Source organism: Siniperca chuatsi, linkage group LG4 (assembly GCF_020085105.1).
Source record: "Siniperca chuatsi isolate FFG_IHB_CAS linkage group LG4, ASM2008510v1, whole genome shotgun sequence".
NCBI classification, from domain to species: Eukaryota; Metazoa; Chordata; class Actinopteri; order Centrarchiformes; family Sinipercidae; genus Siniperca; species Siniperca chuatsi.
The window spans coordinates 20,308,905-20,453,010 of NC_058045.1; the positions used below are offsets into that span (position 1 = coordinate 20,308,905).

General features: G+C 40.6%; 1 protein-coding gene across 1 annotated transcript; it reads left to right on the forward strand.

Annotated features, from left to right (window-relative positions):
* The first annotated feature begins 8,105 nt into the window (after positions 1-8,105).
* tmtc2b (transmembrane O-mannosyltransferase targeting cadherins 2b) lies at positions 8,106-102,659 on the forward strand. The gene is made up of 12 exons (XM_044193730.1): positions 8,106-8,575; positions 48,092-48,668; positions 69,307-70,150; positions 71,896-72,010; positions 72,535-72,620; positions 74,410-74,594; positions 76,134-76,212; positions 79,158-79,279; positions 86,050-86,131; positions 87,893-88,007; positions 92,650-92,713; positions 100,208-102,659. Exons 1-12 carry the CDS (start codon positions 8,493-8,495, stop codon positions 100,385-100,387), a joined length of 2,532 nt encoding a protein of 843 aa, XP_044049665.1. The 5' UTR covers positions 8,106-8,492; the 3' UTR covers positions 100,388-102,659.
* Positions 102,660-144,106: the final 41,447 nt, after the last annotated feature.

Consider the following 144,106-nt stretch of genomic DNA (forward strand, 5'->3'; position numbering starts at 1 on the left):
GAGGGGTGGTGCCACTGAAGCATCCTCCAGACTTTGGCAACTTTAGCATTCATTTGGAGTCGTGTTTGTAGTCTAATATTCACTCTCTTTCAGCTGTTTTCAACTCCTGAGGGAAATATCTGTCTCTTTCTGGCTGCTAAATGCTTCACTATGTTCACCAGCTAGATGCTAATTTTGTCCGTGGCTATAAAACTCTGTAGAGCTGAGGGCAACTGCAGGGTCACGTGATAATTCTCTGTGGTTTGTCGTGCTTATGAGCTACCCTTTTCACATTATACATTATTATATAAAATGTTATTTATAGCCGCTCTAAAGGCCCCACACATTTGTGGGGCACCCACACAGGTGTGCTCACTTAATTTGACAGATTAGACCTCTTCTCAGCTTGACTGATAGCTCCCTCACTCTCCTGTTGCACTTCTGAAGGCAGGACCACTGACATCTTTATAATTAGTATTGGTGAATTTGGTGACTTAATGCAATTCCCAGTATAGCTCCGCTCAACTTCAACCTGAGGTCTAATCTGCCACTGAGTCATTGGAAACACCTGTGCGCATAACATGTGCAGGACCTTTAAATAAGATTTTTTTTATTGATAGTAACATTTTTACAGAAGACATTTTGACATGTCACAGTAGGAAAGGCACACGTGTACAATTGTATACAATGATAGCTGAATTCCATGTAGCTGCTTCAGTTTCAGGGTCCTGGTATTGTGCATGCTGGCTCACTGTCACACTGTCATGGCTTACTGGGACACTTGAATAGAACAGAGCCATTGTTAATGTTGTAAGTAACACCTGTGCTTTTCCTGCTATGACAAGTCAAAATGACTTCTATGAAAAAGGTCTATTGTAAAAATTAAAAAGCTGTATGTATTTTTTCTTGGTGGTAGTTTCAGTAATTGTTCAAAGAGTCACATTCATGAACATGTTTCCTCATTTCCTTCCTCTGGTTGTCTATGTCATCTGCAGAAAATGCCGCTCATTCAAACATCAGACTCATGACCAGCGACTGTGTAATTACTCAGCCTCAAGACATGACATCAAAAAATACACAATTCCTTAACATCAGCAAGAGTTTTGTTCATAGTTAGCCCCCCTCTGGTGTGCACTTACCAGAGGAGTCGAGGCTGAGAGCAGGAGGAGAAGGCAGGAGGAGACCTGAGCTGACGCTTAAAGGATCCCTCGACTCGGCTCTCCTCTTCAGTCCTCTGCAGAAAACATTAACCCAGATCAGCTGCGGTTCTCATCAGAGGCACTCCAAACGTTGCACATCAAAAACAACTGGGATTGATGTATAAACATACGCTCTTAGAAACAGACACACTGGTTTATGTGTATGTGCAAAACATCCAGACACACACAACTTGTCTTTCTGGCACACATGCGGTACAGTATCCCACACTTTTTAAGACACACTCACACATACAGACACACATAACTACAGCGCTGGGATTCACAGCCTGCTCAGGTTGCTGTGACAGGTTCAGGGAGCTGTGTGTTCATTAAAATGGCTGTAAACATCCTCTCATTGAACATTTTTATGGGGTGCAGGTGAGAGATGCGCTACCTAAGCTTAAGCAGTCCATTGGGTCTCATTAAAATGATCATTTAAAGGGTTTATAGTACAGGTTGTTGCTACAGATCAAACAGATTGTGGCTTGCAGTTTTCCAGATAATCATCTACTTGCATTTTGCGTTTAATGTCAAATATTCCTTTCTTACTATAGTTTTAACAATCTCTGCATTTTCTTTCACTTTCTTTCCCTTATTTATAGCCCAGGGCACAGTTTTATTGACTCTTTGTTAAGGGATAGAGTGGAGGTGCACTAAAGTCTAAAAGAAAAAAATTACGTCTCGCTACGTCCAATATCAGAAGGATGTTCTGAAGCAAAAACAAAAGCAGTCAGCTGAATTTTCTTTTTGCCCAAAAAGTGTCAATTTTGCAGCTTTTAAAGGTTACAGAAGGATCCAGTATGAATCCACGCAGCTCTAATGTGCAGTGGAGTTTAGATTCTGCCAGTCGTGTGGGTTATTGAGGCAGAGGTTAGGAATAACAGAGGTTTCAGCAATTGTCTCTGGAGTGGAGACGTTGATTCATCCGTGGAAAGACCTTGCTCCGGGTAATTTCATTATGCAGATGAGTATGAGAGCTCCTGTGCCTGTGACTGTGCTGAAAAGGACACAGGCAGCGTGTGGCTGGCAGGACACGTATGGGCTGGCAGAGTTATCTATACACTTGTGGGAAGTGTGCCATCGCCAACACAGTGATCTCCTGATCAGTTGCAATTATCCCCTTTCCTTGGGTTAACAGGGTAAAATGGGATTTTGAAAAAAAAGCCACAGCATTCCTCTGACAATGCCTATGTCTGTATAGCATAAACAGATGGGAGTTCTTGGCTATGCTGAGCCCCAGCTTAACTTTACTTCAGGATCTATTGTTTTTATTTACAGCAGGCTGCTGCTGTGTTGGAATTTGGTGCCTAACCAAAAAGAACTGGAAGTTACTAAAGCCTCCATTGCTAATGATAACAAAAATTAAAGTGGACATTTAATATAACAGGTTTCATACAAAGTGTTGAAATAAACACAATGGAAACTGCTCATTTTGTAGATGATTTGTTGGCTTTCTGCTCTTTCACAGTTTTTATTATTCTCTTTCCTTTCTGTGCCATAAATAATCACACTGCTCCCTCATTCTGCTTAGTAAAACTTAACCATTCCTGCTGCTGTGAAATATGTACACTGATCCTTTTGAGCTTCACATTGCACATGAATGGTTAACAGTGCAAATATATGCTGAATTCTCTCCTATTTATCAGTTGAGGTGGGTAAAAGAAGATAAAAATCAAAGTCATTCATCCATGGCTTACCCACTCCAGCTTGCTTTAATTTTACCTGGCAAATCACAAGAATCTACCTCAGAAGTTATGATTCAAAAGAGAGAAGACAGCTGCTTAGACTTGTGAGAGAGGCAGCAGCATGGCTGCTGCCACAGGGGGCATCAGGGTTCAAAGCAAGACGCAGAGTGTGCTCCTAATGGCCTCCTAAGATGGTGGTGGTTACTTGAAGAGAAAAAAGTAGCGCAGCTGTGCCGGTTGAAAAGTAGCGCAGCTCTTTTAAAACAGCCAAAGAACCTTGGGTTACATACCCCTGATTTAGGCAAGTTCATCCTAAAGATAATAGCAAGCTGCAGTTGGGTGTTTTGATAATACACTCGATTCTGTGCTGGGAATTTAATTGCTTTTGAAATTGGAAATGTTGTTCTCTACGCACCATCGCACACTGAGATGTGGTGGAGGGAGGATGTATGTGTGAGTGTATGCAAGCAGTTATCTCCATATATATTTAGTAGGACCAGGTTCAATGTAATCTTCCTAACATCACACAACCAGGAAGCTTGAATCTCCCAAGACCAACGCTTCATACAGCACAGCACAGCAGAAGGCCCATCAAACTGCCTGCTCCTCCATTCCCGTCACAGTTAATGGACCTGCCACGTGGATTGACTAGCTAACTCCCTAATGAAAAAAGAGAACGACAAATTATATTAATGGAAATGCCACTGCGTCCTGTTTGATAGACACATTCTTCTTCCACTTCCACTTGATCTATCCATCAGCATTACTTTCTCTCCAGCTGCACCATCAACTCTAAAGAGAAAAGTAATTTTCTGATGGTAGTTTACTGCTGAGTAAGCTGTGTGGAGACGAATATTCAGCGGTAATGTCTCAGACTAATGATCTAATGTTTTTCCTGATTGCTAGAGAGTCTCTTTCGAAGTAAAGGTTGAAAAGCAGAAGTGTGAGGGGACAGTGTGCATTTCTTGGTGCTTTGTATGTTTTCTTGTTTAATATTCTGCTGAATGTCAGTCCCTCCAAAATACCCACAAAGTAGATCAAGCCTCCTGGCTTCATGCAAAGCCATACTTAAGAGAGCCTGCATCAAGCATCACTTTCTGTTTTACCACACTCACGTTTCTTCGTCGTTTTTTTTTCCCATGCAGAAGTGATTTGGCCCTCAGACGTGGATCTGAACCTGTAATTATCTAACAGCCAGAGCAGTGTCCCTGTAATTCTTTTAAGCCGTCCAGGATCCAAAGACATTCAGGGAGGTCCTCCTCTGTCATACAGATCAGCACCCCCTCTTTTCTCTCCTTCACCCCCACACACACACACACACACACACACACATGCACATGTTTTCACTTTGGCGGACACTTTACATGTGTGAAGCTGAGAACTTACCATCATAATGTACAGTCACCATGATTCCCTCACACAGAAGTTCCAATCCAAATGCTTTTAATAATAAATTATATTTTAGTCTATAAAATATTTAACTGCATTAATATAGAAATGGTAAGTAATGTAAACTTGACTCCCTCAATCCATGATTCTTCATTCCTTTAATTTCAAGTTGGTCACAAAAGAAGTCAAGTTGTATTGAATTGTCACTTAATGCTAAGTTCACAAAGTGGAAGAAGTATTCATATTCTGTATGTAAGTAAAAGTAGTACTAACACAGCCCCTGTGGGTGTTATATTATTATATATATCATGTTATTGGATTATTATTGCAAATGCATTAACATGTAAGCAGCATTTTAAAGTTGGTCAAGGTGGAGCTAATATTAATTCCTTTATATACTGTTGGGTGGTTTGATCTATAACAATGCATCATATTTTACAGTCGTGGAATGTAACTAAATACATTTACTCAGGTACTGTACTGAAGTAAACATTTGAGGTACTTGTACTTTACTTTAATGCCATTTTATAGTATGACTCCTACAGTTCCGAGGTAAATATTGTACTTTTAACTCCACCACATTTATTTGACAGCTATAGTTACTTTTCAGATTAAGATTTTTACATATAAAACATATGATAAGTTTAGAAAACATGATGCATTATTATACATTAAACTACCTATAAAATATTAGCTGAAAGATTAGCCGATTAATCAATATGTCGATTGACAGAAAATGAATAAGCAACTATTTTGACAGCTGAATAATTGTTTAATTCATTTTTTCATGCACAAATGCCAAACATTTCATGGTTCCAGCTTCTCAAATGTGAGAAAGTGCTTTTCCTTGTCTTAAATTACAGTAAACTGAATCATTTTGGGATTTGGACTATTGTTTGGATAAAACAAATGCATCAGTAAAAATAATAGTGTAACAGTCAAAGTGGTACTGTTACTTTCGATACTTTAAGAAAATTTTTATAATAATACTTATTAAGTAACATTTTCAACACAGGACTTTACAGTGTGGTATTACTACTTAAGTATCTGAAGAATACTTCCTCCACCACTGATATTTTATAAGCTCTGCACATGTTTTGTATGTAATGTCTTAATCTATAAAGTATAGTGCCGCAACTAACAATTATTTTCATTACTGATTATGTTAATTATCGATTAACCTTCCTGTTTTTTAAATACAGTATATATTAATCAATGAATGAATCATTTGCTGTATAAAATGTTGGAAAACGTCCAAAACCCAAAGATATGTATTATCACTATAACACAAGACAAAGAAAAGCAGCACATTCTTACAAATGATGAGCTGGAACTGAGGAATGTTTGGCATTTTTGCTTGAAAAATGCCATGAATGATTAAGTGATTTTCAAAATAGTTCATACTAACTACAGCTGGCAAATGAATGTGGTGGAGTAAAAAGTACAACATTTCCCTCTGAAATGTAGTGGATTAGAAGTATGTAGTGGCATCAAATGAAAATACTCAAGTAAAGTACCTCAAATTTGTACTTAAGTGCGATACTGGCGTAAATGTAGCCTACTTAGTTACTTTCCACAACTGCTGGTGGTGGATAATAAAGCACAAGCAATTAAAACATCCTAATCTAAGATGCAGGCTATCAGTTTTTCCCCATGACTCCTTTGGTGTTTGGAGTGACAGACAGACAGACACCTGAGAAGTAAAGAAGAGCATCTATACATGCACAGGACGTAATTACAGGACATTTGTTTTGGTTTCTTGCAGCTTAATACAGTGAGATATTGTAGCACATGTGCACATGCTTTGAACCTGATGGGAAAATAGGGTTGGATCAGTCATGTTTGGATATTTAATCAGTCCTCAGTGAATTGTAGACTAGAAGCAAAAACCTTGTGCCGGTTGATCAGTCTAATTAATTCCTGAAATGTGTTACATCGTAGTGTCCTGCTGCTGTCCTGTGAAAGGCTACATTGAAGTCTGCTCCGACAGATGGGGTCTGTTTATTGAAACAACCCTGAATCAATATGCAGCGGGCCAGGCTACTTGCTTTGTCTGTGAAGCACTTTTACAATTATTCTTTTTTTCTCCTTTCTTTGCTGCTGGTCTCTTACTTCTTTATATTGTGCAATACCCTCTATGGAAGGGAGTCCAAGAACGTTTTAACGGCCATGAACAGTGGGAGACTTTGATTTTAAAATGCTGTATATTGTTTTTGGAAATTAAAACATGTTGTTCATCCTGAAATTGATGATACAAGATCCAATCTAGAAAAGTATAATAACTACCAGACATTATCATCACGGAAAAGAACACTCATTTTATTCTGTCGGTGTTTTAAATGGGTAATTTTGGAACAATGAGATAATCATTGGATAATAACATTGTACAACAGAGACTGAAATAATGACTGTGTTTTCTCTCTCCCCACAGACATCATGCTCTGTGAGCCCTCTACTGGTCACTGTGGGTCCAGCTGTAGTGTACACTCATTTTTAGTCTGGTCAAACCTAAATCAATAGAAAGCAATTACTGGAGTGACACTAAAGAGACTCTTAGTAGCCAGTGTGATGAACAAGTCACCTATTTTTCACATCAAGTAAAGGAAAAGGTTTTTCCCTTTATGATTTAATCAGACACCCAGTCTTATTGATCAAAGTGGTCTCTATTCTGACAGAATCTAGTCTGTAGAATGACCGAAGTCCACTCACAAAACTGTGATTTCTACTAAAAGCAGACTATAAAGTAGCTTTAAATAAAACAGCGGTGAATTTTCTAACCTTTTCTCTCTTTTTTTTCAGTAAACAGAAGTCAAAGCACACACGTTGTTCCTTTTATAGCTGCTGTTTTCTGCAGCTGTGATCAATATTTAGTTTATTGAAGCCAGATCGGTATCATAATAAAAGTTGTCGGATTCACTAAAATCATTCACAACACACAAAAATCATCCAGTGTGTTGTACTTTATATGGCCTCTGGGTTTAATTATTATGTATCCTAATAAAGGAATAAGAGATACATATTAACCTATAACCTATACAAGTACTCTGTGCTCTTCATTGTTCTGTTTCATTCATTATGGTGGTAACCGCTGGGGAATGAAATAGTAGTGAAATTAAATACAATATTCATGATTATGCTCGGGAATCCATAGTACACACCGGACAAACTCCTAGTTGTCCCTGAACGTCACTCTGAGGACCGCCACCATATTATGGATTACAGTTAGTTGTAGTAAGTGACCCTTACCAACGGGTCTCAGCATCATGTAGCGTGATTTATCCCATCTCCGGAGATGAGTAAGTGCGCATGCGCTTGAGATCTCCTAAACACATGCGTTTGGATCGCGACTACGTCAATTACCCAGAGACACCAAGAGCAGGAGCGGAAGTGAAGCAGATTTATCTCAGTATTAAAGCATAAGAGCTATTATAAACCAAGAACCCAGTACTAGGACAATGAATATGGATAGAAGCTGTGATAGAGATAAACTTATATAAATAAGTTTTATTGTATATAGGCCTACTTTCGCTAATTGCTGTTTTAAGTGAGAATAGCTACACACATGTAAACATCAACATGTAAAATATCAAATATCAAATAATGCAGAAATGGAAATATACATGCAGTCGGTGCATTCAAATGTGGGCTGGTAACATCATAATCATTTTCTTTTTTTCAGTCCTAATAAGGTTGCTACAGGATTTTTACGTTATGAAATTAGAGGAAAACTTTCAAACCTTTGGCAGTAGTACTGCTCAGAAAATGCAACGTTCATCAGCGAGCTTTGTTTTAAAAGTCTAACCGGAAGTTGTAGATGTCAGTATGGCTAACTTGACAGCGGTCTCGACCTCGACGTTCATCCAGCAGCGGGCGGCCGCTGAGCATCAGAGCGCCGATCCTCCTCCGTGTCGGGAAGGCGTGCGGTTCGCTGTCATACGTTCACTAAACGCTGCTCGCGTTTTATTTTCTGCCCAGCTCCCAGCAGGACAGAAAGCTCTCCAGCTCAGACCAACATGGGTTAGACAGAAAGCGACCTATGGATTAACCACTTTGTGCACTTCAGCGAGGATGATGGGGGGGGAAACGGACTTGTTTTCGAAGAGACATCCTGACAAAGACTGGGACTGAGAGGGAATAGAGATCTGGATTCGCTGCCTCTCTCTGTCTCGCTTTGCATCTTTGTCGTTGTATTATTTTTTTCTGTTTTTATTATTTCCCCGCGTGTGTGCGAGACAGAGAAATGTTTGCAGAATTGCTGTGCGGCGCCGTGGCTCTGGTCCTGTATGTCAACACTCTGGGCGCCGATTTCTGCTACGATGACAGGTACTTGGGTGAATGAATGACATCCAGCCCCATGTTACTAACGTCACTGTCTCCACTATATCTCCTCATCTCTACCTTATCAGTTCTGGACCACAGCATAGGAATAAGAGGCTTCATTCATTATGTTGCCATAACTCTGAGTGAGCACTATTTCATTGCACCAGCAACGCTGGTACATAACTCACGTGAGCACAGCTTTTTCATTAACTCAAGTCTGAAGGCAAGTATCAATTTATCAATAGAGTATGGTGCTTTGAAGAGCTGTAGAGTGATCGCTCTGTTGGTTATAATCACCTATCAGTAGTACAGTGTGCCAGTAACTTGGAAATCACTGTTACATCCTTTCTCCTGCAGACACTTGTGTGTGTTTTAATAAGTTTATTGGGATCATGCCCATGCAGTAGTTTCACATATTCCTATCATATTCCTTCAGCATTTTTTCACTAATATCTTTCTAGTATCACTATAGTTTTCCATAGGACAGACAGTGAAATCAGTAGTAAATAGGCAGTGTGCTCAGTGCAAAGTGTTGCAGTCTCCAGAGTCCGGACTTGCTCTAAGTCTTGAGTTGTTCTGAGGAAATAATTGATCTCTGGAGGAGAAACAACTCTCCTCACTCCACAGCAGAAGTCCCTTTGCCAAAGTGTGCAGCCTACTGAAACTTTGAGCAAAGTATTTTGTTGTTAATTTACTTTAAAGTAGGCAGGAACTTGTCACCCTCCACTTGAAACTGTCAGTTTGAGGAATGGAGCGCAGTGCATGGGCATTACTCAAAGCTGGCCTTTTGATATTTGATGGCTGAATGGTTGTCAGTGCCTCAGGCTCATTAATGCACTGTGCACGCCTCGAATTAGGTCAGAGGTATCTTTGTTTTCCTGCCATCACTATAATGCATCTTGCTATCATTTTAATACAGGTTGATTAATAATGAGCTAATATTTCTAGATATTAAGAGTGAATACACCTGTGTGTATGCATAACAGGTGCGGCGCAGCTTATAAAAACACACCCAGAGGATACAGTTTCATGAACAAACAGTACATTAACACCCTTCACATCAACTGGTGGTGTATTTCCTTTACAACTTTGCTTACTCCTCTGCACTGTACATAGAACACTTCCTGCTTAACACATTCCCTAAGGCTTTTTTGTTTAAAGTCTGATACTTTTCTTGCAGTGGAGTCGCTATGCCTTTGCACTTTGCGTTATGGTCAGGTGATTCTAGCAACTCCTGTGCAAGAAAGATGGTGTCCTGTGTCCATAAACCTGTCAGGGAGTGGCCGCACTGTGGAGAGGTGAGAGGCTACTGCTGCTGATGACTTCTGCTGCAGAGCCAGCTGCTGTGTGGTTGCAGGAGAGCCTCGAGCCTCCAAGTTTTTAATGTAAGACAGAAAACCAAACCCTGATTATTCTGTGAAGAGATGTTAACATAATGTTATTTATTACCATGAGATTTTGGGTCCAAGTTATTGCAGGCTTCTTACGAAAGAGATGAATGACTGAGTTCTCCACTCCCAGCCAGGGATTTTCTCTGACGTACAGTATTCTGTCTCTGGCATGTTTTTCATTGCAGGAGGCTATCTGTCATCCAGCATTATCTGTTTTTAACACCATGTGTTTGGTTCAGGCTTGTAATTAGCAGCCGTCTCCTGTCCCTTTGGGCTCCACTGGGGGAGGGTGCGACAGAGATGTATAATTTTGCTAAGTGAAACAGCCCTGGACACACGGACTGATCTAACTTGCTAATGCTGTGCTTGTGTAGAACAAAAAAAGCTGATGTGACTTGGTGATGGTAAAGAAGCTGTCATCATGGAAAATACTGAGTGTGTGGATGACAATAATTCAAACTGCGAGCTTGCCATTACCCAACACCCTGCAGCTTGTAGGCAGGATTTATTTTAACTGTGAGTCTGACAGTAATTTATGGATCATTCAGATAATGTTTTTCAGAACCTCAAAGGACATCAGTATTACAGAATATAAGGCGTCATGCTCGAAAATAAAGATCTGTAGTTGATGTCTTATTTGGTGTGCATTTAAAAGTAAAATGAAGCTCGGCGACTTTCATTGAATATTTAGTATAAACAGTTCCAGAAGAATTAAATATGGATATTTTGTCACAGTGCAACATTGATTCCTCTCTGTGAGAAGACAGTTTGTGCCACCTTTTTGCTCCTGGCTGTGAAACCAATGCATTGACTTAGCTCAGCTAGTGATAAAAAGATCCAAAATTGTGGTGTGTGTTTGTGAGTGTAAAATGGCTAGGGGTTACAGAGCTGGCATAAAAGACACCTGAGGATTTGCAATCGATTGGCTGGTAGTCTCGTTTGGTAGTGGAATACGTATATTATTTATTATTCTTGTCATGGTGAAGGGAGTGTTTGAAGAAAAAAAAAAGGCAACTGTGTGTCCGGCGTCATATACTTCTTATCAAAGGTAAGTTCACAAGTTACACATTAATTTGAGCTTCATGCATTCCATTAGTAGTAACCAAGGCCATCAGGAGGTGACAGTTAAAGGAAGAAAAAAAAACAGTTTTCATGATTTAAAAGAAATGTTATCCTCCATGCCGTAAAAATAAATAAATAAATGCAATGCATGCAAGGCAGTTGTTTGACCCTGCAGTCAGTCACGGCCCCTCCCTAGATAAAAACAACAGGCCTGAAGAGTGGCTGCTCCATGGTGCCAAATCGCCCCGGGGAGCTTTTCCTCTCCCCTCCCCTGGACACACTCATCATTAGCACATACACAGCTTTGACACCTGTGCTGGAAAATGGGAATCACACATCATGTAGTTCATATCTCTGCTGCTGTAATCTACAGTTAGAGCTGAGTGAAGGAATGGGAGAGCCCATATAAATGTCAGAGGAGAAATACTGGCGTAATAATCTGTGACTTGCTGAAAGCCTGCACGCTAGAAAGGTGCGGTATAACAGCAAAACCTGATAAAGGCAGTAGTGCATAATTAGCTTGATTGCAGATGTCACAGTCCTTATAGTTTCCAAATTAAAAAAGCTTTTGTGCCGCAGGTTAACCAAGGTAAAAATACTAGCGGTGAAATCAAAAAGGCAGCCACTTTCTCCATGTAACTGTTGAAATCATTGGGCTGTTTTCAAGGTATATTTCAGCCTACCCACACACACTGGTTTCATGGATTATCGCTCCCTGTCATGAGCTTGACGGATGTGATGAACTACACCCACCTCATTTCTCTGCCCTGGTGTGATGTCGTAAGGTTTTGACTGTGTGAATATGTGTGAAGGTTGCGGGTCATGCTGAAGGACGCAGCCTCCCTGGGCATGGGCGATGATTTATAACGCTCAGACAGTTGGTAAAGGCGAGTTGCTGTTCTGCTCTATGCCCCCGAAAGCTTTATTAGAGAAGTCGGGATTGGGGGCAGAACCGCACACTTCATGCTGATGCAGTTTGATGTGAGCTCCGAGTCGATGACGGCAGAGAAGCCACACACCACCACGCTTTGGGCTGTGACTCATGCTGTTTAATGATCATACCAACCGGGATATGGAAAAAAACAGTAGTGGATCTTTATTTATTTTTTGTTTTGTTTTTTTCATTTTTGTTAAATTTTATTCCATTTTGTATCATGTATCGTAGGCAGTTTCTTCAAAGATGCACAGACAAACAAAGAAAAGTAGACGTATACTCCAATGTACTGCATAGTACAATCTGAAGGCTCTGTGTGGTCCTTGTGAGGTGGAGACCAGCCTGTGTTGACCTACCTGGCATGACGTGGACTCTGTCTTTGCCCATAGCTGCCTCTTCCCTGGCACTGTGTGTCAGTGCACTGATCTGGAACCCTACTCTCATGGCCTATACTGTAGGATGGGCTGCTTGCGGTTATGTTGAGGGCGGCAACCCAGCAGTTTGAGTATCTCCGCTTTTTTCCCAGTCAGACTTTCTCTGTCTGCGCCCTGTAATTACCGTCCTGCCTGCAGAGAGGGACTCACGACATGGTTTGGTAGATATAGTTGCTCCTCTCTCTCTCTCTCTCTCTCTCTTTCTGCCTGCCTTCCCTTCAACAACCCCCCAAAGCCTGTTAGGCCTCCAGCTCCCATCATCCAACGACTGCCTCCAGATGGTCCCGTTTGGTAAGCAGTTTAGAGTTTTTCTCCCTTATGCAGTTTGAAGGGGAAGGTTTGAAGTGGATTCAAATGGAGGATGTTGTGCTTGCATGCAGTTGCCAGGATGTAGACATCAAAGTTCCCGATGGCACATACAGTGCGTAATAGAGTCAGTGAAGATGGCCTCATGACAAAAGCACATATAGTCATATTATCGTAAGTGGCTATAATCAAAATTTATATAATAACTGTGGATCAAATGGCTATGATAAGAAGTGTGTTCACAGCTTGTTTCTGCTGCACCCAAGTGGCCAATAAAAGAGATTATTGCAGATTTTAAGATGCAGATTTTATTAAGATTTCTGATGACCAGTGGGGTAGTGGCTGTTTTCAATGTGCAATCGATCTGTTGTCTTGAGGAGGAAACTTTTATATTCTTGCATTTCCTCCCTCAAGCCACCATGGAGTACAATCTGTTGGCAGGAGAGGAAGGAGATATGTGGGAGCCATCCTGCCCAATCTTGTTGGCCCCACACTTTCTCTGATAGATTTTCTCAGACGAGGGGAAGAGGGTGTTTGTGATTTCTGAGCAACGTTTACAGATTATACACAATTACTGTGCACCAACTTGAGACTAAGGCAGACACAGTAGCTGTTGTGTGTCAACAATCTTGGATGTAAAAAGTTCTTAACAAATTTCATTCCAGTTCCTTTCTCATTTTGTTCTCAAGATGCCAAAGTATCACAGAAACAATAACTAATCTCCAACCATCTAGTAATTTCACAGAAATGGATGAATCTCTCATTAGAATATGCCACTGCTGTGACCGTCTTTACTTGAGCTACAGCAGCCCGGAAAGATCAGCTCAGTGTCTAACCACAGATAGATTGGATCTCCATTTTCCTAAGCTCTCATTTTCCAAAAGATAGCCAATGAGGGTAGAAATAGTTATTTTCACCCTCGCCACAATTGCACGATAAGCTAGCCTTGCAGAAATTCATTTGTTTCTAAAAATACTATTAATGAGGGGTTCTGATGTGTTTGTGAGTTGCTTCCCTTACCCACAAAACCCTACAGAATTACTTGAAGCATCAGAGTCTTGGATAGAGTGAGTTCAGATTTAGGTCAATAAGAAACAGCTGACTAGATATGATTCTCTCTTTTCTCCCTCACTGTCATTAGGCCCAGAATAAGACTTCATTATACTGTATCTTTGGAAAATGTGCAATAGTGATTAAATTTGAGAAAGTGTTTTATTGGTGCGCCTCCTAACATGTAAAGTGTGCGGAAACGCACACATTGCATTAGGGATCCTTATGAAATATTTTTCTTTGTGTTATGTGTTTTAGTAACGTCAGGCAGGCTATAATAAGCCAACTAACAGGATAACTATTCACAAATCTGGCATTCATTATAAAGAGGATACAGTTTATACTCTATGCTGCAGCTAAAAGAGGGATTTTAAACATCGCTGCACCCAAATCTGATGTGTGTGAACAGTAGCAGGTTGTAGTGCTGAGCATGGTAGCCCCACTAAGCTGTAGTCCAAGTGTTTCACTTATTCACAGTAATCCTGGATGGCGTTTTATAAGGAACATGCTCCTTCGATGCCACCGGACACCCATAACCTCCAGGTCCAGATGATGTCTAGTGTCTTGAGAAACTTGATACATACATGAGTCTTAAATACCTGTGATTGCTTGATGTGGAGTTGAACCCAGTGTGGGGTTGAAGGTGCCTCCCTTTGATTACTGGAGCAAACTGCTATCTACCGTTGGATGAAACTGAATATATGTGGCAGGGTGTAGGGAGCGGAGTCACTCCAGTGATTGCCTGTTTCAGTTGATTGTCATTTGTGATACCCTACAGCACTGGGTCACTGGTCTCACCGTGGGATTGAAAGCTACTCATGAGCAGTCTCCATGCCCATCGTTTCGTGTAAGCCCTTGCTGTGCTCTAGCCCGGCCAGAGCAAGCTGCTTCAAAGCTGCATTAATCAGGCTATAATGCTTTGTAATCACCCGACTGGTATGCAGTGGGATGAGAAATGGGCCATATGTAGATGTCGGGTTGCTGCTTGGTGGTGGATGGAGGCATTAGAGATTGTTTTCACTGCACTGCACAAGATGTTAACCTCAGTCCTCTTTGGGTATTGTCAGTGCTCCTTGCCTGGGTATTTAATTAAAAGCCAACAGATTATCTCTCCTAATACATCATGTGGTAATAGCAGCACACACACATACAGTACAGTATACTGCACACACACACACACACACACACACACACACACACAACAATAATAATCACCTCAAATGGGAATAATGTGTAATACTGAACTGAATCATCCAATAAGCAAATCCTTCATGTGGTCAGTATTGCATGGCAGACATTCAACACAGCTACTCAACAATGTGAGAAAGACATTAAAGCTGCCAAGGAATACACTAAGACAAAATGATGGATCAAATGTGCTGTTTGACCAACAAAATGAGATTAGTCGGTTTTATAATCAAATAACATGATGCATCTGGTGTGTGAGCTCTGTGCATTCCTGAAAAAAATGTTTTGAACAGGTGTAATGATCGGTAAATGCTGGCTATAGGTTATGCACCCATCATTAAACATGGGTCTCAAATGATTTGACTCTGCCGAGCTAAGTTGTTAATGGGTCTAGACAAGGGTTTGGATTTCGAGGGCTAATGCTGGCTGATGGCTCTTAAGCCATGGCCACTCTCAGGCTCTTGGCCCTCTTCATATTAATGGGATTATCAGGACTGTGGATGAGAGGGGGCACGACGTGTAAGCGGAGAACCCCAAGCCTTTAGAAACTAAAACTCCCCTGTCCCACATATCCAGAAGGGATGCTATAGTTTGCTCTTTTCATTAAGGAAAAGGAGAAGGCTATCCTTCTTCACCGGGCCTCTTCATCTCAGTGTCCTTATTCTCTGACAAGGAGGACTGGCTCGTTTCGATAAGATTATGACATAAGTTGGCCAGTTCGGGGCAATGCCTTTGTCCATTGTAAGAAGAGGCGGCTGTGTAGTCCCTCTGTTCTCCCTGGGCCCAATGAAGGAGGCCATTTGTCCCCAAATAGAGGGGAATTAAGCCCTGGTTGTGTTGGCCTGTTGTTTATGTAGGACAAAGAAGCAAGACCTCAGTGTTCACTGTTTGAACAGAGCAGAAAACTGCTGCAGCTTTGCGGACCAAACCTGTCAGAACCAATTGGGTGAACTCATTACAGTCGTACGTGCTCTGGTAAGTGTTTTCAAATGGCGAGACAGAGGAAAGAGGGCAGAGGATTCACAGTTAGTAAGCTAACAGAAGCTTCCTTGTGTTATGAATATGCCAGCTCAACTTGTCAGTTTTGGGTGGCATAGATGTTTAGCTGGAAAGTCAAAACAGAATGGTTGCCATATTTTAGTCATAACCCAAATCTACTTATTGGTGCTCTCGCTGTGGAGGGTTTGTTGTCTTTGATAATGAATTAAATGGTTGTGTAGCTTTCAAGAATAACCTGACCATGCGTTGTGTCTTAGAATTTGAGGAAATCAGTGCAACAGCAGCACTCATTCATCTCTATGGAAGATTCTCCACTGAGGAATACAGACGACTTTTGAGACTGTCCTCCCAAGAAGAATGACAAAAAGAGTCGTTTCAGCAAGTGCCCCAAAATAATATGCTTACGTTGAAGTGACAAAGCCTTCTAGCGGCTGTAGTAATTATGACGATAGCAAAGGAGGTAGTCAGGAGACGTTATTATAAGGCAAAGTCCACATAGAGAGAAGATTGGGTGGATGGATGGGTCAACAAAATATCAGACTTGAACACAGGAGACTGCTGTTCATTTCCTGTTTCAGACCAACAGTTGTTTTCTTTAAGCATAACCTTAACCATGTGTTTATTATTGTAACCATGGTGACGTAACTCTCCTAATCATAATGTCATTTAAACCCAAACCATGATGTTTCCCTAAACCTACCTAACCAAGTAATTTTTGTACCTAACTAAACCTTAACCATAGCATTGTCACATGATAAAATGTAGGTATTTTTCAACAGTGATTTGTAACGTTTTTTTTTTTTAGAGGCACAGACAAATTAAATTGTCCTGCTGATAGGGGCGTCAGATCATAAAATGCTTCTTTGTGTCGTTCTAAAGGGCAGATACAAATGACGTATTTTGACATTTAATTTGGAGGACTTGTTGGGAGGGACTTTTTTATTACTGTAGTAGTGGCAACCAAACAAAATGAAATGGCTGACAGTGGTCTAAATCTTGTTGCTTGGGACAACCTGGCAAAAGCTACTGTTGATCCCATGGGAAAGAAATCACAGACTTTTAGCACTGTACATCGGGCCTTCAATGAAAAAAAGTAATTGTGTTAAATTTTCTATTAATTTGACATAGTCATTGGTTGGGACCTTTTCTCTCTCTTGTCAGGTTCAAGTTCAGGTTTCCGTAAAGAGCACAAGTGTTGGATTTTCTCTGACTTGTGTTATTATTGTGGTTAAAGCGGTTTTCAAATATGATTACAATATCTGGTGTTTCCTAAGTGGGGTAAGTGAGTCAAATGCAGCACAGTGGGCCTGTGGTCTGGCCAGTTTAGCCACTGTGGGTAACCTGCTGCAACTAAACATGTACCCCATGTGGCCTGTATTCTAATGCTGGATTTTCTCTCAAGTCATTGAGCTGAGGTATCTGTAGAGAGGGAACATTATTGTACACTTCTGGTGTGTATTGTAGAACACATTTCTTTATTTGTGGACTTGTGAACAAGCTGACAGAGCAAATTGAAGACAAATTCTTGTACCCGAACAGTCCTTGCTGTAGGAGTTGCGTCCTCCCTCTCTGTTCCCTCACTTCCTACCTCTGACCAGACCACAGCAACAGAGGAAGCACATCTTTTCACAAGCTGCCTCTAATTGATACTGTTGAGCCCTGGGAACCCAATGCGTGGTTTTAGTACTCGGCAAAATGCGTGCAAAGCACAACAGCCTGCAGTATGCCACCCTCTGGGACACCACAGGTTATTTACAACCAGACGACCAGTCTGGCCCAGGTTCTCGTATAGTTTCATTTAAGTAAGTTTAAAATAAAAAAAAATTAAAAAAGCCACTTGGATGTGACCCTTGCCAAGCCGTTCATCAAGTAGCTACACTGAGAGAGGGCAAGAGTTGAATCCAATCCAGTGCTGTAATCTCAGCCGTAGGGGGCTTTTCGCTAAATTGCTGTGTGGGTTATGAAAGAATGAAACCTGTTATACCATATATATATGTAGGATAAGTTCCTACTCCTGGTGCTGGCTTTTTGCTACTGTTTTTGCTACACCTGTCGAATATTCCAAGTTGTTTAATTAAGTGATTTTATTTTTAATTAGTCATGTTAAGTAAGGTTTTGGCCCATCTATTTTTGGTGTTTGAATGTGGCAAAACCAAATCCAATCAAATGTGGTGTCAATTGACTAGTTCTAATGTAGCTTGTCATGGCTTGGTGAGGCAGACGAGTCTGACATCTCTCCAGATGGAGAACAGCTTGTGTTGTATTGTATTTCACATACAGAGCCAACTCTCTCGTTCACTCTCTTTCTCTCGTGCTCACTCTCCCTCTCTCTCTGTCATCATGAATAAAATCACACTGGTGACAGATTGATGGAATCATGATGGTTTACAGGGTTGATTTCAGTGGTTTATTTTGGCTGAGCACTGACCCTCAGTATCTATGGCCATGGTGTTTCTCCTCATCTTTGACCTTTCGCATGTGTGACTTTCCCCTCTGGCTATTTAGCCAAGTGAGGTCTTCCTCTTCGGCAGGAGGTGGATACACACAATTGGCCCAAGTTTATTTTTGATCCAAGGAGGAAGTTTGGGTTGGGAGAAAGTGTGCACAACTGTTTTTCGTTTACAAGCCCCTGAGGTTTGAGGATCTGGAGAGAAGCGCTGTCAGCTGCTATGACAGAATAATGAGACTTCTTAAATGCTCTCAAGAAAAATAAATGTTTCATCTGAGAGAGACTAAGGGTATGCAAAAGAGAAAAGAGCAGAGCTGGCAAGAAGGAAAGAATGACTGATAGAGCATTATGGCATTAGATGGAAGGTCTGATCCTTGATTGTTTAAGTGTGACTGTGAAGGCCTCGCAGCTATCTGTTTCAGTCTGTGGTAAGCATGTGTTGTCCTGACTGTGAACTCCAGCTTACAACATTTACCTGATGAGATGTTAAGAGGGCCCAAAACCACACCGGATCCCCCAAGTGGCTCTTACAAACGTTTCTAGTTTGTACAGTAGACACATTTCTTGCCACCACATGGTACAAACATCAGCGGCTGTTTTAATTAGGAAGCAGTTTAAGGGAAATCCATCCCGTGGATGGATTTCCCTGATGAAGACCCTAACCCTCAGACACATGAGGCTCGTGACTGTTCAAACAAACTGTCACTCAGAAACCTCAAACCATCTCTTTTGTCTGCCAAAACAATGTCAGGCTTAATGTTTTATTTTCTAGAAACACGTCATTATCTCGGAAAAAGACAAATTGTGCTATGAGGAGAATGGCACTTATATGAAAAAACTTCTCGAGGCGATTCGATTTCTGTCTGGGAAGAAGTGAAATTATCTTTCCCTGCTGGCAGCTTTCCATCACTTGTGTAAAGAAAAATACATTATCAGCACTAAACACTAGATTAAATGACTTGTGCAGTACTCTCCCTGCCTCCGCTTCTCATTTAGTACTACTCTGAAACATTTGCTAATGCAGTGCGCCCATCACTCTACTTGATTGATGAGGCTGAAGAATCTCCCATATGACAGCTGAAGTAAAGCAGGCAGGTCTGGGGTACCTGCCATGTGGGCTTGTTTGGAGACAATAGACCTTGATTGGCGGCATGATTATGTCACCTCCTAAACCGCACGTCCTGCAGCTCACATTCTCGTTTTCCTCAGGAGCTTGCATCTACCACCGGCAGCTCATTGAGAGGTTATTGATTTTTAGCGAAGGAATAATCCACCATAGTTTCCCAGTGAGCACCCAGATGGCCGGCCCTTATTAGGTGAATAAGGATTTCATTTATTTCTTCCGGCAACCGTTGCAGAGCCCATTCATTCATTCAACGAAGTGCAAATCCATAATGGAAAATTAATGATTTTTATGTCTATTTCCTGCAGCGTCACAGCAGTATACATTTGTATGTAAAATGTACTCTCTGTGTGAATGGTTAACGTCCTAAAATAGGTTAAGTTTAGTATCAAGATGTACTAGCATGAGGGAGTAAAACCTCACAAAAACTTTGGTATGTGATCTCGCTTGTGGCCTACAAGTACAGTTCAGATTTATGTAGGAGATAATGATGTATCTCACACTCTACTGTTGGAGACATTTGGCCATAAATCATGTGAATGAATGATGGATACAGGTTGTCACAATGAACAGATGAGTTGGCAGGACACACGCTGGCAAGTTTGCCTGCTCAATGAGCTTTTAATTTGCGGTAACAACTTGACCTCCTCAAATTAGGGGTCTTTGGAAATCACAAAATCAGACTTCTGTGGAAGAATAAAATAATTGTTTCTAAGATATACCAGTTTTCTAGATGCTCTGGACTGCAGACAAAATGACTTGTCTTTCAAAGATTGTTCTCTTTTGCAAAGGTTTTTTTTAATGAAAGTTTTAAACAGCAGACAGTGTTTATGGACTCAACTTTTCATGCAAAGTACAGAAAAGTCGAAAAATACAAAGGAAATTTGCAATAGAAAAGTGTTTAGCTGCATCTGGGAGAAAGCTTCTTGACATGAGGCATTAGCCAGTATTATTGGATCCCTTGACTTATTTAATGACAATTTACATTTGCTTCCATGGCTAGTTTATTAATCTATAGTGTATTTATTTATTTAACACACAAAATTATCCCTCGTTCTCAGTCTGGCTATGGTTGCACATTTGTTTTTTCCAGTGTAATTGGCTGTTGTTTTCATGGGTAGTTTGTGTTTTACACTAAATTGCAAACTTGGCTTTCACCCTGTGCAATTAGAATTTCCCAACTGAGAGCCGTGATTAAGCTATGCTTTGTCTCTACAACCTGCTTGACCCAAGGCTAAATATTTAAAATGGAAATAAGAATACATTAAGTTGAAATTTAGAATAATGTGCTGTAAAGCACTTCCTCAATACATTACTAAAATTTGTCTTGACAGTCATACTGCATGTTGCCAAGGCCTAATAGTTTTACAATACACTGTCTGAGTGAATATATCGTTGGAAAGGACACATTCATAGCTGTGCCATAATCACATAATCATCATTATGAATGATCTCATGGCATTTATTAAGAAGACCTCTGGTTTTCTTCAATAAACCAGCTCTGCTGTCTCACACATCATGTTCATTATCTGATTGATGCAGATTCATCTCCATTCAAATATCTTTAATCATTGTGAGCCGGATAATCCTTGGCCTGAGAATGAGTGGGAGGTAGAAACCTGAGCAGAGCTGAAGAATATAGGTTATTATATAGGTTCTGCAGGTTCCTCTAAACCCTACGGATAATACTGAAATAATAATAATATTGGCAAAGGTACCTCTTCTTACATTTTCTTTTTAAAACGATATAACAGACGGATGATACTGAATGTTTTTCTAATATAAACAGTTGCATCTTCAAAATAGATTTGGGATACATTAATTAATAAAACAGAGGATTCTGTCTCAAGCTTTGATTATTTGCAGATTTGTCTGACTTAGGAGGCTTACTCTGTAACTGTCAGTGGACCCCCAAGGGTGAGTCAGCTGCTGCAGCAGTAGATGTCGCATTCTAAACCAGATTAAGACTTTAAACCTTTTAGTCTGGTCGAGAGGCTGTTGAACCTCTCTTAATTTAGATTAATTAAATTAGACCCATATTCCATACCTTTCTTGCAGGGGATTTCTGCATGCAAAAAAATGCTAAAGTTGTAGAATTTCTAAGAAATTGAAAAAGTAAACATAGTGATTGCTAGATGATTCTTGGCTAAACTGAAAGCTTGAAGCTTGAAGAACCTTGAAGGCAAGGTGCATTTGATCTTGATCAGAGTATTAATCAAAACAAAAATGATGATTGAGATCAAAGTGTATCAAAGCTGGTCAAACATCTTGATTTTATTTAAAAAACTGATCAAAGAATCAACATTTTGTACTGACCCCAGCTGGAGATACAGAGATCAAACCGAGTTCTCCTCTGTGAGTGCATGCACAGTGTTTTCACCTCAACCCAGTTACACTTTCTGACAGCTCTAAACCTTCAAGCAGAGGTCACTTGCATATTCATAAACCTCAGTGCAGTTGACCTGATGTCTACCTGGATGTTCAGCTCTGAACATTTTCATACAGTATGTCTGTAGATAATGTAGTGTGGTTGTTGGAAACAGCAACGCTAATGAAATAACGGGCAACTGCTCTCTACATAAATGCATTATGGTACATTGTGTATCATAATGAATCTAGACTTGTCAGTCTCTGCACAATAAGTAAACACTATCCATCAAAAACACTGGGTGCAGTATGACAAGACCCTAATTTAAAATGTGGAGCAGCTGAGAGAGCTTCCACCTTGTCAATCCAATGAAGCCGCTATGATGCAAGTTTAGCTGTGTGTGGTGCAACCTTTGGCTGATCTCCCTGCCAGCTTTGTGCAGTAGCCAACATTAGTTTTACTGGAAAACTCGCCTTAGCTTATCACAACAAGACTTCATAAACATTTGATATGTTGAGCTGCTATCCTCATTTTCCACTTTTTTATTTTTTTTACGGAATAGAAATTGGGCTGTTTTCTAATGCCCTCATTAGCAAATACTTAGGAGGTCAAACACACTTTAGCAGGAACACACTGTGTGTTGAATGAAAGCAGACAAATATTAAATCACACCTGATGCCTTATGGTGTTTACTGCAAATGATGCAGGTTAATGAGGCAGTCCAACAATGCAAACACAACATATACTGTCTCAATACTTGAGCAGAAATGACTGAATCTCATTTAAATCATTCATAACTGGACCCTCTACTGTGGACAAATATCCTGGCATATCTCCAGCATCATTCAACCAAATGCCAGAAGTAAACACTATTTCCTCATACAGTATATGTCTACAAGGCTTGACAGCACGTAGTTGCTTGCATTATTTTCAACAGCTTTGGTTTGGGTTATTAGCTCAGTTGGTGAAGTGTTTATAGCTGTTGGGACTGTATTTATTTGAGCAGGATTTAAGGCTGTTTATTTGGGACCAGCTTCTGCAGTATACAGTAGGCCCAGTCAGATAATTGTGAGATTTATGAGTTGGATAAAACACCAGCTCACTGCAGTGTCAGTGTTTACCTCAAGAGTTTTGGTACAGCTAAATCATCTGCTTTCTTATGGATAACTATGAAATGATTTTGCGTTGCTCACAATGAACAGAAAGGATAAGGTTGTCATTCCTCTCTTTCTCTCAAAACTCAGTGGCACTCAGCCCATAAATAAAGCCCATTCTTTATTCTTTAGACATAAATCTAAAAAAAAAAAAAGAAACAGGTTACAAGTATATTTTTATATCTTTTATTTAAATAAAAACTCAGTTATTTCCTTAAACAGCTGGGCACTGTATTTCTTAGTTAACGTTATCTAAACAGGAGTAAATAGTGCACTAGTTAAGGACTACTTTCAGTTGAGGATTAATAGACATTTTTGGTGCTCTAGTGAGTATAAACGGCAGCATTGCATGTGGGATTGAAAATAAACTAAACTACAGTGCCCAGGCTCATGGTAGTGATGGAATATGTCACTCAGTGCAATGGTGTAGCTCATTGATGTGTTTTTAATAGTTGTTGGAAAACAACAGTGTTCTATGGCACAGAGAAGTAAGCTATATCTGGCTTTGGCTACACAAACAATACTTGGGATAAATTCATTATTGGATTTTGTCTGCTCATGGGATTTGTTTACAATATAGAATGTTTCCAGCCTCATACCTAAAAACCCATGTTCCTCTATGGGATAATATGTTCTGTTGTTTTGCTTTGAAGACCACCGTTGATGTTTTAGTGAGGACAGAACTGATTTTAATGTCAGTACTGTAAAACGTATTTTGCTTTGGCAGTCAGTTAGCACTGGTGGAGCTTCGTGAGTTTGAATGAGTTAAACATAGAGCAGTATTGGCTGACTGAAACATAGTGTTTTGCCCCAAAACCAAGGGCTGGTGGTGGGCTCTAATAGAACTAATCAACAAGGGGCTGGTAATTGATTTGTTAAAGCCTCCTTACTGGCTTGAGGAAATGAGATCACAAGTCCTGAGGCGTAGTTGAGTGGAGGGGGGTATGAGGGGAAAAAAGGGGATACACGACCCACAGGAAGATCAATACTACATGATGAGGGTGTGGAAATAGTGCTGCAGCTCTTTGTTCTCATCCGGGCCTTAGCTTTAAACCAACCATTTTGTCACACTACACTTGAGATGTTATTAAAAAAAAACATATCTCAGTGACACAGGCCATTTGTTTTTACTGGCCATATGTTTGACCATGTGGTTTTCCATACTACAGGCAGAGAATAATTCTTTTTAACTGCCCATCATTGTAAGTGATATCAAGGACATAACATGCAATGTCGATCCCAAACTAAGGCTTTTGATATTCCATTACATGGAATCCCACTACAAAAGAAATGGAGACATCACACCCTTGTGTTGTGTGTAGTTCAAATCCCACATTAGAAATCGTTACAAAGATTAATAACCACAATTCTGCTTTATTGGAAATAGATGAGCTGACATGATATGTAGGGGAAAATGGTGTCCATCACTTCCACCAAATACTGGCATTTGCTTGGGGCAAGGCCTAAATAATTTGTTGGTATAACATGAATAATACAAGCGAAAGACACTAATGCAGAGACGGTGTGAGCCTGTGTTTTTTTTTCCTGGGTTGTGGCTCCAACTTTGAAACCAGCTGTCATGCTTCATTCATCTGTTTGCATGTACAGTAGTACAGAATCCTACCATGCAGTGCAGTTTTTGGCAGACTCACCTTCCAACTCAGCTTTTCTAAGCCAAAAGAGGGAATAGGTCAATTGCAAGTACACTTTTCAAGTCATAAAAATCCATATACAAGTATTTTTCTTTGGGGTTTAAAGAGAATTCCTCGCCCTCAGGAAAGGCAGCTGATAGGTTGGAGGGAATAATAGCTCACTTTGCACCTCATAAAAACCTGTGAGCACACCTCGAGTGCTGCTGCTGAAGGCCTCTCACTGAAGGTCCCTCACTTGCAGCCCTCAAAGCAGTCCCTGAGGATTATAAAAGTGATGAGGATAATGACTGCCTTCACACTACCGATGTGTGTGTTTAGTCCTCTTAACTGCGTCCTTCACCATAAACCACAGTTTCAGTGTCATACTAGAATGACAGACGTCATGAATACCTTCTTCCGATAATTTTTTTTAACAACAGTTGAGCAGCCATTTCCTGCTGGTTCCCCTGGATGGCCACAGCTGCCAGTCGACACTCAAAAGTGCGCAGTTCTTTGCCGCAAATGAAAGAGTCTGGCCTGAACCCTTTGGCTACTGAGCTGAACTAAATGTGTGCACTGTGTGGCATTTTAACCCAGTTTGCGTGACTTGAATTTTTAATATCTGCTAAGCTCTAGGAATGCACTATGTTGCACTGGAATAACAGGAATGGCAGAGACCAGGGTCTCCATTGCATCTGCTGCATGTGATTTCATTATTCTGCAGCGGTTTACCAACATTCACCGCTACTTTGATGGGAGACTGAGCTAGAACTGAACTTCAATGGATGAATTATGCTGTGTGGTCAGAGTCATTTGTTACACTGGCAGAAATAGTTGTCAGAGGACAATAGTTGTATTGATTATCTGAGTTCTGGTGAACTTGTACTGAAATATAAGATACCAGAATTAGTTTAGATTTATGAGCACTGATTGCAGTGGCTTTGTCTCATTGTTGTGTAGTAACTTGCCTTTTATTGCTGAAATGAGGTCTTTCAGTTTATACTCTAGGGAATTTGAATATCTGTAGCAAATGTCACGACAATCCATCCATCGACTTTCAAATGTTGACATTTGATGGCGCTTGAGATAAAGTCACAGGGTATCCAAAATCTGGAGGATTCATCTTCTGGGGACCATGAATGTCTGTACAAAATATCATAGCAATCCATTCAATGGTTATATTTCAGTGTGAACCAATGTGGCGGATGACCAACCAACATTGCCGTCCATAGGGCCAAGTTGCTAGCGTGGCTGAAAAAGTGGCCAATAAGAAATGTTAATATTAATAAGATAAATGTATTGCTCTGCACCTGGGTCATAAATCAAGATCTAAGAGGGAGATGGACTAGCCAAAAATGTTTGACCTTAACGTAATTCTGGATTGTGTATGGCTCACTAGGTAGGAGGCTGAAATTAATCCTTCCTCCCACTCTTAATTCACCGACTTCTTCTAGGTCAAACAGGCCGGTAAATCTTTCCTCCGAGAAGGCCCGTCCTCCTCTGAACGCTGTTATCAGCGATCTGATATGCTAGCAGGTTCATATAATTAAACCTCATTTCTTTGTTCACATCTGCATGCAGCTGTGTCTTACATGATCCCTATCTGTCTCTCTTTTCCTTCAACACGTTCTGCCCTCCGCTGTGTCCCTGCTTTCATCATTAAGCATGCAGTTTGCTCGTAATTAAGTACATCAGTGAATTAAGGGCTCACTGGTGCTGATTTGTTCTGGCGGTACGCTAGAGATGACAGTCTGTCTCTCGCTCATGCACAGATACACAAACCCACGCCCACGCAGATTTCTGAGGCTGATTGGACTGATGCCGTAGGATTTGCAGAGAACCTGAGCTTAGTTTAGTTAAGAGACTGCGCCACAAATAGCCTGTAAAGACGTCACAAGCAGGCATTGTTCTGGAAGAATTTATGTCACATTTATCAGTCAAGGCATTATGGCTACTGCATGAGGGAAAACAGCTTTTACCAGTGAGGTTATTATTTTTATTTTTATTATTTATTCTTTTTCTTTGCTTTTATATCTTTGTTTATTTTTTCATGTCTGAATTTCATTATTTACCATTTAGTGTTTAGTGGGAATTCACCAGGTTTCATCTTATTCTATTTTAAATTCCTTTTGGTGATCACACTTCTTAGGAGGCATTAGGATGCTATTCTAATACAATACATGTCTTTTGTCAAATTCAGCAAATATCTCCACACAGTCTGCTAGCTGTCCGTTCTGTGTGTGCGCTGAAAACAAAATCCGGTGTTCATACACAGCCCTGGCTCTGTAAATGGGAAATAAACAAAGTGGCTCGGGCCGAGCGAGAGTTATGAGTATCACTATCTGGAGCTTGCTCTGGGATATGGAATGCCATTTTAGTCAATTTTAAATAAATACATACATAAATATGCCTATGAAATTAATAAATGAGTCACTATGGTTAAATAAATCAATAAATAGGTTTTCATTTCATTGGACTTTTTTTTCATAATGCCACATTTATTTATTTCATAGGACTTTTATTTCATAATGCCACATTTATTTATTTCATGGGACTATTTCATATAAGTCTATTTTTCATCTTAATCTAAGGACTATTTCATATAAGTAAGTACTTATAGCTTACTAATAGCTTTAGTGCTGCATCTAATCATTATTTTCTATAAAAAAAGAAAAGCTACATATCATCACATCTGAGAATCTGGAAAAAGAAAATATTTTGTATTTTTGCCTCATAAATGACGGTTCATTTTCTATCGACTGACTAATCATTTCAAAAGCACTAAACAGGTTATTTTGTACACTATGTTGCTATTCTGGACTATCATAAGCTGCTACATCAGGTGAATTGGGGGGCGGGTTATTCATTCCCACAGTAGTCTTGACTATTTCATCACTACTAATCTGCCCCTGTGAGTCAGAGGATCACAGACTGGGGCCAGTGTAATTACTTGGCACCTCACTGTTTTGGTCATTACCACCACAGCACTGGTAGCAAGATGAACGTACACCTTCTGTCAACATGTTATTTTTTGAGATTATGGCTTCCTCGCTCCTTCATGAGGAAATTGGGTTGACACAGTGAATTTCTTTCCATTTAAGCAGCCTTAATACTTAATGCTGTTTTGTCTGCCCCTGGGGCCCTGCTGAGTGCGCTTTGCACTTTTCTGGGCTGGCACAGATTCTCATTACCTCTGGAAAAACTTCCCGTGTTCATGTAAAACAGTGTAACCTGATCCCGAGACTCGAAAATAGTTTGCGGGAGAACAGCCACAATCTGGTTAAGGCGATGCTGCTTCCCAAGAAGAGTCACATAAATAGAAAACAGCCCAGCAGACAATGTAAAGAAACAGCATATGCTCATTTATCACCTATAAATACCCGAAGTGAGGTTAACATTATCTGTTCGCACTAGTGAGAGGAATTATGGATAATCAGAGGAGACAAAGGGACCTGCAGAGTGGTGCTATCGTGGCTATTTTTTATATGGCTATGACCTCTTTCCTAAACTGTAGCCTCGGTAAATGGAGTTAAATTGTGTGGGGTGAGGGCTGATTTATGGATGTGAAAAAACAGACAACTGAACAATCAGTAGGTTGTTAAGTGTTTCGGAGGCAGCAGATCTTCTCTGGGATGTCTGATAGATTTGTGCCCAGGGAAGTCACACAGCCTCACAGTTACGATAGTGCTGGAAACCAGTAAACGCTGATGACATAAACTCCATCAGAAAAATGGGATTGCAAAATGTTTACAAGACATCATGTGGTGTGTGCTGAAGGAAGTTATTTCTTACTCCCTTGCGAGATAATCAGTTTTCACCAGCAACTTGTAACGCTGAAGCCACCCGAACAGAAAATCAAATTCCCAACCCACTGGATAATGGGCCTTTCAATCCTTCAGGAACGGTGATAGCGATTGCCTCTGCGTTCATTGGAAAGCAGTTCAAATTCAGCGATGTATGTTTGTTTGGGCACATTGGGGCCATGTGTGTGTGAGCTCGTCTGAGTAAACGCTGTGTGCCTTTTTTATAAGCTTGTCTGAGTGATTTCCCAGTGAGAGTGCGTTTTACAGCCAGATTCCTCCAGGATGAGTCTGACTGTTTGATAGAATAGCCCCATGGTGGCCTCCCACTCTCCAGCCTAATGAGCATCAAGTCTAACAGGTGGTCCATCAGAGCACTAAGAACAAGATGAATTAGGCTGTTTGTATATACGTTGCTTATTTGCTGCATGGAGAGGCTTTTTTTTTTAATACCAGTACTGCTACTTTTTTCTCCATCCAGGGAGGAAATTGAATCATAAACACAATATTTGGATCAGCGATTGGCAGCCTAAGATACTCTGTGGTTTGTAGAGTAAATGATCAAACAATTTCAGAAAACCTGGAAGGTAGTTGCAGTTTATTGACTGATTTAAGGTTGTTGACATTTCATACACTGTCTGAATTGTACGGTGAACAAGCTGCTTTGTTTCATGATCCCACTATGAAGGACTTATAAAACAGGGGCACTATTTATACAGCTGGAATGAGCTGTAAAAGTGTTAATTGTTTCCAGTTGCACTTCAAGGTTATGTAATGTACACAACATGGGTTTCTTACGTATTTTGTGAAAATCTTTTGTGTTATATGAAGCAGTATTTGCTTTAATGAATTATTCAGAAAATCAGTGGTCTATAAGCTAAGCATGTACAGTATTGGCAGCTATCCAATGAAGTTATTATTATTATTATTTTTTATATTTTTGTTTATTTTTTTTACTTTAAATTCCAAATTACTTACTTACAGAAAGCTGTATTTACAGTATTATCACTGTCAAATGTAATGTGTTACAACCAGACTCTACGTTCCTTTGCTGGTTCCTCACCATATTGTTAATGAAAATTCTAATAATAAAACTATATTTGTAAAATGCTTTACTAACCCAGGTTGCAAAGTGTCTTTATTTGCTAGCAGCGTGGCAGTGTGGGTCTGTCGGTCAGTTGGTCCACCACTTTGGTCCAGAGTGAAATAACTCAACAACTATTTGATGGATTGTCATGAAATTTGGTTCAGACATTCATGGTCCCCAGAGAATGAATCCTTTAAGATGTTGGGGACTTTTCCTCTAGCGCCACTATGAGGTTCACATTTGTAGTGGTGAGTGAAATGTCACACACAACATCATCACGTCAAAATTTCAATGTGTCCAATACATCAAAATACATGCAAAACTAATGACATTTCCATCCTGGAAATCCATTCCTGGTCTTTGTGTTTTGTGCTAATTAGCAAAAATTTGCATGCTAACACACTAAACTAAAATTGTAAACACTGTAAACATGATACCTGCTAAACATCAACATGTTAGCGTTGTTTGTGAGCCTTATAGCATGCTGGTGTTAACAAGTACAGCCCCACAAAGCATGAATTTTGTTGTATCTGAAGTTTGTCCAAAATCTAAATTCCTATCTAAAATCAAGAGATTCCTGGCCAGAATAACAGCATAATTGCGCTACACAACCAACAGTGATCCATCACTGATCTAACATTCACAGACAGAAAGAAGAAAATGAAATTTAAAAAAAACAAGACAAGACGCAAAAACAAAGTAAATGTTAGAAAAAAGTGCCTGCCCATTTTAAGTCCCTTACATGTCCCTGACTAAAGGCGTAAAGACAGAAAAAGTTTTTCTATCATGTAACACAGGGGCAACATCTTATTTTCATTCCTTGCTGAATTCACTTAGGTTTCATTCTGTTACAAATCTTGAAAGGAGAAGAGAAACATGAAAAGAGGTTTTGCCTTACTCCCAGCTGTAGTTGCTGCTTTGGTAAATGTCTGAGTCGTGACAAATAACTCTAGCCTGCATGGGTCTTTACAGTTTACTCATTTATCTGCGTTATGTGGAACTGCACTTTTTTATCGCAGCAAGGTCCTTATCTCAAATTACTCTCTGTTACACTAAGTATTAATTGGGTTTAGTGAGGTTAATTACTTCAATCATACTTATATCTAATCATAATAAGATCTATATTTACGCTAATAACTCAGAAAAACGATTATATGAGTTTGGAAATTAAACTGAATTTTTTGTAAGGCTGAAAACAAGTGAGTCTTTTTGCTCATGTTGTTGCTGTTGTCAAGAAAAATAAAATGCTAATCATTTGAATAATAATCATTAATATAAATGTTGTTCCCTTTTTGTTCTGCTTACAACTTTTCAGTTTCCTCTTTTCATGAATTTATTTCTCTAGCTGCATTGTAACCCCTCTACAGGATGACCAATATACTGTATGTCGGAAACAAAGCAGGAGTGTTTAGCATGACCAGTGGATGTCTTTTGTTTTGCCATGACCTCATTAAATGTTAGTGCGTTAGAATGCATGGGCTCAGGGTGGGGTGGGGTACATGCCCCCACCCCTTCTGCATTGCTGCTACAGCTGACTTGTGAATGGAATCTGATTTAAAAGCTTGTGAATAATTCCCATGGGGTTGTGGTTTGTAGGTCATTGTGCCATTATGGTTTGTTCCTGGTCTGTCTGCGGGAAGATGTATGCATGCGTGTGCATCTGGGTGTGTGTCTGAGTGTGTGTTGGTGGGGGAAGGGGGAGCAAGGCAAAGAGGCTTCGTCTGGTCGAAGCATCGTAGCTTCTCTCTCCTTACTGCTGTAGGTGGACACAGAGTAAACCCACCCACCCCCACAGGCTTGACCAACAAATCCCTTCGTCTGGGCAACAAAGGGATTATGGGAGAAATAGACTAATATAGTTCTATTAATTTACTTATGCAAAGTGTTTACCACACAAGCCCTGGCATCAGCCTAATATTAGAGCGCAAAAAAACTGTTTAAATAGTGTTTTCTATTTTCATTTATTTAATCATCCAAAGTCGAACTTTTTATATTTTATGCTTTCTGTGCATAGTAAAGAAAGAAAATGCTGCATTTCCAATCTGAGAGCCATTGTTTTCTTTATTTGGGATACTTGAGAAGGAACACTGGGCTTGTAAGGGCCCACCTGCAATAACAAATTACTCCCCAGTGTGTAGGAAACATCCAAAAGCAGCACTCTGGATGATTTTTGTCTTGATTTATTAATATTCTGCATATGCCTGAGGGTTGTGCATGAAATATAGCTGAAGGTGTTGCAAGATGAAAAATATACCTTTGTGAAGGGCTTCCTAGCCAATTATATTCAGTAGTACATACCAGAAGTGACAGTTTGTTACTTGTACAAATGCTTGGAGAGCAACTTTCACCTCAGAATGGTATTTCTGGCCAGCTCAACTCAAACATCTTTGATCTCTTCTTTCAGTTTATTTCTGGATGTCGTGTCTTTATCTGCTGGTGAGGTGGGAGTGGAGTGACGGTGAGTAAAGGAGACTGAATAAGGATGAACTTATCGCCTTGTCTTTGGCCAGACAGATTGTGTGGAGGGTTTCACCATAGCTGGCTCAGTTTCACTTGTTTAAATGATCCTGTCTTGATGGTGTGATACAGCGTATCCCAGGCTAATTCAAACAGTCCAAATAGAAATAAGCCAAGGGATTTTCTGCAGTAAAGGTTAACAGATACAGTAAAAGCTTCTTGGCAGTGATCACGTTATTGTTCCTCCTCAGACATCCCTAGACATTTGGAAGTTAGTCTACATGTTTGCACATACCGTAAAATGATTGTTTCCCCTCCACATTTGGCCTGATGATGTAAGATTGTGTGATATTCTTGTTGGGTGATATTTATCTTAGAGGGAAGAGCTTTGATTTCACACCACAGGAAGAACATGTGGGTAGTCTTTGTGTTGCACAGTGCTGGATTGTATTTGACTCATTTCCAGACTAGATCCCAGATGTGGGACCTGGGTGGTCACACCCATAGCGGTGTTGCACAATGCCTGTTTTCTGCCTCTTGTTGTAATATTGTTTCTGTATATTCCTGGTTCTAGAAAAATCAACCCTACACAGAGGCGTTTAACTGGTTGACCACACAATTTAACAGACAAAGCCACTAAACATAATGATGTTTCCTCTCCAGATATTCTAATAATGGTCTCATCAGCTCTCACCACCTCTGTTTTCACAGTGTGTTCACAATGTGAGCGAGATGGGTCATTCGCTTCTGAGGGTGGAGCAAGATGGTCCAATGGCATGAATGTGGGGACATGCTGTATTATCGTACTGGTCCCAATATAAGATGTTTTTGATTATAAGATGACCCTGCTTTTCTAACACCTATTTTTGTAAATAAACACTTTATCAGGCTGTTCCTCTTGGGAAAGTTTCCCTGAGACATTCGTAGTCCAAGGAGAAGATAGTAGATAGATGGACCCCAGTCCATTCCTGCAGTAAAAACATTGACTCGTTTTCACTTTAGTTTCTTTCGTTGCAGCTAATCACCTTACATAAGTCGTCAGAAACTCCTGGAGGTTAAACTGAACTAACTAAGGACTTTTAGGGCTGACTAAGACTATAAGACACACTATAAACAGACTTAAAGTAACGTGCTAGCCTAGCAACATTAAGGCTACAAACAAAGAACAGTTGCAACAAGTCCATAAATGTCTAGTTAACCCTGACCTTTTCAAACGTAATTTCCAGAGATATTGGAAATATTGTCTTATATTTGGGCCAATACGTTATGTTATATTATTTTCTGCTTTAGTATTGTTTCATGAAATTGCCAAAATATGATTTAATTTTACAATTTTATCAGTAAAACTATAGCCTGACTGATACTGGATTTTGTTTAGACTGATACGGAGCTGATATCAGCTGATATATTGGCTCGGCCGATTTGTCGGCACTGACACTGGTTATTTCTTTTTCAAATAAAACAGAAAAACTGTAATCAAAATCTCGTCCATTTCCCGCTTGTTAGGTAAACTTATTCAATTTAAATATTACATTGAAACAAGGAGAGCATACAAATCTAGTGGCTTTTAATGGCTGATGAAAGGTTCAGACATGGTGGCTTTTCTCAGCCCGCAGGCTTCTTGCACAAGCTTGTGTGTCCCTGCTCTCTCAGCTCTCTATAAGAAATGAATGGCCCTCTGGTGACTTGTTACTCATAGTGTGAACGCACAGTTAGACTGACTTGTTCATTTTATCACTTAAATGCTACCATAAGAGCAGCCTGTTTTTTTTTTTGTTTTTTTTTTAAATGTAGCTTTTACAGCTGCGTAACATTAATTATCATTAATTATCATATTTTACAACAGTGAGACACACCGCTCTGTCCAGGAGCAAAAAGCATTCTCTGTGTTGCAGTTTATTTAACCTTATCTGAGCTGATTTCAAACACGGCCTGTTGCATGGAAACAGGATTACTCTTAAGCTTCTCGAGCACATCTAGGCCACTCCCAGGCATCCATCATAGACTGCAACAAGCTGCTGAGTGCTGTTTGAAGTGTGCATGTTTATGTGCTATGCATGCTCAGCACTGACAGATATGTAGTGACAGTTGTGAGATGTGGCCTGCTGGACATCCAGGACAGGGATTGTAGTGTCTGATGAGCGGCATCACCAGCCTGCTGCTCTCTGAACCCACTTCTCATCTGCTGTTAGCAACGGATAATGCAGCTCTAAAGCCTCTTGTGTAAGAGACCTGGTCACCGAAGACGGGACGGGAGGGGACAGGGAATGACGTAAGTGTCCTTCTGTTCTTCCTTCCATTCTCCCCTGATCTCTGATCCTGAGCATTTGGGAGGTCGGCAGAGCAGAGCCACTGACCCTAATTCCTTAAAGAAAGGTTTCCTGAGAAGAGTTGCTGCCTGCTCCCTGACCCCTTTCGGTGGCTGACCTGGAAACAGTGTAGAGAGCAGCTGACGCAGACAGAGCCTGCAGACAAGGGGCTGAAGGGCCTGAACTGCCTCCCTGGTTTTTTTGATCCGACGAAGGACATGGCTCCATCTGTTTCCTGCTCCTGAGGGCTGCGGCATTCGCAGTCAGATCAGATGAAGACAAATGAATAAACGGAAGGATGAGTCACGACTTTATCCTCGTGTTTTGACAAGTCCTTCTGCTTGAGCGTGTGAGGCTGGAATTATTGACATGTTTGTTAAATGCCTTTGAGGGTGGTTGTGTGTCAGGCATCATTATAAACAGATAAACGCAAACAATAGACAGTTCTGCTGACAACCTATCTGTCTAAAACTGTTAACCAATTCAACATCGCCGTGTTTGCTCGGCAGGGTTCCATTGTTTGCTTCATCAATAAACAAGCTAACTCAAAATGTACGACATAAATACTTGTTGCGCTCCCCTCAGGAAACCATTTGCTTCTTTGGAGTGTCTCCCCTTTCTTTCAGCTCATCATCCACCTCCACACTCAAACCCGTCCATCTCCTTTCTCTCACCCTGTCCTCTTGTCTCTCTTCCTCCAACACCTGTCAGCTCCATTGTCCTCCCCTGAAGAAGAGTAAACCCATGCAGGCATGCTCCTGCGACCTTGTCAATGGCCCCCGGGTGCTTTTGTTCCATGAGCCTTTTCTTACCCAGTTTTGGGGAAATCAGCAAGAGGGCATCCGTCTTCCCATTGAGGGAGGCGTGGTGCTCGCTGCTTGCTGGGTGTAATAATGGACCACACATGGTCGTGCTCCAGCGGCTCACCAAGACCTGGGGCCTCGGTGCGTGGGCACAGGCCCTGGCTCTGCCTCCTCTCCCTCCAAACGGCCCATAAAGCGCTCTTTTTCTCAGCCTTTTTGTCTAGGCCCTTTCACTTAGCCTGAGCTCTGTCGGGCCCTTTGTCCTCTTATCTGGGGCCCCGGTGCCTCAGCGTCCACTCCCTCAGCTTTGTTCACTCCACCTACAATATGCCACCAACAAGTATTCCAGTAATGCAATGAATGCAAGTCTTTCTGTCAGTGTGAATGTGCCTAAGTAAAGATGGAGAAAATGGGTTTTTGATTTTATGTTGTTTTGCTGACGATCTGGGCAAGTTTATTGAGCTGAGCTGATGATGTGAATAAATTCATTGGGATGCAAGATGTAAAAGAAATCCCAGCATTAATTTCCTTACTTTTAGAGAAAATTAAATGAGATCCTTGCTTTAAGGAGTTTAATTAACATTTTTTCTGAGTGAGGCATTGTTGTTTACATGGTGCAGTTTCTAAAACTCACTCTAAAGTAAGTGCAAGTATTAATAGTGAATTAAAACCTCATGCATGCTTTAATTGCAGAAAACTCAACAATACAGAGCAGACCTCAGTCCCAGCAGTCCCAGCTGTCCCCGGCGGTTGAGTAACCTCCATCACAGATCACATGAATCCCAGAAAGGTCTTTTTTTTGATCAGACCTGTAGACATATTTATCATTCTTGACTGAATTAAAGAGCCAAAAAACAGGCGTCAGAAGTCTGGATACTACACTAAAAACTTAATATATGTCCCTCTCTCTCCACGTCCACTAACATGTCTGACTTTGCAACCATAAATCTTTATATCCAGGGCTTATTAAGTTTCCTTTTTTATCTTTAGAGTGGAGCTTTTTGATGTTTGACACACATGCCAGGGACGTTTCTTTCTTTCATTATATTGCAGGCCTTGCTAATTTAGAAAACTTCTGTGAAGGCCTGTAGCGATGGCACCACCCCGACACTTCATTAACTTGAATCATGTAGGATAGTAATGATGTAAATTTAATGAAATCCCCATCCTTCTTTGACTTCTTTGACTTTGTAACCATTTTAAACTGTAAAAGGGTTGTCATTTTATGTAACTCGTAAAATCATTCACCAGTTTGCTCTGGTTTACCATGCGAATGGCATTGACTTGTTGGTGCTGCCATGCTGCCTGCACAGACCTGCAAGAGTGAAGTGTAACATGCAGTTAATGCCGGTCCACTCACATCCTCCGCACTACGTGGTCTTTTGTTATTTTGCCGCAAAACAGTAATACAGTATGGGGAAACATCAAAGGGAAACAGAGGCCTTGAAAAAATCCTATTTATTCCTGTTCCACTCATTCAGGTCACCATGCTGCCTGTAGTAGTTGACACAATTTTTACAAAGTCCAAGTAAGTTGTTGAGGTTTCGGTGGGTTGAAAAACTTTTGAGCTGAGATTCTTTTCATAATATCTATCTGACCCATGTAAAAATTTCAACCAGCTTTACTGAGCATCATTTTATTGCTTCTAACTCTCTGTAACATCAGATCTTAGTCATGCCAACTTTTATAACCCCTCATCAAGAAAATACGAGCTTCAAAACCTCTGAGGCCAGAGTGCTGCCCTAACGTCCACATTTTTAGTAGGATTCCTTTTTTAAATTGGGCTTCTTACAATACAGACTTCATCTGAACAAAAAAAAAATGTCGCTGGGCGCTCACTATTTCAGGGGCTATTTCTCAATTTAAACACAAGCCTCTTAGGGAAATATTGAAATCGAGCAACTCTGATCATTTACGCCAGCCAGTTAGGAACAAGAAAACAAGCAGGCCTTCCCTGAGGACAAAGAAACTATAGATTACTGTTGTGTGATACCTGCTTTCAGAAGAGGAGACTCAGCCAAACACATCGATTCCTGCTCACTTTTTCCAATTGATTCTGTTTAGTAATTCAAAGTTAATGATACAGGCTCATTAACATGTACAGTATATCTGATTTTTTAAATTATTAATATTAGGCTATTCAAGGTTTTTATTTATATACAGTATATTGTAGAATGGCATTTTGTAAGCCCGCAATTGGGTGTGTTGAATAAATGGTTTTAGAAAATCCAATAGTGCTGACTGTAGTACTGTTGCAGGACTGTTGCAGTATATGCTGTATCTTAGTTTGGAATTCACTTTAATCCGACAATGGGAACTGAAGAAAATAGCCTCTGAATGTTATTGACTCAGGCAAAGAGATTTGCTGGGGAAAGTCTTTTGTGGTGCAGTGACATGAGTGACAATACAGGAGGAAACATTACTGTTAATGGAGGTTTTCCATTTTAGTCCATTTCAGGACACAAAAGCCTATTATTAGATGCATGTATGCCGAATTCGTAACATTAAAATGTCTGATTTTTTTCAGATTGGTGTTGTAATATTTCCTTTGTGATTAGTTGACTTTGCACCTCAGCAGTGTAAGCAGTATGAATATTGTGTATTATACATGTGACAGTTAAGTTGTACAGCTTTGCATTTGTCTGAAATGGAGGGCAAAGATTTTACATGCCGTAAAAGAAAAGCTTGTGTGTGACGATAGCGAGCACTTAAAAAGCTCTCTTCCACACGTGGAGTCAAGTTCTGTCAGACTGTGTTTACCTGTGTTGATTTATGTATCTGAGAGATTCTACACTTTCTAAATGGAAAACTAAGTGAGGAAATCCAAAGTCTGTAAAAAACACAGGCACTGGTTATAGAGGTGGTGCGGTTTGTATGATTTGGTTGGCCATAAAATTTCAAATGCGTAAATGAGCTCCTTCGCAAAAATGCAAATTGATACCATGTGGAAGACAAAGCATTTAAAAACACGTAAGAGGCTATTTGGGTTCCTCTTAGACATGTTTATAGGTTTACCAGGCAGTGCTGTCTCACGCAATGGCAGGCGGCGCTGGGGATATTTAGGTTCCTTTTGCATTAATAGCAGGCTTCAGGCCATGGAGATGGACCTGATATAAAGTTTTGCTTTCCTCATTGTTTCTTTCCTTTTATATTCATCTGTTTCTCTCTTTCAGTTGCACATGTAAACACTGCTTACCAAGTGGTAGCGTACAGTACAGCTGATCTTTCATCAAACTTTTTCATCAACCCCCTAAAGCCCAGTTTTCTGTTTCCAATTTAAGTTAAAATAAATACCACATTACCATCGCGCCTTAACCTGATTTCCTCTGTGTGTACCAGCTCACATTGGCCCTGACTATCTGAGAGCAAGCAAAAGTTAATGAGGCGGCAATATTGCCTATCAGAGGTGCATCAGTCCTGTCTGTCATAGAAAGACCTCGCTGATCCCTGAAGGAACACCAAACCCCCGGTCCCTCCACGTTAACACTGACAGCCTCCACACGCTCACGTAGCTGTCGATGGGGGCTCTCGATCGCTGTGTTAGTAGGATACATGTGCCTTCAATTAGGGCCTGGAACTGGAACCCAAATGGGAGAGTTGGGGGAAAAAAAGAAGCTGGGTGGAGAGCAGTGTGAGAACACTGGCCTGTTGTGGTAGTATCTAATGAGATCACTCAGAGCTGCATCCTTGAACGCTGCCATTCATTAATGTAATGATTCTTTGTGTGTGTGTGTGTTCCAATTCACCAAATAAGCTTTCATGCTGTGTTGTGGTTGCTGCCTTGTGGTGAGCAGAGAGAGGCTACCAGAAGTCTTTATAAGGTTTATATCAAGCTAATGACAGTATGATCTGAGAAAAGAGCAAAGTAATCAATTGATGTCTTTCTCCTGGTCTCCAGCTGCCTACTTGCGCTGTTGCCTTTAGCTGATTGGTTCTCTCTCATATTTATTTGTGTTTGATTGATTGCACATGGCTTCTAGAAAATAGCCACTAATCACTATGCCTGCATGAAGACAAGCTCCCTGAGTCCTCCTGCACTCAGGCAGCATCTTCATATTTAAACAGAAGAGCCTTATAGCTGTGGGGAGAACTGGGACAAGACACAGCTGTTTCAAATGCTGAAGCTATAAGATGGCCAGGGCACTAAAGATGTCTTCTTCTTCTTTCTGCTCCACTGGCATTTTCAAAGGCTCCTGCACCTAAGCCCCCACGCAATAAACATCAGTGAACAGAGGCCTCTGCGTTGATGTGCCATGATTCAGGCTCATACTTGAGGGCTGCTGTGTCTCATAAAGCCCCTCCATGCAAAAAGGTTTGGGAAGAAGAATGGCAAATGCTGTACAGACAATCCATTCACTCATTTGTTACTTCTCTGCATACACGTCTGAGTTCTGGCTTGCACAGGATTTTTCCGTCCCATTCTGCTGGTCCCCTCCATCTGGTGCGGGTCTAACTGAACCCCTCTGTGGGTCAACATCCTCCAAGCCCAAATCAGAATGCTTAAACAGCCCAGCGGTGGGCCAGGCCGGATGGGTCTTGCACACAACACGGCCACAAGCCCAGAAAGAGTAGCGTCCCCTGCATTGATCGCCCTCTCCATGTGAAAGAGAAGCACTCTAAACAGGAGAGGAGGAACAAATCAAACAGATTTATTACCACATGGCCGAAAAGGTCAGAGAGTAACAAAAGCCCTCCTGTTGTGAGGAGGAGTGCTGTGGAGTGGCCCCCTCCAAACAGAGCCTGGGTGACTACTGCAGCATTAGATATGGGTCAAGCTGAGGGGAAACATGGAGGTAGAACTAGTTTGGGAACTAAGACCTTGTTCTTGATTCTTGTTCCGCTGTGATGTTTATTTGATAAAAACCTGTTTGGTTAAATTTTCCACTTCAAATTTTAAATTGGCTAAATAGCCTAAGAAGACGCTGAGAAATTAGATTTTTCAATTTGGTGACCATTATGTGACCATTATAAAAAATTCAACTAAATACAGACAGTCGAGGTCATTTGAATATTAAACTTAATGAGAAATGTAGTGTTACATTATAGTAATATCCTTCTCAAGTGAGTATTTTTTCAGCAATCTGGTGGGCATCTGGTGGGCATATCCTAATTTAATAGGTTGGTCAGTCCCCCACTTTCGGTCCAGACTGAAATCTCAACAGCTAATGGATGGATTGCCTTGAAAGTTGGTACAGACATTCATGTTCTTCTCAGGATTTTAATGGCTTTATTGATTGCCTGATTTTTTAATGTAGCGCCATCATCAGGTCACAATTTTTATTTGTCCAATGCTTTGGCTTTTGCTAACGAGTAAGTAGTAGCATGCTAACACGCTAAAGTAAGATGGTAAACACGATAAACATTATACCTGCTAAACATCAGCATATTAGCATGCTGACATTAGCATTAATCTCAAAGCACCATTATGCCCAAATATAGCCACACAGAGCTGCTTGCATGGCTGCACTCTTTTTGTCTTGTTCCCTCTTTTTCTCTCCTTTTTTGAACAAACAGGTGCTTGTGCGTCAGTATGTGGAAGTGTGGGGGTTCCAATTGTATTTCATCCTTAAGGGGGGAACTAACTCTTTTTAAAACCATTTGAGCCCCAGCCGTGGAAAGTTCTTACTGTTCTGACTGCCCACCACACTTTCCCAACGAGGCAGTCAGTTGAAGATAGAGGAAGTGAAAGAGAAAAAGCAACACTTTCTGTTTGGACAGAAGAAAAGAGAAGAGTTAGTGCCTGAGAAATAGAGGGATGTGTGTGTGAGAGAGGCCTACAGGGGTGACCCAGCAGCTCTTTGCTGTGTTGCCACAGCCCTGCACATGCTGACAGATTTATTGGATACAATAATCAGAGTGTATATCACTCTGATCTGCTCTGCATGGGCAGCTCCTGTAATAGGCTCCTAACACCTGGAATCGACTATAAACATCACACAACTTTACACTTGGCCTGAAAATGTGACTTTTACATTTGGTGATTTGTTTAGAATGCTCCTGGTTTGGACAGTGATTGAGATGCTTTTGTCTCCTTCATTTTTACTTCAACATGAATCGCAGTAACAACATGCTCAGCCATTGTTAGGTCAAATTTTACAGTATTCTACCTTAATGAAATATGTTTCCATTTGCATTATTAAGTGAAGTTGTTGAAATTAAATTTTGGATTCTTTAGCCTACAGAATATCATTTAAGTGTTGGTAAATTGTTTTGATGTCTAGTTGGTCAGAAAGTAATAGAGGCAGACTTCCAGACCACTTTATCAAACAGGGCAGTGGCCCAAAGGCCTCTGCTGGACATCAGAGGATTGAGCAGGACTCATATGTGCCCCTGGCAACTTCCTGCTCTGCCAGCCTGGTTGGATAGAAGTGTGGCTCACTTGGTTGGTTGGTTTGCTGGCTGGCTGGTTAACTCTGGGGATCAGCATTCAGGTCATGCCCAACTGTGCCCATCCCATACAGCACAAAGGGCTGATCAGGGATGCTAAACAGCAGGCACGGTTATTCACCGAGCTAAAACACACTGCAGTGCTGGAAGAGCCTGCCCCGCTACAGACTCAGTGTCTCAGTGTCCCAGTGTTTGCTTGTCTACAGTGCCATGAAATGGAGTGAGTGTGTATGATTGTGCCAGTGGAGCAATGCAAATACCCTCCCTGAAGGGAAGACGTATTCCATTTAGTTAGGGAATGCTGCTGGATGAATTGGACACAGTGTTGTACTCTGAAAAACACTTTGATCCTTTTTAGTGAGCCTTTAGTGAGATCTCTTTTTGTGCATTTTATATGCATGCAGGTTTGCAATATGATAAAGAATGTTACAAAAACATACATTCAGCAATTTCAGCAAAGCTCGAGGTAATGGAACCTGTTTTGTTAGGAAGAGTATTTTTCTTGATCGAATGGATAAGTTGAAGAAACCTGATCTTAAATATCTACATTAAATTAAAAGTTATGGTGCCAGTGGCTCAGAATCAAAGAGCAAATGTGGTGACTGTACACCAACAAAGTCTGCATATACAAGGCAGTAATGACATAAACTGATGATATCGAGTGTAAGAATATTGAAGGGAAGAATTGTTCGTTAGGAGGATACAGTAGATTCAGCCAAGATCCACCCCTAATTACCGTAGCCCCTGACCTTTATCCTGATTGTCCATCACCACTATCTCATTCATCCTCACTCTCCTGCCGTTCATCAATTAATTTTTTCTGGTTCTGTAAATTAATACAATATTGGTTATTTTGGTGGGGGAAAAAGAGATAAGTGAATGTTATAGCTCTCACTCAGAACACCTGGGAATATGTGCATAACAGGGTTATTTTCAGGTCAGTGAATTAAAATGAAATAGCATGAGATACTTCATCTGCTTAGATAACAAAATTGTCATACTAGAAATTCTCTCTTGTGTAAAAAATATGTGCTCTTCAACGTTCTCTGAGGCTGTTTTATTATAGGCTCACTAATCACATATGTCAAATGGAAGAAAGCAGCCATTCATTTTTGACAATAGGGATTTTACAGCTGCCCCAGTGGTGGTGTGTTAGCTACAGTTTGTCCTCTCTAGCCTCGTCTTTCAGTCACGGTGCTGCCCTCTTGTTAAAGCTAAAATATCAAAACATTCAGTGACACTTTGATACTGGAGTTATTAATTATATTTTGGCCTGAAGGTACAGACATGGAGAGTTCTGAATGTAAGCCAAAACAAATTTGGACTCCATGTTGAATGGGACCCAGGTGCATTTTTTTCTCCCTGGCTGTGCTAGTCCAAAAATGAATTTGATCTAGTTTGGCGTCCATTGCCAGTGGCTGGCAGGTCTCATCCATATCCCTGTGCTTTAAGAAATTACAGTATTTGCAACAATAGCCCAACATAGTAATCCCCCCCCCCAATTTCCCCTCTCATTTGGCAAATTATTTCCCCCTATCTTTGTGCATTTCATCTCCATCACCATCTACATTAATAATTGATTTATTCAAATGAGCTTTTTGAGAGATGGACTGTTTTTCCAATGCCACTGCACTGCACATTAATCACAGCACCCTAAAGGCACAAAATAGGACGTTATTATCTTTCGTTTCATGAAAAGATTTGAGAGTAGAAATATTTTGTTAAATAGCCTATTAGAATTGTGTTGTGACATTATTTCCTTAGTTATACAACATTTTAGTAGAGAAAACAAATTGAATATGACACTCTTGGCCATAGGAAAAGGCCTTTTTTCCTATATTAGGTACCGTAAGTGCAGGGGAGGTATGCCATTAATGACCTGCTAGCAAGCCCATGGGAAGAAACATTAGACAAAAGAGCTTGCCGGAAACACTGAGCGGCTACCCCGGTGTCTCTGTGGGCAGTCTAAAAATACCACTGTGCTTCTTTCAGATATTGAAGCAGGGTGATGACATATAGTTGGCAGACCTTCGATCACTTTCCCCAAACTCCCACCAGAGTTGATTTTCTTTTCACATTCTGTCACAAATGGAAATCTTTATATGCCTTGTATTTTAAAGGGCTGCCTTTCTCTTCAGTGTTTCAATACTCAAACTGTGCACTAGTTAGTCTGTACTTTTGTCACCCACTGTGGAATCAGTGTGAATATTATTAATTGGTTTCCTCTTGTCATTTTTCCTTGTCTACCCTTCTCATGTAATAGCCTAACACAGACATCAGTTACTGGATTTTTGAGGATCTTCAGGGATACTTTGTCTCACTAGTGTGTTGTGATTCTTTTAAAAACAATCGGCTCAAGATTGAAGCTTTATTATTTGCTTGTTCATCACAGTCTGCTTATGTGAAAGTTTGTGCAATCAGTCAGAAAATGCAAATACATTCCCCCATGTACAGAATGTGAAAGAATAATGCTTTCCCTTCTTAAATGGATTACGTAAAGGAGGCACAAAACAGGTGGTAGTCTGACATGGAAGCAACACAGTGGAAGGAAGCCTATTGAGTGTTGTGGTAGAGATATTGGCATAACAGGTTCAACTACAAAGATCTAGAGTCAAGTCTTTGAAATAGTCTGGTTTGGATTAAACCAATGTGGTATAATGTCTTATAATGTCTTAATTAGTGCGCTTTAGAGGTGCTGGTAGGCGGATTTGTTACCTTCGGACAATAGCTGATTCAAGTCCTAATGCTAAGCTGGGGTAAGCTAACCGCAAGTTAGCCGTCTCCTGGCTCCAGCTTTATATTGAACAGACAGACATTAAAGTAGTAGCAGTCTTCTCACCTAACTCTTTGCAAGAAATTGATTATGCATATTTCCCAAAATGTTGAACTATTACTTTAACCTTAGCTTAAGTTGTTTTGGCTTCTCAAATTCATCCAATAGGAGAATAATATATAATTGCTGAAAGAGGATCAAGGGGGTGGTCATTTGTTTACTGTTTACTTGTTGATGTCCTTCAGTTTGCTGCGATATTTTTTTAGCCCCACAAGGTGTCTCTCACTTCCAGATAAATCTTATGCTTTTCCCTAGAGTGATTTGCAGATAGATGCCCAGCATATGCATTCTTTGGTGAGAATAGTGTGCCTATTTTTATGTACTTTTCCTTCAGGCCTTGGAGGATTTTAAAAGGGAGTTATTCTGGTCATACAGCTCCATTTCACTCAAAGATTCATCTCAAATTCATTGGGTAGTTGTAAAGGCAAAATCCTGATGACATGTCCTTGGTTTTCAATCTCCTTTCTAATATCCAGTCTCTTCTCCTGTGTGCAACCGCTGCACAGAAAAGCCAATCAATCTTCAATTTTAGATAGCCTCTTTATGTGGGATCCTGCAGACATTGGACCTGCCTGTTTTTTTCCACCCTGCTGGTGCATTCACATTATAAGTAAAACTGTTCCAGGGGTAAAGAGGTTAGCTCTCACATGATTATTTTTCAGCTAAGGAGATAAGGAGATAGCAAGAGCATTTTTCATGGAAATGCTTTTGAACCCAGTGCAAAGGGCTCGGGATATGCCCACATAGGAGATTGTTTTTCTCAGGGTTTATAATTACATGGTCTTCATCGCTGCATAAGCAATTATTCTTCGTTAGATGCACATTTATGTAAATGCTAAATTACATCATAGAACAATAATAAGGCTCTTATCTCCATTTTGGTCCAAAAGAAAAACTAATAAGTTGATTATGAATGACATTTGACAACCTTTTGACAAACTGGGAACAGTCTCTGCACCATAGAAGAAATAGGCTATTTTCACTGTCCTGTCTGTGCTTTCTGAAGTGGTTTTTGAGAGGAAGAAAAAATCTTTTTTGTGTAGCTGTAAGAAGAGTTAGTCAGGCCTTTGATATGAACAACAGACTGTCTTTGTTTTTTTCTGTTCAGCGGGATTCACACCTCTATTTTTTGGTGAAGTCATGTAACACTTTTTTAAAGAATATCGAGTTGAGGAAATGCTGTTAACATTTCTAGGGTCTCTGCGTTCACTGCAATTATTCTAACAATTCTAAGTCCACAATGTGACAAGCACAGATTGTGACAGGCTGATGTGCATGATTGAGATCCAGACAAGTTGACAGAGGTTTTGAGGTTGGCAGCAAGAAGTAGACGATCGAGACAGAGCAATGGGAGGTAGAAATTTTTTTTCAGGGGCTTCTCTTGTTAGTGGCCACATGATCTCCTCGTTCCTCTGGGAGTTGGCGTACAGGCGCGTGGTTGGGGGAGGAATGTGCTCCTGGCTGGAAAAGGTTTGCAGTGCGCAGAGAGGTCCTCTCTGCCGCCAGCTCTACTGAGACATGAGCCCGGCCAGCCGCAGAAACTCAATCTACCTCTCCAGCTGGCCTCTTAGCTGGTAGAGGAGTAGGGTCTGACGATGATGAAGACCTGCAGCGGATTAATGGTTTTCCATAGATTGGGAAGACTGACCATGACAAGTTGGACTATGATGCAAATGTGTTAAATCAGCTGTGTGTGTATTCCATTCATCCGCTCTGAGTAGTTCTTGCAGAGTGGGTTAAGAGGTTACACCCCCCTCTTTCTTTGCCTCCCTCAATTGTCTGCTTGTCAACCACAGTACGTTAGGTGCTCGCCTGCCTCTGTGACATATAAGCAGGAGACAATCTGAGAGGTGAACCTTCTGCACGGCGACTCAGGAAGTCAAGGCTGTAAACGCACTGGGCTTTTGAGTGACTGGCACTGGCTTTTGTCTGTCCTTTGCTGCCAGAAAAACCTGGTGTGGCTTTGAGGCAATATATAATGTATCTGGCCTTGCTGGCTTCACCGCACTGTGCAACGGAAAAAAAGCGCACTTGTCTCAAAAATGGCTTTGAGATGTAATTGAACCATAATGCCTCTTATGTGAGCATCCTGCGGTGGAATGAAGATCTCGAAAATAAACTGGCATATCTGAGTCATGAAGTGGAGAGTTGGGCTACCGACTCTTAAGCCTGCTGGTAGAGGGCTGGAGTCTCCCTGAGTCTGACTAGAGAAGCTAGAGAAACTCAATCATCTGTGCGCTGACTTCCAAGGCATTTTTATTATATCCCAGCTGATTATTTCTATGCCCCTTCAAGCATCCTGAGGCCAGGTAGTATTTATTTCCCTTAGATCCATCATAAGATGGGCTATTTCTGCTCACCCTTCTCATAGAGATCCGGTTCATTTTGTGAATTGATGAATGCTCCCCGCTGCACCACACCACACTCCTCATGAGCTTTCTGGTATTGGTGTCAGTTGCCAAGGTAAAGTGTTATGATTAAGAGCTTCAGAACGGCTGAGGAAGCCGTTGAGTTAAATGCTTTTTGTATTCATTAATTTTTCTCACATTTATTTTATTTTATCCACAGATAAAAAGAGTCATTTACTTCTTGTCTTGTGCTTTCTGTGGCTCCCTCTTACCTTCTCCACCCATCTCCCTTTGAACTAATTGAGTGTGTTAATTGTGACTGCCGTGAGGACACATTACAACCTGGTGCACTTGGCTTTTTATCACGTGTCATGTCCCATCTATCACGCCTTTAATTACAACACCTCTAGTTCTGTTATTACCAACCATCTTCTCTCTGCAGAGACTCATTCTGTTGCCTTCAAATGATCAGCAGCAGAGGCCTGTTGCTCTGTCAGACACCTTGTAGCGTGGCAGAAAAGACAGGAAAAACATTTAACATATAAGGACTCCTGTAGGGAGAAACGTGCCTTCCTTTTTTCCCTCCCTTGACCCCTGCTGGCTGTCCCTCCCACACCACTGACACACACAGCATGTGGCTGATGTAGCAGCATTAGGTTAGGTCACGCAGGTTCATCTCTGACAGAGGGGAAGTGGCCCCTTACTTGGCGGCTATGTCTGCGAAGACCGGGCTGGAAGTACACATTTTGTGTTCAGAAATGTCCTTAAACATTGACATATCTCTCTGTTTTGCACCACTGCTGCTCCGTCCCCTGCATGCAGCAGACAAACTCTGAGCTGCAATGTCGACTGTCACCACAGGTCGCCTTCTCTCTAAGCAGCGTTTTGCCAACATGGCGTTCCCCTACTGCGTGCCAGTATTTGTTTGTGGTTAAGGGTGTGGTGCTCTTGCTTAATTCCTGAGTCCACAGCTATAAGAGCTGTGGCTATGGTGGCAAAGCTGCCCAGAGCTTGAAGCTCGCCCTCTGATTTTCTGTTTGTGAATGCCACATGACCACTTTCTCGGAGTAAAGCCTTAAGTAAATGCAAAGTTTCACTTCATAGCAACCTATATTTTCTGCTTAGTCCACACTGGTAAAGAATAGCTGTGCATCCTCCTCAGAGAATCTGCAGTGCATTGCCAGTAGAAATACTGTATAACATAAACACTGTTTTCAGACATAGCACTTTTATTGCATGTGGCAGGGCGGTAAAAACAGTGAAGCAGTGTGAAATTCATTTAATTGACAAAAATGTCAGCGTTCAGTACTGTATCAAATATTAATTTGATCATTCCATCTACAAGTATATACACCATGTTTTTTTGTACCCAGAAGCCTTTCTAACCTTTTTTGTTCTCTTTACAGCCGTGCAATCAAGACTAATCAGGACCTGCTTCCAGAGACGCCCTGGACAAACATCTTCTACGATGACTTCTGGGGCACCTTACTCACACACAGTGGCAGCCATAAGTCTTACCGGCCCCTCTGCACCCTCTCCTTCCGCCTCAACCATGCTATGGGTGGGCTGGAGCCCTGGGGTTACCACCTGGTTAATGTGGCTGTCCACGGGGTTGTGACAGGCCTGTTTACCTGCCTGGCTCGCCTGCTGCTTGGAGGAGGCCTGTGGAGTCTGCTCGCTGGGCTGCTGTTCGCCTCTCACCCCATCCACACCGAGGCGGTGGCCGGCATCGTGGGCCGGGCCGATGAAGGTGCCGCCCTGTTCTTCTTGCTGTCCCTGCTGTGCTACATACGTCACTGTAAGCTGCGGGGCCATGCCGGGCCCTGGCGGCTCGTTGCCTGGTTCTTGGGCAGCCTGGGCTGCGCTGCATGCAGCATGCTGTGGAAAGAGCTCGGAGTGACCGTCCTGGCTGTATCGGCGCTGTACGATGTCTGCGTTTTCCACCGGCTCAAATTGCGACAGGTCATCATGCTCCTCTACAAGGTAAACAGTTTGTTCTTGCCCCGTGGTGCTGCTTTTTCACTTGTATCTGATTTCCTGCACCTGCTCCCGGACTCTTAAGAATCCGACAAACAGCAGCGGAAAGTTAATATAAGTGTGTGTGCCTGTGTTTGCACTATATGTGTGCTGTATGTGTGTGTCTTGTTTGCTTTTCATCACAATGTGATTTGAAAAACATTTGCCAGTGTATGCACAGCTGTGTCATTCAGGTCATTGTTGTATTTTCCATTAAATGCAAGGAAACGCACATATTGGGAAAGGAAAGCAAACAGAATAATTTTTTCTGTGTCTGTGCAGAAGACATTTCATGTGAGATGAATGTAAGAATGATGAGTATCATTATGGTAATGAAAAATCATTATAGTGATCGATAGGAGGGAGCATTATTGCTGAAATTTAAATTCTTATAAGCTTAACCCCTTCTTTACATATAGATAGAGTGTGTTTGTGTGTGTGTGCTTACTTTTGCTTGTATATTCACATTGCACACGGCGAGCGAAAGGGAAGAAAATGAAAATGTTTTTCAAAAGAAATAGCTGAGATAACAAAGTAATGGCCATTTTATATTTTCTTGTCGCTTTTGAAGCATTCAGCTATTAAATAGCCTTTTTTCCCAACAGCTCCTGTCAGAAGTATTTACTGTCAGTGTGACGTCTGTGACTCTCTACCCATCATAACAAATTCAGCAAGACGTGTGATGTGCAGAAACGTGACAAAAGGGCTTCAGAGTAGCCAATGAGAGGGCGGCTATCTGGCACGCCCCAGCAAAGAACAACACTTAAAAAAATGTTATGTGGCAAGGAGGCATAGGGGTCAGCAAGATTAGAGGCAAAAACTAAGAGAGACAGCCACAGATATAGAAACAAATGGTTTAATTGAAGAGCAAATCCATCCCCTCGCTTTTATTGCTCAGTATAGTGTGGAAATGAAGAGTGAGGACGTCGGCTGCTGTCTTCTCCACACTGTCCTCTCATGATTTAAGCCTTATCTGACTCCCAGTGTCCTCTGGAGAATGGTCCATCCATTGCTGCAGGCAGACAGGCCTTCTAATGGCTTGTAAGGCATGGCTAGACTAGAGAAGAAAAGGGCTAAACAAGATGATGCCTCATAGCTGACAGTTTTTCAACTTTTGGATTGAAACTCCACAAAGCCTGCTGATCCAATTGTCTTTGGGGAGAAAAATGGATTGGCAGATGGTTAGACTTCTGGCATGGAGCAAGCCCTACAGATTTCTTTCATGGTTTGCCACCGTGGTTAACTAACTTGGCAAGCATCTTTAGGGGCAGATGTGTTCTCCTACAGCACGGCACAACCAGTGTTGCTTCTGAATTGCTGTTTCTAATGCTGTTCAGTGGTGGTCATAAAAATTAGAATTAAATAAGAAACTTTAGTTGTATTTCACCTTTCATACATAAGATGCAACTCAAAGTGCTTTACATAAAATTGCATAAAAATATTGAAAACATTTAAAATACTTGGAAACAATTTAAAATACAATGAAACTGAGAGAGTAAAATATTCCAGTAAAATAAGTGAAGCGACAAGAAACTACATAAAAACAAAACTCAAAAGATGAGTCTTTAGATGTTTTTTGAAGGAATTTAGAGTTGCATTTTGCATTTTCCGTGTGGAATGTTTATGGGCAGGCTGGTCCACAGCTTTAGTCAATGATATGTAAAGGCCGCCTCTCCATTGGTACATTTAATGCTGTAGTGTTTGATGACCTAAGGCAGGAGCTAGCAGTACTGAGGGCGAGACAGTCGACTATGTATGGAGGTGCTAAACCATTTAGAGCCTCGTAAACTAGTAATAAGATTTTAAAATCAATTCTAAAAGAGACCAGAAGCCAGTGTAAAGCTGCTAAAATGGGTTTAATGTGCTCTATTTTAATTGTTTTGGTCAAGAATCTGGCAGCTACTTTTATACATGCAGAAATCTATAAAATTTCTTGGGAAGTCCAGTTAAAAGAGCATTGCAATAGTCGAGATGAGACAAGACCAAAGCATGAATCAATCTCTTTGCATCAGAAAATGCAAGATGCAGTATGGTCTGACATTTGCTACAGTATATTTCTAAGGTTGGAAAAATGAATCTTTTTTTTTCACAAAAATTATCAGTGACACCCAAGATTTTTGCCACTGATTGAACCTGTTTTGCAAGAATTTTAAGGCCTCTAAAAATTCTGTCCGTCTTTAACAGCAAGTTAAGTTCATTTTAGTTACAGTATATCGCCCAAAATGACAAATTTGCCTCAAAGCTTTACAATCTGTTCAGCTTAAGACACCCTCTATCCTTGTACCTTGTATCATGAGTGTTCTTTAACTGCTGCAGCAAAAAGATTTCATTACTTCAAAGTCATTTGTAAGATGGACAGTATTGATGATCTAATTGTTAATGTGGAAGCATTGACAAAACCTCTGAATCACTTGAACAAAGCAACATTGCAACCATTCAGGCTGTCTCAATATTGTACACTTAAATCACAAAGACAAAAATACTCAGTATCATGTCCAACAAGTTTTAAGTGAATTGGCAACAAACACTGGTATAATGACATAAAGATTTTTAAAAAACAGTCTGAAAAGAGAAATTCCTTTTTTTTTTCTGCAGCAAAGAGGAAAAGTGAGGCTACAGCTCGCTCGCTCACAGTGGGTTACTTTGCATTGAGGAGGAAAATAAGGAACAGCGTGGGTTGTCAGGCACTTTTGGAGACACTCTATTAACAGAAGACTATAAAACAGCATGTTTTTCTGGAAGTGAGGCTGCCATATATGGCTTGATTCTCCTAACGTGCAACTTTGAGATGACAATTGTCATTACCGTAGCATGTCATTTAGTCGCACCACAGACAACATAAAAGGAAGCACCGACAGAGAGCCATCATCATCACTTCAGTCACGTTAACTTGGGATGTTTCTTTCATATGAGACTCATCTGCCTGTAATGTAATGCTGCTCTGTGATCATAGATTCATATGTATGAGTATTGTGACCTGATCTATTATCCTCGTGGCAAACAGTCCACTACAGCAGCGTGTGCATTCGTCTCTCTCTGTCTCCGTGGAGAGAGGCAGTCACTGTGACTGATGATAAGCAAAGGGAGTTATTCCTCATGGCAAGTTGAGCCTTCAGCCGCCCGCATGAACCTTAGTTGTGTACAGAGCTGAAAATGATCACAGTGAAAATAAATACAGTTCCCTCCCTCAAGTTAGGGCTTGAGATCTATCAGGTGCTGAAAACTTGGCCACTAACTCCCCAAGAGTAAATTGTATGAAAGGGAAAGCGGCATTGTAACATTAATGTTGTGTGCTAAGAGGGAAACAAGGCATAAAAGCGTGAAAAAAGAACTGTCTCCATGTCCCAGCTTTTTCCTTGTTTCAGTATATAAAACCCATTCTTCAGTCAGGCTAAAGAGCCCGGCTGGTTGCGTGACTGACAGACCACAAGGGGCCGGAGCTACGTTTTATCACGGAGCTCTCCACTCAGCTGCAGTCATTTGACATTTAACGTTGGAAATGGTGAAATGGGCCTGCTTATCTGATTGTAGGGCTCAGTGAATTACATTAGAGTTTTATATCTGCTGCAAATCTCCCATTGTGTCATTACGGCTTCTGTGTGCGGTTTGAAGGTTGTAGGCAGTCAAGACTGGGAGCTTCGCTGTAATTCCATGTAGGTTCATAACTCATTTTATTTCATCAAGACGTCTGTAGACTCTCTGCATACAAATCAGATGGAAGAGGTAATGCATGGATATTGTCTTGATTTAGTGGTTATATGTTGCACAACAGATCTTGAAACAGGATAATCATGCACTACAATTAACCATATGTAAAAATATACCTAGAAAATAATAGCTTTTCTTTAAGGATTGTAGCATAATCAAATAAATAATTGTTAAAAAATAGACAACTTATATTAAAGCATGCTGTATTTAAATTAGGTCAGAACATAGTGTCAATTTGAATACCCTGTAATTGGTTTGTGTACTGTACATGTGTCTCTTCTTGCAGGCTTTTGTCTGTGTAATGTCAGCTTCAGAGCTTACATGAATCCAATTCTTCCATTCATCAAATTTAATTGTCCCTGGGCAATACAAAATCCTTTCAAGGATTACACAAACACATGCCAACTTGATATTCTCCAGTGGATTCTGTGAATATTAAACATTTGCCACATTATTCAGTGTATTCAGCATAAAAGCTAATACAAGGTTAGGACTACTTGTGCCTGCGTTCATGTCAGCAGTTCAGGAACTTCTCTGGCTGAAAGAATTAAAAAGAAAACAGAGACGGCGAGAGGGAAACAATAGTGCCCGGACAGTAATTGAATAAGTACATGTTGGGTTAACGGTGACGCTGGAGTCAAAGCTCTTGGCATCCTCTGGCATCCAAACTGTGGGAAAGGCTTATATTAAGAGATCTGGTGCAACCTTTGCATGCTCAAGTGACCTTTCTAGGAAAAACATAGTGCTCTTTAGATCAATCAAAGTCACCCATCAGCACTTTTTATAAGATGCCTCTATAAATATATACATACAAAACACCTATTTCTTACGGCATATGCCTGCATTAAGTTGCAATTTAACTTTTTATCACCCATAATCTCCTATATACCTTTCAACCCCACCCCCCCCCTCCTCCCTCCAGTCATTAGTGTGTATGTTTAGTGTTGAACCCACCAGCACTTACAGTGTTGATAACCGGTGCCAGTGTAAGTCTACAGCTTATACTGTGTTTTAATTAGTTCTTTCCAAGACATGTGTTGTCTTCAAAAGTGGAAAAAAACCTGTCATTAAATTGTTTACTCAAGCTGACCTTTACAGTGGTGATATTCTCCAGTTGCCTTTGTGCCTGATTAAATTCTTATGTATTGAGCTACTCCCAGGCAATGAGTTTATAGCATTCAAATGTAACATAGTTGGCAATGGAGTGAATGTGTGGTGTAACCACATTTTATGTGGAAAAACGTGCTTTTTACGAGACTGTTTCCTGCACAGCATTAGTGAATAGGCTCATTGTCAAAAAGAGATAGTGAAACACAATTAGAGCTCTTAATTTAGTTGAGCAAAGAATGGTTTTTAAAGTGATCTCACAGTGTTTACTCCATAGCACAATGCAATAAAGTGTCTGTCCTGAGGACTTTCTTTGTTAGATGACCAATAAAATAAATGTTTAGACAATTGAAGAAGTTAAATTGGCCTGAACGCAAGCTCTAGCAATGGGAAAAACAAGACCTATTTGGCCCTATAATTCAATGTAAACATCTTCACTATAATTTTACTCCTTTTCTTTTGATGTGCGTCTTTGTTTAGTCATGAGGGTCCATTGTACTTTTGTTTGAATGTAGACGGTTCATGGCCATATAATGCTACATTCCTTGTCCACATTTTGAACCAGAAAGAGAAAGTGTTAGTGAGTTCTTTTCACACTGGAGAGATGATACTGATCGTTACAGGTACAGTATGAGCCACAGTCCCTGAGGGGCTGACACTCCTGACATGACCATGACGAATACAACCCTTTGAAAACACAATACAGAAATCTGATGCTTTGAAAATGTAAACTGGATAAAGAGGAATTATCTTGGTGATGTCATGCCAATGCTGTACATCCATCAGGACCTCCTGAATACACAAGGTGTATTCAAATATATCTTTAGAGAAACTTGAGACGTTCCTCTGCTTTTGTTCAAGTCCAACATCCGACAACGCAGGCACTGGAAAATGATTTCCAAATCTGGGACGAGACCCAGCTGGCCTTTCGTGAATGTCAAGCTTACACACTTTATCTTTTCACACCTCCCGTTTTCTATTCACACTTCAGCTGTTAGCGCAAGGTCACTGCTTTCAGTGTGTGTGTGTGTGTGTAATGTGTCTGGAGGATGACGGAGCTGACAGAGTTTACCCACGCTGAGAGCTCAGGTGTCGTGGAGCTGGTGAGGCCGGCGAGGCCCGACCTCAGGGATGTCAGATATGGAGGAGGTCAGGGAGGGCAGATGTGAGATGGAAGGTCCTGCCGAACATATGCATGTGTGCAGTGCATGTTTACATACCAGAGGTGTGTGTGTGTGTGTGTGTTTGTGTAAGCTGTAGACCCTGCATACAAAATATGACATCCATATGTACCCTTGCTGTGTATTAGATGAGGTAAAAGGAAACACAGCCCAGCCAATACGTTCTTACCTGGGGCTCCACAGATGCTCCTCTATGCTCTAATGGCTCCTGTCACTGTGTGATGGATTGGGCCTGGTGGGCTCCACTAGTGCCCCCTGCCCTCACCCACCTGCCTCTCACATGGGGATGCACACCACCGCTTCTGGTCTGGATATGGAGATGGGTAGTCAGAGGCATGCATAATGGATACACAATTACATTACATAACATGCAACATACAAAATACATAAATGTTAGACATTTTGGGAAATAAGCTTATTTGCTTTCTTGCTGAGAGTTAGATGAGAAGATTGATACCGATATCTGTACAGTAAATATGAAGCCTCACAGTCAAATAGCTTAGCTTAGCACAATGTGTCTTTTTTTATTCTTTGGTTATTGTACGAAATAAATAGACTTGTTAGTCAGCTTTAGGGTTGCTTGTAGGCCTATTTTGTTACATTTGGACAGCGCCAGGCTAGCTGTTTCCCCTCTGTTTCCAGTCTGTATGCTAAGCTAAGCTAACCGTGTCCTGCTCTAGCTTCACACTTAGCATACAGACGTTAAGAGTGGTTACTCTCGGCAAGAAAGTGAGGATGCTTATTTCCCATTATGTCAAACTATTCCTTTAAAATTTGGTTTGAAACTGTATATGAAAGATGGTGTTAACTTCATGTCTTAGCACATACAGTAGCAGGGTAATAGTGACATTCCAAACACAGATGATTGAACAGGTCTTTCAACTCCTGAATATCTTTGTTTTGAGGTAAAAGGGGCAACCACAGTGATAGAAAGTGACTTGAGCTGGGTTCGCTTCAGCCTACCGTTCATCAGGCATAAGTGACCCTGGCAGGCAGGGTGCCTGCGACAGCCAGCACTGTGACCCTGACTTTGCCTACTGTGAGAAGATGGAAACGGAGAGAAAGAATGAAAAATCCCTCAAACGAAGCCTCATGTTGGTATGAAAAACAAATATGAAATACAGCTTGAAATATTTCACATTGTCCCTTGCTTCGCTTCTCGCTGAAAAAGATTGCACGCCCCGTTCTTTTTATAGCCAGCATGTCTGAGAATCGATAGTGACATGTTATGTAAGTCCTGGAAAGGAATGTCCCACAGCACCAGTGTCCTGCAGTATCGTTCTAGTGCATAAATCGGGTTGTCTAAACAGAGACATCTATAGATTTGCTGGTTTGTCTGTTTTCCTAAAATCATTAAGCTTTCACAAGGGATAATTGATTCACCCAGAAGTATTACAGCAAATAACAGACTCACAGTAAAGAAATTCACCTCATTTTAATTACATGCCAACATACTTTCAGTGTATTTTTTTCAAATCTTTTCTTTCTCTGGACAGTCCTGACCTACTCTTCCAGCACATTCTAAGGTCAATTGAAATTTTACATTTAAAGTTTTGCAAATTATAGTTTAGAACTTCAACACAAATGAAATATAGTTTGGGTCTTTGTTTCAGTTGCTGACCATAGTTCCTATTTATGGCTCCTTTTTATGGTCTCAGCAAATAAACTGGCATGTAAAATCAGTCAGCCAGAACTGCATTACTTGAGACTTCCAGCTACTGTACCAGTAAAAAAAAAAGACAAGGAAAAGCCTCTGTTGGGCCTCATGTGGACATGTCGTGTAATTTCAGAACTGATCTACATTTTATCCTTTTTTTTTTCACTTTGAATCATGTACAGTTTTGTTACTCTAATTAAACTCTTAGGAGCATTTCATTCAAAACAATACTGTTTGATTATGTTAAAAATTTTAGACACAGTGCAAAGTCACAGTTGTTAACAAACTCAATTAGTTTTAGACATTTTGTGAATTATTGTTATGTAAAGCTTAGTCTCGCATAGCCAGACCTGTCTCCCCACTTCATTTTAGCACTGTGACAGTGCTGGAGAAAGGTCTGGCCGAACCCATTTTAATTCTGTTTTAAGGGGGAAAAATGCTCAGGCTTGTTTGTATTTCTTTAAACCAATCACAATCATCTTGGGCGGTGCTGAGCCCAGAATCCAGCGACGGTGCCCTTGCAAAACGCTAACACACAGATAGCGGAAGGGGAGGAGAATTCCGACTGAAATAATGGCTGGCTTATACCCACAGCCTACTTCCTGTGAGCCAGACTATGTTAAACTCAACAAAAGCATGAATATGAAAACTGAAGCAGCTCAAAGCCTTATGACAGGTTTATAGTACTCCTGGGAAATTTCTCATGCTAGTTGTTTGTATGCTTAGTATAGTTAATACAGCTTTTAGGAATCCTAATCAAAACAAGCATAACCAGATATCCAATAAACTATAAACTGCTGCCAAAATCGTTCAGATGGATAAGAGAAATGAAATCATTTAGATGTGCAATGGGCCAACTGCCAATTTCAACAAACAAAGGAAAGGGAACAAATGTAGGACTATCTGCAAATTGTCTGCTGCATCATCTCATCACATCCTGTAATATTCACAAAAGCTCCTGAAGGCAAAGTGGTCCAGTCTATTACCTGAATGGGTTGAGTCCCAGCAGAAATTCCCTGTGTGCATGCTGCTACAAAGGACCGCTGCCTTTTCCAGTAGAGGTCCTATCATCACCATGGGCGCTCCCAGCTAAGAGGGAGAGAACTGAGGAGAAACAGGGCATGCGTGAAAGAGACACATCAAAAATGTGTTGAAGAGGAGGGGAGAGACATTAAGAGATGGGGCAGCCAAGGGACAGAGAGAGGGAGAGAAAGAGCGTCTGCTGTAGACATTTTCAGGAGGCAGAGTCTGTGTGAAGTGCTTCTGTCAGATGGCCTGGTGCTCCCATGAACAGAATCAGCCACCGGATGCTCTATTTTAGGATACACACAGTAGGGATAGACCCATATACCAAGCTGGTGTTATGGCCGTTTATTAAACATGGGATATGAATCAGTCATAAAGGTTGCTGTCTGAGCACATGTGACACCTGCCATGGCACTCATTGCCCTTTTATTTATTTATTTGTTCATTCATTCTTTATTTAAATGCAGTCTTTCCCAACGTTTCCCTGCTGTTTAAGTATTGAGTTGCGTCACCCTGCATTACAAAGATGCTAACCCTTAAAGAATATCAGTATTATTGGGTTCAATAATTTTTTTTATGTGTCAGAGGACTTTTTACCCTAAAAAGAATAAAATTCTGAAGACATGCATTGTTATATTTTGACATAGAAATTGCCAAGTACCAGTGCCAGAGTACAACCCTGTAGTAGTCATAGCTTTAGCACCAAAAAAAAAAATGCTGGTATTATTATACGCTATTGGCTAGGAATTCAAACAAGGAAAGATATGATCATGTTAATAAAAACATATACTCTGTTGAACACAGGGGCGGAGTTGGAACAGTAATCGGCCTGGGACTATTGACTCAGACCAATCCACCTAAAACCACCTAGAGATACACCACCACCCATATATGGCCCATGTTACATACAATAATTACGTAGTTAACAGAGATTTGATTTCTTAAATTATCATAATTTGTAGAATGATACATGAAATAGAAACCCCTGTGCAGTGTTATATAATGATACTACTATATTTGCATAATTGTCAAATTTTATAATTGTTGCACACTGTGTCCAATCAGATTCTATTGTGATAACTGTAATTGTAGTATTGTAGTAACAAAAACTGAAACAAAAACATTAATGAATTAAGGTACCTGGTATTTATTGCAATTCCATTTTCCATTTTTACAGTGTTTGTACTAACTAGATGATGATAACATATTTATATTAGTATAAGATTAGAATTCAAACTGGACAGCACAGCATTAAATACAGCACCAGTCATATATAACTGTAGCCAGGTCGTATTAAACATGGATTTTTAGTTCCAGAAGTGATCCACTTCAAACAACACAGTATTTACTGCAGGTGTGATTGCACATGGCTGACCACTGTTGTTTTTGGCATTCCAGTTTCTGCTGCAGAAAGCTGCTTGAAAAGTAACACAAAGTCCCTGTTGCGTTCATGACAACCCCCGTTATGTTTCAAGGGACCTGTGCACTTGGGAGAAGAGGGTGGGGTCATCATGACTTGCATAGATGTCACATGAGGATTGTGAGTGGATCTCAGTGATAACCCAGTTGCGTATTAATACAAAATGTCAAAGTAATTTTGTTAAAACATAAGTAGATACAGTTGGGATACGAGACTCATCTTAATGCCTGGTGAAGGGAGGGACAGTTTTTCTTTTTTATGGCTTTTTTATCCACTAAATACGGTCATGATTTTATGATAAAGAATGTTTCTTCTGTGAGATTAACACAAAGACGACATTGTTAACGGATTTATTCAAAATTCACAGATTAGTCTGTTTTGGCTTTTAGTCCTGAACTACTCCGAAACTCTCTTCCACTCAGTCCCTCATCACATCTTTTTTATTCATCCAATATCTTAGTGGTCTGCTGCTACCCTCTCAGGTTATGCTCTTTAATAACTATCACAGCGAGCATGTGAACAAAGTGATGAATGAGCAGCCAGGGAGCTCTCTTGCAGTGTACTGAATTTCAAAAGCCTTTGTGATTAAGCACATGCAGATTGTTGAGCATGCTAATGCAGCCATGAAAGGCTGAGTGCTGCTCTTCGGTTGTTTTCCCCTCATCCCTGCCATTACAGTACTCTCTAATTGTTTTCCATTCTTTCTTGTTTAGCTGCTGAGTTGAAGGTTTTGTCCTTAAACATTCAGTCAACCATGTAGACTAAATGGACTCTGGCCCTCACCCAATTCTAATTTCTCTTCTGTGACACATTGGACTGATTATCGCAACGGTGAAGCGAAGCCACTCAGGACAATCCACCGGTTGTAAACATAGAGGCAAATTGTGGAATCCTCCTGCACAATAGAATCTGTAAAAGGAAATTTCAGTAGTGTTGAGACTCACATTGATTTAATCTGATCATGGTTAGGTTCTGTGAGCAACAGTATGTTAACTCAGCTCAAAAGACACATAATGTAACCTTAGGTTGTTGTTACAGTATATTATTTCTATACATTTACAAAGCAGTTTGTAAATGCATAATATCCTACTCAGTTTGGCTGTGAAAACCCTCTTCAGAGTTGAGCGGATCTAATTGATTAGAAGAAGAAAGGTTTTTGCGTTGCATCTCACCATCGTGTCACAGAGGTGCTTGATTTCTGTGCCAGCACATCTGGGAATTCTTGTCTCAATCCCCAGATTCATTGGTTATCTCGGGGCATGCCGGTGTAGAATTGAGTTATCATGCCCTTTTGTGAGTTCAAGCCTGCATGGAGACATGTGGAGGCTCAGAGACCTACAGAAAGATGTCTGGCATGCCCAGCATACTCCCATAGCATGAAAGGTTGCTGGGTTTTCTGCTGGATCTCTCAAGCTCTTTCTCTCTTTCTTTTTGTCTGTTCTTTTTTCTGTCATCCCCTCTGAAGTGCTCTTTATAGTTCTCTCTCTGTGGCCGTTTTTGATTTACCGTCTTTGCTCAAAACTACTAATTAAAGTGATTTCATGGTCCTTCAGTAACTTTTATGATTCTATGATTATCATTCTATTATGAGTCTGATCTATGGCTCCATTCCTTTACACATCAAGCAGTGCTCTTTTGGTGTTCTGAGTTAATTCTACCAAGTGGATATTCTGTGAAAGCTCCATGTGTTTAATTGGGTTTTGGAAAATGAACAGCACAGTCTGTATGTGCATATTCTCTTCTATTTCTTATGAACAAAGTGCTCTTTTTAATTAGCCAAGCTAGCTGGCTCTAGGGATGACAATGTCGGTTTGTCTGTCCACCACTTTGGTCCAGACTGAAATATCTCTACAACTACTGGGTGTATTGCCATTCAAATTTTGTACAGACATTCATGTTCCCCACATAATGAATTTCAACAACTTTGGTTATCTTAACTTTTCATCTAGCGCCATCATCAGGTCAAAATTTTTATTTGTCCAATACTTTGATTCATGACCAAATATCTGCAAAACTATGACATCATATGATCAGCCTCAGCTGTATATCCAGCAGTTAGGAGCAGCATTAGCATTCATTTAGAGTCGTGTTTCTGGCCATATAACAAATGTAAGTCCAATATTCACTCTCTTTTAGCTCTGTATATAGTCTCTACCAACTCCTGAGGGAAATATCTAGCTCTTTAGCTGCTAAATGCTGCACTATGTTCACCAGCTAGCCGTTAACTGCGTCTGTCTGCTGTTTGGTGTTGGGCAGGTTGTGTTCAGTGGGTTTTTAGAGCTGAGAGTGAAACAAAACAGTAAAGTTGTGGGCCAGACAGCTAAACAATGAGCTGAAACTCGCTGTAAAGCCAAGGGGAGCTGCATATTCTATAATTCTCTGTAGGTTTATCACTACCAGAGACCCCTTTAACGTTGTCATATTGTTTTCACATTTGATACATTATTATTTAAAAAATGTAAATTATAGCTGAAAAAGCATTTAAGATTCCCCTGGTAAAAAGTGGAACGTTAACATTTGATGACTAAACTCAAACTGAGTCTTGACCTTGACTGCTTTATGGTTGACGCTTGTTTCTGCTGTTCGTCATTATCCCACACCATAAGTCATCTTTTTACGTTTGCTGAGCTCCTCTCGTGCTTGTTACTAGCCAGTATAAACAGCAACAAATGGCATGCTGTCATTAAGATGTGGTGGTCAACCGTAACGTGACACACCAGAGAGCTATTTTCAAAAAGTGGTTCAGAGAAAAAATGCAATCGGAGCAATTTTCTACATCCAGCCTCTGACAGTATATCTGCTTAGCTTTGGATCCTAGCTCTGGCTTTGTGTGTTTCATTCATGCATGTTCTGTAGGAGCTTACTGCCTCTCTAAACCCTGCAATACAAAGGCTCTGATATCCCAAATGTATAGTAATGACTGAGAATCTATGCATGGACAGAACTAATCTAGTTTGGATACAACTGGCAACATGACTCAGGAAAAGTACATTTTATTCCTTTTTTCATGTATATTCTTTTACATTTATCACTGAAGTCCTTGAGAGTCCATGAGCAGCAGCATAAAGCACTTCCCTCCAGCCCACATTACACTCCCCTCCGTAGAGCTTGAATCAGCATCTTGTCACAGCAAATTTGCAGTAGTGGTCACACAGTCTAGTTGGCCCTCGCAGTACAAATAAATATGGGAAACGAAAGACCAGAAATCAGGAAAACTCAGTTTGTTTTTCAAACCATTACTGTGGTTTCACTCAATAAATATCTCCAATGAAATGGTAAGGATTTTGAGTTAACTTTGGTTTTCCATTGTCATTATGTTCTTATTGTTTGGTCTGCCTGACGCTTTTGCCTTTTCTGAATATGACTTCAGTTTGTATTGACTGATAATGAAGATGAATTTAGAGTTATTTCATTTTCTGGGCTTTTCAGTTAATTTAACGAATTGCGATACATGACCTTCATGTGGCTGTGTGACCCGGCAAATACAGAAAACAAAATGGCATGGGCATTTTTCTTACCACTGTGAGTCAACGGGTCAAGTTGGTGCACAAGTTGAACTGCAAGAGAACAAACTGTCATGACTTTTGGAAAATATAGTGAGACGTTTTGTTGCTTTTCCATACATTTTATCAACTCAAGTTTCAGTAACCACTGTGAACTTGGCAAACTGGAGGATTTTCCATTGATTAGCTGTTTATGTTCTTTGCCTCAGGCCCTCCTTCATCTTCCTCCTGCCTACCTATAACATGCTTCTCCATTTAAACTCAAGTTCAGATTTCATCCCTCCAGTTGACAGAATAAGATATATCTTTCCTATACTGTTATAAATCTATAGATGTCTGATTGCCACTGATGACTAATTAAATGTACTCTAATTATGGCACCGGGAGAGGGAGACCCTTTCTGACCCCTAAACAAGGATCATCTGGCTTCAGCATGAAAAGAAGACATTTTGTAGCATGATTGGGGCATCTAAAAAATGCGTGTTTAAAGGGAGACATGGTGAGACGAGCTGGAATGTTAGGGAAGGTTTCAAGAGAAATGGATCCTGTGTTGGTTCAATGATTATGGTTAATAAAAGCTGACCAAGAGAGCATGAGCTGGCGTGTTTTACGAGGTCTTGGTCGGAAATTTTCTTGCTCGGATTTATTTGCTTTCGCCACATACGTTTAAATTCCAACTCTTTTTTTTTTCACAGTAGGCCTTTGGTGATAGGCAGTAATACTTTAAAGAGAAAACGTTGTTTTCACATTCAGCACAGAAATTTAACCTGCCAGTGCCTTTCATCCAGATAGGCACCACATAATGTTGTGTGTTGCCCTTCTTGGTCTCCCAATTTCTCCTACTTCCTTTGTGGTCTCACACATATCTCCCTCACCGCTGGAAGCTGCATGTTTTTAATTCTCTTATCTTTAATGTTTCACAGTCAATAAAAGTCTGTTTTGGGTTTTTTTTTAATCTCCAACTGATTCCTGCTCATCACTGGCCTAGTTCCAGGGCTTTGCTGTTTCTGAGGCAGATCCTCTCCCATCTTTGTGCTCTGTCTATCTGCCAGCCAGACCAGCTGACTCTGTGGGTTTTCTGATGGGTTCAAATGGGTTAAAAGCTTTGATCATGAGCAGTGCGAGGCTGGTCGGCTCTGAGGTTTGACTCCATGACCTTTCATACCATGTGGCCTGCAATCCAGCAGTTGTCCACTCGACTTTAAGTAAACTATGCACCGCAGCAACACACAGTCATTTATAGAGGGTTATCTATCCTAAAGTGATGTACTGTAGCTTATCTTAGCTACATGACAAACTGAAGAATGTGAATTTATTGCATGTGCCTTGAGATGATTCACGGTCTGATTTGCTAGACCCTCTGTTCATACAGTAGACTGTGAAATATTGTTAAGAAACACTTCTTGGGTGGTCACTAACTCTCTGAGGCAAGTGAGTGTATCTGTCACCTTTCAGCTTTGCATTGATCAATACTCAGTGTTACATACTTAAATGAAGAGTTAGATGTTTTGGGGAAACATGCTTAATCACTTTCTTGCTGTGTTAGATGAGAAGATTGATACTGCGTTTATATCTGTACGGTAAATATGAAGCTAGCCGGTTAAACCACAACGTGTCAGTTTTAGACTTTGATTTTTGTATGGATTAAAGATCCAGTATAACATGTTAATTAATGAGCTTTAGAGGTGCTGGTGGGCGGATTTTGTTACCTTTGTTACCCTTAGCTATTTCCCCATTTCCAGTGCTTAGCTAACCGGCTTAGCTTAGCACAAAGCACAGGAGGGTCTAGCTCTGTCCAAAGGTAACAAAATCTGCTTAACAGCACCTCTAAAGCTCACTAGTTATACCTCATTTGTTCAATCCATACAAAAACCAAACTGTGTAAACGACATGTTGTGTTTTTTTACGAGGGGTTATGTCCCGGACATTAATGGCTATAAAATTGGCCAAAACAAAATGCATTCTGTGTCTGAGAGCAAATTGTCAGGCATCACCTTAATCACATTTTGAAAACAAGAGCCAGCTGTTGGTGATCCATAACACGTTGTTAGGAAGTGAAATAGTCAGGCCCTTATCTTGTCTTGCTTGCTAACAGTCAGGTTTTTACACACAGAGGTACTGTCTCAGAGGAGGGGATCACAACAGCTGCAGCTGATAAGAAGGAGAAAAGATAGGTAGTGAATTTGTGGTTCATCAACCACAAGCTTGATTAGTTGATCCAACAGTCAAGGAACAAGGACAGAAGCTGAGGGTAAATCCATCCATCAAACCTGTAGAAAGATTTATGCAGACTTTTAAAGGCGATCTGGTGTTCTTATCAAATTTGAGCCTTCTGTATGTGTGTGCATGTGTGTGTGTGTCTGTTTCTGAAGGCTTTGAAGGTGGTTATACTCTGTGATTGGTCCAGAGCTCATTTTAACTTCCATTAAAAGTCTATCAATGTGAAGCAGGATCTTGATGAAAGGCCCTCTGCAGACAATTGATCTCAGTAATGATGAAGAGGAGGGGATAGGTCAGACATGCCACTTCTTCTTTCACAGGATTTTCTCCGAGGTGCTCGCTGGAGTGTGAGCCAGTCACGCCGTTGTAATTTGATGGGCTAGTTAGATGTGTCGTGTGATGGATTGTTCTTAAAATGTTCTTGAAAATGGTCTGGTGTACATCAGCCAATTATACAAAAAAAGAAAAAAAGGCTGTGTGTATCCAGAGAATAGAATACTTTCTCCAAACTAATTAATTCAATTTCTCTCTGAGCTCTTTCCATGTTATTTTGCCACAAACCTTTCACAACACCCTAGCGGATGTTTTAAAAAAAAAAACTTTTTAGATTGAGTTTTCTTCTCAGTCAATTCAACCTAATCAAAGTGTAGAGGGGAAAAAAGGCAGGCACAGGCACAAATAGGGATTTCGTAATTGGCCTGTTTTGCATTTCATCTCCAAGGATATTTTATTCACACGCCTGCCTTATAAAGGCTAAATTGTTTCATTTCTGAACTGATTGCGCCTGAAACACAAAAGGGAAGAAAAAAACACTGCCCTCGTGCCTCCTACGGGGTTGTGCTAAACCACTTATTTCAAACTAAACTGGATTATAGACAAAAGACACAAAGCTGGAATGCCTTGGTTTTCCTACATAATAGAGCTGTAGAACCTGGGGAGTCGTTGCCCGGCTGGTAATTGAACTTATGCTTTTGAATTGTAGACATATTAACCGCAGGCATATTAGGGAAGATGCACACGTTTGTTTATTCAAGAGATAATAGACTTGGGGTTGATGTTGTCCCCCCAGTAATGTGTCCTCCAGAACATCTCTAGAGCACTTCCTGTTTGCTTGCTCCCTATATACTTCTTTGCTTTCACATTTATTTTTCTTAGAAAGTCAGAGCAGTTGGCAGAGTAGGCCAAGAGGAGGAGCAGTAGGGTTACAAATGTGGGCTGAAGTGCAATCAAAGGATTGTTCAATGTTCTCAATACTGCCCAAAGACTTAATTCTGCGTAGAAAAGGGGAAATCTCAATGTGCAAGTGTAGCACAAGAATGTAAATGAAACACCGCCTCAGTCCTCAGCATGAACATATGGATGTGGTTAAGGTGGTGTCTGAGTGTGTGCTGCGTCTGGGAAGAGTCAGGATGACATATCTGTTTGTCACAGGGCCAGGTCTGAGTATGTATGGGAGCAGTGCCATGTTGTCGTCAGCATTAGCACTTTCAGGCCTTCAGAGGTGTATACACAAAAACATGAAGCACACACGCCAACTTGTTACCCTACGGACGGTGGTCTCATCACAGCAGGAGCAAAGTTGCTTTGCAGAATCAAAGGTACTGCAAAATTCAGCCAGAAAACAGCACAGAAACTAGCTCAGAGGAGCTCAGGGTGTTGTCTGATAGGGGACCTGGAGCAGTGCCCCGTCCATATAACACCCAAATTTGGATGACCTGTTCGCTCCAAAAATAGAGGGAGCTTTTCTTCCATTCTCTCCTCCAGATTCCTCTAAGTTAACTTTGAGGTGGTGTCTCATAAGCCTGTGCTTTGGCCAGAGAGGCGACTTTAGAGCCTGTAGAAGAGCCACGTAAATCCAAGCTGGATCTCCCTGAAGCAGAGATTGAGATGTATTAACACTGCTCAGCAAGCTTCTCTGGCAAAGTCTGCACAAACTACAGCCCCTGGGCCTCACAGACCCCTTCAGTCCACTTCATCTCTTTGTAGAGTTTCTGCTCACCTGCTTGGATTGAAAAGTGGCCACAGGACCTCCGTGTCTCCACTCCAGTGATTTTAGGAATGGACTCAAAATGCACATTGAAACCTGAGATTTGAAGAGGGTTATCTCCATCCATCCATCCATCCATCCATCCATCCATCCCAAGAGTTCATATGAAGTTCAGATGACAGATTTTTAGTTTAGGAGGGAGTGGTACTTTTGAAGGACTGATGATTTTAAATGCCACTGATATTCTTGGGGAGTTACATCAGCGTAAAGTTTCTCTTATACTGTAAGTGCGTACTTTATCTGTTTGTTACAATATATTTGACAAGCATACAGTATTTTGAACTCTGAAGGAGTTTGTTTTGTTTGTTTTAAACACGCCTCAGTGGTGAATCCCACAATCAGCAGGAAGTAGATGCATTCCTGTGTCACTGAGGGCTAATTATAATGATACATAGGCATGGTATTAACCTTTGTTTGACAAGAAGTGGGTCCTATTAATTTTTTTACTAGACCATTTAAACATAATTTTTTGCTTCATGACCCATGCGCTTTCTGTTCTAGCCTTTCACTTGAACTGGCACAGTTTCAGTCACTCACATTGAATTTTCACATGACAAAACCCTGTTTTGGTCCCATTTTTGGAACATTGCACCATGCGGTTGTATTTGTATATACTGACAGATGTTAGTACTTTTCCTTTTTTATTTATTTTTAATAACATTGAGATAATTGTGATTGTTTGGCATAGACTCCAATGTTTTGTATTCAGTTGCCTAGCTGTGGTTTTTTGTTTTTATGTTAGAGCCTTCGTTGTCATAGTGGGTTTCCAGCTAAAGTAGACTAATAATGGCTGACTGGTTAAAATGGTTCATCCATTGGGTTACTGCACATATATATATATATATATATATATATTCTATATTCTTCTATAAATTCTATATGGAAAATATCTTACTCTGTGATTTACTGTGTCCTGTCTTCCCCTGGAATTCATGGAGAGCTGACCATAACACCTTTGGCAGTTGCTCAAAATTAATGAGAAGTGGTGATGTAGATTGAAACGATGACCTTTTGTTGCCGAACGACTGAATAACTTCTTCAGCAGTGGAATATCCTCATGAAGTACTGAAGCACTACGGGTTGTTGTCAGGTCTCCCCCAAAGCTTTTGACAGAACTGACCTTATACATGTTTGTGCAATGAATATTGCATACCAATATTCAGCTCCACAGTCTTGTACTTTAGCCTCACAAATGCACTTGTTGCTCTACTGAGCACTTAAAGTATGCATATGCTGATTGGAGTGACTGATTGGCTGCATGGTGAAAGGAACCATTTTGAAGAGGAGTTCCATCACTCTTCAGTAAACGCACTAATAAAATAGTATGAACAGCAAATATTGTAATTAGTTGTTTGCAGATTATTTTTATGTGTTGGGCTGCAGCTCTTTGCGTTAGCAGTGATCACGAGCAGGCAACAAAGCTTTTCCCCTGCAGTCAGATGTTCCCAGAGGTTACTGAAGCCTCTCTTCACAGATACAATCTGTAAATGACAATGGACAGGCGAGGAAATCAATAGTACACACCCAAAGCAGTGGTTGTATGAAGTTTATGATCACCGATGAGACATGTTTGTGCCCTTTGGCATGTCAAGATAGAGAAAGATCACTAAATAAAGTAATGCGATGTTAGCCTGTGTTGCCTTGGGTTTAGGTTTAAATAATGAAAAGGATTACAGCTGACAAACATCTACAACTATGATGCCCTGAAGATTTATGTTCAGACTGCGGAGACTAATGGAACAAGCCCTTGCTGCATAGTTCATGTATTGATAATCTATGTTTTGTTAATTATATACCCATTTTTTATGTATTTTTGAGGCACGATACAAGTTAATACTGCAGGACACGATTGGGTGTCGCTGTGCATGCTCTAGCTGCTGAATTTAGAAAAAGCACAACATTTTTCTAAGTTGGATTTCCAACATGAACACAATGAGAAAGGTCAGTTGGTCCTAACATTGGAACATGCTTGCGGGGAAATATGTCCAGTGATTTTTCAATGCTCTGCCAGCAAAGTATTAAACAACCAAACACACTATAAATATTTCATAAGCGTTTCCACACAGCATTTGGAAAAGTGTTTAATATCAAGTCTGAAATATGATGAATGGAGTTCATATAGTAGTGTTTGTTTTGATATGTCTGTGGAGGCCATGGAGGAAAAAAATGTGCATGAATAGAAAGTTATAATATAAGGTCACCTTCATTTTTGAAACAATCAATGAATTGACTCAGTGTGAATGTTGTGGCTTTAATAAAAGTTAATATGCCATTTTTTTCTTCTTGGTTGGCTTAAAAACTGGTTTAAAAAGTCAATAACAAAAAAGAAAAAGATGGCACTGAACTGAATTATTCTTGTTTCCCATGTTTCCAAAAAGATCTCAGCAGCCAAAACACAACTTTATGATAAAACACGTATCAAAGCTACTCTACTTAGTCAACGCTTTCTGAATTGTCCTTGAACACTCATTTTGTTCCAGATGGCATTGCGCAGCTGTACTGGGGTGGCCATGTAGTAGCCATTTTATTCTTGAGAGTTGATGTGATGTAAGATCAGACATTCCTTTGATCAGTTTCCAATCCATAGCCTCGGTCAGAGTAAATGTAAAGGTCCAAGAGTCATGAATATTACAACCACCCAGAAAACTAGGTTTGGCTTGATGCTCTCATATGTGCCTTTCCTTTCCAGTGGATTTAGGGTTTGATCCCTGTTTCTGTGTTTTCTTTGTCTTTCAGAGAAAGAACGTCCACCTGCTGCTGAATGTGTGTTTGCTGGCAGCCTGGGGAGCCGTCCTGTTGGCCTGCCGCTTCTACTGGATGGGTAACAAACCCCCCAACTTCTCCAACTCCGACAACCCGGCAGCCGACTCACCCTCGCTCCTCACCAGGACGCTAACCTTTTTCTACCTGCCTGCCATCAACTTTTGGCTTCTCCTTTGCCCGGACACGCTCAGCTTTGATTGGTCAATGGACGCCCTGCCTTTGATCAGGAGCCTTGCTGATTGTAGGAACTTTCATACAGTAGCCTTCTACCTTGGATTGCTCTTGCTGGCTTGGTTCAGCCTGTGGACGCAACAGACAGCTAAAGGCAAGGAGACCAATGGTAAAGCGCATCTTTACACCAATGGCAGAAATGGGAACAGTAATGGACACAGTTACCAATATAACAATCATGAACATATGAACAATTCCCACACCGATGCTCACATTAATAGTGCACAAAATGGTACCAAAAAGCACTATGAGAGCAGGACACTGCCAACCACTGAAAATGTTGTGGTTTTCTCTCTAGGCATCTTGGCTATTCCTTTCCTCCCTGCCACAAACTTGTTTTTCTATGTGGGGTTTGTGATAGCAGAGAGAGTACTGTACATTCCCAGCATGGGCTTTTGCTTGCTGGTGGCAGTGGGGATGAGGTCTCTGTACGTGCGTCTGCGACGCAGGTCCGCCAGGACGATGTTAGTGTACTGTAGCGCTGCCGTGGTGCTTCTTTTTGGGGTCAAAACTATTTTGAGGAACAGGGACTGGCAGAATGAGGAGATGCTCTACAAGTCAGGGATTTATGTCAATCCTGCTAAAGGTAAGGCCCGACTCGGATGCATGCTTTCATTTGAATCAGCATGCACACAGGTGCAACTGCTCTAACAAGTGCACATGGACTTTTATACACATTCCCAAACCTCAACCTCAAACCTCCACCCATCATATTCAGTTGTTGGAATAGTGAGCGAGCTTTTAGGCAAGGTTTTGAATTTTAAAATGTGTGCTGTCTCTCTACTGCCGCCTTGAATAATTCAATATAAAGCTGCTTCAAAATGACTTCTCTCCATCACTCAACCTTACCTCAGAATATACACATACAGGCTAAATTTATTCTTAAAAACATAGATTTAATTGTTATTCCAAGAAATACAACAGAGTTGTACCTCTTTATCACACATCTTCTTACACCCAGCATGCAATCTGTTTGATGACATCAGATGCCCTGTCTCACTTGAAAAGGCACCACCATCCGTCTCTGATTGGCACCTTTAACAGCAGATAAAATATTCAGTAGCCTTCACATTCAAGGTCATCAGACACAGATTCCAAGTTCTCAGAGCTACTGAGGAGGGAAGCAGGGAAGGGTACTCGTAAGGCAACAGCGGGACACGTTGTGTTAGCTAATTTCCCTTTCAGATTCTGCAGCGGAGCTGAGGCATGACAGCTGTTTGTTTTGGCAGGCCATCAGCCGAACAGAGCAGCAGCAATGTCCCCGACTCACATTCATTATAGCTTATGTGAGATTTGAACAGAACCCAACCTCAAACTCAGACATACTCATTGGATTGTCTGAACTGTGAAATTTCAGATGCACAAAGCAACTCTTTCCTGTAAAAGAAACTTCATTAATTTATCTGTGCATAACTGGATGCACAGTTGTTTTTCTGCTTGTTTATACTGAATTTCCATAGATGTTATGATTTTCAAAAACGAAATACTGTATTGCATTGCATTGCTTAAAGGCACACTGCATATTTTAGCACTTTAAACACATCACGTCAACAAAAGTAGCAGGATTTTATCTTCCCATTCAATATGACTAGTGGAGATGCAAGAAGAAACAATATCTTTACACATATTAGTGTTATACTTGTGCATTAATGCATAACACCATAAATGCACAATTACCTCATTAGGCCTGTCTATGTGCATTAAATTTAATATATTTTTTCTTGAGAAATTCATTCTGTGGAATCATAACTATTGTCAAGTTTCTGCAGACTATAAGATAACCTCGAAAACAGATCAATGATATTATGTTACATAGCAATCAACATTGGCTACTATTTTACATCCAGTGAAATTCTTTTTGTTCTATCACCCCCCTCTACATTTATTTCCACACTCCACGGTCTCAACGCACAAACTGTACAAAATCTCTTAGCAACGCTATTTCACCTGTCAGCTACTGCCATTCACCACTAATGCCATTAGCTGTGCAATAGCACTGTGGTGGTCTTCTTTTAATTCACACTGTCATAGGAATGACTGGTGGTTTTGGCACAAACCTCCCCTGGTGTGTTGTTTCTCTTTAACCAAAATATCTTGGTATACGAGCTGCAGCAGAACAACGTTCTCTTTAGAGGTTAAAAAACACTGAACCCATATCAGTAAGTGGCTGTGAATAACAGAAGAAAATTATTACTTGCTACAAAAACCTCCTCCCCTGCTGCTTTAATCTAAGAACTTTGTAAGATTCTGAAACAGTCGTTATTATAGAAGGTTGCCACAAATGTTCTTTTTTATTCTGTTCGATTAACCTTTTCTTTTGCAACCTGTCAGCATGGGGCAACCTTGGAAATGTCCTGAAGAGCCAGGGCAAGATGGAGGAGGCTGAACAGGCGTACAGAAATGCCCTCTATTATCGCAGCAACATGGCTGACATGCTGTATAACCTGTGAGTTTGTGTTTTATCACATTTTTGTGTTTTTTATTTATATTTTAGTATCCGTAATGGTCAAGTTCATTTGCCTTTGATTTCTTTTAGTATCTGTTTATCAAAGCGGGCTTTTGTACTTGTATACTTGATTTTCTTTAAAGTGTGTCTCCACTCATAGCTGTTCCAGTGACTTTGGAGTGTGTGACGAGTTCTCCTTTTACATGCATGTCCATTGATCAGAGCTGGTTCTCTCAGAGGAAGTGCCGTCTTGTCTTGTATTCTCCAGAGTGCTGTCTGTCTGACAGGTTTATTAATGATGCTGTTTTAGCCTGACAGGAAAACGCAAAACATCCACAGCCGACGCTCGCATGTGTGCTCAAATGTCTGTGGTTTGCTAAGATCTAAATCTTCCTCCTCAGTTTTATCAGCTGCTTGTGTTCTTGTCTAATCCTAACAGAGGCTTTTTAACTTTAAACATCTGCTCTTTTGAGTTTTTTAAGCTCTAAACTGCCTGTACCGTCTTTCTTTTTGTGTGTCTGCAGCGGTTTGCTGCTACAGGAGAGCAACAAGTTCTCAGAGGCACTCCACTACTATAAGCTGGCCATTGGGAGTCGGCCAACTCTGGCTTGTAAGTACAGCTCTTCTTTTTTATTGACAATCTCCAGCTCTTGTGGTTGTGGCTGTGCTGTGTCCAGGCAACAGTGAACACAGGCTGTGGTTATGTGAAGGGAGAGGAATAGGTGGCAAAGGGCAGTAGGTATACGAATTCAACATAGAACACAGCTGTCTGACTGGCTTTCAAAACCAAGTCATGTCAACAGATCAAGCAACTGCATGATGTCATTTATTATGAATACAGGCCATGACACACTCATTTCATTTTTTCCCTCCTACGTTCACTACATCTACTTATTTCTCTCAGTTTTCAATGTGTCTTTCCCTCCTCTTTGCTCATTACTCTTCCTCTCCTTCCCCATGCTCCCTGCTTTTCCTGGAATAAAACTTTCCATACAGTGTCGTCTTCAGCAGGTTCACTCCCTAATTAGTACAAATCACTCGCAATCTTACCTGATCGTGCAATAAATTAGCTCCCCATTGTTCTAGGCATCAGTCAATGACAGATAAAACTCTTCATCTCTTCCTTTCTTCCCTGGATTAATTATTGACCTAATCAAGATCACGGTTAGACTAGAAAATTTCCATTCAGCGTGCTATTATTCAATCTGTTATAGCCGATAACAAGATTAATTAATTACCTTAAGCAGCAGACATGTTGAAGGCAGAATTAGAAAGTGACAGTTAACAGCGTTTTTTGAAGGTTACAGCATTACTCACTGCCTAGTTGGGAGCTAACTAGAACAAACGGTAGCATTTTTTAAAATTTAATATGCAGAGCTATCCTGTTTTGTGAAAAAAGTGCTAATGATTTCTGTCACATTTTTTATAAACAGAAAATCAGTTTTGAAGGCTGATGAAATTGGAAAAAACTTCCTTTTGTCTAGCTGTGGTTTTTCTTATGTTACTCTTTCGGTGCAGATCCATGCAATGGAAAAAAGTCTAGATATTGACCAACGAATGCAATACCATGTAGGACAGATAAGACTGTGAGGTGTAAGCATGTGGAATAAAATAATGTGAGCTTTTGTGATAACACATTCCAAGGACAAAAGAGGAAGAAGATAACTTGTTTGTTGGGAAAAAAGGCTGTTTGATTCTCAACCACACCCCCTTGACTTGATTATACGTCAGTACCCTATAGAAGAGCCGTCCAGATTGATCTGATGTAAGTTAATTTATTCCAACAGCCTGTCTTGATAGGGAGTTGTTTAGAGAGGCAGGTCCATCGAGACTAATTACTCTCCAGCTACATATTGATCATCAGATGTTGGTCCGCTGAACGAAAAGTTAAACAAGTATCCAAAGTATCCCACAGGATCAAACATACAGTAAAGCATGAATTTGATCAATAGTGGTTTATTGTTCCACCTCAAAGGTGTATTTCATATGGAAATGGTTACTACTCATCTTTTCAGCACCAATGATCTCTGTGGCTTCAGGTCAGTGAGAGATACTTATGTCAAGGAATTGACCATTTAGGGAAAATGGTTATAGACATAGATTTGGTGGAAAGGTTCTTCTCTTTGAGGGAGCGCTCAAAGAATCCAAGCAGCAACAAGGATTCTGCTGGGAGAGCTTGGGAGAGTGGAGGAAGCTGCTGTAGCAAACAGTGTTGACATGGACATATCAGCAGAGTAATGTTGAGAAGAGTCAAATTATAGTGGCCACACTGTACACCTGCATGAATATGTTTGGACCTTAAGCATGAAGGAAACAGCTGTTCCAATCAGCTGACACAAGCCAAACTTAAGTGCTCTGCCCGAACTAACACTAATCTCCATGTTTTCTTTTCCCATCAGCGGCCTACTTGAACACAGGCATCATCCTGATGAATCAGGCTCGCCTAGATGAGGCCAAGCGCACCTTCCTGACCTGCGCTGACATCCCAGATGAGAACCTGAAGGACCCCCACGCCCACAAGAGCTCAGTCACCAGCTGCTTATACAACCTGGGGAAGCTGCTGCATGAACAAGGACACCAGGAGGTAATGACCAAAACTGCAGAAAAATATATTTCGCATTTTGCTTAGAAAATTCTTAGAGATACATTTATGTTTCAAAATATTTTAGTGTCCTGGACATTAGCAGTAGTGGGGTTAAATTCACATAACTGCATGGTACTGTTAATGGGACTTTGTTAATTTAAAGCATCAGAAAATACCATAAAGAAATGTGTATATCAGACTTAGTGCTGAGTTACACTAATTCCCAAATGTGAGCAATGGTTATTGCCTCATTGTTGAATAGCTGGAATAAGTCATGTATTCATTTTTATTAATAAAGCTGGTAAATTGTGATAAGAAAGTCAATGTGTTATATGTTAGTGATATACCCATAGCTTGCCACAGCATAACAAATACCATAAAATGCACCACATGGAGATAACATTGTATATTTTGGCATGCATGTACCTTGATAACTGTTCTGCCATATGTTTTAGAATTGAGGTCATAGTTAGTGGTGGTGCTGTGCTGGACTGCATTATATTCAGAGGTGTTTCTAATATTCGGCCCCCCTCATGTATGTAAATAGGAAGGACAAGAAATTAGAAACACCTCTCAATATAATGTAGTCCAGTACCACCTTTAACTATGACCTCAATAATGAACACATAATTGAATGTCAACAAAAACTGAACATTATACACTTTCTAAAGGTAGAATTTATGGCAGAGCTGTTCTATTGAATTGCAATTGATTGTACGGGTGTACCCAATAAAGTGTATTTTGGAACATATCTGCAAACATATTTTATCTAACAAACACCCCCATTGTTAACATGGGAGTTGAAAGAGTGCTCCCTTACATACAGTACATGCTGGAAAATGTAAAACCAGTGAATTGAGATAAAATGCAGGCAGTTGCCTAAAGAGCCTTTGGGGGACACTGCGAAAATGCTTCATTTTATATGGACATTTTCCAAAATTGCCTTTGTCATAGCGGATGCAGTGTTTTGTGCAGATAATCCTCAGGCTGTTTCTAACAAATTCGCTCTCTTTCACGCCCCTAAAGACCTACATTGCTGGCTAAAGTAACTGGTTTTCCAATGCTGCACATTTTTATTGTATACAAGCACTGATGCTGCTGATTCAATCAGGACTGAAGCAGTAGTACTGCAGATTCAATAAAGGCTTTTATAAATTGTTGGCATGCTGGAGAAAGAGAGCAGTCCCACTTCCTCCGACCTCTAACCGCAACATTTGCTTCAGCAATAAAGTAGTTCCAGCGCTTTCTACCATTTAAACTCTGAGGTGAATCGCTGGACCTATACTCTATACATACCAGAGTCGATATGTGACACCGCTCTAGTCGTCTTAACAGCCGTGACACTGACTCGACTGCTCGACTCTGTATAAACCAGCCTCCCAGGGACCCCCAATTCCACGCTGTGCATTCACAGTGTCAGGGCCCCGGCTGCAGGGGAGGAATGACTAGTTACTACAGCGCCAGTTTCTCTGGCGGGGTCTCTCTGTTCTCTAATGCAAACATCCCCCACCTTCTTTTTTTTGTTTGTCTCATTCACAGGAGGCCCTCACAGTGTTTAAAGAAGCAATACAGAAAATGCCAAGACAATTTGCACCACAGAGCCTCTACAACATGATGGGTAAGAGCTGCTTTTGTTTGTAAAGCATAAAATCTGTTGTTTTTAAGTCCAGAAAAAATAAAAGGCCATTGAACAGAGGGTTAAGGGTTATTTTTGGAGTATTTTGGAGCAACTGGTGGCTATAAATCATGCATTTTTGTTTTACTTTGTTGTCCTGGGTCCCTTAAAACCAATAACCTTTGTGTTTCTTCTGGACAGGCAGCATCTTAACTAAACCAAACTGTCAGTAAGCATAGGGATTACTAATTGCAAGTAAGACCACTGCTTACAGCTTTGTCAGCTGTTTTACACTTGGAATACCCCAGGGCTCACCAACACCCACTGTGGAGCAGGGATATCCCAGACTTTTTGGAATTTGACCAAAAAATGCAGATTAAATTCACTCGTATACATTTGTTGGACATTGGAACAAAACCAATAGAATGATTGTAGATTTCCATTAATGATCAAATATTTTCATGTGTAGAAAAGAGGAGGTCAAACATTTGTCAAATCGCTAGTGCTATGAGAATTCAGAAGATGTTAACCCTGGGTTCAGATGTCCAATTGTGAATCCTAAACCCGGGGCTTATTGTAAGCCCTTGCTCAATAAATATGAAGCTGAAAACTAGGTTAAGCTTACTCCAGCTTTCTGGAGCCTAGTGTTCAGGTTAAGCCAGGGCTAAAATATGCAAAAATGTTTAAGGAGTCCTAGAATAAAGTAGATTGTCAAAAAAATTAACCAGTGTCAGATAGACATCAAGCAAACAACCATTTATATCAGTGAAATTCTCGTTTGAGAGATGTAATTTAAATTACTGCTGTTAAACGTTTTGACCAGACAGTAGTAAGCTTTACAATATCGTGTTAATTAGAGTTAATTTGCTTTTCACTACAAGAACAACCCAGTTTGTTAGATTACAGATATAGAACAGCTGCTTTCAGGCTCATTATAGCTGCTTTCTGTTAGCTTTTTTTTCTCTTTGTCTCACTCCTGCTTTCTTTCTGTCTCATACACATGCAGCTAATTCCACACACACACTTGAAACCTGGGACGTCTGTAATCTAGATTTGGTAGTGCCACAGGTTCATTTATGTGTTGGCAAAATGTGAATTGACAGAACTACTGAGATTATGTCAAAATGTTGATGAAAGCTCCAGTCACCGTTAAGGAGCAGACTGCGTCTGTAATGGAGGCACTGAGCCAGAGTTCTGTGCTTTCTGCAGCTTAGCGTTGTTTCCTCGCTGAACTGATTTGGCACACCTGCTCATACGTATTTCCAGTTTCAGTCACTGTGCTGCTCTCATGCTGTTTGTCAGACGCCAAGGAGCAGAAGCTTTCATCAGAGGCAGATCTGGGTGGTAATCTGCACCCTGTTGGTCTCGCTCCAACACTCTCTGGTGGGCCGAGGAATGTTCCACTCCGAGGAGCTGGTTTTCAGCTCCTTGGACTCAATGTCACTTCTAATTGCACGTTGATGTTTGTGCTAATCTCACACAGAGGTCTGCTGCTAGGAAGGCGAGACGAGTATTTTGACTGCTTTTAAACCCATCAACAAATGAAGAGGTCATGTCAAAACAGACCTATACAGACATTTTCTAAAATAGTTCACTGCCTTGGGCTTGTGCTAAATCTCTGAACTCCAGATAATCCTATTGTCTATTAAAGACATTGATGATTTATTAAACTAAAGTTATTCACTATTTAAAAAAAAAAACATCCAGTGCTTTCAGTTCTTGCACTTAAATAGTATAAATCTCAGTTTGGAAGGAAAATATTGAGGAAAAAAAGGAAAAATTAGGAATATTAAATCATCATTAAAAATATATATTTATATTGCAATAGTATGGAGACAGATTGGTATCAAATTTGCGATATCCTCTAATCCATTCTTTTGCTCTATTTGATGTTAGCTGTTGACAAGGACATTTTTGATTATGTAGCTACAATATCATGGATTTCCAACACTTATCTGAAACATAAGGCTGTTGTGATGTATATCATCTTGAAAATATATTCTCACATATTACTTCTCCTCTCGGGGGGAAAGGTCTTAAGCCTGGAGCTTACATTTTTTCACAATAAAAGGAAGTTACATCTTAAATTTGACGTCTTTTACATGCCTATGTGTTGAGAGGTATCTTTACACAGCGTTATCACTCATTCACAGTAAAAAGAGAAAGTGGTTTTCAAATTAAAAAGGTCCCCAAGTTGTGATTAGGTGTGTGACACCTGTTGCTTATCACAGTTTCCGATCAGGGAAGTGATTAGTCCTAATCCCCACGGAATTAAAGTTTCAGTCCACTCTAGTCTAGTCTAAACAACTTGTCCACTCATTTGAAATACAAACCATTACCAAGTTCTAGTGAAATTTGGGATACATTCAGTCTCTTCCTCTAAATATGTTATAATGTTCATTTTAACTGTTTTGTGTCCAATTATCAGCCGATGTTGTCAAATTCTTGCAATAATACAAGTGTTATTGGATGGCTATGAAAGAGAGGTTATTGTTTTTTCAGGTGTTAGCAGGCAGAGGGACAGATCTGGCAGTGAGGGAGGTATCAGATGAGGGAGTGTGTTACAGACTCAGTAATGTTCTCCTGTAGTTTCCAAAGCCAGACACTTAACTCGCTAGCTATTTCAGTTTTTAAGAAATAAAGACACTTATAATGACTGGGTATCAAAGATTTGCTGTTGTGAAAGACATCAAAAGTAGGTCATACATTGTAACTGCAGTATGAATGTGACACTCTAAACAAAGGTTAACATTTGCATTCTCTTAGTTTAGTGCCAGATATACATGTAACATTATAATTTAAAAACAACATGGGGTCCAGACCTCAGTCCCAATGGATTGAGGTCTGGTCTCACTGTCATGGAAACCCTCAGCTGAAAAATGGGAAGATGTGATGCCTTAACCTCTGACAGATTGACCCCTGACCCAACCCTCATTTTGCACTCACAGGAGAGGCCTACATAAGACTGAACAAGCTGACTGAAGCTGAACACTGGTACAGAGAGTCTTTGCGAGCCAAGCCAGACCACATTCCTGCACACCTCACCTATGGCAAACTCCTGGCTATAACGGTAAGACTTTGATATATGTGTCACCTATCTTTAAGGCGAGGCTATGTTACTTTTGAAAGAAGAAATAACAAATTATTTATTTTACGAATTAAAAAAATGTATTCAATGCAATCAGTGGTTACATCCTTTCTTGGTCTGGTATGACCATGGATGTATAAAGAGAACTGGATACAGCTTCTGAGGCGGTGCCCCGTTAATTTCTATGAAAGCTGCTCAGTGGCACATGAAGCCAAAAAAGTTCGACTTCCCTGTATAAAATTACCCAAATCTTCTGCATCATGTTATTGGACCAAATGGATCAAATTCTTATAGTGAAACGAGTCATTTCACAGAGACTGTGAAAAAAATGTATCCACCATTTTACAGCCGCTTCTTTCACAATGTAAGTCTATGGGAAAAAGTTTTTTGGGCCTCTGTGCATCACGTGACTGACCTGGAAGTTGTAATTCCACAGTTTGGCCACTATTTCAAATTGGCTTCAAAGCACTTCCTGGGGGGCTTGCTTATGACCAATAGCTTATAGTGGATAATGATAGCTAATGTTAGCAAACTTCTTAACAAACAATCTTTGAGACATTGCGGAGTCACTTCACTGACTTGTGGCCATTGTTCAGCAAAAGTTACATACTGTTGCTCTTCTTCAGCAAATCTCTGCCCCAGACTCATACAGTTTACTAAATTAGATATCTCTAAGGTTTTATCCTAACCACTGATCAGTAGCTTCTCTTGTGCAGCTCAGGGTTAAGTGCCTTGAGAGGGATTTATACTTCTCCGTTAAGGGGCTATACCTCCTCCAAAATGTAACTACCTTTTGGGGCTATGGCCTCGATGGAGATGTTTAACCCCTACATGTTTCAGATGCTGGTAGAGTTTGTTGAGAGTGAAGACAACATTAAGGAAGTTAAAGAAAGACTCTTAGTAGTCTTCTCCTTTTCAGTAACAAACATCTAACAAAGCCATTACACTACAGACCTTCTGCTCACTGCGATTGCCGCTGTATGAATGAATGAGCGTAAACACAGCAATTACCTGGCGGTGGTCTGCTACTCAGTAACTTGACATGGTGAAGGGGACTTCATGTCTTGAGTCGAATGTAAATCCAGCTTTACTCAATAGTGGATGTGTAGGTAGGCTGAATGTCAATCAATCATTTGCCATTCAAAGATATTTCTGCCAGTCCACTGTATTGACTTTCTGGTCTCTGCCTTGCTGACTTCTATAAGTCTGACTTCACATCGTGTAACTTTTTGCTTCTCTAAACCAAGTTCTCTTTCTCTACCTGTGCTCCCTCAGTCCTTTTCACTTTATTTTTATTACACCCTCTTTCATCTCTGCTGGCTTTTCATCAGTTCTCTCCAGCTCTGAACTGATGGTCGTACTGTTCTCCTGAAATCTCTACAGTTAATCAATAGTGTGTGGGTGAGAGAGAGGGAAAAGATTGAGGAAGAGAGTGAGCATGAGAGAACAATGAGAGAAGGTGCCCACGATGTTTTTCACAACGTTTCTGTCTGTCATGGGAATAGGCCTTCTCGATTAAAAATCTTATCCTGGTTGCCGTTTTTTTGGTTAACTTGTTGCTAACTCTTAAAAAGTAGCTCAAAAAGCTGTTTTCACAGCTTTGCATCAACAGCAAAACAGTTAACAGGCATTTGGCATGTTTACAATGTTGCTCTGCAAAATTGAAACACTGTAAAGAAAGGCATCTACATCTGCCCAGCATTTTCCAGGACAGCAGAGATAATATCCTCGCAGGGTCACACAGCTGACCTGTGCTTCAATAACCAAAAAAAAAAAGCTGTCTCAAGGGCAGAAGTAGTTTCCAGAGTTTACGAAGAGGTGTGATCAGGTCATGTGGTCATCCGTTACAGATCGCAGCTAGATAGGCGTATTTGGAGTAGAGCTGACCGAGCTGAAAAAGACTCTCAGAAATCAGAGAAATAAACAAATTAGAAGAAGAGTTGCACAGAAGGTCAAAAGAGAGGTGGAGGCCATCTCTTCAGCTGATATTCCTCTCTCCTACAGTCTGGGCCCTAATGAAAGGAAGTAAATGTGTTCAAAAGCCTGGAGCAGTGGGATCTGGATTTACACAGAAAGGCTAAAGCCTTCCCGGACCTGTCCCTTTTCATTTCCCTTATAGTCTTTTTCAAGTTCTTTTCACTTATAGTCTTTCCAAAACTGTGAGTTTGTGTGTTTCACAACTGATATGTGTGGAAGAGTTTTACTCGCACATCATTTACCTAAACTTGCTGGAAAAAAACATATTTTTTCCAAACAAATGTCAGTGTTTGTATCAACGCTTTCCATTAAGCCGTTAAAGGCAGAGTTTGACATTTTAGGAAATAGGCGTATTCGCTTTCTTGCTGAGCGTTAGATGAGAAGATTAATACCACTCTCATATCTGTACGGCAAATATGAAACTACCGCCAGCAGCCAAATCAAAGTGTAAAAAGGACACGCTGTGGTTTTACGTGTTATGTGCCAGACTATTTCTTGGCCAGGGTAACTACTTAACACATAAATGAAAATTATTAAAAGAGATTTTTGGAAATATGCTTATTCACTCTCTTGCCGAGAGTTAGATGAGAAGATTGATACCACTTATGTCTGTAGGGTATGTATAGACAGGACACAGTTAGCTTAGCTTAGCGTTAAGACTACAAACAAGGGGAAAGCTAGCCTGGCTCTGTCCAAACAACAAAATTAACCTACCACCACCTCTAAAGCTTACTGATTAACTTTCCAGTCTTTGTGCTAAGCTAGGCTAATATCTTGCAGGTGATAGCTTCATATTTACCGTACAGACATGACATGGTTTCAACCTTCTCATCTAAAGTAACCTGTAGTCAGACTGATGGTCAGCTTAAACAATATCTCAGCTGACACCACAGATAAAAGTTGCCTGTTAAACTGAAATAAATTCCTCTCTGTACAAAAACCACTGGACATCAGAAATTATCTGAAACCAAACTCTGTCAGCGAGGACAGTCTAGAGGAACAACATAATTCTTTAGAGGAGAGTTTTAAGACTTAGTGAAGTGGGCCGTGAAGAGAAACTCATTTTATTTAAGAAAGTGTTATTGATTTTGGAGGAAAGTAGAGCTCAAACCTATAGGGACAAATATCCATAGATCTCTGACCATGATGGATGGTATAGGGGTTTTGAGCCCTCGTAATTCTGTGAGTGCAAATAATGCCATCAGAGAAGGGCACTTAGTTGTTCAGACAAGCTTAGAGCCTCTTTCTCTATGACAAAAGAAGATTTTTTTGTCGAAATGTGTCGGAAAGTTTGTATCGACAATTTCGAGTTATGGTACCATTTAATGTATGCATTTCCTGCTGTGGCTATGGCCTCTGTGCCTGATGACAACAGCATTTAAGAATGATCAAAACCAGTGCAGGAAGTTGACCTGCACACCAGCCCCTGCCTCTATCATCCCCTACCTCCGCACTCCCTGTGGCACTACTGTGAGTGTTGAAGACGCTTCAGATACTGTCAGGGGCTTTGAGGTCCAGATCCCTGCAGGAGAGGTGGAAAAACTGCAAGATAAGGTTTGGCAGCAGGGTCAGAGAAGGGTGAGAGGAGGACGGTAGAGCTGAGCTGGTAGCTGAGGCGCAGAGAGCAAAGAGTTGCTGTGATTTGTGGACGAGAGGTGGACAAAACAGGGGAGGAAGGGAGAGTTAATCACACAGATCAGTATCAGCCCCCACTGCGCTGACCCCTCCACACTCCCGCTGACACCCCGGGGGATCAGGAAGTGTTTTGGGCTCTCTGTACACACCGCAGGTCAGAGATGGACAGGGCCGCCTTGATGCTAGCAATATTGGATTCAGTCATCTACTTATCATTTCCTCAGCTAATACGATGCAGGCTTCATTCATAAGCACCTCGGCGTCCACAGAGCCAGAGCTACATCTGCAGTTTATCTGATGTTATCAGGAGATTTAAAGGTGTGAGGCACGCACCAATAAGCTCAGCATGTGTGTGACAGGGAGGATATTGTATCCACACAAGGAGCTGACTAGAATGAGAAGTGGATATTGTTAATGGAAAGCTTGGTTTGAAGGGTGGTTGGCATTTTGTTATTGACTTCCTATATCATTTTTGTGTTTTTCACCCCCTCCCCAAGATAGTGGCCTCAAGGTGCTTTCAATTCAACAAAGAGGGAGTGTTATCATGTGGAAATGGAGTGACAGCAAGCAAGCTGACTATGGGTTCCATTTATCCTCGTCTTTGTCAATTTCCTATCATTAGCACTCATGTCACATACAGTAGTTATATAGTATTATTTTTTGCCAGTATATACTGTACTTTCTACTTTGGGAAGGAAAATCTTGGGATGCAAACAAACAACTAAATGCAACTAATGCATTTCCATTCTGAAAAGTCTAAGACTTTACTGAGGAAAATCTCATTTGCCTTCATGATCTAAACTAAGATGCATCGTGAACATGATAAATGTTTTACCTGCAACATTAGCATGTTAACATTGTCATTGTGAATATGTTAGCATGCTGATGTTAGCATTTAGCTCAAAGCACAGCTGTGCCTAAAGCATCACAGAGCTGCTAGCATGGCTGTAGACTCTTAGTCTTGTTTGCAGTTTTGCACAGTGCTGAAACTGAGACCTGAACCTGACCTTTACCTGCATCTTTAAGACCCTTTCATTGCTGTATGTTAGCTTGCCAGGCATGTGCAACACATTGGTTGTTCTCTTCTTCCCTCTTCCCAGTGGGCAATGCATATCTTCTTGCAGCACATGAAACATATGGATGTTGAAGATTGGCACAGTCAGAGAGAGAAAGAAAGACATTTCTGATAAATTATATTTGACAGTAACCAAGCCGGATCCTGATCCAAGCCCGAAACTTGAAGCAGCAAAGGTTTGGGTAACAGAACTTTAACACAAACCTTCCCTGAACAAAAAATGTTGAATAAAGAAAAACACTAACGTTTCTCTCCGTGTCCTAAGCAGTGTTGGTCAAACCTTAGCTGATAAGCTGTGGAGTAGTTCACTAGTTCACTCATATTGGGTTGGTTGATTTTGACTTTGCAGAGAAAAACGATATCAAGAAAAGTGTGCATCAGTGCTGGTTGGGTTTCATGATTATTCATAGAGACATACAGGTGAGCCAATTGAGTTATAATCCAGAAATGTGAAGATGAAAGAGAGTGCAGTTGCCAGTTTAAGGGTGTTCAACAGTGAAGTAATATAACAAGCCATGTAACAAATTGACTCTCTAGGGATTGATAAGAACTGTAATGACATTTCTTTTAAGATGAGTCATGAAAAATTGTAAAGAGGAACTTGTTACTTTTTTGAGGTCCTAACTCCTAACTGTTATATAGCTTGCTCTGGGCATGGTATCCATTATTATACTTAGATATGTCATAATCCAAATGTCACTGCTTAATTCTGAGGTTTAACAAACAGACGTAGACCTCTGTTATTATAAACCAGCTGGCCCTCAAACATACACATTCCTACATCTGTTAATACGTATATAAAAATACACAGAGATGCTTTTCAGACTAGGAACTGTGATCATTACTCGGACACCATCAACTTTATTAAACATATACTTAGCACAGGCTTGATTTTCCGCAGCATCAAGGGAAACCCCACTCCGATATTTACATTAGAAAATTCTGTATTTATTGAATCTACAGCTCACTGAAAATGTATACGCTTGACTAAGTATACAGTCATTAATGCTACACTGTACTCATTGGATTTGAGCCCATTCTTCTTTTTGACTAAACTGAAGTAATTTGCTGTATTTCACTCTGAGTTCATATACAATATTTTTCCTGGCTTATGCAATCTTTATTTAATCCTCCTTCATCTTTTCTGATGCTTTGGCATTTTACCTCAAGCCTTTATAGACTTAGTACAACTCCAATTTAACAATATGTTATTATTCATGCAAAGGCATTATCTTTTAATGGAACACACTACATTTTTAATGCTAAAACATCAGCTTTTATAGATGAGTGCACATTGTTAATTGTTGATCAGATGGCATCTGGTGACCAACTGAGAGCAGGGATGTGTCAAAGTCCCAGCTGGCACTTCTATTGGCCAGCTGCTCTGTTCTGTTTCAGCTGTGATTGGTTACGTGTCACAGTTTAACGGACCTGAGGGAGTTCTTGAGGTCCAGGGGGCTTCAGTGATGCTTCTCCTCATCATGCTATGCTCACCCTCCCAGTACGGATTTTTTCATCTGTCTAAAGGCTGGAACAGCACTGATACACACAGATGAAAATCTTAGTGTGTGTGTGCCATGCACCTGTGTGTGCTTATGTGAACCTAAAGATCCCTTTAAATACATGATCATGCTCACCATTTCTGTCTCTTTCCTCTCCTCTTCTTTCCACCCTTCTGCTCCATTTCCATCCACTGCTCTCTGTCTTGTTTCATAGCATTCGGGCCACACACACTGGCAATCTGCGGTTATGCTCTGGAAGTGTTATTTGCACAGATAAAAGTGTGTAATGAATGAGCCTTTGCCCTGTCTGCTCCACTGTGCCAAGCATGACAATGTGTACTTTGACAGGACGACACATGAGCTTGAAAGAATAACACTCGTGGTCTGTGTGTTTCATGTCGATATATTGAGATTTATTGTTAAAGTAGGTCTGCGGTTTGGAGAGCGACATTAGGTATACACAAAGGTATTTTGGCCCTTGAGCTGAGTGTAGTGTTTTTATAATGAGTAGTTTTTAGGAGCAGTTGAAACAATAATGACACTGTTTAATCCCTCTCACTCAGGGGCAGAAAACAGAAGCGGAGAGGTACTTCCTGAAGGCCATCCAACTCGATCCCACAAAAGGCAACTGTTACATGCATTATGGTAAGCATAGATTTTGGGGGGGGGGTTTAGCTTTTCATTTGACATATTCTGACTTTATTCTTACATCCTCAAACATTTAATGTGGCAATTTAACACATACATGCTGCACTTGTGTGCACAAAGGCAGGAACTTACACACCTTGGCAGGTTGTTTGGAGAACAGTGTTGGCTGACCGCTTTGCCATGTCTTCCTTCAATCAACCATGGTGTCAGTCTGTACGTGGTTATTGAATGGAGGATGGTTTCCTCAGATTGTTCTCTTTGATTTGATGGAAATATTGAACGTGACAATTTCAGCATCTCTCTTGCCTTACATTATTTCCTCGTGACTCACACATGACTTAAAGCAGCGTTGCCTCTTAGATTTAATTACTGTCATTGTAAGATTGATTTTGAATAAACTGACAAGTTAATTACTTCCTTCCTTTAAAAGTCTGTAAAGCCTTGTCTGCCTGAAACAGCATTTTATGATGAACTGATGTGTCCGCTCGTTATCATTGCACCAGCTTGTATGTGACATTTAAAGCGATTAGTTAGTTAATAGTGGATTATTGCATTTCTTTTTTTTAAGTACTCTATGTTGAAATTGTCAACTTTTAAAGGTTAAGAACTCTGTTTAATGTAAGATGAACTGTATTGATCCACACAAGGATAGAGTGTCATTGCAGAGGCAAAGAACAGAAAATAGATAGACATGCAACTGATAAATGATTAAAGGTGGAGCGTCCACATTATGCAAACTCTGATTTCCTATTGGCTCAGACACAAACCATCCATTTTACAGTACCTTATTCTGATCAGGGCTAGGTGCTAGTTGTTCACAGATTCATATGTTTGCACAAAAGCAAACACAAAATGGTGCTGTGTACTGCTGGATATTCCTCATTTGAGTTTGTTTTTTATAGTTACTGAATGTAAATGAGCACACAAACCCCAAAGCTTGAGTTTCCCATTGTTCTGGAAGTGGCCAAGTTTTGTGATCATAACTAGATTTCCAATATTCCCTTAAAAGTCACGCTGTCACATGATGAACAGGAATTATGGTATCAAAGTCTGTACACACAGACCATCTATTTGAAATATTAAAAAATATAGCAGGGCACTGGCATTTATTGATGCAGTGACTGTCTTTCCTTTATTACTCATTGATTTGCTTTGAAATGTCATAAACCCTCCATAACTGCACAGGTTGTAACCTGGAGCTATTTTACACATTCATGGTCTGAAGTCTCACTTTACATCTGCCTCTCACCTCAGGCCTGTACTCACAGCTTCAGTTTCATCCACAGTTATCAAGGAAAACATGCTTAGGTTCACATAGTGGTTTAGCATCCTGGTACAGTAGTGGGGCTAACCAAAGTCAACAGGGTATTAATTACTCTCTAAACCTGGCCCTTACTAAGGGGTCCACCCTTGGTTCATGGCCTTGTCAGGCTTCCACAATCTCATCTCATTCGGCTGGTCCACAGAGGTTGACTGCCAACGCAGCCGCACCCGTAATAAGACACAAACCTCCTGCGAGAAACATTTTCATCAGAAAGAAACAGATCTATCAAGGTTGGCTAATGTGAACAAATGGGTCTGAGACATGGCCAAAGAGTGATGGTATGTTGCACTCATATCTAGTGTTTCAGCATATTATTTCAGGGGCAGACCAGGCTGTCCCTCTACCAGGGCCAAAGGCAACACTTGCAGACTGTGTGCCTCTGTGGGGATCCCTCAGCGTTTTAATAGCGGTGCTGTTCTCTCCTGCCCTGCCAGGTCAGTTTTTGTTGGAAGAGTCGCGGCTGCTGGAAGCGGCGGAGATGGCAGAGAAAGCCGCACGCCTCGACAGCGGGGAGTTTGATGTGGTCTTCAGTGCAGCCCACATGCTCAGGTGAGTGTTTGATTGGAATGATTCTGGGGGTTTTTTGTTTTTTTTTTTTTATATTTGATGATTTCTGTAGCCCCAGCACATGCACAAAGAAACTGAATATACTTCATTCTTTGAAGATGAGATGGGTGGGCCACACTTTTCCATGGCTGAGTAGAAAGGAGGCTGTGTATGAGAGAGGGAGGTCTTCTGTCTGCATGGTTTATCCAGGAGCTTACACTACTCCTCAGCCAGTGTGATTAACTTTTCTGTACTCTGTAATCCTCTTCTCTCACTGCACTGCCAGCCAGAGAGCTGCTGGTTTGTCTTAGCGTGCTGTGCAGCTATGTATCTTCATATGCTCTCTTTCACTCTCTCTGTACCTCTCTCCCACTCTGTCTCACTCTTTCTCTGCTGGCCCTGGCTCATACTTGAAAGTCTGCTTCCAAATCAATACTCAGTTCAGCTGAGGAGCCAGAGCGGCAAAGCTTTATCAGCCCACAAGCTGTTGTGTTTCTGAACACAGGCCATGAGAGGAAATTTGAAAATACAGCCATGTGCCAACATACAGTATGCTGCCCCACTGACTGAATAAACCTACAAAATTATACACTATGACCCAGTGTAGAGATTTCCGTCTTTAAACACATCACGGGTATCGTGGCTTTTTAAATTACAGCTAACTGCTGAAAGGAAATGGTTATCTTTGAAGGAATAGTTTGACATTTTGGGAAATATGTTTATTCCAAAAAAATCAATACCACTCTCAGAGTCAAAGTCAGAAAAACTGCCAGCCCTCTAGTTGTAATTCCAAGTTGGAGAAATCAGGAGTTTCTGACTGTGACCATATTTGCCCATGTAGTGAAAAGAACTACAGAGGCGTCAACAAACCTGTGGTGAAATGGCTGCAAAGCCACCATAGCAGTAACATCTAAATAAAATCCAATATTACACTGATACAATCAACTCAACTAATTTAACAGGAGTTATACACTGTTTTTATCAGGTTTTACTTGTTGACAAACTGCTCCAAATTCATAACACAACAAAACACAACTAAGTTAGGCCATGTAAATGATGGAATTATTGGAATATTGTGTGAACACTCCAAAGTGGGAATAACTGAGGATGTTCTTGTTCTTCCCATTCTACTGATATTGGGTGAATGCAGCATTAATCCCCTGCCTGTAAAACCAAATGTGTCATTTTTACACTTCACAGTTTTGGTATAGTTTAAACAAATGAGATATAACTTGTTAATTAGTGAGATTTAGAGGTGCTGGGAGGTGGATTTTGTACATTTGGACAGAGCCAGGTAGCTGTTTCCCCCTGTTTCCAGTCTTTATGCTGAGCTAGGCTAACCTGCTGCTGGCTGTAGCTTCATATTTAGCGTACAGTCACGAGAGTGGTATCAATCTTCTCATCTAACTTTTGGCAAGAGTTTCCTAAAATGTCTAACTATTCCTTTAAGGACCATTTACCATTAAGCCATCACTTAAATCACCAGGGTTTGGTAAAGCTGCTTTACCCAAGAGTACAGCATTGCTACACAGCTCTTTGTAAGATTTTTACCCAGCTGCTTTATGCATAGCTCTTCCCCCATCATTCTGGTCACACAGGATCTTCACCACCAACAGCTTTCAGTTTCAAGAGCCTCTTCAAGGGTCCAGACCCCTGGCAGCTAAAGAGAGCTTCAAGCAGTGCTCGGGCTGAACTTTTTTCCGCCTGCTTGGCATGGGGTCTCACTCCTCCACAGCTCAAGTTCTTTATGTGTTTGTCTTGGACGCAGACGTGGAAAGGCCCTCGGTTGGTGGGGACACAAGTGAATCTACACGGGGGAAGGGAAGAGATTAAAAGGAGGGGTAGACGCTCTCAGATGCGCAAATGTCTTTTATTGCCCTCTTGGGCCCTTGGTGTTTGACCATTTTGCCTTCAAACTAATAATTTCTTTCTGCCTCCTTTGAACAATTCTTGTGTGGGGGTTGAGGTTCAAACTAACACTTGTTTATAGTGTGAATGTAGAACAAGAAAGGTTGGTTAATGGCATGCTTTTCCCTTTAATATGTATATATATATGTTTAATATAAATTACACTGTGCACATTATAGTTCACCTTATAGATTCTCATTGAAACCACGTGTCTTATATAATAATATAATACACTATATCTAAAAGATTACTTTGTATATTATTAGCATATAATGATGTTAGGTATGCCAATTTTGTGTATTTAGCTGTCTCAATTTCCAAAAAGTGTATAAATTGGTTTAAATTGATAACCTTATAATGGTAATTAAAGGACAAAATGGTAAGTTAAGTTACATTAGGTGTGCTGCACATACAGTGCTACCCTTAGGGAAGATGTCTGTGTTCAGTGTAGCTTTCTACCAGAGAGAATCTTACACTAAAAAAATGTAATTCTGTGCTTGAGACAGATGGGACAGCTGCGGTTTAAGCACAAATATCTGGATGATGTTGAAAATGCAATTTGTTCATTCAGTCATTAGTATCCAACAATGTCACAGTTATAGACAATACTGTCAAGGCTGTGATTTGTGCAAGTCTGGGGTTAATAAACCATCTCTAGACAATACGATGTTAGGGTAAAAAGATCAGTGGCTGAGATACTGATTTGAAATATGGTCAAGAATTTGTTTTCCTCCAGGGATTGTTTTTCATTCATTCATACTCCATTTTCCCATCCCTCTACTTCTCTTTATCCCTGTGCTCTTGTAGTCTCACACTGACTCTTCCTCTGGTTTAAACCCAGGCAGTGGTTTTACATACTTGGCCACCATTGTCTTCTGCGTTCTCAGAACCCACAGTCAGACAGCCCTAGGAGGTCCTGCTGCTCCTTTGGTCATGGTGTGGCAGCTCTCCAGTTCTCCTCTGATAATGTGTTTATAAATGTGATAATGATATTATGGAATTAGATTTGTGCATTTTCTTTCTCAGAAGGTTGTGCTTTCTAAATATTATGCTGGCAAACAAACATATGGTTGTGGTTGGATGTAAAACCCACATTTATAATCTCAGGTCAAATTCAGCAACTAAAGTTGGTGTCTGGATCGCCTTTGGAATGTAAAATTCTTCTTTAGAACAGAGCTGGAAAAATGCAGTTGTACTAAAAAAATAAACAGCAGTGGCATTTTCTTCTGTATATCTTCTGGGTAACATGTAAGATAACTTCTGACTCTAGGGATCGCAATGTCGGTTGGTCAACCACTTTGGTCACAGACTGAAATATCTCAATAACTATCTGAAAGATTACCATAAAAGTTTGAGCTAACTTTCATGGTTCCCAGAGGATGATTTCTACTTACTTTGGTCATCCCCTGACTTTTCCTCTAGTTCCACCATGAGGTTGACATTTATGGTTTTAAATAAAATGTCTAGACAATTACTGGACGGTTTGCCATGAAATGTTGTACACACATTCTTGCACCCTGCGGGATAAATTGTAATGATATTAGTAATCTATTCACTTTCCATCTATGTCAGTCATCAGGTCAAAATGTCAATTTGTCCAATACTTTGGTTCAACTAATGACATTTACATCAGCCTTAGTTGCACTTTGTGTTTAGTGCTAATTAGCTAATGTTAGCGTGCTAACACGCTAAGCTAAGATGGTGAACATGGTAAACAGCATACCTGCTTAACATCTGATCACTGATTAGTGAAGAATAAAACAAAAGTGACAACACTTAAGACACTTGGTGTCTTTCAAACCAAACACAAATAATATGTGTTTTACTTAGGCCACGGATCTGGTAATCCTAAAATAAAAGCTTTGCCTTTTATCTGGAACCATATGGATGATGATCCCTTAATACACTGCGACAGCCTAAATGGACTCTGTCCTTGACTTCGTCAAAGTTAAATTGTTTGCAATGAGACAATTATTTCCATCAGGGAAAAGCATGCAGCTGTGGACCATAAAGGTGATTTCTGAGATACCAGAGTATTAAGGAAGTGTCTTGTTACAGAGGAGCCACAGGTTTGCATATAACAGTAGCAGAGCAGTAGATTATGAAAGGAGATAAAAAGCATAATATAGGACACTCCTGTCTTGACTGCAGGTTTTATGTCCTCAAGAAGTAAATATTTCTGGTTCCAGGGAGTCCTGCCGACTAGCCATCTGCCCCAAAAATTCTTTTTGTCGCAGTGTGGCATATACAGCATGTTTTGGTGCATCTGTGCCATCTACTCTGCTGTCCTGGTTGTTATGACAGTATGATTATTTGACTTTGTGTTTCCAAACTGTTTGCATTCTTTCAGTGTCTCAGTATCCATCCAGCATGTCAAAACACAATCTCCCCCTCCAGCTGTAAACAGAAAAGTATGGTGAATATTCCTGATCGGCCTTGGTTTGTTGATGAGTTTTCTTCAAGTACCCAATAAGCCAAATGTCCTGACCTCAAGGTTCAATTAAAGCAGAAAGTGCTTGCTGTGCACTGCTCAGCACAGATGTTATCGCATGAAAGATGCTATCGAACGAGAAACCTAAAGGCGATTGGATCGGCTTTTCTCATCCCTCATGCTGTTTCCTTCTGTTATTTTCTCAGTGACCCCTGAGTGCCAGTAAACACGCATGGTTCAAGGCCTCATCCGAAGCCAGGAGCAATAAAGATGAGTAATGATTGCCTCTCTGTTTTCCCTTTGCAGACAAGCCAGCCTAAATGAGGCAGCCGAGAAGTATTACGGACAAGCAGCAAGCCTGAGACCCAATGTGAGTACAACTAGCTAATCATCCCCATTACTGTTTACCCTGATGGACACTGTGCAATCACAGTCTGGGTGGCTTTCCAATATTATTACTGCCTGGTCTGCCTCGTCACAACGGCCTTCATTGTCAGTGGATGAGGGCTAGCTTTTTACTAAGCTCAGAGGTTTGTTTGTGTTGTATCCATCACCCAACTTCAAAGGATGGGCCAGGGTAAGTAGATTGAAAAGAATAATGATAATAACACTCTGTCAGGAGACTTTGACATCTTGAAAAGGAATGGGGTCCATTCTTTGAGAGCTTTGGCAGGAGGGGTAGAGTTGTTTAAGAGAGGGCTGCAGAGGGAGCAAAATATGTTTGGAATGTGGTCACCCTGTTTGTTCCTGTGTCTTGATTAGAAGAAATCAGTCCAGGATTAATGATCAAAATATATCTGGACAATGTTATATAGACAATAAAGTTTGGTTCTGCAAACACACAAACCCCGGTATAATATAAACAAACAATGACAAACAAAAAGACAAACAAAACTTGAATATAACAAAAGGATGAATTTTAAGATTTCCACAGAGACCATGAAATTGAGCTCCTATTCCCTTTGTTGTTCTCAGTGTCGATGTAGCGATTAACTTTTGCCAAAGAATTGTGTATTTTTAACATCTAATTTAATAAGGTAAGAAAACTATTTTTTCTCATTGCTTCAGTTTAAACACATACATAAATAATGTAATAGAACCATACAGTTTAAGGTGAATTGTGGGAATGTTTCCTTGACTTCTCTTTTGGAAGTAGCACAAACTCCTCTTCGTGCTGCGAAGACACCCTCACATCTAATCACTGCTCACTTTTTTCTCTGTACTGTAGAAGTTTGCAGAACTTCTAACTTTGGAGTTAACCAAAGACAATCTTAAAGGGACAGTGTGGATTTTTGACATGATATGGTATGACTCATTGGTAGTAAACATGGCCAAGCTCACAGAAACATTTTAAGCCACAATGGAACACATAAACAAGCTAAGTAGATACTGTTTCACTTACAGATCACTACAGTGACCTGTCAGATAAAAAATAAGCAGTGGGCAGCACTGTTAGCATATGGACTGTAAGCTTTTAGTTCATAAATGGCAGCATGACAGGCTCCACTGGCCCTTATAAGACACCCTGAGGGTTAATTGGCCACGGTTCACAGATACGGACTCAAAGCTGGGACTGCGATCTGGTGTTGTAGCCTGGCGCCACCTTTTGAGCTGGAAAGATTTAAAAAAGTACCCAGTGGGGAAAGTTGAGAAATGCTCAATTTTATGTACATGTCCTCTGACGCAATGCGAGCGACAACCAGGTGAGAGCCAGTCGTGCTCATTTTAATGTCCACAGAAGTGGAAGCACAGAGTTGTTTACTACTCTGCTCCACTAGTGGAGAGCGGATTGCTTCCAGGGCAGATACAGGACCCCAGTGCCGATCAGTCTTGCCCACTTGGGCGTCATTGTTGTAATTTAACAGTTTCAGCAATGCATACCGCATTAAAAAAAGACAGAAAGCAAAGGTATTCTGTACTCGGGAAACAAACAGGAAATGAACTACTTACTCATGTGTAGTACAGCGGCTACATCAGAAAACGACTGTCCAGTCGGAGAAGAGTATGTGGATAATGTGCTCACATACCCACAGAGCTACAGATTCATGAGAGGCCAAAGACTGCATGCTACATTTTATCTGCATGTGTGAACGCAGCGTAAGAGCAGAATCAAGCATCAGAAATATACAAAATGCATCTTTTGTGGTGGAAGGTTACATTTTTTTGTGTGTGTTGTGTTGAGTAGCATGTACCACCTTTTGCTGAAAAATTGGACCTCACCTTGAGACTAATCAAGCTTGTTTTTTTTCTAGGAAGATTTATATGTTTTGTCCAACAACAAAAGATACTGGATTTTCTGATAGTTGTTCATCCATTCATTTTCTTTACCTGCTTATCCCTTTAAGGATCATGGGAGCTGGACCCTATCCAGCTTGCAATGGGTGAGAGGCAGGGCACACTTAGGTCACCAGTCTGGGCTAACACTGTTGCTGGCACAGACAACAAACGTATTCACACAGTAGTATTCTGATGAGAGCATGGCCATCACACCAAATGATGCTACCTCGCCTTGCCACCTATTTCAGCAATGGCCGAAGGACTGCAACAAAAATGTCGACCAAAATGTGCGACCAAAAAGCATTTTCCCCATAGACCACCATTTTAAAGACATCTGTATCACCTCGAGCAACTACAACTCTTTGTATTATGACATTTTAAACCATAAAGAGTTTTATTTTTGTAAAACTTTACCAGAGCCTAGAAAGACTTTATGTCTGTGACATAAAGTCTACAGGACAGGGAAACACCAAGATACATGTGCAGTGGGCAGAACGCAGAACGCAGAGGCAAAACAGGCAGAGAAACTGGATGAGCAACTTTCAATGAAATGAATGTGCACCATCTTGGAGTACAGTTTTCATTTGTCTTAACACCATGATTCACACTCCCATGCACACAACAGTTCACCCAACTTTAAGCCTTCAGACCCTGGGAGTTATTGTGAGGAGACAGGGTTGACCATTGAGAAGACCACAGCTGTGCCACCCCCTGATGGATATGCACTTCTGTAAAATTGTGCTGAGGATGTTAGCGTTCCTTACAGTTCTATTTCAGGGCCAGATCTGGGTAATTTTCACATGACTGTTTCTTGGCATATGTAATTGTACAAACATGCATTTGATGTCCACATGTAAACACAGAGGCACATTTCTGCCCCAACTATTGCTTGGATGCCTTTTGCCATTTGTATTGCTTACAGCTGAGGCACAATTATAATTTTTGCATCTTCTTTACCATTATCCTTTGTTCTTTCCTATGCTACTTGACTTAAGCCATGTACCCTGTCCATCTTCATTTGTCATTTCATGCTTTACTGCGACTTGACTCTTCACTCTCCAAAGACACTGGTGTTTTATATTAAGCACATATGTTTACTAGCTCTGAGTGAGAGAGGACAATTCCCTCCATTGAAAGGATTTAGTCCCTTAGTCCTACAATTCCCTCTATCTAGACGAGCTAAATCCTATCGGATGCTTGGTTTGCTTTGGTCGATCTCTGCACCCTACGACATCTGTCCTTTGAAAGTTTCCCCTTCCATGTAGACATTCTTTACCTAAATGCCTATCTGAAGTCATTATGGTCAGGTCATGCCCCAACCTAGCTTTACTTTTAACTCTCACAGTCTTTATAGCACATGTTGCTTTACGGTCTAGGCTAATATGCTCCACATCTGGCCGTGCCTCTGCTGCTACATGCCAGTTTTGGGAAGGGTAGGGAGGCAGAGAGGTTACAGAGCAGCAGGAAATTAGGAAAAAATGAAAGCTTTTGACAAGGGAACATTTTGCAGGGTGTTGCAAGTGTTGCAAGGGTGAGGAAGAATGCAGGAGTTGGGGTATAAATCACAACCGTCTTAGCTATACGAAGTAGAGGAGGAAAGGTGGGAGCCTACTTAGGAGAGTGCAGGAAGGAAACTAAACTCAGGAATTGATAAGTTCTGAATGTACAGAACGAAAAAAATCTTTTGAGTCTCTGCTGCAGCTGCACTGAGAGGAAAACCAGGAGTCTGTTGATTTTCTACCCAGGAGCGCTTCTTATGTTACGCCACTCATCAGTATCTATCCTGGAAGCTATCTGAAGGTTTTCAGTACGAATATTGGGTTTTGTCTGTTTAGGTCAGCTTCTCATACACTTTCCACCTAGATTGGTCTCTCCAGTGACTGGACAAAGGTTTTCAATTTCTATCTTCAAAACTCATTTCAGAATTGTTCTTCACTAACCCCTCATCCATCTAAAACCTACTGTTTTCATGACAGACTTTGTTTTTTTACTCTGGCTAAACCCAGTGGCCTTTACTACAACCTGTGTCATCTTTTTCAGAACTTTTAATCCACTGTATTATGTGAGAACACAAATTCATTATATTGCCATGGTCTAAAGAGAATGATACAAGAAACTTGAATTGTCACTGAAACATTTCTGTGTACATTTGCCAGCAATCAAATCCACACATGCGATTAGATGTTCAGTAGGTGTTTCTCCCCATGGCCAGCACGGTATTAGCTGACCTTTGTCATTCTTTCATTAGTGACTCCAAAGACTCCATTTATTCTGAGTCATGTTACCTTATGAACTGGCTGACCTTGTGGAAACAGACTGAGGCCAAGGATTGGGGTAGACATGCCTCACTTTTCAAAATCCTGTTTTTGTCCCCCTCAACTTATGCAGTTTCAGTTTGATTTAGTCACTAACAGACCACTAAACTGTGTCCACTTATTGTCCGACAGTCAGAATCCAGATGCGAGAAGCTCGAAGTTGATCAAAATGTTAAATCTTTGTTCCCTCCTTCATCTTAGTTGCCTTGAGTTATTACCGTGCATTCATATCATTAAAGCTTTACAAGCAGTAGCAAGTGAATAGCAGACTTTTTTTGCCCCGGATTTTGCCCCTCAGGCAACATACAAGCTGTTGTACCTTTTTGGTGGTGATTGTTGGGGCCGCATGCAGCTTGTGAGGAAGATACCTCAACTCCTCTGCATTTTCTGGTAAAAAAAAAAACAAAACAATTTGGCTGTTTTTCTTTACAGATAATTCTCCTTAAAAGACACTGGAACTGATCATCAAAGATAATGGAAATGGTAGTTTGCATTGTTTATATAACATAATGATATCTATCAAAAAGTATTAAGTCTCAATCAAGAAAATTATAGGTGATTATTGGGAAATTTTATATGTGGACTTTTTTTAGTTTTTGGTTTACTTACTAACATTATTATGAAAAGCATGATAGTTTAATTTAATCATAATTAAACTATCAATCAAAACAACCAATTTAATCATAATTTATTATGATTAAAGTGGTTGTAATAAATTAATCATAATGTGCCTGTCTTTCTGAAACCAAACCTAAGCCCTTGACTGAGGCTAAGGGATAATTGCAATTCACTTAACACTGGATCCCCATCAACTCCACAAAATGCCAGTAACACTAATTTGCCAATATACACCTACTTGTCACCTACATGTTGTGGATACAGTATTTCTGTGTGGCCCCTTCACTGTCACTTTCAACTATGTCCATATGTATAAACAGTTATATTTTGGCTAGCATTATTCTAAGTAGTAAAAATCCCTAACTTGCAAATTGATCCCCCAGCGCCCAAATGGTGGGTCAAATTGGTGAAGGTAATTTATAGTGCAAACAGCCTCAGAATTACCCTGACCATTAAAGTCAAGACCTGTGGCTGCTCCTGTGAGCAATAATTGAAACACAGAGAGAAATCTTTGTTTTGCTAGGGGATTAATGTAATTGCACAATATGCAGTGAGTGTAGAGAATTTGTATCTAGTAACTTTAATGCTGCACATTTTGGAGTCAGTAAGCAACAGTCGAAGTATTGGTCATGCCAGCCTTTATTTTGGCCAAGGCATCTGTAGTGTTGAGGGAAGAAGTGACTCCTAGGATTATTCCAGAGTCTCTTTGATTTATTCATCAATTTTATTCTCCCTATGAGAAAAGCGGCACTATTGGACATATTGTTCCCATTGAAATCCTTATGCATGGAGAATCACTCATCCAACTCTGCCATTGGAAAAACAGCAAGATGTTTTGAGAGTTTTGTGAGTGTACTAGACAAGGGTGGAACAGTCTAGCAAAGGAGGGCAGTTCACACAACCTACAGCACAGTGTGGACAAAGCAAGATAAATGGCCATACAATCTGAGAGTGGTTGTGTTTGGTAACCTCTCAATGTATGGATAGCTAAACCTTTAATATGCAAAGTATGAACTTGTATCACTATAATACATGTATTGCAAGTGTTTTGGATCAAATACTCACCTGTGGTTGCTTGCCCTTGTGTTCAAGAACATAATTTGCATTTCAGAGTTTGTTAGGTGTTTATTTATTGTATAATTAAATTTTTTATAAAGACATGTCCATTAACTGAATTGGATCAACATTTTTATTTATAAGCCATGCAGTACACAAAGAGGGCTTTTTATGTCCTTTATTAAGCTTTTTTAATGTGCTATTATATTTTTAGTATACTCTTTATGTTTGTCTGTAGCACTGCTGTTGTTGTGAATGGTTCACATTGTCACACATTTCTCATAAAATTCCACAGATTTCTTTCGTTTATAGAAAAACACTATTCTCTCATTCAAAGAGTGTTGCCCTGAGAATTACTCTTGATTAGTTAACCGGCCATGAGAAAGAAATTAAGGCTTGTGGTACAATACATCAGTAAATGTCGAGATGCCATAATCATGTGCCATTCTACGTGACAATGATGTATGAGGTGATAATTATAGGGAAAAAGTCACAAACAGTGTAGTAAAAGCATATGATTGGCCATTTTGCTAAGACTGTTTTATTTGAACATTCCTTGTTTCCTAGGAGTTACAATTACATAAATTACAATAGTCTCAAGCAGTAAAACGGTAGCTTCGCTACAGGATTAGACATCTTTTCCACACTTCAAACTAAAATGGAGATCAGATGTGGCCCCTCCCTTGGCCTGGATACTTCACAGTCTTACCATGATTGCACCCCGGACACTTTTCCTGTACTTATGTCGTCATGACTCTCCCGCCCATCGCGCTGATGATGATTTTGCCCCTTGGCACCAGCAGGAATATACAGTATATTCATCTAGACCCACTTCAAAGTGGTGGTTACTCCCTCTGACATCTGGGGCCACAGACAAGACACAGGGACACACAAAGCAGCATGGTTACCAAACTCCAAACACAGTCTGGCTGATCTAATAGGAACAGGAACCAATAGCATGTTAGGGTCTGCTGTGTAGCCTCACAAGAATACCAAATGTTCTTTTAAAGTGACTGTTTTACTTAAAAGGACAAAATAATTTTGTATTCTATAACTTTGTGTTCACTCACTCTGACATTTTCCTCGGTTTTGTAATAAGATACTTATTACTATGTTTTATAGCTCTAACTTTCAGAAATAACATCTGTTCAAAGTTTTTGTCTGTTTGGAGTTGCTCAGACAACAATTTTTTAAATGTGGCTCAGTGATATGAAACATTTCTGGTCAAATTCCATTCCTTGTTAAATTATGCAAACCCCCAAAGTGTGAATAGATAGACTTCATTTGCATTATTCATCTCACCAAACATCCACTCATGGCCTCTGATGTTGTAAAATTTGAATTTTTCATTAAATTAAGCACCATTGGTGGTGTGTATATAACGGTTATGTTACCTCACTCTTGCTATGTCTCAGCAGCTGAATCACTGCTTATACTCATTGTACCTACTTCTCAATAACAGGGTAGAGTCTTGTGTTGCTATTCTTGGACAGAAAAGACAGTGTATCTTTGGAACAAATCTTTAAGCTGCCCCGAGGTGTACTTAGTATGAAACTGATCTCGTCCTAAAATGACTAAGATCTCTTTTTTGGTTTCAGTATCCTGCAGCCTTGATGAACCTGGGAGCGATCCTCCACCTCAACGGGAAGTTGCAAGAAGCTGAAGCCAATTACCTCCGAGCCCTTCAGCTGAAACCGGATGACACCATCACCCAGTCCAACTTGCGTAAGCTGTGGAACATCATGGAGAAACAGGGCCTGAGGACCACGAGCCCCTGAGCTCACTCCGCCCACCTACCTGCCATCTGTACGCCAGATCTGGGGGAAAGGACGGCCTGCACGCCCCTCATTCGCTCTTCTCATCCAGGAGAGATGGAAGAGACTCAGGGAGGATGTTTGCTCAGAGAGGCCATGACTGTGCCGCACAGCCCTCCTAATGACTCCTGAGCTCTGCATGCACCTCAGGCTAGCAGCTTTCCTCAGAAGCATTGCTCACAGTTTGGCAGGAGCTACATGGTATTTGGACTCTTTCAAACTTTCTTCAAAATTAGTGCTCTCACAGGAACCATGTCTTTTTTTCTGTTTCTTTCTTTATAACTAGAGCACATGAACTTGAAGTGACACCATAGGTACATCCTTCAACATTTGTGATGAATTAGGGTTTTTTAAATAAGCAATTGTAGTTCAAAGCCATGAAATTTGTCCCCGAGCAGTGTGAGATAAAATATAAAAGAGAGAAAAGAATCCCAGAGCTTTGCACTGAGGGTATTTTCCATCATCGTTTACTGAAGTTCTTGGTTTGATCAGATGGCCCATCTTGATAATGAAGAAAATAAGGCAATATGAAGAATTGCATACCACCCAAAATCACCAAATCAATCATGTAAATCAAGTATAAATCACTAAAATCTACATTCACATCCTCAGTGGGTCACTTTGTTTTGCTGTTGTTTTGATAAGATTACACACACTTAATGAAGACATGAAAATTAGCACCATCATTGCAAACCATTTTTAGCAGATGTCCTGATATTTGGGGAAAACTTGAAAAAGGGAATTTAATTTGGTAGCCATCACAGCACAACAGTAGCCTCTAAAAGCTCCATGAAGGCTGGGATTTGCCAAATGCAGTATGTTTTGGCAAGAAAACTCAAAAGCAAAGAAAAATGGGACTCCTTTCACATGTGATGCCTTATAATAAAAGGTGTGACTATTATTTAGCAGTTAACAGTAGCATACATGTGGCATTTTTACCACTACTGCTTCTTGGTCTGCTCTAGCAAAAAAGCCAAGTCACCATGGTAACTTGTTCATCGACAGCAGTGAGAAGCTGTAAATGGAAAGATTAAGCTACCTTCTAGTGGAAGTCACAGACAACAAAGAGGCAGGTACTGTAGTTTTGGTTACACCTCCTCCCCACATGCCTGAAGCTTTTACAAATGAGTGTACAGAGCCGAAACAGATGAAGGAGTTTTTCTAACCAAATAAAAAAAGCTATGCCGATGGACACCTTTTCATCACAGGACAATGCACAGACATAGCACGTTTGAGGGAAATGTCTTAATGCCTGTGTTTTTGTTGGAATAAAACTAATTTTGTTGTGTTTGTATAAATGAATCCTAATATATACCTACAGTGTGTATAGTATACAAAAAATCATGCAGCAAAAAAGTAGCCAGACTTAAAGTGGAAGCTCAGATACTGAGCAAGTTTGGTTCGTTACATGAAGTATTTCCCATATTGTCAAAACTTGTCTTAAGGTCTCATTTTGTATATATCCTGTGTAATTAACATCTGTTTGTTTGTTTGTTGTTGTTGTAAGCATACAGTAAGTGAAATGGCACCTTCCCAGAAGTAAGAATATGTACATTATTTGTGATCATTTGTTATTGGCCACAAACCTCCTAAACTATCTGTGTCCTTAGTTTATACATTGTAAGTTAATTGCTTTATGTTACCTTAGCAACAGAACCAGCTGGCACTGTGTTTTTACATGTAAAATGAGGAAGTTAGCGGAAATGATATTCGAATACAGTTGAGTGGCCCCAGATAAATATAAATACAGAGCAACACCTACAATGGAGGATAAAATATGTAAATATATGTCACTTGTTGCAGTCACAATGGTGTCAACACTATTTTTGACTGTGATGGTCACTACTGATATGTTCAGTAAGATAATCACAGTTCACATTCATTCCTGCCCCACACCTCACACTCCCCATAGTCAAACAGCGTGCTCATTTCTCCTGTTTATATAAAGTGTTTATGAACAAACACTTGAGTGAAGATGTAAAAAAAAAAAAAAAAAAAAGCGTTTCACTCTGTGTCTCTGCTCAGGGATCTCAGGCGGTGGGTTGTTGCAGAAACTTGTTCACAGAGGGTTTACTAAATTAAAGATTTATTTTTGAAAGTTGTTGTATTTGTATAAATTATCGAGATTTGTAGCCTTTTCTCCTTTTTGTAATATAAAGATGAAAAATATGCCAGAATAGACTTTTCCTCCAATGTTGCTTTTTTTCCACAATAAATTTATGGTGTTCTGCTTTTGTTTTGGTTCCTGTGCAGCTGTTTTTGAAGTAGACTACATTTCAGATTCATTTCATGTGGATTTTTAAAATTCACTCACCATTCAAAAACACACATTCCCTTCCAGCAACGTTCACAGTTCTAAGTCAGATTTCCTTAATGTTAATGTGGAATATCAGACTTAATGGGGTGGTCTTGCATGCTGTGGAACACGTTTTACAGGGCATTTAAAGTTCCCCCCTGCAAATTAGCTAAAACGTGTCATAAAATCAACTCAGATGGATCTCCTCTTCTTTGATCTTTGAACAACAAAGAAGACATGAAATATGGAAGGAGTAGCACAGTGTCTACATATGGCTGGTGTGTTTCGATTACAACCGCCCCCACAATTCAGACCCCGCTGACAAGCAAAAGGCCCTTCCCTGAGAACAGAGCAGTCTGCCTTGTGATGTTTCTCACATGTCTACATGGAAGATCTGCTCCCATGATCGGAGCTCACCATGGTGCCCAGCTTTCCTTATGGGACTGGAATGCACAGAGGCTGCCTGCACTGTCCAGTCCAGTTTGAATCTTCTTCTCATAACACATGTGAACCTCACTTATCTTGACAAATAATGAAATGGGGAAACTTGCTGGTTTGTTGGGTTGTGGAGTCACGCTACAAAGGCAATGTGCTTTCATTACTTGCTATGGGCCTCAGGAGGCATTTGGGTTTCTTCCCATATAATGTTACATATATCGCTGTCTTGGAAATTATGTCAGTACACATGGTAGTTGCAGTTGTAGCAGAGGGTACTCTTTTAGGAATTTTTGAAAGTGCAAGCAATTTCACAGACACAGTCTTTGCCCTGTCCTAAAGGATTTTTAGCCATGCTAGCGGCATGGCTCTAGGGATGGTAATGTCACTCTGGTGGTCAATCCAACCCTTTATTCCACATTTGTGGTCCCCTGAGGATGAATCATAATAATGTTGGTGATTCACTGACTTTTCCTCTAGCGCCACCAGCAGGTCAAAGTTTTCACTTAACCTGTGAAATATCTCAACATCTGCTGGATGGATTGACACAAACTTATGTAGGTATCCATGGTTCCCAAACAATATACACTAATGACTTTGGTGATCCCCTGAATTTTCCTCTAGCACCACGAGGCTCACATTTGTGGTTTTGAGTGCTAGCATGGTTGTGGACTCTTATAGCCCATTCAGACAGACATAGGTCAATCCCGTGTTGGGGGTCTATCTGAGGCTGTATGCATGGGTGATTTGATAGAGAGAGGGAGCTTTGGACAGACAGAGAGGAGTCCCACTTTAACAGATATGGTCTTTGCCCTGTCCTAAGGATTTTTTTAAATACAGTAGACCAAATGTGGGCCATGCAATGCTGTTCAAATTCTCTCTGCACAAGTCTTGCTATAATGTGTAACTGCAGTCACATCACTCATGCTAGCTTTCCCAAAATGAACTAAGCATATACATGCTGAGCTTATTAGTTTATTTGGATCTCTGTGTCAGTGGCCTTTAAACAAATAGGGATGTTTCCGGGCTCTCGTGTCCTCATTTACCTTTAAACCTCTCGTGTTTCATGAGTGTTTATGCAAGCATTTTGCCAGTTGTTATTAGTACTGCACAGCTTAAATTAGGGGGGTAATGATAAATCAAGTCAAGGATCCCTTCTCGTTGACACCATCATTATGTGCAGCAGAATGTCTGTAAATTAAATCATCTGAAGAATTACAAATTGAAATGAAGTGACATCATCATCCCCTAAGTGATGACAAGTAAGATAAATGTTTGTAAAGTAAAATGAGATATAAAAATACTTTCTTCCCCTGGAGAAAACATCTTATGCAACTTGATTTCCTGTTCTTATTTCGAAATATTCACATAGATAAACCCTGGATTCCCTGTGTCCAGCACTCAAGGAAATCAATAATGTCTGTCTTCCACTCTCAAAACTTATTGTACTTCATTGCTTTATGCGACCTCTCACATCCAGAAGAGTTCAAGCTGGGAGGAAGGATTTTCTCTTAATATCCTGTGATCTGGCATATCTGCTTGCTGTTATCAAGCAAATATTTTGTGGTATGTGCTGATGAACTATCACCACCTTGATGTGAAGGACCTGAGCCCAGCACTTACAGCACCTAGCCAGCTTCTTTAGAGTGGACGGCTGTGCGTGATGCTGAGAAGTCCTCCCCTCTGGACCCAATATCCATTGTTATTACTTGATAGAAGAAGCTTTAAGATGAGACTCTGCTTCGTATTATTGAAGGGTTTTGATATCCAGAAAGGAAATTGTCTTTCTTTGGCGTTATGTTACTATGCAATATCTACAACTACTGTAGCCCAGTGGAACAGAAGCTATGACTTTTAAATACAAAGTGCTCATTAGAAAATTGCAAAGTTCACAAGGTAGGGGATTCATGAGCCTTAACTTAAGCCTAATTTCTCAATATATTGTAGGTAAATACACTGTAATGGATTTGTAAGCCACACACTATTTTGTAGTTACTGTGTTAAAAGAATACATGTTGCGAACATTGGGTCAGCCTCTCATACCGCCATCAAAATAAGACGTAATGTGAAGTCATTTCTAAGTGCATAATACTTTTCTTGACAGATTTATTCAGGAAATTTTCACACCCTGACCTCAAAACAGGGTGGGTAACAGTGGGCAATTCAGCTAATTAAGTTAGCATGACTGAAAACCAATGTAGCAATGTCGGTCCGTTGATTGGTCCACAGTGAAATATCTCTGTTGGATGGATTACCATAACATTTGGTGCAGATATCCATTGTACCCAAAGGAATCATAATGACATTTGTGATCACTTGACTTTTTCTCAAGTGCCACCATGAGGTTAACATTTGTGGTTTTGAGAGACAGTTGGTTCATACATTCATGTTCCCCTCTGTTATGACTTTGGTGATCCCCTGACTTTTCCTCTAGTGCCACCATCAGATGAATTTGTCCAATATGACCAAATACCTGCAAAACTAATGACATTCCATTCAGCCTCTTTGTGTTTTGTGCATGCTAATTAGCAAATGTTAGCATGCTAACATGATGAACATGGTATGGTAAACATTATCAGAATCAGAAATACTTTATTGATCCCCGAGGGGAAACTTTTGTTACAGTTGCTCACTATCACGTCAATGCACATGGGAATAGAAAGAATAGAAGTACTAAGCAAATCAAAATATAATACGCTATATTACAGGTAAGATAAATTAAGTACAAAGTTACAAAGTGGATATAAGTATAAAAGCTTAAATAAGTGTAAGTGGATTTAGAAGTATGTACGGTATAATACAATGTAATATAAGTAATAAGTAATAGTGCAATAATGAGTATTGTCAAGTTAAGTGTAGCCTATTAAGATGGTGGATATTGCACAGCAGTAATAGAAGTATGAATAAATATCAATAAATAGGGAATTTTAAACTGAAAACAGTATATTGCACAGGAGTATTAAACAGAATATTGCACAATTATTTCAAGTACTGCAGAGATGTTAATGATCCAGTGTCCAGTTTGGTGACTTAGGGTCATATAGACTAACACTTAGAGGGAGGAGTTAAAGAGCTTGATGGCCACAGGCAGGAATGACTTCCTGTGGTGCTTTTTGGGGGGGATGAGTCTTTCGCGGAAGGTACCAGCACGTCATGGAATGGGTGGGAGACAATGTCCAAGATGGCATGTAGTTTGTCCAGCATCCTCCTTGCTTAGCATTAGCATAGCTAAGCTCCCTAAAGTGCTGCCTGCTTCCTTTCGGTGCCCATGCTAACCAATTGGGCTGTTCAGACAGAGGCGCAGAGTTCCACGGCCGGGGTCGTGCACAGCAGCGTTAGTTTCAGCGTCTGGTCTATTTTTCCTGCCTGCTGGGAGCAAATCTCGCTATAAAATACACTGGCCATCCACTTCATTTGTGGATGGGCAGATCTGTTTGTGATTGCAATACTTAATTATGCATGCATCAACAGAATATTTGAAAAAAAATGAATATGAAAAACATTTAGGTAATAAAATATAAGTGTGGGACCTCTCAGTAAGAGCATAAATTATTTATCATAAAGGCCATCATAGCTACCAGTACATTTAAGATAAATAGAGTACTTTATTAATTCCAGCAGGACATTTTTCTGTTACAGCAACTTATAGCATTTAAGAAGATAAAAAGCAAAGAAATATACTTAGACAATTCAATACTTATGAACTAATAAAAAGTGGGGGGGGACTTCTTTATATTGTACATACAGTAGCCAGTAGATTGTCTAAAGGGGTAAAACCTTTTTTTAAAAAGTACAGCGCAAACACAATTGATAACGCACACTAGCCAATGAGAAGCAAGGGGACACTGAAGGCCCACCCTGTCGTATGTACAATCTTCAAACCCACAAATGCAGAACACAACATAGTCTTTATAACCCACTTCACGCGTTAACAGGAATGGTGGGAAGGGGTGCAGTTGTTCCGAGCGAAGCCTTCGGCGTCGAACTTGGTAACCCCGGGAGAGTAGCAGTGGTTCCGACTCGGGGCCTGGAGCAGCGGTCACCCCTCCGACTGGGTCCAGCCACCGCATGGCTCTGGACAGGTAGGCTGGTCCGTGAAGCAGGGTGAGGCGGTACCGCGTGGATCTGGCTGGCCGTGGTATAGCGCTGATGGTGGTGTGTGGAGACTGACTGTCAGCAGAACCAAGATCAAGGTGCAGGTAAGATGTCGGGGTTTAGGCTCCGAGGTGAAGTGGTGGTAGACAGGCAAAGTGGAACTGTTGAAGACAGGCGAGGTGAAGTTGGTTGGAGAAGCAGGCAAACAGACTAACAGGAATCCAGGCAACAACAGGAGCTGCGATCACCAGCACAGGATAATCCTTTAGGCAGAGCAGAACACAGGATCAAACACAAGGCAAAAACACTTGCAAAAAAGGTACTTAGCTGAGTAAGTTTGCAGCACCTTGACATAATGGTCATACGGGAACAATCTGGCATCAGTGTAGTGTAAGAGCCTGGCATATAAGCTGTGGAGACTGATGAGTTGATAGGAGACAGGTGTGCCGGTGATCATCAGCAGGCGGGGATTCATGGAGCCAGACCAGTAGACATACACACACACACATACACATATCCAAAGATGAACCGGGGACACACAAGAAACACAAGGAAAGAGGAGCACCCAAAAAGACACACAGGGATAGGGAGGATAGGTGGCTGACTACAACACACCCACCAATGAAAACAAAACATTGAGTGGTAAATTTATTTTGTGAGTAAGAACAGAACAAGAAATTGATCTAAATTTGTGGTTTTTGTTGTGTTTCTGGTTTCTGCCCACATGGTTCAAACGTACCTTGGTCTTTGATCAAATGTTTCACTCTCTTCACTGATATTTCACCAACACAGATAGCTTGGTGTTAGAGCACTGAACTTTGTTGCTGGAGACTGGGGTTCAAGTTCCACATTGGGCAGGTATTTCTTTGTGCCTCGATGAGGCTACAATGGACCCCTTGGCGAGGCTATAACCGTTACCTCGGCAGGTGACAGTTGTAGCCTGCCGAGGGGTTCATTGTAGCCTCGGCAGGCATTTTTGTAACGTGCCAGTTGGATGGTACACTACATTTCTGAGATGTTTATGGTCCACTTGGCTTTCCATAGCCCTGTATGTGTGTATGCCCCTCCCTGCAGATCACACAAGCCGAACATTTTAACTTTGTTGTTGCAGAAGAAGAAACACATAAAAAGCTATAAGGTTACGATAAAATAAAGTTATGAATTCATGAGGTTATTATAAAGATCAGCTGTTCATTCTGATTACAAAAGAGCAGAGGAGCAGAATCGCTTGTTGACCAACCCGGAGAAATGCATTTCTAGTGTGAACAGCCAGGCTCCTGCTCGCAGGAGAAATTACCTAGTGTAATTCCTGTAGTGCTTCTGCCTCCTGTGTGTACCCGGTGTTAGTCTTGTTTATTTGTGAATCATTTCACAAATTTGCCTCATTTCAGTCTGAGAGCAGAAAGTGACCAACCAAGTCGAGATAAAAAAATATGACCATGATGGGAGAGTGTGTTAACAGAGATGTAGTGCAACCTTTATGTTAAATTAACAGTTGGGCCAACATAAAAGTTATGTTGATTTTCCCTGTCTGTTCACAACATTAAACTGCAGAAATATTTGGTAACACATGAAATGAATATTCTCCACACATACAAAGCTAATTCTAATCCCAAACATTAAAGAGTGATAATAAAAGCTTAACACAGTCAAAACCCTCCCTTCTCATGAATCCTGACCACATTAAGGTTAGTCCAGTAAAATGACAACACATTCATCAAGTGACACTGTCAAATCCTTTGCTTTCAGGACCACTTGCATATGTAGATATGCAGTGTAATAACACCCGACTGGAATGAGTTTTTGATATTATCATTGAAATTAGTGTGTGTGTGTGTGTGTGTGTGTGTGTGTGTGTGTGTGTGTGTGTGTGTGTGTGTGTGTAGAGAGAGAGAGAGAGCTTGTAGAACGCAGGAAATGAACACACTGGGTGGTTCTCTGTCGTCCACGTAATAAATCTTCTCTTCAACACTACAGCACTCTATATTTGGTTTTTAGCTTTCACACCAGCCTAGTGACAAGTGAACATAGTGTAATATGTGTTTGGAAAATGTCTTCTGAAAAGTTTGAAGCTGAAGTTGCTAATGCATGTGATTCCCACGACTAAAATTTAGAATTTCAGTGCCAGTGCTCACCCAAATGTTAGTACAGACATGTAGGAATCCTCCAAAACCCTTTATGGGTTCTGACTAATTGTTGGCGAAGGACTACTCTGTGCTATTTCCATGTTTGGATTTTATGCACACATATACCAGCTACCGCAGTCACACATGCTTGTGTGTGTGATCTTGTATTTGCGGGCTTGTGTGCTTGTGCAGGTGTACAATGTTAACATGAAAAAGGAGTCAGAGACACAACCCAGATCCCCATCTCCCCAAAATGGCCACCCCTGAGGATTTACAGAGAGCTATTAACAGCCAAACCCTTGAGACCTTCTGAACACACCATTTTGTGTGTTTTTTTGGCAGCTGGGACCCACACTTCTCAGGAAAAGGCTCCATTTTTTAAGTCTACTCTGACAGAATGTACTTTGTCTTCCTTCTGCCCTCACTGATGTGGAGAAGCAGAACTGCAGAGTTCTCCGAGATGGAACAGTGCAATCTGTGTGTAGAATTATGTGTATGCATGAGTGTCCATATGCCATAATGTGTGTGGTAGCCAAAGAGGACGCAGGTGCAGCCTGTGCGTATCAGGCGTCAGGATTGATTAGTTCCAGAGACACAGACAAGATGTGAAGATCCAGCAGCATATTGTCAAAACAACAGGCTCCTCTCCAGACAGCTGGATTTCCATTCAGACCATCACATGGACTGCATGCATGCTTAGGGGGGAAGAACTCTATGGGGCAATATTTATAGATAAGTTGTGTGTGTTCCAGTGTGGGCTCAGAACTGGGCAGTACTTGCTGCCGTCAGAAGATCAATGTCGTGCAATAGCACATTAGAGAGGAATTATTAATTTGACCTATGGAGCGGTGACTCCAGGTGATTTAACACACACTGACAGCCATAGCGGAGGTCCTCATCTGTATGAGCAACAATGCGGGTGAACCAATCGGCATCCTCTGGGGCTGAAAAATGAAGCCAACACAGAAGTTAACATAACTCATCCATTTAAATTATATTAAGGCTTAAAGTTATGCATAATTAAGGACATGGCCGCTTTGAGTGACAGGTCACTTTGGGCTTCACAATGGCTCTTCAGAAACCTATTGGTGTCGCCACGGATACTACGTTCATATTTTATACAGTCTATGGGGTGAACAGATTGCATATTGTATCTAAATGTACTTGATTTTATCAATAGACTTTGACATTTTAGTGCTGTTTTGACAGGGAATTCATCCAATTTCATCGCTTGTCAAATATATCGCAATGTGGGGGCTGGGACCCACTCAAAGGGTCATAAAAAAGCCAAAATGTGCATTCAGACAGTAAGCAAAGCAAATTTTTGCCTTGTGTCATTATTGCAAATTTGACCGTTGAACAGTGTTTGTTCGCCCCAAGAGCCAATGTACCAACTGTGCGTTAGCTGTAAGCTAGCTAGCAACAGACGTGTGTGTTTGTGGTCAGCTCAGCATCTGAGTGAACTCAGAACTCACCAGAAACTTCAGTTCTTTCAATTATTTCCTTCCAGTTTCTCTCCTTTTTCTTCCTGTCTGTACGTTTATGAGGCAGATTCAGAAAGCCCTGGGATACGGATGCATCTTCACAGCAATTTGTGTCACCCCGGGCAAATTCAAGTCACATCTGTCCATAGACTTTGTATGTAATTGCTCCGCCTCTAAAATTTGCTTTGCGTTCTGTCTGAACACAGTAAGGGGATAGGAAATGAGAGAGTACCACTGAAGCAGAAGATTGCATTAGAGTGGGCAGGCAGTGGAAGTCATTTTGGGACGCAATTGTGATGGCGAGACAACACAGCACCTACGTGTAGACAATCTGCAGAAGAAAGTCAGATCAATAGAGTTAGTACCCATAATGTTTTTAAATCATCAAGATATCCATCTATGTAGTGGAATAGCATAAAACAACCAAAACGGTACATTTACTGTGGTTGGACTCTCATACGCTGATATTAACAAATGTTGATCACCTTGTCATAGCTGGATAATTCCCACCTTTCCTGGTTAATATTGGCAGTCTTAAATATGGTGGTGAAGAGAGCTCAACACACTGCAACTTAAAAACAAGCACAAATTTGCAATGGCTGAAACCGCATACACAAATGCATCCATGTGTTGATGCATTCACACACACACAACCTCACAAGAGTGTATGACAACCGGTTCATGAGTTATGAAAGGGGATATGGCAAAATGGTTTGTGTGTGTATGTCTGTCGGTGTGTGTGTGTGTGTGTGTGTGTCTTTCTAAAAAGTTTGGTCATGTTACGTGAGTCTGTTTAGAAATGATGCGCCTTTTTGTTATAGGCCACTCCCATTGCCACAAGCCCTTTTAGCCAATTGGCATGAACACAAACACTCACCTTGAAACACACAAATTCACACACACACACACACACACACACACACACACACACACACACACACACACTTTAGTGGACACCAGTTTTTAGTAACCCCCTCCCTATTTGCAGTGTGTTTCTTTATCTCACATATGCACTGTCAAATTTATTTACTTGTGATTTCCTCAGTTGTTCCTCAGTGCGTTGTGCTATTTCAGGCAACATACTAAAGTCTATTCAACAACTACGCCACTTCCCTTGTTCTGTGAGCAACTTACCTCAGCTGGTCTACCATGAACTTGATTTTGATGCAGGAGGGCAAGGAAGGTGTTGTGTACTAGACCACCACAATCTCAACCATCACATTTCAATGCCATGGTTTGGGCGCTATTTAAGGTCTTCACGCTCACATCCAATCTGAATGCAGATGTGTTTCTTACTTACTGTAGCTGCTGCTGGTGCCAGAGGCTCCTCACTCCTGCCTCCACCTGCTTTAGCTCTGCTCTGTTTGTATGCACCTTGGATGGTGTTTACTTCTACTTAATATCCACTGGGAGATTATTTGCATTATTGTTATTTGTTATTTGTTATTTATCATGTGTTGTGTTTTCACATTGTTCTGCCGTGTTGCTGCAGCAGGGAGTCTTCCCAAGAGGAGAAGTCTATCGCCAACTCAAAATGTATTGTCATCTCCAATTGTCATGTGATGTAAGTGTTTCTGACAGAACTGAAATGACCCACATCCACATCACAACAATGTTTTTGGTCTTGATGTCAGGCTGCTCTCACAACACGTAATGAGATAAATACAAAGCCTAAAATGGTAATGTAGTCCAAACAGAAAGATTGTGTCTGCACAATGGGATTACATGGAGACATGACTAGAAACAGACAATACGTTAGTGGAAAGTAATGGCATGGAGGTTGATGTATTAGAACACTTATTATTACTTTTTTTCTTATTTAATTGTTTTAGTAACCAAAATTTGACTGCTCTTTGATCTTTTCATGTGACTAACAGGTGAAAATGACCAATATTTGCTGTTGTCACTTAATCCAGTCTGATGTATTGTAAAATTCAGGCTGTGATAGAGGAACATCAGATACACATCAGTGTCCACAACTCTAATCTGCTTTTCAGAGTTTGTGCTTTTTTATTTTTGGACACAACCAATTTTTCATCAGGACCTCCATTATGGCACCAGTTGCTAGGGGATTCATGATGCAACTGCTCAGCCTCTACATCTGGGCAGGTTTCCCATCTGTCCTGTGCTGTGGCCAAGTTGATGGAGTACAGCCACCCCCCTAAAACACAGACTGCACTTCCCTGCCCATCTTTCATCTCTTTGTTACACAATCTGTATAAACCTCCAACCCTGATGGATCAGAGAGCCAAACATTACAAAATAAGCCCAATATCTAATGCCAAAAATCATTAGCTTCAATCAGGAGAGGCTAACGTGAAGGAAGAATGACGTCAATGAAGGGTCTAGAATTTGAAGAAAAAGTTTTCTTTAGTACATCTCATTTGGAAATTATCTCCTTTGGATATCCTATATAGGTATATGCAGCAAAGTGTATGTTGCATTCAACCTGATGTTTAGGTGGACTAGAGATTGACTGGTGAGCACACTGACATTAAAGGTGGTAGATTGCAGATGCAACATCAGAACTCACACAGAGGTCCTACTTGTTGGATGTAAACAGCAGAAACAGAAAAGACGATGTGAGAGAGTGGTGGAAGTGTCAGAAAAAAATATCAATTATGATTTGCAGCTTATTTGTCTTAAAATCAATTTACATACAGTGGCCCTCACAGTCTGTCTACCTTATTGTTACAGAAGCAGCAAACTGTAGGTCTCAATACTGAACAGCAAATTAAACAGAAAACTGTCATATCACAAAGTGTTTGTATTTACAATAATTACTGTTTACAATTAGATCGCAATTCACAGCTTATCTCCAGGAGCTTCTGTGATTTCTTAAACACAGCTTGAGTTTGACCATATTACTGTACCCCACAAAATAAAATATATGTCAGGAAATCAATTGACTAGCACCCTATCAGCTCATATCACAGATATCACTGACTACTGTGAGTTCAGTAGCCATGCTGGCTAGTGGATGCAGGCTACTCTGCTTCCTTCCTTTGCTGCTTCCAACCATCTGTTGCAGAATAATTTTTAAACCCTCCATTAAAACATTCTTGACAGCTGCTGCCATTTATTTCAAGTAGCCACAGCTATACTCTTGTTCCTAATCACGTCAATGTACTTATCTCACTCCATAAGCAGGGTGCGAACTACAGGGGAGCCAGGGGGAGCTCCTCTTAACAAGACATGAGCTCCCCTGAAAACACAATTTGTGAAATTTTGGGGTTGTCTCTAAATTATTGACAATATGATGTTTTTACCATGCATTTCTGTTTTTCTGTGTCTTCATAATCATGGATCATGCGTAGAATTAGGCTATTGATGTATGATTCATGCTTGAACACATATTATTTTGCTGTGCAAACTGTCTAGAGCCTAAATATGTGGTTTGACCAAGAGCCAACACACCTTTCGCTTTCCTTCACCACAGAATCAGATGACTTGTGAATGCACACAGATTGACATCTGGCCCGAGATTTTGGAAAGATGTATTTTAAGAGTGTGTGTCTCTGTTTCTCAGCCTTCTCTCTTGATTAATCTCATTGTCTTGCTAAAGGGAGCTCTTTTTTTTTTTTGTGCCATCCGTCAGCTCTTTCTTGGCCGGACCCCCCTCAAGCAGAGTTGTTCAGCTTGTTATTTATCCTTAGCACTGTGGGAATGGCTGATTAAGTTCCTCAGAGACCCATTAGAGCAGGCAACCTGTCCCACTCAGCCACTGTCACCATCCATCATGCAAATCTAGAAAACGAACACCACGCTCAAGTCTACCACAGTCTGCTTTATTATACCCTCATGTCAAAAACCAGTAAAAAGTCTGCTGCTAACAACTCTGGACACTTCCTTTAAAAAGCTCCCATAATAACAGAAATGGGACACCAGTGGGTGAGCATGGAAGGAGCAACAGATCTCGTATCAGTAGGGTTTGGTTTGCCAGGTTTGACACCCCCCTTTGGTCCTACCCCATATCTCTTCTCCCTGCGGTAGCTGACCCAGGTAGCAAGGTCTTGGATAGACGACAGGCTGCTGTGTGTTATTCTACCCTCGACTGTGGTGAAGGAGGTAATTTGCAAATAGGATTCAGGATGCTCAGCACTAGGGTTCCAGGCTGGAGGCCCCCAGACAGGTCTAATATGGATTCCAATGGAAAATCTCTCAAAGCTGCGGTTTGGACATCTACCAGTGGGCCTGACTGAGCTCCAGAAATATCCTGGGGGCCGTTTATTCTGATAAAAACAGTATGTTTCCCCTTTTTGATACTTTTTCAAATGTGAAATTCACTTGTCCTGACAATTACGACTATGTTTACCGCAAAAATTGGAGTGCATGCTAAAGCCACTAATCCATCCTTTCGCATCAAAAGATTATCAAGGCAATTGAGGAAATGCTATTCAGCTACACTATTTATTTGATGCCTTTTAAAGCTGAAATCAATATCTTGTGCACTTGTTTTTACCATCAACATTTTTTCTCCTGGAATCAGCTCATGTGAAGACTCTTGATAAGGCCTTTGGACTTGGCTCTTGAGAGGTATGAGCATGCACAATCCATTTAATGCTAAAAAATTTAGCTGATGAAGTAAAATAGCTGCCTAAGTTTCAGTTTGTTACAATGATGAAGTGTTTATTTGGCTGAAATACATTCAGTGCTGTTAAAACAATTAACAGACACTACCACTTTTTGATTCATTGTTTGCCAAGACGTGTCTGTGTTTTTCATCTGCTTAAGCAACCTAAATGCAGCCTCACACACATGTGTGGAGTCTCTCTAATCACACGCAAATGTGTCTTCTGTCAAAAATCCCCCTTTTTCCTCTTAAACTAGAGAACTTTTTGCAAATCAGCTCTTTTTCAAACAATGCTGATAGCCCCATTACATGCCTGATTGTAATTGATGCCTTTGATTGTGTCAAGCTCTGCCATCCACAGCCATGCAACTAGCTCGAGGCCACAGACCTTTGTGACGTGAGGAGAAATCCCCAAAACAGCACACCCTACTGCGGCTGTTGTGTATCAAACCAGACAGAGAAGAAAACCAACAAAGTCTCTATTGAGACCAGCAGCAAAACCCAAATGCTGTTGACACTGTTCATTTACAGCAAGAGTGTAAGACTGATGAGGAAAAGCCTCGTTCAAGTTTTGTGACAAATGTTTGCAGAAGCGTGCAGTTTTATCAGAACCGTAAACCCACTGCACAGTAAAATGTATGGTACAATGTAAACTTATTTCTAAACATAGCAAATATAATGAATGGATTATGCCTTTAAAATTAAAACAAATAAAGTGACTTACATAATATCAGAATCTTTTGAGTAATTTCATATTTTTCTGTCACCAGCCCAGAGGTACATATCAGTCTTCAAATGAGTGGATTTGGTGCGTTATTCAATTCTACTGGGAAGAGCAAAAAGGAGTTCTGGAAGCAATCAGACGATGTTTATATATTTGGAAAAACCATATTCACTTAATGCTGAGTATAAAAAGGAACTAAGGCAGCTGGTGGTTAACTGCTTACTATCGCAGCCATTAGGCTGTCAGTTTTAAACCAGTCATATTTCTTCATTAGCTTGAACCACAGTGCTTTACTGGGCTTTGAGGGCTTTTAATGATGAGAGTCTAAGTCTTGGTGAGTGTGTGCAGCACCATGACCAGCTTCCAACAGTCTCTATTTTAACAGTTGTCTTGGAAAATTTAAGCATTTACTGTTGTGTGCATTTGAGTTTGTTTTTCATTTTTGTGAATTCTTTGTTCATCTTTTGCCGAATTGTGAGAAGAACTGTCTGTTAACCTGACAACAGTTATCTGGAGTCCTGTTTCAGTGTCTGGGATTTGTTGGGTCTCTGTAATTAATATAATAAAGAGTACGGTCTAGACCTGCTCTATAGGAAAAGTGCAATGAGATAACTTCTGTTATGAATTGGTGCTATATAAATAAATTGAATGAATGAATGAATTGAATAACACAAGTGCTAAGGCTCAGCGATGTACAGTAATTAGCCATAAAATAACATCTTCATCAAAAGGAGTCACTTCTTCTGTACTCTTTCCAGCTATCTAACATGAACAGATGGAGTTCATTGAGTTACAAGTAAATAACATGGTAAGCATGCTGTATTTGTCAGCATCAACTATATAAAATACTGCAATGTGGGCATAAAACATCCAAGATCTATTGTACTTTGAAACAAATGCAGCAGACTGGATGCAAAATGTTATGGTTTAATACACAGTCACTGAAACGCAATGATTTTTGTGCTAATGTTCTCCGTGAAAACTCTTATAATCTTCGGTGTTTCCTCACTTTTGTTATTTTTACATTTGAGCTGAAACATTACAGGAGATAATGTACTTTGGCACTTTTGACAAAGTAAAATGTTTTCTGTTATTTCTTATCATAGTCAACATTAGGAGCTTGGATATGGGAGTGTTTCAGTCACAGCTGATGTGACTTATCTTGTCAAGGACAGCACATGTTTTGAAAGTGAAGAACAATAATTCTGAAGGAAAAGTATAACGTTTAATTTTTCGTATCCTTCACAACCATTGGAAATTGTTTATTTAATGCTATGTTTACAGTGGGACACAAGGAAGCCCTTGGGTAACAGCACCGCCACAGTTTAATTTAGAATGTAATGAAGTAAAAGAAACAACAAATGACATCAGATTTGCATTGATCACTTATTAAACTAATGTTAACCTACCGATCTATAGGGCCGTATTTTTGGGGATCCTCTTAAGTCTCCATTGATTGGCTATTTGTCCAAACAGAGGTGAGTTTGTGTGAGTTTGAAATGTTCAGGAAATTAATTAGAGGGATTTAGATTAATTCAACCTTCCTAAGGACATGTAAAACCAAATCTTTACTGGTCACACACATGGACGTGGATTTCCTCTCGATTTGCAAAATAAACAGAGAAATAGCCTGTTTCTATGTAGGTCACACAAGAGGTCAGATATGGCTTGTGTTAAACCTCCTTTATTGCCTTCTGTTTTGGGAACCAGTGCTGATAAAGAGGTGATAAAAATGTATAAATAATGATGAAAAAGTGTGTGAAGTGTGTGTGAACTTGTGAAGATGAAAATTTAATTTGAAATGCATTAGTCACTCGGATTTTTTTTTCTCTGCCCAGTTTGTACAATAATAAGTTCTGTTTTCTGTTTTCAGCCACTCAACAGGATCTTAAAACAAGATTGATTCCTGCTTTAATATGAGTCCTTGAGGAGCAGATTAGTTTCTGACATTCTGACAGCCGGGCCTAAACTGAAGACTTTTTATTTTAATGTTTTATGACTCAAAATGTGGACTTTGTATGTTAGAAATTGATTCACATATTCCACCCACCCCAAAGCGCTCTGTTAGTTAGAAACATGCAGTAACTGTTTGCATCTCAGCGGGATCCATTCAGCTTGTCCACTGCCACGGCCCAGCCTTAGGAAAGAAGCATAATGTTTTAATAACAGCAATCTGTATCAAAGATGGTTCTTTTTAGGCTCTCTGTCATCATACAGTGCCACACACACCAACAACTGATATCAAAATGACTCTGCAACAAACTGTGGTGTAACCTTTTGCAGGTATTGTCATACTTTTACTTTGAAATTCTACATTGAGCAGTCAGTTGGTCAGGGGATGGAAGCACAAAGTGTTTGCAGCAGCAACACCACCACCACCAACAACAACAAAAAGGTCTAAATGTTAAATCCACACTTAATCAAAAAGAGCAAAAATACTGCTGTTACTGTGATTTATTGTGTTTGTATCCTTAATAGTGTTTTTTCTCCACAGGAAACTGAGACGGCCTGCTGAATTTACAAGCAGTGAATTTTAGAGTGATCCTTTCATAATTTACTTGTTTGTTTTCAATGCACCAAAACATGCAGCAACTGGACAAAGAGTTTCATTGTGTGAGTGCTGCTTTGTAATGACCCCAAATATGGTTTGGCTCACAGAGCCAAAGAGCTCACAGCTCTTTGTGTGATGGACACCTGGAGGAAATCGTGAGGGAGGATGGAGGTGGTGCAGAGGCAGGACTGGTCTGTGGTTCAAAGACTCTATTTCTCCTTCTTTTCTGTATGATTTACTGTTTGATTCTTAGCCATGCTTAGACTGAGTGAATTACTGGACAGTATTGTATGTAAACATTAATTATGTGAAACTGCATTTGTCACTTTAATAAATTAAATTATAGCAATAAGAAATCAAAGCTATGGCATCACAGGCATCAAAACAATCCTTTTTTGATGTAAGTGCCACTCTGGTCGCCAGACATCTGACCACACAACGATGTCCAGTGAACGGCGAGGAGCTACAAATGTTCCTCTGCAATTACACATTCACCACAATTTCCTGGAATTCCCAGGAGATCGTAAATCACTGTTGAGTCAGTCAACTAAAATACTTCTGTTAATACAACATCAACAGCAAATGACCCTTCAAATGAACATCTGTGGTCCATATTGGGCAGACTTCCCTATTAGCTCTAAGTGCAGGACAGTACATTTGAAAGGTGCTGGTGATAAGATAAGATAATAATGGGGAAAATTCGGGTGTTACAGCAGCAAGTTACAGGATAGCAGCAAGTCGAAGAGTAGAGCATATAAAAAACAAATAAACACAATAGAAAACCAAACAGCAATAAAAATAACAAGATTTTATATTCTGCCACAGTGGGAGCAGGCTACCCTGCCTTGCTCAAGGGTGTTGTTTTAACAGTCGCTGAAGATAGAGCCCAATTTTTTTCCCTTTTGCTTGTTTGTTGAGGGAATTAATGTGGTGACCTTTTGTTCACACCCCAGTTTTGTAACCTTAGAGCAACACCAGTTCAGTCAGCCAACTTACGTGGAATGTATATGAGTGAAGAGTATGTTCAGGGTTGATATTTGGGTTCTAGGCTTTGACCTCATCCCCCCCTACAAGGATACACCAAGCTCCGCACAGCAGGGATTGGGGAGTGATGATAATGACTTCTCCCACGGGGAACGTACACTCAGAGCCCGCAGGTGGATATTGAGGTGGGGCTCATGAAATGCTTTACGAACAGCAGCAGTGGCGATAGCAGCAGTAGCAGCAAATGGCAGCTTAGCATTCAGGTGCACAGTGTGGCAGCAGGCATGGCACACCGCCATAATGAAAAGGGTGCTTTGGATATGTGTTGCAGTGAGAGAACTCAGTCTAGCATTCCAGGAATGCTGTCCATATTGGACGAGGCTGCACCTCGTGATATACTTCCAATGCCAATGTTCTGTGCTAATGCAGGAAGCAGTGTGCACTCTATGTAGCAAAAATAAATAAAAAATGTGGAAAGCATGGAGGTCGGTTGGTGGATGGATCTATACAGTAGCATGTCTGACTTTCATGCAGGAAAGTCCTGACTGTCACAAACCAGAAATTAACGTTGACCTTTTTACGAATCATGACGATTTTTTCCAAATTCAAACCAAGTGTTGTTTAGGTTGCCTAACCTTAACTATACTCTAAACTTAACGTTTAAGGCAATTTTTTTTAAAAAGTGTTTCGTTATATAAAGTATTTTGTCGCTCCATAGGGAGCTCCACAAAGTCTGATTAAGTGCCTCAAGTGATGTCACTTGAGTCAGAGTCGGTTGAGTCTAAAGACTATAAGTCTTAAAATAAAAAAATCTGGGGGTGTAGTTAGAAAGAAGTGAGCTTACCAGACCTCTATTGCACGCTCTTCATCCCTGCTTGAGGCTAGAAGCTCGAGGCTACATTAGCTGCTACTAGCAAAACAAACACGAATTTCCAAGTGAACTGTTGGCAGTCAAGCTGCATTGTTGATAATTGTGGCGTTAATAGTTAATTTGGTGTAACCACGATCTTTCCCTAACCATAACCAAACAAACAATTTTCTAAATGTCAGTATTTTACATTAAAAAATGTAGCATTTTGCAGAATCGTCCAAGTTTGATATTCCTGTCTGGTGATAGGGTTGGAAAAGTATGTTATCTGAGAGTAGCAATGGACTCAAGCTGACTGCCTGAACTAGCTCGCAGGCCTTGTGTCATAAATTCCAGCCCTGTATGTGAATAGTATATGTGCATACTGTTTGCGTTTATGGAAACAAAACATTGCAACCAGTAAAACTTGATCCAAACCATGTTCTGTTCACGATCCAACTCAAACGGTCCAAATTTTGTAGAAAAGATTATAGTGTAAATCTGTAAGATAAACATAAACATTCTGCAGTGCCTGCTGCCTCTGTGTTTGGCACATGGGTTCTTCAGGGGGGGATAAGTTGTGTAGCAGATGAGAAAAAGAGGGAGTGAGAGAAGGAGGTGAATTGTGCCAAAATATGTTGCTTTTTGTCAATTACCAACATGTTAAAAGACTTTCTAATATTTGCTCTATCCATCTTCCCTAGTTATCCTGCCACCATGTCGGCCTCCTCTGCTGGGTCTTTACATGTGCCTGAGGTTATGACAGGACAATTTAACCAACCACAGCAAGACTATCCAACAAGTGAGCAAAGTGATCCTTGGAAAACTTCCAAGGTTGAGATCTGAGGAGCTTTGTTTTGGTCAACTAAAGAAGCATGAGTTTCTTTTAATGTTCAGCGCTGAGCCAAAGAGGATCACTGCTGGTGTGCAGACCTTATACAGCATGATTATAGATTTTCACCATGTAATCATCTCCTCTAATCACAAGATAGGCCTCTCTATTTTAGGCATCATACTTAAACGCAATTACATTAACTTTCTGGTCAAATGTTGAATTCTTGAGAGCTTGTTTATACACAAGAAATGTGAGCTCGGGTTTTGTTTATGTCTTGCAGAGGCATCTTAACTTCTTAGCTCTGGTCTGAGCTCAGGGCAGGGAGGTAAATATTGCTACAGGGTGGTTGTAGTTTTGGGATTGTTGTTTCTAAGAAGGACGAGGGTAAAAACAGAAAGAACCATATTTTCAGTTGTTAGGGTTAAAGGTATTTAAGTGAAATGATCCTCTTCGGAATATTTGGAAGTAAACAAGATGGGAGATGGTAATAACTGTTCATTTCTGCAAAAAGGAACACAAGAGAAAATACTTTTTTTTTTGTCCAACTCCACTTTTTTATCTTTCATGGATGAGTGTATAATATACTGGTTTAACCCCCAGATTTGACTATAATCAAGCATGACTTACACTCTCACCCAGATTGCACAGTCCATAGCATGCATCCCTTTACATTAATCAAATATATTAGTTCTCAGTCGGTGTCCTCCTCACTTACCAGAACACACTTGTCTCCACTATACTAACTGACATCATCAAGAATTTGATGCTCCACCATCTGTGTTTTATCATATGCATCCTCTCCGTGGATGACTCCTTTCACTACTCATATTTTTTTCAATAAACAATCCCAGAGGTCGACATGGGGGGAAAAAAACAGGAACGCATGAAGCAGGTCTGGTTGGGTAATCAGCTTTAACAGATGTCGTGCGGCTTTGTACCAAGAAAGAATAGCATTTGGGAAATAAATGCAGCTTATCACTTAAAAGGCTCCCAGTGGGCAGGATGCTCCATTTGTTGTGAACATGAAAAGTAGAACTGATTTTCATTGCTGAGAAGCACTAATCCATCATGCCATGGTATGACAGTGGACACAGTGGCCGTATATGCTGATGTGATAGATCTTCCTGTTTCATCAGTGATATTTGCGAAGGTTTAGCCTTCGATGGGTGGTGAGTGTATTAGTGAGAGGATCAGCTACATTTAAAGACAGTTTTTACTGATGTGTCTCCTCAGCAAAGTGTGCCTAGCAGCAGAATAAAACCTCCAAATAAACAAGTTGATGTCAATACATATTTAAAAAAATAGAGGTATTGACAGTAATCTGATACATTTGAAACAGAAAGAAAGCATGCTTTGGCAGTGTTTTTGCTGAACTTGTGTGTGGTCTTAGCAATTTTTTTACAGAATCAACAAAAAACCTGAAAGCTGAGGGTTAAGAGAGTTAAGAACCTTTAAAAAACATGTATTGCCATAATGTGAAGTATGGACTAGTATGGTGAAGTGCCAATCTAAACCACAGTTTAACATTGAATTGCTGGGAATCAGAATAATGTGATTTTAAATATTATCATAGTAAGTATTACCAGCCATTTCCCCAGTTAAACATTTATATCTGTGGCTCGTAAACAAGGTTTTGCTGCTCTGAGTTTCCAAAGTGCCCTTGATGTATCATCAGCTTTATTTTTAGACTGCTTTCGAAGGTGCGTTTAACACACAAATACATAACAAACCAGACTACTGAAACAAGCAAGAGACAGAAATTATCAAACTATTTAAGCATTAGACATTTACAGAGCTTTTGGATATAACAAAACAATACAGTATGCTGGCTCTTTATCTGAGAAACACAAATGCAAATACAAATCTTAAACAGAGAATGACTTACTGTAGAAAACCATCATGGGGATGTTTTTTTTTCCCCCTGCACCTGGGTGGTTGCAAACTGGCAAAAATCATAATTCTCTTGTCATTCATCACAGACTTCACCATCCAACACAAGCACAGCTTTCCATGAATTTGAGACCACATTCCCATGAGAGCATTGTTCATTATGAATAGATTTGTGCATTTGAAGTCTCTCCTCTCTCTTATGTTTGATATGTTGCAGAAGGCTATTTAACTTCCACATCAGCGAGAAAGGTCAGAGAATCCTTTTCATTGCAGACTGAAAACAGAAAGCTACATTATATTAAAAATGCATACTGTGTGAAATCCTCCATGTTCCTCTAAAAACACAAGCTGCAGTGCATCTGACCCACTGTGACACTTGTTGCATTATTTATCATTCATGAATAATAAACCGATCACAACAACCCTGAAAATCCCTGTGAGATATCAGTTAAAAATGTGTACAGTTCATTTTAGGGCAGCAAGAGGATTATTAATTTGTCTTTGGGAAGCTGCTTTCAAAACTATAAACTGCAGGAAAATAAAGACTTGAATGCTCTAATTGAAAGCTGAAAATGATTTAAATATTTACATCTTGTAAACTGTTCTTGTTCAAGTGAATCGTATTGCAACTAACTTTGCCATTTTTCTGACACTGCTGCTGAATAATTAGTTAACCGAGGAAATGTCCCAAGTAATTGCTTTTGAAAGAGACCATTTACGCCTCCTTGAAAGACCAGTTTTCAACCAAGTTACATTAATACTGTTGGCTTGTTTTCATCTGGGAACCACCAGAGATTTTAGGATGTGGACTGTTGAGCAGCTTGGCCATGATTATTAACTACTACTTAATTTAGCCAGGAGAGGAAATGGGAGAGTGAGAACAGCTACTGGCGTTCATATTTACCGTACAGATGTAAGATTAGCATCGATCTTCTCATCAAACTCTCGGCAAGAAAGCAAATACGCATGTTTTGCAAAATTTCAAACTATTCCTTTAGGTGCATGGAATGTACAACAATCTAACAAGCATCATACTGTAGTAAAGTAAAAACGCTTTAATAGTGTGCATTTGAAACATTCTCCTTTGTTTCTTGAATGCAGTTGACACTGCCTGTTGTGAATCATGTTCTGCCCACTCACTAGGTTTCTCTCTGTGTTAAAATAAAGAGCCGGCTTTCACTCTTGTCATTCCTTTGTTAATTTAAGATCAGCCTTAGACTCCTAATTACTCACTCATTCATACTCTTCACACAGTCTTTCTTCCATTCTGTTTCACAGCACCAGCAGGCAGGAATGCTTGGATAGCATCCTCATTATGGAGGAGACAACAGTTTAGGAATAGTTCTTCAAACACAAGTTTGGTAGCTTTACTTGGAGAGATACAATCGACCTTGGAGTGTCCCTGTGGGGGAAACACTAAAGCTGAGTTATGCGGCTGAGTGTGGGAAGAAAAGTGTAATAACTTTCACCTGAATGCCTCCACTCTACCAAACACCATGGGTTTGTCATTCACTGGTGTCAGACCCCCCTGTATTCAGAGAAGGAGGCCTGCAGGGATCTAGCACTAATGAGGCAGCAGGCATTTCTCTGGCTCGTTACAAACCACTGTGTGTGTGAAGCCTTTCTCTTGACTAGAAGCTGCACCCAGTACCAGCTACTATTTCTCAGAGTAAAAGGGATTCACAATTAATGATGCAATTATGCTAATGGGGTTGCCAAGCTGCTTGTTTGCCTCCCCTCCTACTAAGTATCAATCCTGGTGAAGAATGGGAAAGTGAAAGCATCACTGCTCAGATGCAGAGCATACATTTGCCTCTGAATCTGAGGTTTCCTGAGAAATGGGAGGCAGCGCAAAGTTGATGACAACAATTGGCTTAGTAATAACAGAACTCTTGTTTATTGTCACTCAACTTTTCATGCTAACATGAAGCGTAGGATTGGCAGGCAAGTCTAGAGTATTTTCTTGAGATCCAATCAAGTTTTGGCGACGAAGGGATTCCCTAATGTTGACAGTATGACATCATTTATGTTGCTGCTGCCACAGTCAGAGCATAGTATGAGCTATTCTGGCATGAGGGTGCATTTTCCTTCTGTCAAGTGAGGTCCAACCTTTTCCATCCACCTTTAAGTTGTATTTGCCTAGTCGTGGATGGTCTGATTGAGTCCATTTCCTTGTCATTCATGGACACACTCAGTTATACTGTTGGCCTGTGTAATTCTCGGCAGACCATATGGGCGCACCTTGACATCCGCCGGCCATAAATACCTGAAAAGACATGTTGGTGAAGGACCGGATTTTTTCTCCATAGTGACGGATGGCCATTTAATGAAAAGAGGGCTGTAATTGTGCTTGAAGTTGCCATAACAGTGGCCACATTGGAAAACCAAGGGAGTAACCCATATTTTCACTGGCACTTCTACTATCATGTAATAAAGATTGATGTATTTCTTATGTTTTCATCCAAAACCAATGCTTAATTCCACTCAGTGTTTAGTTAACCTTCAAAATAGCACAAGAACCAGCAACAGCAGACTACACTACCTTAACATGTCAGCTTGCACTCCTGTTTTGAAAAGCATTGAAATAATCATCAAATTGAACCATTGTCCACTGAGTACTTGGCCTGAATACACTGCCAGTGTCTCAGGTGAGTCTACCAAACACCACTGTTCTAGCAACCTTTCTATGTTTGTCAGAAAAGAAAACATCTCTATGGTTTTGCCTGTGCATTGTCAATATGAAAACTTGGGCTGTGTTATTATGATTGATAGCTTGTGCTACGTACACCCTGTATGTAAGATGTTTGCCTCTGTACAAGTCTAACTCATGTAACATCTCAGGTCAGCAGCTGTTCTGCACCATAGACTGCAACTAATTAACAGTTAGATAAAAGAAAGTGGGGGAAGGTACAGTGGATATGATAATCCCATGGTGACATGCAGAGGTGGTTTGGGGTGACAAAGAGTGGGAGGAAATGTATGCACGTGTTGGCAGGCCGGAGCTGACACCCTGTTGATATGGGTGGTTTGATCAGTGCATGGGGGTGACTCGCATATCCTCACTGACCAGCCACTCTGATCACACCTGAGAATGGAATGCAGCGGCCTGTGAAGATCAAGAGGAATGGGAAAGTGTGAACTTAGGCATTTACATAGTATTGTGTACCAGGAGGAGCTCAGGCCATATAACCAACTACTTTTGTACTGCTGCTTCAGACATAGTGGGGAGATCGCCTGGAGAGGTCTCTGTGTTGTGTCTCCAGATATATCTATGTTGTTTGATTGTTTGTATTGTTTGTAATATTTGTGGGAATATATAGCCTAGTTAAAGACATTTGTAGGTCTCGTGTGGATCCCTTCTCATCAACCAACTCGGAGAGAGGTTAGCATACCTCGACAGCATTCAGCACAACTATATGATTTTTAGAGCCATTTTAAGCCCGTTTGTTTCCTTAATGTATTATTATTTTATCATTATTATTATTTTTTGTACCTTTCCTCAGTGCACCAGTGGTTCATTGGGGAATGCTAGAAAGTTGGTGTCACTGCCAGTGAATACAGGCGACAGGGATAGGACGTAAATGCAGACAGAAGCAGGCACACAGGATCTGTTCAGTGATTTAATGGGAAAATAAGTGCACATGTGCTTACAGAACAATGAGGCAGGCAACGGTCAAAACCGGGAAGGCAGTCCAAAAGGGCAAACAAATCCAAAGGGGCAGACAGGAAATCCAGAGACCCACAAGATCAGGCAAGGTTAAAAAAACAGGCTTAAACTGTGAATTGTGAGTCTGATCATGAGTACAGTGCTAAAGCTGTGGAGCACTCTTTTAATCCTTTTTGGGGATGTAATGACACCATCTTTTTTAACTTAGATGAAGAGCAGCTGTGCTCTAATCATCATATTGCAAACATTTCACAGGAAACAATAAAAAGCAATGCAATGTCCTCAGTGTACCTCACTTTTCTGTTTCTTTGCACAAAGCCACATAAAACCACTAATTTTACAATAGTTTGTGCAAAGAGTGTGTAACTTGTAAGTGGTTAAGGGGGATTTTTTTTTAATATATCACAATATAAATATCACAGTGTTCAGAAAGTGCAAATGTGGCAGCAATTGTTTTGTCTGATTTTGTTTGCAAGTGTTCAGCCTCATTACCGTAAGCTGTAGTCAGTTGCTATTGTTTGCTGTCTTGGCTTTGGAATCATCTCAACTGTTTGATTGCCAAGATGCTCACAGCTTGGATACATGCAACTAGTGCCAAGCTGGTAATCACACCTTATAATCAGGCAAATAAAATCAACAAATTCATGAAACACCTCAACTAAAAAGCTTGTTTTGGTATTTCTATAAAGACACAGAATGACTGATTTTGATGTTAATGCAACACTGACAGGAAATGATTATTTAAGCATCTCTGACTGTATACCACTCAGTAAAAACAACACGCAGCGCAGCCAACCCTCTAAACTACAATTCATAAACATGTAGATGGTGATGCTCTGCGGTGGTTGTGTTTTGATTAAAGTGAAAACAGCAGTAATTGGATATGTTACACCTGTGAGTCCCTGCATAATCATATTACTTCCCATGCCAAGATCTTTCCACTCCTCCTCATTTCATCAGTGACATACTGTGTTTGTAGCATGAAGACGTATGCGTGATTGTTTTGCTCCACTGTGCTTTAGTTTGCACGGATGAGTAAAGGTTAATTATATAAGCAATGCAAAAAGGAGTCCTGTGTGTCAGCTGCAGATAAAATGTTTAATTAAACGGCTATGCTTTTAAACCGACAGAAACTGTATAATGCCCTGTGTTATTTGCATTTTGTGCTAAAACTCTTACGACACCCTATAATTTTATTATAGTTTTTTACAAAATGTTATTTAATTTCCTATTTAACACGCTTATTCCCAGCTCCAGTCAGCTTTACTAACAATAACTGTCACATTACACAACATCTTAAACCACACTACACAACATGAACAATGGCTACCCAGAGCCTGACAATCAGTCAGTGTAAGAAATGAATACTAACCAATGGTAGACAATCCTGTCTGTGTTTGCAAGGGCTTGTAAATGTGTGTGTGTGGGGGGGGGGGTTCCCAGGATATTTCCCTCCCATGAACAATACCATGGCTGCCTGAGTGTTTGCTCTTGTCAGTCACAGACAGACAGACGGACAGAGGCGAACCAGCCAAGAGCAGTTTGAGTCAACTCCAGACCATGATGAGAGACCAGTGACACAGCAACTGAGCTGCCTCCTTCTTCTCTCAGCTCTCTCTTCTCTCAGCTGATGTGAAGGCAAAGTAGGTTACGTGAAGGTGATACAAAAGCAAAACGGCTTGTCACATTCACATTGTTTTTATAGATTAGATGTTTTTGCAACTTCACGGATGCGGAAAAAGGAAAACACTTTTTAGCATTTGAGAATCATTAGAGACATGTTTCAAATGTCTGCATGTTTTAGTTTGTTGCAGTTTCTATTGTAAATCATGTTACACTTTGTTTTTTCATGTTGAAAGCATTGTTAATGAAATGAAAACAACCATGCTGAAATCATAATAACCGTAATATTTTGATAAACGGACTACAGCAGCATAGACCACATTTCAGAGAGTGTTCTTGACATTTAGACCTCACAGACTCTCCCTGTTTCCTTACAGAGTGACATTTCATATGTGTGATGTATTGGAAGTGGAAAGCGTAACACAACACTTGCACAGACAATTAATGTTGTAAGTGAAATGTAGAATACGTGGGCAAGCCTCCACAGATGGAAAGAGTTTACAGGGATTCAAGCTGTCGCAATTAAAGTTAGACTGGATCATTATTCTTCTATTAATGATTACAAAGTTTCTTCATCAGAGTAACTTTACGAACAGAATACACATGAACTGTTTTTCCACAAGGCAATGTGATGAAAATGACAGTTGAGGTTAAATCTAATCATATATTTTATTTATATATAACTACATAAGGTACTATTAAATCACTGATATAGCATATATTTTAGATATTATTCAGACCAGGAGAGGAGGTAAAAGTATAATTTATTTTCCTGCAGCAAGCAAAAGTCATATGCATTTTGTTTTGATATTTCAATATACATTATAAATATATATGTAAATAAAGCATTTTTGATTTCTTGTTCACATATTAAAATAAATCAGTAAAACTAAAGGTGAAAACACATTTAATTCCAATAACAAGACTAAGAGTCTACAGCTACGCTAGCGGTTTACCATGTTCAGCATTTTTAGTTTAGTATGCGTTGGCACTCTTACATTAGCAGTAAACACAAAGTACAGCAGAGGCTGATGGGAATGTCATTAGTTATGCAGGTATTTGGTCATAAACTAAAGACAAATTGAAATTTCGACCTGATGATGTCGCTACTTGAAAAATGAAGGGACAAGCAAAATGATTATAATTCATCCTGAAGGGGACATTAATGTGTGTACCAAATTTCATGGCTATCCATACAATAGTTGATGAGATATTTCACTCAAAACCAAAAATGTCAACCTCATGGTGGCGCTAGAGGAAAAGTCAGGGAATCTCCAAAGTCATTAGGATTCATCCTCTGGGGACCATGAATGTCTGTACAAAGATTCAAGGAAATCCATCCATCCTTGTTAAGGAATTCTAGTCTGGACCAAAGTGATGGACCAACCAATTGATTGACCGACCAAGAGACAGACATTACCATCTCTGGAGCCATGCTATTAGCATGGATAAACTGCACTACTGAAATGGCGGGATAAAAATTTCAGATGACGGGAGATGAAAGACTTTACAGCCCTTCAACTCAGTAGCTTGCCATCCAAATCCCACCATCACAGCTAGGCCTCCCAATGTATAAAATATGCATTTTAAATCTATATTTAGATAATATCATGATGAAATATCCCCCAGGAGCTCTGCTCTCCTTAGCAACAGAACAATACATTAGGAAAGGAGTGCCCTTTTTACTTAGTGTCTTTCCTTTTCACATTTTCATATTTATACCCCAACAGGGTTTTTTGACTACCTAATTTACATTACAGTGGCAGTTCTAGTGGCAAGACTAACAAGGAGCTTTCAAAGCCTTTGTCCAGGGCTTCTATTCGGTCCACTGTTTGACAGATAAAACACTGGTCAATCCCCAGTTCATTTCCCTTTTCTACTGTAGCGAAATTCTGTGGGTTCTGGCAGTTACTGAGTTGCTGAGTGAGCTCCATGTCTCCAGGTCTGTTATTGCTTCACAGCGCACTGCTCATATTTTGAATGAGTCACAGTGAAAAGATGATTGCTGTCTGTGATGCTGTGATGAGGTTTCATTCATGGTGCAGATGAGGACAGATATTTTTGGTCTTATTGTCATCAGATGGAAAAAAAACTTATATCTACTAAATCTTCCTAATTGTAAACCGGGTTTAAAATTTTTATCTTGAAGCCATATCAACAGTAGCAACAGGTGTATCCATAAACAGGGATAAAGAGCCCCCTCAGTGTGGCTTATCACCATGTGTCCAGAGTAAATGTGTCGTGAGACCGAGCTTGGAACCCAAAAGCAGGACACACGGACAGAGCAGATCAGCTCCGACACCGATGTCCGAGGCGTCCACCTCCACAGTGAATTGTCGAGAGGGGTCGGGTTGGATGAGGATTAGAGCTGATGTGAAGAGGGCCTTTAATTGGGGCCAGGCTGCATCTGCCTCCGGGGTCCAGGCAAAAGGGATCTTGGGAGAGGTCAGTCTGGTCACTGCTTGTGTCTTGGTGGGGTCGGTCCTCATCTGCCCGCTCTCTAGGATGTATCCGAGGAGGCTTACTGACTGGACATGAAATTCACATTTCTCTGCCTTGACGAACGGACGTGGAGGACGTGGCTGGGTTGATCCGGGGAAAAAAATGAGTATATCATCCAGGTAAACGAAGACGAAATGCTTGAGGAAATCCCGTAGCACATCGTTTACCAGAGCCTGGAAGACCGCCGGGGCGTTAGTGAGTCCAAACGGCATCACTAAATACTCGAAGTGGCCCAGGGGGGTGTTGAACGCTGTCTTCCACTCGCCCCCCTCCCTGATGCGCACCAGGTGATAAGCATTCTGGAGGTCCAGTTTAGAAAACACCTTGGCTCCCTGAAGTGGCTCGAAAGCGGAGTTGATTAATGGCAGGTACTTATTTTTGATGGTGATCTGGTTCAGGCCTCTGTTATCGATGCAGGGACATAGCGTCCCGTCCGTCTTCGTCATGAAGAAGAAACCCGCCCCTGCTGGCAAGGAGGACGCATGAATAAGACCAGTGCGAAGTGAATCTCCGATGTACTTCTCCATAGCCTCCCTCTCCGGTTGTGACAGGTTATACAATTGGGTCGCTGGCAGTGGAGCCCCGGGGAGGAGGTCAATGGCGCAGTCATATGGGCGATGCGGTGGTAGAGACATCGCTAAATCTTTACTGAAGACTTCGCCAAGGTCGTGGTACTCGGGGGGAACTCGAGACAGGTCCGGAGGATCCACTCTGGGCGAGGTGGAGCCGCTCTCTGGCAGTGATCGGGCAGATTGCAAGCAAGTTGCGAGACAAAATGGGCTCCAGCTCCCTATTCTCCCCTTGGCCCAGTCAATGTGGGGATTATGAAGATGCAGCCAGGGGAAGCACAGGACCAGTGGTGTGTTAGGGGATGAGATGAGCTGGAATTTGATTCTCTCTCTGTGGTTTGCAGAGAGCACCAGGGATATCGGAGCTGTACGGCGGGTAACGCGAGCCAGAATCTTGCCATCCAGGGCCTTCGTGTTACATGGACTCTCCAGTGGTTCCGTGAGGAGACCAGCCTGTCTGGCCAGCTCTGCGTCCAGGAAGTTACCCTCGGCGCCGGAGTCTATTAGCGCCATAGCCCATCTTGGAAGTAGAGAATGACTGGGACCTGTAGTCTGGGTGGACCTTTGTTACGGGGGTTGTCGCGGCTCACCAGAACCCCCACTGCGACCGGTGAGTCTACTCTTTTGGTCTCCGGGGACATCTATCCAGGAAGTGCCCCTTTCCGCTGCAGTACAGGCACTCTCCCACAGCAAGTCGGCGACGGCGCTCTGCTGGCGTCAGATGGGTCCGGCCTAGTTGCATCGGTTCCCCCTCTGGGTCGGTTGAGGTCGACGAGGGCTCAGTGGCTAGGGTCGAGTTGGGCACTCTGGTTCGGGGATGAACGGTGGTAGCCGCATAGCGAGAAGGAAGGGGGTGAGAACGGTTGGTGCGCTCCCGGTGCCGCTCGCGCATTCGATTGTCCATCCGAATGCATAATGTCACCAACGCTTCCAGCTCAGTGGGCTCTTCCCAGGTGGCTAGCTCATCCTTGAGGGTGTCGTTAAGGCCGGCAATGAACACGCTGATAAGCGCCTCCTCATTCCAACCAGAGTCCGCGGCAAGGGTGTGGAACTCCACGGCGTAGTCCGCCACGCTGCGGCCTCTCTGTCGGATCCGCAGCAGCCGATTATCCGCGTTTCCACCGTCGTCAGGATGGTCAAAGACCCTTCTCATCCTTTCCAGAAACTCAACGAAAGACAACGATGAGAGGGGTTGTTGGGCATGAGTAGCTTCCGCCCAGACTAAAGCTTTGTCCCGTAGTAGACCCACTATGTAGTTCACTTTGGATTGGTCGGAGGCGAAAGTGACGGGGCGCTGACTAAACACCAGAGAACATTGCAGCAGGAAGCCCTGACACTTTGTGACGTCACCGGAGAACGGAACGGGATCAGAGGGGTGGTGGAGTCGCAGACTGAAGCAGTGATCACCGGCAGAGTGTAAATCTAGGGCAGAGACAGACAAGGTTACCATCAAGGTAAGAACTAGCCAGGACAGCCAGGAAACACAAGGGAAGGCAGATACACAAGAGCACAAAAGGATCAGGGGGCATAGTGGCTAACTACGACAAAATGAGCGTCCCCTGCCCATCCTTTCACATCCTATCCTCCTCACACTGTGACATTTTAGTCATTGCCCCCATAACAGAATGTCAACCTGAGAATGTGTCCTGGGCCATTAATCACCCTAATTGAATAAAGATGAAGAGAAACCACTGTGATGAGAAAGGGCAGAAGAGTGTGACTTAATGACCCGAGTGATTTATGGCAGAGGATAACACCCCGTTTAGGACTGTGTGGGTGGCATGTCAGAGAACAGCTTACAAAAATGCCCTTTCCACCGTTCTCCCTTTAGTACTCAGGGCAAAAACCCCTGCTGCACCTCAGCATCGTAAATTTCAAGCCAAAAGAGATGCCTGGGTCAGTGTGAGAAGGAAAGTTTGTCTTGTCTGTGGAATACATAAGTAGTCAAACCTGAAAGAAAAGGAAAGGAAAATTACAGGAAAGGGATATCAAAAGGACAGAAAAAGAATGGAAAGAAAAGGAAAGGACATGACAAAGAAGGAAAGGAAAGGGACAGGAAAGGGACATCAAAAGGACAGAAAAAGAATGGAAAGAAAAGGAAAAGGACATGACAAAGAAGGAAAGGAAAGGAAAAGGACAGGAAAGGGACAGGAAAAGAATGGAAAGAAAAGGAAAAGCACAGGAATGGGAAGAAAAGGAAAGGAAAAGGACAGGAAAGGGACAGGAAAAGAATGGAAAGAAAAGGAAAAGCACAGGAATGGGAAGAAAAGGAAAGGAAAGGACATAACAAATAAGGAAAGGAGGAAAGAAAAAGCACAGGAAAGCAAAAGAAAGGAAATGAAAGGGCTATAGGCTGCCAGGTCAGTCCTTGTGGGACCTGTTCCGCTGAATGCAGCATCAACTTGACAAATTAAAGGCAAACCTTTATATGGAATATGGTCTCATTCAAGGCTCATTAGTCTACAATCACAATTTGTTTCATATACTGTAAGGTATATGGCTGCTGGAGTGGCTACTGTAAATATACTGTTTGATTAAGACTTCAGTACACTGTACATGAATGAGAAACAGTGCATCATTCCTGGATCTGTCTTATTCTTTTGACTGATTTCATGTGAATTATGAAAATGACTGGCACACTGCAGTCTCTAGTTTAAAAACCATGAGGAGTTTATTCATAGGAGGAAGCACACCTGTTTTTAAAAAGCAAAGCCTCCTTCCTCTTATTCCTATACATATTTCAAAGGGAGGCTAATGGCATTCACAGACACAGTGTGATTACATGGCATGTTAATACTCCTGAAGACAAAGTCATGTCTCAGGCCTAGAGGGGAAATTTATTTTACAGCAGGGGAAGCCTGACACAGATGTTAACAGAATCACAACCATCTGCCTCAAGGTGGCCACCACTGTATGCCCCTGCTGGTAAGTCATGCCATGTTTGTGCAAAGTCACACTGCGCCATCAGCTGTCAAGTCATTCATAATGAAGGAAAGGGTTAAATTTGAGCATAGACATATGTGCATAGCTGGACAGACACATAGCAGTATCATAGCACAAAGACACAGAGACTGAGGCTCCTCCTTGTCATGTGTACGCTGTCTTCACAGCAGTCTATCACACAAAATGCAATGACTGCAGGTTGGTGATTAATGAGCTACTTAACATGTCTGAGCCTCTGGGTGCTATCTCAGAACGTGTGCGGATGTAATATTAGATTCTCAAATACAGCAGAAACATTGCCATGAGTGTCTTGCTGGAGTATTTTTATACAAGCCCCTGGCTGACTGTGTGGGCTTGTTTCAATATCTGTGAATTAATTTCTTTAATTAATTTATTGTTCCCATTATTCCAACTTCAAGACATCTGGGCTCAGCCAGGGAAACTGAATATACAAGAAAATGTTGAAATAGAGGCATATCTTTCATCCGTCAAGTTCTCCAATGTGCACAAAAAACATTTTCAAAGTGAATTCAGGCAGCTCCCCCATAGTGACTCTGCAAACAGAGGATCAAGGACCCAGGATGCAGCAGGGGTATGTTGCTGTGGTAAAGCTGGCAGAGTCCTAAAAAAAGAGGAAATCAGCAACAGCTGTGACATTAAGGGAAATGCAGGGCACTATTCTTGGATGACTGGCACTTAAAGCATAGTCGGCCTATGTTGAAAGCTGGAAAGGTGAGAAGAGAGCTGTGATTTCAGATTTCAGTGAAAATAGATGTAGTGAATGCAGAACAAGATGGCTGGATGGAAACAAATGAAGCAAACCACCTGTGTAGTCATGTCTGCCTCATTATATCCCTCATCTGTTTCATGACAAAAGAAGAGAAGTCAGAGAATCTTCACAGTCACAAGTTTTTACTGGAACTTGTTTGATGTCCCATCAAACATCTCAAGGCCTGACTGAAGTCAAAGCTCTGAAGCTCTCCAGCAGAGTAATTGCACAACAGTGGCAGCTCCTCCCTGCAGCTGCAGGCTCCCACTCTGCAAGTGCACATGTATTTGGGCCCCTCATTGCCACATTTGCATAAAAGGAACAGAAGAAGGCCAGACTGTGGTTGAGGAGACAGTGAGAGAATGGTGGGGCCCCCAAAGGATTTATTCAATTTTCTGAAGCTCATTAATGCAGAAAGTACACCATAGCTTTCATTATGTTTACATAATGTCTTAAAAGGTGATTCATGTATCCACATAGTGCATAAATATATAGAATGATGCCATCTCTCAGATAATGGCATATTCATGCCAGTGACAGGACAAGTCACTTAATAAGTAAGTCTGTGAAATGCTGAAATAGGAACAGTTGAGCCAAATAGTTCAAGCAGAGCTTATTCTCTTCTCTTATCTCAGGTTAGAATTTAATATAAGGTAAATTCAGGTTGGGCGTGTGATATTGACTGATGTTGAACTTTTTCTTTAGCAGTAGGCCATCAATTAAAAAGTAAAGTTAAAGCTGAAAAAAACATCAGAATTGGGAACCCAAAGTTGAATTGTTTTCTTCCTCAAGTGGAGTTGTTAATAAATGTACTATGGTACTGTACAGTGACTTTGTCTATGTATTTAACCTTCCTCCACTCAAAATAAATCATTTATTTGGATAAAGACCAATAAAAATGTTCAATTTGATGTGTGGTGTAGATCCCTGCCTTTGTAATAAATGATTTAAACAAGCCATGTCAGTTTAGAAAAGAAAGAAAATAGCTCACAGAAAGTCCTTTTTTACCTTTATTTCCCCTGGGAAACTCAAACCCAAACACCCACCACCACAACCTTCATCTCGTCTGGTTGTACCGATTTTAAAGTGTTCAAAGTTGAACCTTCCAGACTCTCAACTATGAAGTCACCCACATTTACTCCTGATTTTGCAGGAACAAAACATAAAAATGTATGTATTTCCCCATACCATACTGACATTTTTAGACAGAAGAGCTTTTTTTGTCTTTAATTTAATATATTTTTAAATATTAATAGGCAATGTGTAGCCCTCTGCTGGCATGAGGAAGAAATGCATCATTCATTCTTTTTTGTTTTGCATCATTCATTTCTTTAGCAGTAATGGTCTTTGAGTAATATTGGATTTTTATATCCCTCATCAAATCACTCATTTTCTTTTGGTTTGCTCAGTTTTGCACTTTTGGAAAGGGGTCAAACTGCAGTCCATACAGAAGACTGCACATTTGGCACTGCCTCAGTATCCTTGTGCAATATTTGTGGGAGGTTAGGAGGGTGCCTCGTATGTGGAAGTTCCATCCAACATTTTCAGAGGTCAAGTAGTTTACCATGATGTGCCTGGTGTTATGCTTTTCAGCAGCATAGGGGCAATGTGGGGATAATAACAGCAGAATGTATTGGTATAATCACTACAAATATCCTATGAACGTTTTACTGCTGTGTCATGATGAAAATACATATTTGATTGCATTAAAATTACAATTTAAACAGACTTTTGCATGTTTGGATCAATGCAAATCTCGTTCAGTGCTAAATACCTGACTGACCTACAGCAGAAAACACAAAAAACAGGTATGCACTTAAAAAAGAAAACCAGTGAATAAATAAGCTGAGAGAATTCCCCTGGAAAAGGTAATGATACAGAGTCTCTTTGACGTTTCTTGCCCCACATTACATAATTATAAATTCTGTCCTACTTTCATGACCTTGTAAAAGTCACATAAATGCTAAAAAGCACCCTATTTTATCCTGAAGGTTGGTTGAGGCCTCCCTCTGTGATAACGGCAGCGCCCTAACAAAACTTTATTGCTTCTTGCTGAAACGCTGCTCTGAGTCTGTGAACGAGAAGCGCTGTCAGCATATATTTATACACATGGAGGTTATATGACCATAAAGCGTGGAGATAGAGAGCAAACAAACCATCTGTTTGGCAGTAAAACTAAAGGACGGTGATAATATTCAGGGCAATGATGTGAATCCTGTTGCTTTTCCAGACCTCAACTTTTAATGATTAAACGTACCAGCTAATTTTGAAGTTTCTATAATCAAACTAAACTCTGACGCTCTTGCATGTGCTAGAGTAGCAATCTTACTTTTGGTTTTAGTCCCACTGCAGATCAAGCCAAATCCCTAATACTGGATGTTTAATGTGGTAAGCTCATCTGAAGTCATCATGATGCCTGTGCTCGTCCCCGGACGTCACGCTCATTGAGTAAGAGGCTTTGAAATATTAGGAACAGTCAGATAGTCCCGCAGTCACAGTAGCTGAAGATTCCAGCATGACAGGCCGCGTCGAAAGACGTAATCCCAGTTTCCACTTGCACCGATCCATCAATCTGTAATGATTCATAATGCTATAATCTGCTTGTCCTTACCCTTCTCTCTCTATGCCTCCCGCTCTCTCTCTCTCAAATACACAATAACACTTTCTCATGAATACCCACTTACTATAAAAAGGTTAGACAACATTTTTTATTATGCTCTTTTCCTGTTGTTTTTTAAAAAGATACATGTCACAGTCATTAACTGTTGAATTATGTATTAGTACTTACTGTAAATGACAGAAATAGAATTGTTGTGTTGCTGCTGTCTCTGGCAGAGAAGTGCAGAATGCTCTGAATTATGGATCTAGTCATCCTTTCATGAATTATGGAGCCGCTGAAGTTTTTGCATTGAGAAAAGATAATCACTATAGTTGTTAAAATATTCCAAAAAACCTCAGTGTTACTTTTTGATGTGTGGTGTTGTTTTCATCTCAAACTTCTTCAGTTACTTACTCATTCCAAACTTTCAGACTCCATGTTGTAATGGGCAGGTTTATCTCTTGATCAATAAAAAAAACACCATGTATTGAGAGGGAAAGTTTCAGCTATCTATGTCAGCACACAGTACATGACCCTGATATCTGTTCTGGGAATAGTGTAATATTCCAAACAAATAACAGGATTTTCTCCTTTTTCAGCTTTATGAGTGTGTGTCAAGGCTCACATCCTTCAATATTCTATAAGAGGAAGAGCACACAGGGCTAGCCATCTTTCTTTGAGTGGATAAAAAAAAACCCTAAAGATAAAGATGAAGACAGATTTCTTTAATATCTTTGTCATAACACAACCAGGACACGTTGCCCTCAGACTGCACTTCTCATAGATATTGTGCAGTCAAAAATTATTACAGCTCTCTGGTTAACAAGGCCACAGAGGGGATGAGGGACCACCTGTCAGTTCTCCCAGGACATTGGGACAATCAATCATTTGTTGTGAGGGTGTAACAGACGGCTTGAGGGACAGAATAAGCGCAGGGATAAGAAGTAGACCTTAAGCTTTAAAAACTGAGCAATTTCAAATAGTAGTAACTAGTAAATAATTAATATTTGATACCATTCAACGACACAAACCCTTTTGGTTTGGTTTGGTTACATACTCGTGCTGTGCAAACAAGCATTGTTCAAACCCAAAGCACTTTATTTTCAACTCCAGACAAGTTCCCACGGCTTCCAAAGATACCCAAAATGTCGTGCTGAATTACAGGAAATTATGTAGAAAATGATATGCAGCATATCTAAACTTCCACAAACTTTGATGTGATGGTGCAGCCATAAAAAAACAGCGTCTTAGTTTTGAATTCAGTATTTTACTCCAAGTGTGATAAAGCTTCAGTGAAGCAGGGAAAAAGCAGATACTGAATATAATGTATATGTTGTTGCAGCTATATTGCATCTAATGTTAAAACTAAGGGTCTAGTGGTAGCCAAGTGGCAACCGTTTTATACAGCCTACAGTGGTAGCCTATCCAGTCATGCAGATAGTTTTGTTTTTATTAACCCAGGTCTTGAGATATCTGTTTCTGAAGGATATCTCTATATATTCAATGGAGGTGAACTGAATTTCAATTTTCATTACATTAAATTACAACAAATTACATTTAAACAAGACTAAGAGTCTACAGCCATGCTAGCAGCTCTGTGAAGCAGTACTTTAAGCTAAATGTGAACATCAGCATGCTAACATGCTCATAATGAAAATGCTAACATAATGATGCGCAGATATATTTACCATTTTCACCATCTTAGTTTAGCGTGTTAGCATGCTAACATTTGCTAATTAGCTGATTAAAAATTTGACATGATGATGATGCTAGATGAAAAGTTACGGGGATCACCAAAGACATTATAATTCACCCTAAGGGGAACATGAATGTCTGAACCAAATTTGATGGCAATCCTTCCAATAGTTGTCGATACATTTCACTCAAAACCACAAACATGAACCTGCTGGTGATATTAAAGGAAAACTTAGTGATCACCAAAGTTGGTAGGATTCATCCTCTTGGAACCATACATGTTGGTACAAAATTTCACTCTATCGAATCCATCCAATAGTTGTTGAGATATTTCAGTGTGGACCAAAGTGGTGGACTGACTGACTGACCGACAGACCAACACTGCCATTCCCTAGAGCTACGCCGCTAGCATAGCTGAAAAGTCAACTATGCTACAACTTGTCCTTCCAGAAACAGTGTCCCTGTTACTCTGGATAATCAACAGTCAACATTTTTCTTTAAAATTATTACTTTCTACTGAACAAGCCCCTGAAATGAAAACTGCTCACAGCAAGAGCTGAAGATTGTCCAGAGTAATGATGACACTTCTAATATGATTCTAACATGTTTCTGGTGAATTTTTAAAATGTAGTTTTTCAATGTTTTGATCACCACAAATGAAGTTCCATTCACCTTCATTGTATTGCAGTGTAAGCAGAAATCCCACAGATGGATATCGCAAAAATGGTGCATATAAAACCAGAACTACCAGCATCACTAAATACTTCATCACTAGAGGTACAGTAATTGGGGAATATTGGGGTGAAGTGACCCTTTAAGAGGAAGATGGGGGGAGATTGGGAGCATTGTGGTTCCAATAGTTAGATCTAGTAAATGTCTTGATTTCTTTTCTCATTTTAATGATTTTTTTTATCATCTGCACATGTCATAAATAAACATCTGATGGCTATTTCTAAATCACCCCAATAGTCCCACAGAGCTTACATTTACTGTTAACTCAAATCCAAAACATGTTTTATGGAAACCCCTCGGACCAAACACAAAAACCATCTCTCCCCAGCACTTAAAAAACTATTTCTTAGCATCTAACAAATGTTTGAGACATTCCACTATGATAATGTGGTTGAAAACATCTTAAAGGATCTCTCAGGGTGAGAACAGAGTGGAAGATGTTAAATCTCATTCCTCCACTATATTTCACATATGACACACGCAGGACAAAAATCGAGAGGTTAACCTCTTAAAAACAAGCCTCTTCCCGGCCACAAGAATGCAAGTGAGCAGTGTGTTTTCAATTATATGAAACCAGTTCGACCATAGGTTGCTTCATTTAGCTGTCTTTCTTGGAGTCTACATATTGCTCTTTTTCAGTGAATCACAGTTTAGAAAATAAAACATGTCTTTGTTCACCCACTGCTAATCAGACAGCCAGAGAGACTTGTCACAAGTTTATAATTTTCTGATCAAACAGGCTGTGGATTACTTTATTTTTGGACAAAAATAAGCTCCCTCCCTCAAGCAAAATGTACATTTTTGTGGAATCTGACAAAAGAAAATTGCACAGTAACAATTATGAAATCTGCACTGCAGTATTATTGCATATTGTGGTGGCAAAGCAGTGAATTATGTTAGCAATGACAGCTCCTTGGTGCATGGAAGGATGTTTTAGAAGTATTTGACATCTTTTATTGACACCAAAAAATAAATTATATTCACATTTTTATGAACGACATATTTCATTATCATCCATAAAACATGTGGGAGGAAACAACAAATGATAATGTACATGTGTAATCATGGGGATAAAGTTTGGCGGTTTTTGTTTGGTGACAAAACTCAGATTCTTAAAGTTCTCTGGATTGTGGTTTACCAAGTCTCCCAAAAGACACATAAGCCCAACAATTCTTTCCCAGGCCCTCTGTGTGCCAGATAGAGATTTGCTTAATTATTCCCCATATGAAGGGACCGGTGAGCACAATGTGTGTTATTATGCTCATCCACTGGGTGCTGGTTTTCACATTCTGCCCCCGTGCACTCAGGTTTTTCAGACTCTGTAATTTCCCCCGGGTCTCTTGAACATGGTTGTCAGTTTGACTCTGGCTCATAGTTGGGAAAGTGGCCACCTTCTCTTAGGCAGACATCTCATACCCGCTTGCCTTGGCTTGGAGACAGCAGGCTCCCAGTTCCCAGTCCAGCTTCCTGCTCTCCATGGAGGGCCCAGCTTGGTGTACAGCCTGGGAATAGAGGTTGTGAGGTTGGAGTGGGGACAGAGAGGAGGGAGTGGAGGCAGGGGGAAGAAGAAGGGGGCACATTTGAAGGGATATTTCCTTTCACGGCTTCCGCTCCTCTCATTTTCTCCTTATTATCAGGATGTCTGGTGCCAGACCTCCAGCTTGATCCAGCTGAGGTGAGAGATGAGATACAGAGTGCCGACAAAAAACTGAAAGTGGCAGTTGATCATTTTAAGATGAGGGGAAAATGCCAGCTCCTGTTCTGAGGTCTGCTTTTGATCAAGCTTTCCATGGTTCTTCCACCAGGAGGGGTTAAAGAAAGAACACTAGTCCCCTTTATTTGAAAAAATACAAACAAGTTATTATTCATCTGCCCAGAATCCCTTTCCTAAATCTCCTCTAGAATAATGCCCAATTCTTCATCAGCAGCTTTCTCCTCTTCACATCTCAGCGTGTGTTGCACCTCATTGACTTCAGCTGCCTTGCTATTCACAGAGACCCACACAGGCCTCTGTACCTCCACTCCCACACTCCCACAGATAGAGGTTTATCTGATGTTTAATTTACAGTGCACACTGCAGCTATACATCCACCAGCAGGCTACTGCCCTCCACCACCAGGCCACAACCTTTGTTGGCAGCCTGTGATGAGTTATGCAGCCACAGCCAACACTTTTATACACTGCCAAAAAAAGAGTTAAGAGAATAAAATTGTGCTATAGGCAAAAGCAAAGGGGTCGCTGAGAGACTGAGTGGTTTCTCTACCACGGGGATCCACAGCACAGTGGGACAGAGACAGCTTCATGCACGCATAGAGACATTCCAGACGTGCACATGCATCGCTACGGAAACCGTTGAGCTCTGATAGCTTTCATCTTTCTCAACATGAGCAGTGACTGATCTGACTGGCCTGTAATGTATGACAGCTCAAACTCAACTAAAGACATTTGCTAAATTACATTATATTATTTGTAAAGCAATTTAAAGTGCTGTTTAATAGTACATCAAACACTCATTGAGCAGCTACTTTGTCAAAAATACAAGAGCAACTGTTGTATGTGTTCACAGTGCAGCCAAACTCCCTGCAATATTTAAAACTGATCCACTGTCAAAATAAATGCATAAAATGACTTGTTTTGGAGACGTGTTTTTTACTAATACATTGCGTTTCCTGTGGCTTCTTCACAATAAAAGCCACATTGTGTTTCACCAGTTGAATGGTTTTAATGTGAAGCAGCAGTAGGATTTTCCATTTGCACAATAAGAAACTTACAGTAGCACTGGTGTAAAGACAGTGAACACTAAGCAGTAAGACTGATAGCAATGTTATAGAATTGCGCTTGATGACATGCATGTGTCATTTCCTCTGTGTACATAGTAGGTAGGCAACCTGAATCCAGCGTGAGAATGGCAGACTCCACCACTACCAATAAAAACTACTATAAAGAGAGGTAATTACTGAATGTAAATACATTTAATGGCAACTGCAGAAAAATGGCAATCATATAATCAAAAATGGGGTTTGATTAGATGGAAATCTTAATCATTATAACTTTAAATGACTTTATGACGCTTGTTAGATATAATAATAATAATAAAGATATAATAGTAACAGTAGCAGGTGAAAATAAGCGCTGCCAAATCTACCTTCAGACTGTGTGTACTGACTTTTTAAATGGAGTCACTGCATGCATTTCCTTTGCAAATGGTTTTCTTTCAAGTTAGAACTTAAGCTTCACTGCTCTGCATTCGCCACTCTGTATTGAAATGGATTATATATTAAATCAAAAGTGACTCTCAGGAAAACAACAGAAAGAACCTGCTGACAGCCTGTGTATAGACAAATAAAGACTTTATTGACCTAGTCCCTTTTATAGTCTACTTTGAGGCTTTAAAAAGGGCTTTTCTCTCTGGGCAACGTTAATGAGGTTTACCAAACTCCACTACCCAAAGGTATTGTGGTCTCCCGTACAGCTGAGAAACTCTCTACTCAAGTATATGTGATTGTTAAAATCTTATGGGGAGTATAATGGATAGGGTAATGGTGTCTGGGGTAGATGGCATCAGCCACAAGACAACAAACATTATTCTAATGCGGTGTACTGTACATTAGCTTGTGAGACATTGATATATGACTGTTTTACAGCAGAGCTTCTGCTAAACGCTGAGGTGTATGTTTACGTTGATCATAATCAGTGATATTTCTGCAGCCAGTCCTGTTTCCTCTTCGCCATAAGTCACTGTCA

Excerpts from the sequence above, each read along its gene's own strand:
- tmtc2b (XM_044193730.1), top strand. The coding sequence starts at position 8,493 with ATGTTTGCAGAATTGCTGTGCGGCGCCGTGGCTCTGGTCCTGTATGTC. Across the intron at positions 48,669-69,306 it reads TCATCATGCTCCTCTACAAG|AGAAAGAACGTCCACCTGCT; the intron begins GTAAACAGTTTG and ends TTTGTCTTTCAG. Across the intron at positions 72,621-74,409 it reads GAGTCGGCCAACTCTGGCTT|CGGCCTACTTGAACACAGGC; the intron begins GTAAGTACAGCT and ends TTTTCCCATCAG.